Source organism: Tachypleus tridentatus, chromosome 2 (assembly GCF_004210375.1).
Source record: "Tachypleus tridentatus isolate NWPU-2018 chromosome 2, ASM421037v1, whole genome shotgun sequence".
Classification (NCBI taxonomy): domain Eukaryota; kingdom Metazoa; phylum Arthropoda; class Merostomata; order Xiphosura; family Limulidae; genus Tachypleus; species Tachypleus tridentatus.
Genome location: NC_134826.1, coordinates 35,644,061 through 35,767,681, shown reverse-complemented (window position 1 = coordinate 35,767,681; position 123,621 = coordinate 35,644,061). Strand labels below are relative to the sequence as shown.

The 123,621-nt window shown below is 33.3% G+C and overlaps 1 pseudogene across 1 annotated transcript; it reads right to left on the bottom strand.

The window, feature by feature from the left end:
* Positions 1-21,282: 21,282 nt before the first annotated feature.
* On the bottom strand, positions 21,283-115,111 carry LOC143240926 (transcriptional activator protein Pur-alpha-like; annotated as a pseudogene). The gene is made up of 8 exons (XR_013022049.1): positions 115,038-115,111; positions 100,894-101,048; positions 48,043-48,161; positions 45,844-45,946; positions 39,613-39,731; positions 36,889-37,018; positions 31,672-31,777; positions 21,283-22,543 (listed from the first exon to the last, which is right to left on the bottom strand). The product of XR_013022049.1 is annotated as a transcriptional activator protein Pur-alpha-like (transcript).
* Between the last annotated feature and the right edge of the window lie 8,510 nt (positions 115,112-123,621).

The following is a 123,621-nucleotide window of genomic DNA, read 5'->3' as shown; positions in this document are numbered from 1 at the left end:
GCATGTTTGGTGCAATGGGTATTCAAACCAGTGACCCTTGGATTACGAGTCAAATGCCTTAACCAACCTGACCATGCCGGACCTTTTAACAGAAGAACATTTTGTTTTCCATTGCAATAGCTCTAATATTCCATCAGAAACTTTTGTTACACTTTAGAATACCAACTATATATTATTTACAATATGTTCTTATTCTCTTATTATTTATAGTAAATGCTTGCAACAGTATTCTCTTTTTGCATTTTGAAATTCCTTTCATACGTTACAACAGCTACACACAAACTGCAGAATGGCCCTTGCTGGCCAGATAGTTAGGGTGCTCAACTCGCAATGTGTAGGTTGCAGGTTTGAATCCCCCTCACACCAAACATATTCACCCTTTAAGTCATGGAGACATTATAAAGTGATGATCAATCCCATCATTCGTTGGTATAAGAGTAGCCCAAGAGTTTTTCTACAATACAATGCTCTTCTTATGCAATAAATTTTCTTTCCAAATCACTTTACCATAAGTTCATAGCATTACATTTGATAAAACTGAATTTCATTTTTCACATCTCTAGCCCTAAATCTTAACATCATTACCAATTTTTTTATGAATTTATAAGAAAATATCCATATAGTTTTCATAAATAATATATAATAAAGGTTCCAAAACAGATTCCTTTTAGTGTAAAAATCTCATAACATCTCACAGAAGCTTGTAACAGTTTGACCCTGCAAATACTCCTTGGACTGGGAGAAACACACATTGATTGGCAAAATTAATACTTGTACAAGTTGGTGCAGGTTGGGATTCTTTGCCTCTGGAATAGTTGCTGATGTAAGTTCTAAGGCTTGTAAGACAGTGCACTAGAATACTGGCTTCAAAGGACAGCATTACATTATTCTTTCTTCTCCCCTTGTCTGAGTGGGTGTGCCTTGTTCCAGTCCATATCCTAAGTGAACATATTTAAGAAGCCTTCTTCTTACCAGAGCAACTAGTTTGACTCCAAAAGAGCATAAAAGCAGGTCAGTTGTGAAACACATTACACCTCTAACAAAAAATATTTGCTTTGATTGTACATATTTGCTTGTTTCCCTTTGCTAGCAATCCATGTTATTGAACTCTGCATAACATTTCTGTAACTTGTGATTAACGTATATTTCATTTCATATCTGTCTTACATCAGTGTACCAGAATATATTCAAGAATAGACCCGGTAACTGACATGATCCTAATGCAAAAAAATATCTATTTGGCATTAAATTTTGCTTTCTACCACTTTAGCCCTTTTTCATTTTACTTCTGAACTTTTTTACAAATTTTATAAGCATCCAACTTACTAATTAAGTGGATTCTTACCAGTTGTTCATTGAAAGACAAGTTACTCAACATGAATTGGTTATTATCTAGAAAACAAGAAGTTCTATAAAACAAAACAGGTCATAAATAACACTGCACAACAAAGTTTTTGCTTCTTGAACACTGTTGGGCATTCCTTATAGATTTTTGGCTGCTGATCACGAAAATCACATCCAAATTTGCCCATCATGTACCGTTTTATCGAAATCTTCTGTTTTGTTAGGACATTGCTACAATAAAAAAATGATATCAGGGCAACTGGAATTCATCAATGCTTGCTGACTACTGTTGGACACTGCAATGTGATGCACCGGACATTGAATACAAAGGAAAATCAGGAGCAAAACACTTTTAATTATGTTGAACTTAATAGCGTATTAGAAACATAAATGCAGTTAAATACATTATTGCTGGTAAACAGTTAACTGTCTATTTCTCAGAGTTCCTACGTGACGAAGCAAAACCAAAACTATATTTGTGCATACCCACCAGGTACCTGTCACAATCAGCAAACACTTTTCAGGAAGCAAAACTGATCAGCAACCAAAAATCTGTAAGGAACACCCAACAGTGTTCAAGAAGCAAAAACTTTGTTGTGCAGTGTAGTCATCACCAACCACCTCCAACTCTTGGGCTACTCTTTTACCAACAAATAGTGGGATTGACCATCACATAATAACACCCCATGGTTGAAAGGGTGAGCATGTTCGGTGTACCAGGGGTTCCAACCTGCGATCCTTTGGCTATGAGTCAAGCTCCATAATCACCTGGCCATTCTGGGCCATTAGTTAAATTGTAGTTTTGTCTGTGTTAACTTTCTGGAGATTTTAAGTTCTTCTTGCTAAGTAAGTATTGCTACATAATAATGTTTCCCTGTTTGTAGTAAACTAGAGGCCTCAGTTATATAAAGTTGATGAAGCAAACTCAAGCAAATGAAGTCAGAAAACATAAAGTTGGTAGCATGTGAGTGATCAGGTTTAACAAGTAATTTCTGTAGTGTGTTTCACAGCTGCATTGATGGGAAAAATAATTTGTCTTGTCATAATAAGAGACAATTATTTAAAGTTCAGAATATAATTGTGGTAACCCACGGATAATGTAAGTGAATCATTAATTGAGGCTATTATGATAATAATTTGTCTGGTTAATTGAATTCTAAAGCAGTTGAATCAGCTTTTGTGGACTTTTGTCAAGAAAAGAAAATTACTTCGAGCAACAGATACAAAAGTGAGCTCCTATAGCATAAAGAATTTTGTACATATTTTTGGCTTGTTTCAAATATATTATTTTAAAAGAAATGGATTATGTGCTCTCTGTTTACTCTTCAAATGTATTGCCTGTATGTCTGTGTCACAGACACCTACTATGAAATAATCCCATTCAAAACTCTAACAACTGTGTTCTATGGTTTGTTGTAAAAGGATTTTAATGTTGTGTAGTGTGCTTGATTCATGTCTGTATTCTTGTTATAGGATATTGTGTGTGATTTACTATTCAAGGATTTATTAATTTATTTAACTCTGTTAAAAAAGATATTGATACATGGGAAGTTATTTTGTGTTCAGGGGTTATTATAATGCTTGATTTTAAAGAACATTGGGATTTGGCCATTTCCGTATTAAGAGGTATTGTTGTGTGTCTTATCATGTTAAAGAGCTTTCCTTTTCGTATATTTTGTAATCTACCTGTGTGAAAGGTTTTCTTTTTTAATATTTAGATTTATTTCTATGTGCAAGTTTTTTATGCAATACTGGTATAATTCATTCTTAACGGATTTTTGATTGTGAAAACACTATCTTTTGTGAGGTTAAAATGTTGATTGTTATTGTTTCTTCGTTCAATGGTTCTAACATCCGTGTGGCATGTGTTTTCAGAGGTGGGAAAAGTTAACATATTTCCCAACTATAGTATGAATTTAACATTTTATTGGGTGAAAATTAATATTAACTGTTAGTTTGAGAACTTGCTTGAAATACGGAAGAGAGGAAAGTGTGGTATATCAATATACATTGCATTTCTATGTTACTGTAATATTCGTTCTGAACTATTTTTGTTCTGTGTATGTGCACAACACGTGGTTAAGAAAGCTGTTAAGTGGTTTTGTTCCAACTATCTTTGTTCTGTATTCATTCTCTATAAATAATACGTGTTCGTGCTTATGGGTGATGTTGCGCAAGAAAATGGACCACAGTGTTCATCAATGGTAAATCAAGTGATATCACACTTGAACAATGGTGATAAAAGGTGGGGCATAAGTCTTGAAAATATAGTATTATAGATAATTCAAAGTCCATAATACCTTTGTGTCTCAGTAAGGTTTTTCTCTCGAACTCAAGCCTTCAGTTTAGTATAAGTTCTTTTTTGTAAGTAGTAATACCACCCTAAAGTTCAATCTGTATCTATAACTTTAATATTTTAAGCATGCTTATACATTTTTAAGAGAGCACAAATGGCTGAATAGTTAAGGTGCTGTCCTCCCTTTTGTGTGCATTACGTTCTTTTCTTTAATGTAAACAAATTATTTTTACTATATATTTCTCCCTAATGACTCAGCGTTAGTCTGTGAATATATACACTACAAAATTGGGTTTTGATACTCTGATAGACACAACACAGATAGTTCATTATGTTGCTTTGTAAGTAGCTACAAACAAACACTGTATAAATTGCCCAATCTATCTCTCTTATTTTCAAAGAACGCAGAACTGCTTTGTGGTACATATCTTGCCGAATCTTCTGTTATTTCTTATATTTATTCCATTTTACAGACAATTTATGACGTCCTGAAAAGCGTTAAAAATGATGTAAAATTTTCAACTTTTAAATCCCCTCACACAATATTATTGTATGCGAATGTCACTATTTTTTATTCTAAAGGATATTCAGATGTCTCACTTTATTTCATCCTTCCATGGGAATAACTGTAGAACGTCAATACAACAATACGATCTGATTCCCCTCGATGGACAGATTACAGGTGCCTCATTGTATCATATGACTAGAAGAAAAAAAAACGAACACCGATATAGAGCTTCGAAAATGATGAAATTCGGTTATGAAACCTTATAATGTTGTTTTCCTTCATTAAAATATAATGCCACCTTGTCGTTAAAAATTAAATTAGAAAGCCAGAGATAGTGGTATTCACATTTCTTATGATTAGTTGAAGAGAGTTATAATGTCAATTAACTTGCTAATATCAACAGTTTGTATTGTTTTCATTTCAAATGCATGTTTGAATGCGGGATATCCTATTTATGTCATGTAGAGTGATATTCGTATTTATTGTTAGATGGAATGAAGAATATCCATGTTGAAGATGTTTTTATGACTATATACGAATTACTGGGGAGTATTGAAAATTGTGCAATTCAACCATTAAAGCCAGAAAAATGATACAAGTTTGCATGGTGAATGCCACTAACTTGTATCATTCGTGTGCGAATGTCACGAATAGCAGTCTAACTTCTGTCTATTTGTACACTGACCAATCATTTGGCAAAGATTACTAAAGCATTTGAACAAATTTAATAAGTAAATTAAAATGTATATTAGGCTATATTTTGAAAATGTTTGTTAACAAGACTTAATTTGTTTTAGAATATGTTCTTTCTTATTACGGAAAGGAATTTGATGAAACTTTGTAGAATGGACGGCAACTGCCTGTTGTGGAGACACAAGTGCCGTCTATTCTACAAAGTTTCATCATGAATACTCTGCCTAAACAGTCTATCAAAGAAAGTAATTTATTTTCAAACAGCCCTGTGTAAAGTTTTGGGTACAACTAATGTTATTTTTACATTGCTCTTTTAGATAATAATAGGTAAACAAGCAATGATTTATGAAAATAAAGTTTTATTGATAGTGGAACATATTACATATTTCGACAGAACATTGGTCTGCCTTCTTCAGGTACGATCAGTGCGAAAAAAATCCACGGTTTATAATAGTTACAAAGAAAATAATGATTAAATGTGAAGGAAATGTCGTCATTAGGGCAAGTGTATGAACTGTGAAATAGATCTTCCCAAATACGGCTGATGCTGTTAAGGTCATTATCACGATTTAATGACAGTTCGTTTGTTTTGACGATTTATATAATTTCTAATCAGTCTATTTTATAGTTTTGGGTTGGTGTAGGAGAAGGATTTCGTCCAAAGTATTTTGTAACCTGTTTTATATTAATGATAGGAAAAAGCGAGAAACTGGAACTCGCCTCTACCCATAACGATCATCTTTATATCTTATTTCTGAGGAATATGATGTTTGTACCATGTATTTCTTCCACATCCACGCGGGATGCCACGTGCCTTGTTTCTGTTCCTTTAATAGAGATTTTGTCGGGTTCGTTAGTAAGATATTAATTTTATGTGAGGGCTTGAATACACTTTTTACATCAATGCTCAAATGATCAAAAAGTCTAGTAATTTCGTTGGCAATTTCTAGCACAAAAGGGAGTGAAACAAATTTGTTGTTTATCCGTTGACAGGTGAAAGGTTAGGGTTAACATAATATGTTTTGTTGTTCTGAAGTTTGATACAAGTCTCATCTATGATGTTCAGATTGAAACATCTAGATGGTGCTATGTTCTAAAGGTAGTTCAATTCATTAAGTCTTCTTTGAGAGTACAAAGTTGTATAGTACGATTTCCGTAGATGAAGTGGAAGGTTATTTTTTGTGATAGGTGGTGATTAGATCTTATTTGTGGCAACATTGTTACAGAATGGGATTACCTGTAGGTATTGGTGATAACTTTGTTATTATCTCATTTTACATTAACATATAAAATGAAACACAAATATTGGATTCTAATTAATGTGTTAAAATTATGACATTGGGTCATAACTAATTTAATAATTCAATGAAACTGATTAGCATCTCTTTCTTATATCGCCATATACTGAAGGTCAGACAAGAGGTACTAGGTATAGGTTACCTGAACCAAAAGATCGTCCTCGCACCGGGAAGAAAAAAATTTAAGTAGATCTACATTCGTGGACTCTACCATGAAATTATCAATGAGATATCAGTACGAGAATTGAGCCAGTACGATAGAGACAATAATACGAAAAGTTTACAAAGACTTCTCAGAAGTGGCTACCGGAAAAAAAAAAAAAAGGTGAAGACACATATGGAAACACCCGTACTGACCTTAATTAACGTCTACAATTATCGTGCAATGATAATATATACAGGAATGCAGAAATTATGCACCAGGTGCTGAGAAGTCCACCATCTGGCTTCTGACTGCAAGGAAACAATTTACAAACACTGTGACGAAATAGATCACGAAGCTCCTGAGTGTAAGAGGTCTAGACAGCGGCATAATTTCAGATTTTGCATTGTCAAGACCTTTGCCTGAGCCCTAGAACGAGAAATCCTCCAAGAGATAAATATGGAAGTTGAAGAAAGTTTTACCAAATAAAAACAAAAGGCCACAGAAAACAAAGTAAAAGAGATGAATACCACAACACTAAAAAAACTGAAAAACAAAATAAAAAGTAAAAACGAGGTAAAACCAAGTACAGAAAAAACAAAGGCAACACAACAGAGAAAAATGCCAAAATAAAAGCAAGTACATAAAACACCTTCGACAACCCATGAAAATAATCCTAAACAACAAACAAATAACTACAGTACCAAAAAAAGTAAAGCCAGTTACGGAGAAAAACAAAGACAACCCAGCAAAGGAAAGTACCATTGAAGTAGAAGAAAGTCAAGCAAACATCTACTGTACCAAAAATAGCAAATTACAGTAAACTGCAGACAATACACTAAAATAAAGTATCCCCAAAAGGGACCAAGACTTAATCTTTTATATAGGACAATTAACATAATATAATATATAAAAAATTACACAGAGTTGACATTGAACATATAAATGTTATAACTCCAACTTATGATTACTAAACAAAGACGATAAACACATAGTAAGAGAACCACAATAGATAGAAGAATAAAACATGCAGTCCTTGTCTGTGTCTGGATGGAATTCTGAAATGAGGGTTCGGACATGATAGAAAGCTCAAGGTAATTGATTTGTATTGAAAAGTGATATGTGTTTATTTTATGATTCTGGTGTTTGAGTTAGTTGCGTGAGTTGATAGGAAGTTACGATATTTGTATTTTTTGTAGTATGTGGTGACAAATTCAATAAATCTTTTTATGAGCGTCTTCATTTTATTAGTGTCAAGAAGATATGACAAACGAGGAGAGATATACAATTCTGATAGCTTCTAGCTGCGTTACCTCCTGTAATTTGTATAAGTTGTTAAACTTGTTATGTATAATTGTATTACCATATTCTGCTTGTTTGTTTCTTAGAAGTTAAGCAACACAATGGGCTATCTGTGCTCTGCCCACAACGGGCATCGAAACACAGTTTCTAGCAGTATAAGTCCGCAAACATACCACTGGGGGCACCATATTCTGATACTGGTTTAATGTACATTTTGTGGATTAATAAGTTAGTTTGGGCATCGCAAACATTGGTATAGCTTCCTATTTGTTGTAGATATTTTATTATCTGATTCGTTTTCTTAACAATTTTCCTGAAGTGAATGTTCAATGTGAGTCTGCTTATTAAAGGTTATATCTAGAAATTTAATTGAATCATCAAACTTGATTTGCGCCTCATAAACGGCGAGTTTGACTTGGTTTTCTCTTGACCTGTTTTTTATAAAGATTTTGCTGACTTGCAATTATTTAAAACTTTAGTGGATTAGGTATTGCACACCAGATATTACACTATTAGTCATGTGGTCAGGCAAAAATTGAACTTTCTTGGCTGCTGTGCAAGGTTCACGTGATGCTTCATATGGTAACGTCATCAGCCTAAATTGACTTGAGTTTTCGCCAGAAAAGGGACGGGTTTGTTTGTTATTGTCGATTGATTGACAGGATTGTTGTGAACTTTCTTTTTGCTAATCTTTACTGTTTTCTAAAAAGCTAGGGATCCGTCTTACAACAAAAATTGGTGTATTTGTTTTGAGAAAATTCACATATAAGTTCATTGTGCCAAACACTCAAGAGAAATTTTCTAAACCGTAGAGAATGCTTTTTTGACATCAAGAAAAGAGACTTTTTGCATGATTTCAATTAAAACCATGGTGGACAGCTTCAAGTAATCTGACTAGATATTCATCAGTTTAAAGTTTGTTCCTAGACACTTCTAGTATATTAGTTAATAGTTTATTTGACTCCAAATGAAACAGTAACCTGGTTGCCATTATTTTGTCCAATAATTTTCTTGTATAGTTTTAAATACTTATCGGCCTGTAATTTCTTGGGCTTCTACAGTTCCCGTCTTTTATGGTGATGATACTTATAATTGCTGATTTCTAGAAAGTAGGTAGGTATATTGCACTCAGTGATAGATTGTACAAGACACAGTGTTTAAGGAGCGATTCAATTCGTTTTTTAAAATTAAATTTCTTATGCCGTCTTCACTGGGAGATGAGTTTCAGCTTTTTTAATAGCTACTTTAATTTCAGCCAAGAATATGGGTTCAATAATACTAATATTGGTTGGCGTGTTGTTAGGGTTGAGGCTAACAACAGGAAAATTAGGTTCAAAAGTGTAATTGATATAATACCCATGAGCATTTACTTTTAGATAATGTGCTTGTTTAAAACTGGTTACGTTTGATGCATTAAAACAATTTTTGTAATATTTCTTGGTCTGTTAATGCACATTTCTTGTTATATTTAATGGTATAACGGATCCTGGAAGCTGAGTCATTACAAATAGACTCTCATTTTCGGCAGAAAAAAGAACGGGGGGGGGGGTCCTGTCTGTTATTGTCGATTGCTGGCAGAAGTGTTGCGAATTTTCATTTTACTGACCTATAATAAGCTTTCCAATTTCCAAGTTGGTACTGCTGATTACAGATTTCAGGTTTAGGCCTCTTGTTTATGTGAAAAGCCTACACAAGCGCCTTCTTTTTTCAGAATTACTGTACGTCTTTTGTGTGGTAAGCTTCCGATTATTAATTTATAGTACTTTTTTACGCATTGGAACTTTCTTTTTGAGCGCTTGTGATATTGCACATGAGATTTCTGAAGTGTAACTTCTCTTTTTACACTGTTGTTAGCTGACTACTTAAGCATAGGGGTGTGCAGCATCTATATTCTGGTTCAAGATGTTCCGATCAGCTTTAGTGTAATCTTATATTTTGAGAAGTTGTGTCAAATTAATGTTGCGTGGGTAAATATTTAAGTCAAAATATATGGGGTCATGTTCACTGCCTGTGTTTTCTTGTACACAGAAGTTATATGTGGTGGAATAAGTGTGTGCGTGAGTATTGATAAATCTAATATATGTTGTGAGCCGTTATAAAAAAATGTTTGTTGGAGTTGTGTCGTTGATTACGTTACATTATTATTTTCAAATAAAGCATGTGTGATTTTTTGGTTAGCGTTGGTTGTGTGACTGTCGAAGTTGTGTGTATGGAGTTTAGGGGTCTGGGATTATCATGCGATAATTTTTATCTAAAAGTTTCTGAAACAAAAGAGATGTTGGGCTATTTAGTCGGTGAGGTATATACTGCTAATTGGGCTATTTGTATATGATTTGATGAGAGTATATAACATATGTATTCATCACAGTTATTGATGTTAATATTAGGAAATAATATTTTAAATTATTTTTGTGCAGTAATTTAATACCACGTGCGCCTGTTACTTTGAGAATTGAAATTATCTTAAATTTAAAGAGGTTAAAGTTACTTTCATAATTTACAACACTACATTGTTTCATTTATTATATTACACTAAAATCAGAGTTTAATTTATTGCTAAGTTTGTATAGTTCGTTTTTTGTTATTTTTTTATTTAAACTAACTTTACTTTTTACTTGTAAAAATCTGAACATTTAACTTTTCCTGGGGTCACGTCTTTTCTGTCTTTCTAATGTTCAATCTACATGGGTACTCAGTAGAAGATGGCGACAAAACCTTGGATTGTGAGCTGTTGGAGAACTTCTTTGGGCTTAACGTTTAATGGGAAGTTTCTTATCAGTTTGTTTATGGTTTTAGGTCCTTTGTCGCCTCCGGGAACTTGAATATTTAGTTTACCTCTTTGAAAGACTGCTGTTCCAGGGCTTGAGTGATTTGGCATGCTCTCGAGGTTTCAATTACTATGCCGTCCTTGGGAAACTGGCGTAATGTTGGTGAGAGAAAGTGTAGGAAATAATTGCCTGAGTTCTGCAGCAGTTTATGGTTGTTCGAAGATGGATGGAAAACCCTCCGCGATTATTGCAGAAGAAAACCAGGAGTGTTGACTAGTTGATTTACGTGAGATTACTTTTTGAGTGCTTGTAGTTGCTGGAGTTTTGGAGGCAGGTGCCTAGTTTATTGGTGACTGTGGCTAGGAAGTTGTTTTCCTGGCTTTGATGGTTGAAGCACTAGGTATGGAGCTCGACGAGAATGAAAGTGGTTCCTCTATGTCGATTGGAAAGACTTGGTTTCAGAATCTCTGGAGCATGGCATATTGTTCTTAGCTAAGTATCACTACTACCACACTCTCTAGTCATATATCAAGTAGAAAAGTGGTTTAACTCATGAGTCTTCGTTAGTTTTTTCGAGTTCTTGTTTACTGGACCTCCCGCCCAGCTGCCTACTCAACATGTTAATTTTATTATTATTATTATTATATTTTTTCACGTAGCCATTTTCAAACAATCTCCTATTATGAACAGGATGAAAAGAAATTTCTGAGTACCATTAATTACTGTTGACGAGAAATTTGAGTTTGAAGTCAAATGATTTAAGTCGAAACTACTCTCACGATTTTTCTTCACCTTCACTGCTATTCCCAATTTATTCCCAAAGAAGAAAGGGCCACCTTTCGAAAGTTCTCTCGTTATAGTGTTTTTATATTTTTATAATAAATAAATAAATAAAACAATATACTTTACTTAGGAAATACAGAAACGCTAGCTGTCAGCTTGTTTGTTTTGGATTTCGCGCAAAGCTACACGAGGGTTATCTACGCAATACGTCCCTAATTTAGCAATGTAAGACTAGAGGGAAGGCAGCTGGTCATCACCACCCACCGTCAACTTTTAGGCTACTCTTTTACTAATGAATAGTAGGACTGACCGAAACAATATAATGGCCCCACGGCTGAATGGACGAGCATGTTTGGTGTGACGGGGATTCAAACCCGCGAGCCTTAGATTAGGAGTTGAGAACTTTAACCACCTGGCCATGCCGGGGCCTGCGAGCTTGAAATACTTTCGTGGAAGGAAGTTCTCTGGAAACATAAATTTAGTATAAAATGCTAGTTTTTCTTGAATTTGTAAGTAGCTTGTATTTTGATTAAAGAGTTCATTAATGCAAATAACATCAGTAATCGGCATGTTGTTGCTTAAACTGTGTCGACTTTTTTAGCAGTAATTTCCCTTAGTACAATAAAAAACTAATGTTTATGAAGACACAAATTAGCCTCCTGTGGAACAGTCTGAAGGTGTAAAATGCTAAAACTGGTTTTTAACACCAGTAGTAGTCACACCACAAATACCTCATTTGTATAGGTTTTGTGTTTAATTACATATACACAAATTAACAAACACAAAAAATTAAAATAATACCTGAACTCTCCATCAAAACGTAATGATGCTAAATGTAATTCAAGGAAACAGCATGCTAAAGATATGTGGTGGCTACATGAAGTAAGAAACAATGTCAAACCTTCTGTAAAAGCTGAAAAATAAAACAAAAACAATAAGCTTCTATAAAGCACTAATAATATTCGGCCCGGCATGGCTAAGTGGGTCAGACGGTCAATCCCACTATTCGTTGGTAAAAGAGTAGCCCAAGAGTTGGCGGTGGGTAGTAATGACTAGTTGCCTTTCCTCTAGTCTTACACTGCTAAATTAGGGACGTCTAGCGCAGATAGCCCTCAGGTAGCTTTGCGCGAAATTCAAAAACAGAACAAACTAATAATATTCAGATAGAACTATTGTCCATGTGGTAAAATAATCATCAGAACCTAATGCAACTAAACTAACAACATAACGGCACTCACATATAGAGCTAATATTAACTATATATAAATAACAAATAATTTAAAAGTATGGGATGTTAAATAAGAAGATAGACGTATAGAATAAATGTTATTTAAAGTAACTATATATGTCTGGACACCTACTGACTAGTTTACAATTTCATTGAAAGTCTTACTAGTTATTGGGCTGAAAGTCTTTCTTACACACGTCTACACAGGACAGGCAAAAGGAATTACAATTTACCGTCAGATAAGTCATACTAATTTGTACAAGTAACTGGCCACCCTTAAGAGAAGACTCCTCTTCTCCTGGGGTTCAGACAAGGGTCAAAATAACATGAGCTTCTAGTCTTTAGCACGTACGAGATTAACTTAAATAAAATAGAATGATTAGGACACGTTTTCAACCTTTTGACATTCGGTTAACAAAAATCTTAGAAAAACGTAGTCTGAATACATCTAACGCATGTGTGTGTTTTCTTATAGCAAAGCCACATTGGGCTCTCTGCTGAGCCCACCGAGGTGAATCGAACCGCTGATTTTAGCCTTGTAAATCCGGAGACATACCGCTGTACTAGCTGGGGTCTGGATACATCTCTAACCAGTTATGAAAGGGTAAAATTCATGACTGTTTCATTTACCACGCTTATACCATAAACCAATCCTTTAGTCCAACAGTTTAATTGTTGTTGTTTTGAACTAAACACAAAGCTACATAATGGGCTGTATGTGCTCTACCCATTACGGGTATCGAAACCCGGCTTTTAGCGTTGTAAAATCCGCAGACATACCGCTGAGCCACTGGGGGGCCAACAGTTTAATTACATGATGCCTCTTTTAAACCTATGAACTATGTAGTTAACTTTAAAATAAACAATATAACAAGTATGATAACACGAATTTTGTATTAATATCAATACATTTTTTATCAATATTTTGCACTGTAAAATATGCGTCACAATGCGATGTTACTCAGATTCAGAGAAATATATTACAATTCTTTGAAAAGAAAAAATAAATAATAAATTTCAAATGGGAATTGAAACTCAAATATGGCAACATACAATTGTTACATTCAGTAAATGCTCTACATTAAAACACAATGCTTTACGGCATGTCTTCGCCTTTTCAAAGTAGGAACTAATCTATGAAACAAATAATGAGCGAGATGCACATTCTCTCTATAGCTTACATGTTACTAACAGAGCTACAAGAACTGGAAGTATATATACATATATATGTGTGCATCACATGACAGCCCCAAATGTAAAAGGTAACTGTTGGATGTACAGGACTGTTTATTTTAAAAGTTATAATTTAGTTGATTTAGTGATTAATGACTAGCGTACAAAGTGTTAAAAATGTTATTTACTTTAAATGCGAAAGTTATGACAAGTTTCGTTACATAACTCAATAGGAGTCGTTCAATGTGAATGAAGGTTAACTTTTCTAATATTGTTGATGTCACCTTACTGGAAGTTTCTGATTTTTCTCGTTATGCGTAATATTGTTGCAACGAAAGATATCGTCCCTCGCTAGTACAGCAATAAGTCTACGGATTTACGACGTTAAAATTAGGGGTTCGATTTGCCTCGGTGGACTCAGCAGATAGCTCAATGTGGCTTTACTGTAAGAAAACACACACACCCCAGAGATATTTCTAGATTTTCTGTCGCGTATCATAAATATGCGCAGATAAAGTAATTAGTGAAATTTATATTAGTGAAAGTAAAATAAACTTAGAGAGAGATATAGCTCTAGACTATGTACGTTTAGCCACACAGAGTGTCTTGTCAGTGAGGTTATAAAGTAATTTAACCATACTGTGTGGTTAAAGAGAAATATTTAAGGATCTGGATATAAATGTGGTAATCCACGAAGTAACATAAGTGAATTTATCACCAAATGTATTGTGATAAAAGAGAAGAGAAGAAATTATTCACTTTGTTAATTGGGTTCTAAATAATTCAACTAATTTGTGTGGACTTTTGGTGAAAAAGAGAATTAAATATTTATTAAAGCTCTAGGTTAAACTGTAGTGAACAGAGTGTAAAGAATGTTTGTATGAGTTTGGCTTGTTTTGAATATATTATTTGAAAACAAGTGGATTGTGTGCTGTCCGTTTATTATTGAAATTTATCGCTAAGAAATCACAGATACTTCCTGTAAAGAACACGGCCCTATATAAAAACTTGGCAGTAACGTAAAACACAGTTGCCCTTAGATACAGAAGATAGCTTCCATTACCAAATTATGTAGCAACAACTATCCCCTGAGGCTAAATTAGCATATGACACGTTGATGAATTTGACTGAATTTGATACGTTTCCAAGCAAATCTTAAAAATAATAAACTGAGCTTTCAGAATGTATACATTGTGGGAATGTGATATATGAGAAAAGCTCAAGCAATTGCGAAGCAGAGTAAATATTTGCCAAATGATTTGCTAAAATGAAAGGCAGGTTAACCACGATGCACTCATTAAGTGATAAATAAAATAATAATACAATTGCTCATGAGTGACTCTAAAAGATATATAATATGTCTAAGGTATTAGCATTTCAAAGAAATAAGGCCTAATAACAATGAGAAAATAATAAAAAATAACTAAGGAGAAATCCGTAATAGTTTTAATGAGTACATCAATCCATGAGACCTTGGACGTGGTCAAATACATCAATCGAAAGGGTTTGATCTCCTGAAACGAAAACTGCAATTAGATCTGAAATCGGTCAATAGATGAAAAAATAAAAGACATTAGAGAGTCGTGCTATGAACCGCTTATTTGTGGCTAAAATCAAAACGAACAACTCAAAGCCGTTCACCTGCGGTTAAATATGCGTGTATACGTATATGTGTTGAGGGGATATGGGTGGCTAATGTTCCCATTGCAAGAGAATTCTTCGTAAACCCTTGTGTGTGTGGTGTACTTTGATGACCACTATCTACCCAAAGTACCCCTGCTTTTGAACTGGTGTCATAGAACAACAAACATTGCATGACAATAACAAAGTTGATACTTTGACACGGTGGTATGGCTTTAAACACAACTTGTGTCACATTTATTGGACGTGTATTTCCATGGAAATCTGCAAAAGTAAATTATTAACTCATGAAATATGTCAAAACATGACCTACTGCCATATAAAAAATATGAAATTATATGCCTAAGGAGTAATTAATGAAAATAGGTTATTAGTATGAGGTAATTAAAAACAATTATTAAAATATGTCTGGACCTGTCATCAACCCACTCTCAGCTCTGTGAACCACTCCACCTTCCAATGGACTTAGCACTTGTCAATCCAATTTCACCGTATCTTTCAACCACTCCAAACATCACTTAGGCTTTTCCTTCGTACCTGGTAAAAATTTCCCTCGGTCACTATTACAACCGTGGCTTAACAGTGGACTACTTTCGATCACATGTTTCAAACAGAAAACTCAAAGCTAACACTAACAAAGCGACTAACAACAACACGATGACAGTTGAAACTGAAAGACCAAAATTTCAGATAATCTTTGATGTCGAGAAAGTTTAAACAAAGATATTTTTGAGCTAAAACAAGTGCACAAAACACATTACCTAAACAAAGTTAAATAAACAATCCAATATTGCTATAATAACCAAAAAAACAGCAGCAACATAATATCTTGCTTAACGCTGCTAATGTAGGATTTCGCAAAATGGATAGAGTTTGGACAAATATGTTAAATACGTCGAGCGCATGTGTATCCCTGCCAAATAATATTTTTACTTTAGAGATGGCAAGTACTTTCTTACATAGTTTGACACCGATAGTTATTGCTAGTTTTTATGACAAACAAGAGGAAATACTCACTAGCCGCGGTCGCCCCATGCTTGATGTTACCTGCACACAAATATATAGCTACTAAAGAAGTCTCATGGTCTATATACGAGGGCTGTTCAAAAAATACGCGGACTGACGTCATAAAACAAAATATACTTTATTTAGAAGTTACAGGTCTGGGACCCCTTCAAAGTACTCTCCTCCCCAACGTACACACTTATCCCAACGGTGTTTCCACTTGTTGAAACAGTCCTGGCACGCTGCTTTTGTAATGTCCTCCAGCTCCTTCGTCGCATTTGCCTTAATCTCGGGAATCGTCTCAAATCTTCTTCCTTTCAAGGGTCTTTTGAGTTTGGGGAACAAGAAAAAATCGCAAGGAGCAAGGTCAGGTGAGTAGGGGTGGGGAAGAACAGTGATCGAGTGTTTGGCCAAAAACTCACGAGTTCTGAGGCACAAATTTCGCAGCAACGCGGTGCATCTTCAATTTTTCGGTCAAAATCTCGTAACAAGATCCAACTGATATCCCACACTCTTCAGCAAGCTCCCTGGCAGTCAGACGTCAATTTGCCCGCACCAGGGTGTTGATTTTGTCTACGTGTGGATCGTCAGTTGACGTGGAAGGACGTCCAGGACGCTCATCATCTTCAATGGACTGTCGACCATCCTTAAAACGTTTATGCCGCTTGAAACATGCCGTACGATTCATAGCAACATCACCGTAAGCCGTGTTAAGCATAGCAAAAGTTTCAGTCGCAGCTTTTCCAAGTTTAACACAAAATTTCACAGCAAGTCGTTGCTCCTTCAGGTCATTCATTCTGAAATCCGCCAAACGAAAAAATCGCACTTCACTTAAAACGGCGTAGCTAATACACAAATGAAGATATCTGTAATCGGGAAATGGCGTCGTAATCAGCTGATCTGTGCAAACCTAGCGCCACCAAGCGGATTCCCCTGGAACCAACTGGAGCCGCGCAACTCAAACAGTCCGTGTATTTTTTGAACAGACCTCGTATAGATTAATTTACTCTAACCCTGCCTAAAATAATTTCAAGTGCCGCAGCTATTGTGGATTTCCTCTTGTTTGTTACCAAGTTGAACTAAAAAATTCTAACATTGATCCAATTGGTTTTCAAACAATAATAGTGGCGTCATTTATTCTGTATTGAAATAAAAGCGATAAAGGGTTCATTAACGAAAGACGTCTAGGGTTAGATTAAAATCAAAGTTAATCTAGAGAGAAAGTATACAATACAAACATGCACAAAACACTTAGAAATACTCAACAGGCTACTCCTAAACTTTATAGTTTTACGCAAGTAGAAAAATGGCTTCAAGTGGATCAGTTTTTCTTAAATTTATATTATAAGAGGATGGAAGACATGTACAATTAACATGGCTTAACTACTACAGTTTTAAGACAAAACAAAAACCATGCGATATTTTTCTAAAAAAAAAACTCAGTATTTCAAGTCATGAAAATAATTTGTTAGTGATAGATGGAGATTAGTTTCTACTTTAGACAATATGTATCTATTTACTTTAATCACTTGATATTTAAACATATTATTTTATAGCGATACTTAGCTATACAAATAGTTCCCCAGATCAGTCCTAACTTTTAAAACATTTTGTTATGGTTGGCAGTGTATTAAAAATGGTTTCACTGTCGCTTAAGCACAGTATGTTGGTGGATTCCGATAAATTATAACTGGTATACACAAAAAAAATATTAGAGCATTTGTTTAAAATTATATAAATTTCAACTTTAACACATTTCATTCTTTAATCAGTCATTGCCAATCATTCAATATACGTTATAGAGAATGATCGACAAAACACATAAAGATATGCCAGCTTTTTTTTAGTTTTTGTGTAAGAACAGTAATATAAAATGCATACATTTCACAAGCCATAACTGTAATTTAAAAGAAATCAGAAGATCAATGTAAGACGAAAAAGCTTATTTCCACACATCAAATATTATTGTCCAGCTTCAAATTAACCATAGGAGTAATTGTATATTTTGAACATACACACAAATTGTGAAATTACAAATTGGTTTAAATTACTTAGAAGTTTAACGTTAAAAATATAGTACGTAACTACAAACAGAATTTGGTAAAATATTTAATAAAACTATTCGTCAATATATTTAAATTTAATTAAGTAACTGCATTAAAATGAACCGAATTAAATTCAAATATAGCTAAACATATTTTGAAAAAATGGAAATGTTGGAAGTTAATGGACTTCCAGCCATAAATATCTGAAAGTCTTTGGCGGTAACTGATATACAACTGTTGAAAATGTCTATACACTCCTTGGTATAAAGTAAAACCAGTTACATAAGAATCACATTTCAAACTGTTCTGTGTTAATCACCAATGTTGTTTATGTCTATAAATTAATTTTTTATAAAAGCTGTTAATTAAATCATAACCAGATTTTTTTTGTGCATCTTACCTTCACCAAAAACAAGATAGCTCAATTTAGTTGTGTCATAAATCCTCTAAAACACACAAAAAATTCCTTAGAACAATAATCGTTAGAAGCACAATAATTAAATAAAATGTTTGGTTGATTACATTTAAAGGAAAAAAAATCCAGAATTACTACAAGTCTAAATATACCCCATGACAAATATTTATCTTAAATATCAGTAATAGTTCATCATAGCTGTTCAACCACTTCATATGAGTGTTTTTTTTTCCTATCAACTTTAGGTGAACAAGTCTCACCTCATATTTTGACTCGTTTTTTTTGTTTTTTTAAAAATAAAGAATAGAAGTTCTAAGGATTATTTACAACTAACTGATACGAAAGTACAAATTTGTGTGCAGTTCTAAAAGTGTTTATATCAGGAGCATGCTAGGAAGTAGCAATTTTTTCTGGAAACACAAGCAAAATTAATTCTAATTATTTAATTATTGTTTAAAATCCTCCTTATTCAAAAAAGTATGTATAATTTGATCTTTAAAGAAAAGTACCTTAAAACTTGGTGAAAGAAAATAATTTCACAGAAAAAAAAAGTCACATTTTATTTAAATACCATATATAATTATATATATAATATATAATTAAAGTAATTATATTGAAAGTATTGACATATTAGCCTTAGAAAAAAAGAGTATTCAACAGTTTTACCTTTCTGTTAAATAAAGACACAGGAAAAGGGGAAAAATTTTATATAGAAGTGCTTATAAATACATATGTGCTAATGTGTGTTCACATTTGCATTGTGATTTTTTTTTCCTGGATTCTTAAAGTTAAATGCAAGTCTATTGAAGTAACTTTGCTTTTTCAAGCATTTTACAACAGTTAATACTTACCTGTATAATAGTATATTAACCCAAAATAGAAAAAGGACGTCTCAATGCATTTCTAAAAATATTTCAAATGAACAATATTTTCCATAAAAATATAACAACAAAGTTTTGCAGAAGGGAACTGTGATTTTAATGATTATAACATTTTAACCCATAGTATTTGTTCACTATGAAGCGAAGTTGCATTCTTAATGTAACTTTTAGTTAATGATAACCAAATACTATGGGCTGAAACATCATAATTGTTAAAATCAGATGTCAATTGTGAAAGTTGTTGTTATTGTCTTTTGGAATAGTTATTCAATTCAGTAGGTTCTTTACTAAACATTAATATTTTCTATAGCTTTAGCTTTGTACCCAATGATCTTAGATGCAATATCTATTAAGAAAAATTTGGCTAACTTCACAAACAATATACTTTATATATTTTTCAATATATACTTACCACATACACTATTAAATTAAGAATTTGAAGGGTTTATTGACAAACATTCTATGTGTCTTGGATGGTGTAACATAAGTATATCTTACATAAAATTGCTTTGTGCAAAAGTTTAATAACACTATAAAATTTTAACTGAACAGCAAGTAAACTGTGTTTTAGTTATAGACAGGCTCTTTAAAGAAGTGAACAGAAGAAGATATTTAATGCTTCATAACTATTTTCATGTATTTTATTTTTACAATAATTATTATAAACAAGTTTAATAGTGAAAGACAGGTTGCATTGTTTTTATGAAACATGCAACGTCCTTCACCTTAACATTTATTTGTGTTACCAGGTTTGTTTTCTTTTGAATATCATGCAAAGCTACTTGAGGACTATATGCACTAGACGACCCTCATTTAGTAGTGTAAGACTAGAGGGAAGGTAGCCAGCCATCACTACCCACTGTCAACTGTGTTACTAGGCCTCCATTTAATCAGCATATTTCATAAAAACTTAATGTTAAATGGTTTAAAATTTATACTGCACAGAAAGTAGTAAACAACATCTGCAGAACATCTACAAAATATTCTAAATTGTGTAGTGATCTAGAAGATTTGGTAGTTATAAGTTCATTCTACTACATATTACTTCTTGCAAGTATTACAAAACTAATTTGTGTATTGTTTAGTATTTTCATATTTTTTCCCAATGTTGCAAAACAATAAACTGCAAATAAAATTATAAAATGATAGCAAAATTAGTTCTAAGATAAACTATATAAGATCAAATTAGAATAAATTTTCATTTAGTGGATAAAACTACATAAAACATGTTAAATAATATGGAGAGATTCCAGTTTGACAAATACATAAGAAAGAAAAAAGTTCTAATAATAATACTAATGATAGTGCTATAAATTTTATCCATCCAATCTTTTCCACAACTTATCAGTTATTTCAAATTAACAATGATCAAAGAAATAGCACTGATGCAAATTTGAATTGTATAGTTATAACTCCATTACATAGAAACAAAAAAAAAATCTTCATTTACAGGTAAATCTACAGTTAAGCTAAAAGGAAATCTTTCAGTTGTATGATAGATCTTTTTATAACTTTATCATGACTACCAAGCTATGAAACAAACTGTTACTCTTGGTTTGACTTAGGGTTAAAGTTATTTGAAATTATGTTACTAAAAGAAGGTTAATGGTAGGTAAGAAATAAGTTAATACATCTTTAAGGGTTCATTGAAGGTAAAACAAAATATTCATTCTTAATAAAAGAATTGCTATCACTTGCTGCATATTTTCAACCAAAATAATAAAAAAATATTTAGCAAAACATCAAACAATATGACAAACTTTTAGGGCTTGTTCTTTCTTTATTTAACACACAACAACCTGGCAATAACAACAACAATGACAGATACTTCATATCAAAAGTTATATGTCTGAAACAATTGAATCACAAACAATATTAGTGGCAGTGTGTTTATGGTACATAACAATTTTCAATTATTGTAATTGAAAAACAAGTGTACAACAACATTAACCATCAGAGATCACTGTAAGTATTCAGAAAACAAAATACATAAATATATATACTAATATATTATACACCCAAACAGTATTTCTTACCTTCTTAGATTCCCACAAGATATCACTAAGTGGTTGAAACAAAAATGTTCCACTGTGTCATTATCTAACTGTATTTGAATGTGATTTGATAAGATTAACAGATGTAACAAGTGAATTAAATTATGCTCTAAATTGAAGGCATAATCTTGTACCATGTATTTATTCTTTTTCAGTTTTACTGTACTACATTTATATTACAATGTTTACAAATTGGTTTCTTGGATTTTTACAAGTAGTTATTTATTGATGAAAAACATTTTAACAAGTTTTTCTTTCATAATAACTTAATTTGCAAGATGTTAGACAATTTTTTATGTTTTATATTATTGTGATAAACTCTTCTTCTAGATATGAAAAAAAAGCATTTAAATTTTCATTAATGTAACAACAATCACAATATTCTATTGCATCCCCATACCCCCCACCAAAAAAAAAAAACTCATTGCCCCTCCTTTTACTTTCATTTTTAAAATACAGTGGAATTAATCTTGGTCCAGAACACTTATGCAGAAATAAAAGAGTATTACATAATTTACTGCAAAGAAAAAAAGAATGAAATACTTGCCATCACATCAATCTGATAAAAACTAGAAATAAAACCACCCATTTTAAATTAAATGAGAAATAATAACAATAACATTCGACTTATAAATTCACATAAAAAAAGAGAGTGCTCATTGCTTTAGTACTTGAGATACAAGCATTTCTTGCCAAGATAAAAACTTTCTCATTGTTATTGGGCAACAATAGTAGCTATTAAGTCAGAACTCTGAAGAATGAAAGTATTCCACTTGTACACTTGTCTTTTAAAACTGGAACTTCTATCTACTGGTTATGTATATTTTTTCTTACTCTTTCAATTACCCTCTTCAGATGGTTTATCAGGATGTTCTTTCAACTTATCCATGTATTCTGCAATTATGTCTCGAAAATGACTCCATGACTTCTGTGGGATTGTGATGAAAGTTCTGTAATTGCTTTTCACCTTTAAAATTTAAAATATTCTAATTAGCACAAATTATGGTCAGAATATTTTGTAACTGAAATAAAAGTTTTTTTATTTTTATAGTGATATTCATATTAATTTAACTATTACTAAAACAAATCATGTACCCATGTATGACAGTTAATATGAGCAACCCTATGTTTACCGTAGTTTTAATATTAAAAAATAAATAAAGTTGCAAATTGTATGCCTATTAACAATTAACTTAGTAATACCTTATAAGTTTTCAACATTAATAATGAAACAGACAAGTCTGAGATAAAGGAATGAATTTTGAATATTATTATGTGATAGACTGATGGAAATTCACTATATAAAATCATTAAGTTATTGGCAGAGTTCTTGTACATGTAATATAACTACACACTTGCACACAAGAATTATATGTTGCAAAGTGCTTTTCCCCTAGAGACATAAAATTAGAATAGTACACAACACATTTTGCTTATATCCTTAAAAATAAATACATTTAAAACTGAATGTTTCATAAATAAATACTTTGCCTTTGACAAATACAGAACCTTGTCAAAAGTGCAAGAGTTTTATTGAATTTTTGAATGTCATATGCAAAGAACTCACTTCAAGCTAAACTTAAACCTGCAGTAACTACTGTATCTTTTATACTACATGAAAAGGATATATTTAGCTCTCTAGAAATTGCCTTTTCTTTTCTTTTATTATAATTTAAAAAAATAATACCAGAAATAAACAGGTAATTTAAGGCTTCATTATAATGAATTAAAAGTAATTATAGATTCACTAGTTAAAACTTTTTAAATACTGATTATTTTATTGTTACACCTCCATACAATAGCATTTAGAGTCACAAGATATTTATTGTTTTTGTCACACTAAATAAACATTCAACATATAAAACGTTCTTATATACTAAATGAAAGTGGTATGATCTGTAAATTGGCTTTTGTTACACACATTTCATTTTCAAATATATCCTGTGATAGATAAGCATTTACAGTGTAAAAAACATTACCAAGTGTAGCATTAGTAGTGTTTTTCCACAACCCAACGTATGCAGATTGCAAATAAAAATGTCCTTTAGTGACCAGGCATCTTGCACCCAAAAAACCATGGATATTGAGAAATTAAAATAAAAGTATCTAAAATGTTATATTTGACTGCTTTATTCTATGTTATATTGAAGAGAGGTCCTATAAATCACACCTCACTAGACTTAGTGTGATAACTTACCAAACAATACAGACATGATCCATAAAAATTAAAAGAATAATGAAGTTGGTTTAAATGTTCATATTTTTAGATTATCAAATTCCTTTTCAAATTTAGCATGCTTATTGTAGAGGATTATAATAATCCTACTTAGGGTGTGCAAGTTTATTCAGCAATGATTCCTTATGTAATAGGCCTTTATGGGAAATGACCCAAATTCTGCAAAGCAAAAGGCAAGTTTTCACTGATTAGGAAGGATGTTTATTTTTGAAATAATTTTTGGTTTATGGACTGTTTTACGAGTATTGACTTCTGTAAGGAGTGAGCAAGCTGTTAAGAAACAATTAATTGAAACTAAAGCTTGTAGAGCTGTCACACTGATAGAGGAGGGTAACACCCAGACTGAAGTAGCACAGCTAGAGGGGGTATCACAAATGGTGGTCAGTAGATTGTGGAACAGGTAAAACACCACAGGAGGAAATATCAGAATGCTAGACCAGGGTTGCAGATGTGATGTGCATTCAATATACGACCTATATTTGCAGAATTTTGCCCTTAGAAACTACAGTGTTAGGGGCCTCAGGAATGAGCTTCTGTGAGGTGTTGGAGTCAGGCTTCAGAAACGAACTTCTGTACTGTTCACAGGTGAGAACAGATTCTGTGTATATTCAGATGATCAACATGCAAGGCATGAAAGAGAGTAACACTTGAGGTGTAATATTGTCTACCATGATGCCTTAGGGGTGACATCTGCAGATAGAGGTGTATAGACCTCTATGCAGTGGATGGATTATCTCTTACAACAAAACATTATGTGAATGGTATCCTGCTACCCATTGTTTGCCATTTATTGCTGGTTTTGTTAGAAATGTGTTTCTGTGATACAAGATAATGCTTATCACCACATCAACAGAATAATGCAACAATTCTTTCAGGATGAAGGAACATAGGTGTTGAATTAGTATCCTAAGTCACCAGAACTATATACAACTTACTAGGACTTACTAGGTAGAGCAGTTAGAGACAGACAACAAGCTTCTATAATCATCCAAGAGTTCAGAGCTGTCCTCATTCAGGAGTGGACTATGCTATCCCAGTAAGTAATATGAAATGTTGTTAACAGTATCCTCATATAGAAAAGTCACAAGCAATAGAGGAGGGCCCACAAGCTACTAAACATGCAATTTGTTAACTTTGTTAACCTTAATAAGTTATTTTTACATTGATATTTGTGTTGCCATATACTGGCATTTTTTGTTATTTGTAAATTAGTTTTTTTTAAGTTGATTGGTATTGTTTACTTGTGACATTTGTAATAAAAAAGTCTTACTCAATATTGTTTTTTCTGTGCATTTTGAAAAATGTACAAACTTATTACCTTTTGATTTTTGTGAGTAGTATACTTCCCTATGGTAAGCAAAAAAGTTAAATGTTAAAACTTGTTAATGAAACAAGTAATCTTTTTATTTATTTATGTGAAAATTTAACATCTTAAACTTATAAAAGACTAGAGTAACTCTGGAGTAAACAGTGATTAAAAGTCCATTTAAATTGTCTGTAAGGAATTTGATGGCCTACAAATTTTGTTAAGATTTCTAAATTTGCAAAACCTTCAAACACATTCAGTTTTATTTCTAGCCTGTAAACCTGTTTCTGTGAGCTGCCAAGTCTACTCTTGTAACTTGCATTTTATAACTCATTAACTGTTTTTTAGACAGAAAATGTAAATTACATTAAAACCAAAACATGTTTGGTTGACTTAGGTTTTTTAGCTGCATTGTAGTTTAAAAAAATAACAGCATGAATAAGTAGATTTGTAAAAACATTGATTGCTATATAAATAGATTTTAGAATATGCATTTTTCCATTTAACCCTTTAATGTCTGAGAATTGTAACATGAACATTTTATCTTGTTTTATAGATTGCTTATAGGTAAAACTATAATCATAATCATGAGACTATAACACGTATCATCACACCTATGTGCTACAAAATATAATCTTGAGTTTTGCAGAAACTTACCAGTGAAGTGAGGGCCAAACACAGAATGGTCCATCTCTCAAGAATGCTAAGGTTATAGGGTTTTGTAATTTTGTGTTAAATTGATTTCTTGAAACTGTGTTTTTATAACAACATGAATATACATATGTTTTTAGTCAAAATGGATATTCTACTGTTTTTCTTATTAAGAAATCCCCTAAAAACGTATTAAAAATTTTCCACATACCAAACTATCCTCTAGATATTGGTGAATTGTTAGTTTTACATATTTCATATCTTTACCACACTTCCTATACAGTTTGCTTGATGAAACTACAGCTATATTTAGTATATACAGTAATTTTAATTTACAAATGTTTTCGGTTTGTTGCTGACACTGACATTAGCATTTTCTTTTATTGAATATGTATTTTCAATAGGTACTTACCAAACTCACAAAAAGCTATCTTGATCTACTTTCTGTTCTCTAAGTATTGCTAAAAATTTGTTCATGCTCTGTGTACCCCACCAATTTTGATTACTATTAAAAATGTACATACCTTGCTACTACTATCCACCAATAGAACTACACCACCTGTATTGGAAAAGCTATTATAACAATAATAGCAGTTCTGCTATTCCAACCTGATCCTCACTTTTGAGAATTGGCATGATCTAAAATGAATAACATCAACAGTGGGGAAGAGCAGGGAGAAGTGTGTGCAAGGTGATAATTCCCTATCGGAATTTCTCTTTTCATGTGAGAAAATATTATCTTTTGATATGGTTTTATCTCTCCCCATCTCCAACACACACAAAGCGAGGATCCCACATTGCAAAGGTGGAGAGGCAAGTGTAAGTAAAAAAACATTTAAACTATGTGGAAAATGACCAGTTAGAATGACCAGATGTGCTCTAAGATGAAATAAAGCACACGTGTTGGGTACCACACTACTATTGGAACAGGTATACCCTTAACTCTTGAAGAAGGAAATGAGCCTGATACATGAAGAAAATATGAAGTGTATAAATGTAATTCATTCATTAAAGAAAACCAACTCTGATGTAGTTATAGAGATACCTGACCTCAAGCACACAGATGAGGTAACACAACTTTTCCTTAGCATTAAGAGGTTGATGATCAATCAGATATACATGAATATAAAGTTACATAAACAATGTGGCTGCAGCATGTGGACCTTATTACATATACAAAATAAATTTCAACCATAAATAAATATAGTGTTACATGTCAAGCAACTTGAATTATCAGGAGGAAGTTGATATGTGGTTAAAATTAGACAAACAGAAAACACCAATGTAGGAGGGATAAGAACATCAAACTAAGCCCAGCATTACAGAGTAAGAACAGAAAAATACTCTTCCTTTTGCTGGAATTACTAAGCAGACAAAGTTCCCTACATTTAACAACAGTAGCAGGTAAGCGACTACCAGCAACTGGAATTAACAAGAATGGGACCTTTACTGCACACAACTATTGCAATAGGGCAGTATCCAACCGACAACTGTCCACCTGGAAATAAGCATCCAAGGAGAATGGAAAAAAGAAAACCAACTTTGCCCTCTTCTCCCTAAGTGGATATTTAGAAAGTTAAAAGTTTAGAATGTATTCAAGAGGAATTCTCCATGGTCCACCACCCCAGTGACTGGGAATTGGGAAGTGGTAAGGACTGTTTTGCTCCATATGAAGAAAGAAAGAAGGAATAAGTAGATGTTCTAGGGAGTCCAGAGGAATGTCACACTGCAGAAAGTGCAAAGGGTGTTCACAATTTCCTGTTTTGAAAAGCAGACCATCCCCAATTTATTCAGTTAAGTGATTGGCAGAAATCCTCTTCTGCTTTACTCATGAAAGTACATGAATAATGATCTACAATTGAAAAATTGACAGATATTCAGAAACATATGTTTATACCACTGGGCAAGCCACCAGTGGTCTTGCAGAACACCCCATCTCCAGATTAAGCATTATAGCCTTACCAATAAATAATTCAGGTTTAAAGCAAAGCATACCTGAAAAGGAAACACCCACCACAGAATGGGATCCTATTAGCATTGGTAAAGAAAGAGAGTATCTAAAAAGGAAAGAAAGATGAAATGATATGATAAGAATTACTCCAGTCAAAGGCAAAGGGATGTGTGTACAATCACCATGAGAGGGATACTATAAAAACTTGAGGAAGATGTGGTCAGATCATGCAGATAATGAGCTACAAAAGTACTGGGAGTAGTTTCCAGTCTGAACAATCTCCTCTAAAGGAAAATGAAGACATGCAGCTAAAGGTATGGTTATATAATTAATTTGATGAGAAGAAATGTTGTGGAAATGGCAACCTTTCATGGTAAGTCAGAATATGCCAACCTAATGAGTTGATGATCCAACTAGTTAGCATGATGGGACACAAAATAGAGAAAACAGATTGATTTCAGGGAAGAAAAAGTTGTGAACATGAATCCCAAATGGAGACAGTACATCTTACATAACAGTATAAGGAGCCAAGTGGACAAAGAAGTTGATCTGGAACAGAATGAGAGTGCAGGTGGAAGACTGAAGAAAGGGAAATGAGTGTGAAAGGCAGGCATTCATCATGGGTATCATAAGTCTTAGGAAGGAATGTTTGGTCTAGATATAGGCTGACATAAGTGGAATGGTATAGGATTTGGGTAACATTAATGGCATAAATATCTGAGAGAGAAATATTGCAAGCATGGAAAACAAAGAAGTAAGCCTTGAGGGAGAGATGGTATATAGAAGACATGGATAAAGGTTCAAAGGAAGGATGGAAATGAGCATAAAGGACTACACTGAGATTTCATTGAGGCAATACAAAGAAATGTGGAGAATGCATAACTTGGAAGGAGTGAAAATAACAGAGAAAGACAAAACCTTAGAAAACTTGGAGAAATGGAAGGTATTCAACAAGACTATCCAATAGCTAGACACAGTCAAAGTGAACAAGCCTTTGTTCAAAGTGCCAGGAGAAGAATTGAGAAAGATAAAGGCAGGTAGGACTGAATCAATGTTGAATAGACCAAAGGTGTAAGCTAGATCATCATCTCTAGACATGGAAGAAGGTCATATGAATTTGAAATGGAAAGAAACAATAAATGAAGTCAGTCCCTGAGCTGAGACTGACAAAAGCCAAGGTTGAAGGATCAGGAACTGAGAGAGAGGTAAGGATAGGGGAAGTTGTACAAGTAAATGTTGGATCAATGGAAACTAAAATTGTATCAGTCAAAACAGATCCACCAGGAGGACTAGACACAAAGTCGTTTAGATAAGGGATAGAACTCTGAGAAGAAGTCGAATAGGAGATTAGACAAAGATGTGATGATTGTCAGTCTTGACTGAAAGTATCCATTCACAGAACTAGTTGGTGTAGAATAGGAGATCAAGAGAAAGAAATTTTTTGTTCCAGTGTGTGATAAAAGCATCAATGTAAGGAGTATCCAACTATGAACACATCAACTGAAAATCCTGCAGATTATGGAATCACTCCATGGGAAGAATTATGTTCAGCCAAGATAACTAATATGCAATCAGATTTACAATAGCAAAAAATGGCAAGTAAAATCCACCATGTGATGCCTATGGGCCAGGTAAAGGAGATATAGGGACTGAAAGCACAGAGATGTGGATTTGGTGTCCCCTTTCTCGGTGATTTAAGTGACTAGTGTGGAGTTGTTGGGGTGTTATATTATTATTATTCACAGGGAAAGTAGGACAAAGTTCAATGAACTGCTATAAGTTTGACAATACTGATATGGAGAGAAATGTTCAACTCACCATAGGCCAGAAATTTCTCTTGGGTAGAGGTAAACACACCAACCTTCTAAAGGTGCATTCATGAACAAATGTAAATCCAGAGGAGATGGAGAAAGCAGAACCACTATCATAGTTTGGTCTCTATTCACAAAGTTGGATTGACCCCAATTGGAAAAAAAAAAAGACAGGATCCAAGGTGATTCAAGATATCCAAGTGAAGTTCCAATGACTGAAGAGTGTCAGCTGAAGGGAATGCATGTGAGTTTGACCCATGGGAATGAAAGCCTTCAAGGAAGCCAAATCCTCCAAAAAAAGGTAGAACCTCTTAAACTGTGAAAAAATGTGAGGTGAGAACTGTGTGGACTGCTTGCTTCATATCTTGAAGATGAAGAGGAGAAAGTTAAGCCAAAACTTGGTTGTAATTGAAGATAGCCCCCAAAGGAACAACATTATTGAGTGGGGGGTAAGAATGTACTTTTCCACCATTATCAGACATCCTACCTGTGTTGCTTCTGTGAAAGGGAAGAAGTGAATAGGAGCCAGTCATCCATATAATGAGTGTGAAGACCCAATGAGTTAAGATGTTGGGAAAAAGTTTGTAACACCCAACAAAATACACCAAGAGCTGAGGTTAGTCTGAAAGGCAGAGAACTGAACTGTAACATCCAATCCTTGTGAACTAACCAAATATAACATGACTTCAAAGCAACAGGAATGTGAAGAAAGTCATCCATCATCAGTGAAAAAAGGGAGGTATCATAGGCAGTAGGGTAAACTTGTAAAATACCACATACCTAATTGGCAAGCCACAAAAAAAGGGGTTGAAGGAGAAATCTCTTGAGGAGGGGTAGATTGTGACTGATGAAAATAAGATCTTGAAAAATATTCTGTTCTCTTTGTATCCCTCAGAAACATCATCAGGTCTAAAAGGAGAAGAAATCACTGGCTAATCATACAAATCAAGATCAGTGCCTCCTTTGCAGATAAAGTGGAATCCATGTCCTGGTAAGTCATACCAGTAATAATGTAAAGTGAACTCCTGTATTCAATACATTGAAGCTTTTATTCATAGTACATTCATTTGGAAATGAGGAACTAAACAAATGTAAGAAAAACATTGTTAAAACAATTGAAAGCAAAAATAAACTGAAAACTTAAAAAGAAAAACTGTTCAACAACAACAAAATAAATTTTAAATAGAAAAGAAGCTTGGTCAGAAGTGGTAGCCACAGAAAAAACAAACATCGAAATGATATAATGCAAACTGAGAAAGTGAGGATTGAACTGGAATAGCAGAGGGAGACACCTGTGTCAATGAATGTGGCACAATACTTTTGCTGGAGTGTATGCACATGTTCAATAGTGGCATGAAATTGGTGGAGTATATACACTTGTGTGATGGGTATAAAAAATTGTGTTTTAGCAATGCTTAGAAGGCAGAAAGAAGATTGAGACGGCTTTGTGTGCAAAAGGAAAGAATGTATCAGAATACTGTAAATTACACTTTAATAAGAATATTTTTCTTTTACAGAATTATTTTCCATAAATTTGGAAATTTTCCAGTCCATATTGCAGGTGATATTTAAAATATAACATTTAAATCACAAATTACCTTTAAAAATACATTACACAGTAGTTATAAAGGCTTTGGTATGCATACTTATTCAGTAACAGCTACAGTTTTCAAAAGAAAGAGAAGCAGACAACCAGCTTATGTGTCTTGTGAGTGAAGATGTTTTGGTTTGTGATATATTGTGTACTTTTAATTATAGTAGTAGACTGAATTAGTTATATCAATCATAGGATTAATTTTTAGTTTGACTTGGGGAAGTATCATATATAGCTTGCTTTAATCAAAAGTTATCAGTAGTAAAAGCTATACAACGTTAGGATATTATATACTATCTACTATACTTACTGGCATAGGCTTCCTCTTTATCTTAACATATTAAAGTTATTTTATTATTTCTCAAATGTACCTAAATTTACCTTCTGTATGAATGTACTTAACACTTAACACAAGTTTGCTATGATCTATGCACCAAAATTTTAAGACCACACAACAAAAATTAGTTACGTAATGAAATAAACTGAAGTAATGTTTGTAAAAATGAAGGAATTCTTGGATATTACATTAATGAATAACAATCTTACCTCAGATACACGCATGTATATTCCCCTGCAGTTTTGCCCCACATCAAAGTAGAAATTTTTGTTTTCTATGCGATATGGCGAGCCTCTGGTAGATTCCCTTTATATTCTAGAGATGAAATTACCTTTCTTAACTATACCTCAATAAATTAATAATCTAAAGTTAAAATGAAGCTATAGAAATTTAAGTTATTTACTATTTAAATTCAAAGATGAACTAAAATCATCTTCTGACATCAACTCATAGGTTTATATTTTGAAATTTTAAAATATTTGTTACAGGATGGTAATAAAATAATCTTTTGTTCAATACAAATTTCATTTTGAATAAAAAACATGAACAGCAGCCAAACTAAATATGATATATTATATTCACATCCAAAAGAGATATTTATATCATTAATTTATTGAACCTTATCTTCTGATATCATAACTATTTTTATTGATGTTTTCAAACTATAAAACTGGAGCTGTTACACATAATGATCTATTTTGGCACTTAGTGACAGCAAATAATCACTCTAAAATGCTTTAGTAAACTCCAAACATTGAAAACAGCTTAAAGATACAACCAAAGTATTTTAAAAAATAATATAAATTTATTCTATGTCAACTCTTTAAGTATCATAATAACAAAACTTCTTGTTGCCACATATGGTATTGATTTGTCAACACAAGTATTCATGATTGAAATCTGACTAACTACATAATAAAACTGTGACTAACTGATATTTATAAGTCTTTTTTGTTCATTTATACACACAAAATCTACAGGGTATTAACTTCTTTCAAATCTAACTTTATTTGGTTATAAGATGAGATACTATAGTGAAAAATGACAAAGAAAACCTAGCTATATGTTCTTATGATGCAAGCTTTCAATAAAACCTACACTCAGTGGCCACTTTATTAGGTACACCTGCTTTTTAACACAAATACCAAACAGCAAACCATGTGACTGCAACTTAGTATATAAAGCATACAAACATGGTAAAAAGGTTCATTTGTTGTTTGACCAAACATTAGAACGGGAAATATGTATGATCTAAGTGACTTTCATCATGGAATGATTGTTGGTGCCAAACGTGGAGGTTTCACCATCTCAGAAACTGCTGACCTCCTGGGATTTTCATGCACTACAGTCTCTAGAGGTTATAGAGAATGGTGAAAAAACAAAAAAAACATTCAGTGAGCAACAGTTCTGTGGGTGAAGACACCTTGTTAATGAGGAAGGTCAAAGGAGAATGGCCAGTCTCATTCAAGCTGACAGGAATGCTGCAAATACTCAAATAACCACTCTTTACAACAGTAGTGTGCAGAGGTTCATCTCTGAACACATAGCATATTGAAGCAGGGGAGCTATAGCAGCAGAGGACCACACCAGGTTCTACTCCTAGCAGCTAAGAACAGAAAGATGAGGCTACAGTGGGTACAAAATCACCAAAATTGGACGATTTAAGATTAAAAAATATTGCCTGGTCTGACAAATCTCAATTTCTGGTACAACATGCAGATGGTAGGGTCAGAATTTGGCATAAACAGCATGAACTCACGGATCCATTCTGCCAACGATACATGCTGGTGGTGGTGGTGTAATGGTGTAATGAATGTTTTCTTGGCCCACACTGGCCCCTTATAACCACTTGAGCATCATTTGAATGCCACACATACCTGAGCATTGTTACTGACCATGTGCATCCCTTTATGGCCACAGTCTACCTGTTGTCCAATGGATACTTCCAGCAACATAATATGGCATGTTACAAAGCACACAGCATCTGAAGCTGGTTCCATAAACATGACAGTGACTTCAGTGTACTCCAATAGCCTGCCCAGTCCCCAAATCTTAATCTAATGGAACACCTTTGGGATGAGATGGAACAGGAGGTTCACAACATGAAAGTGTGGCCATCAAATCTGCAGGAACTAAGTGATGCTATCAAGAAAGCTTGGACCAAAATCCCTAAGTGATGTTTCCAACATCTTGTTGAATCCATGCTGTGAAGAATTCAGACTGTTTTGGAGGCAAAAGGGGGTCCTACCTGGTACTAAATAAGTGTACTTAATAAAGTGGCCTTCTTTTGGTAATATTGATTCACTGTTGCTTCTCAAACAATGAGGAAAAGTTCAATTACAATTTTCATACCAGTGGTATTATTGATTTGTTCTTACTGGGTTTTCCAATTAGTGTTCTTTGCTTCTCAATTCATTTTCTGAACTTAATAATCAGATAATCTTAGGTATCAAAAACAGAGAGAGAGAATTTTCTACACTGTGTTTTCTTCCTTTCACAGCTGTAATAGAGAGAAAACCTCATCAAATGGAGCATATTTTCTTTCAGACTATGCCATTTAATTATTTAATGTTTTAGAGATTCCACATTACAAGTATTTCAGTCTCAGACTGAATTATCTGATAGGCATGTATATATCATGAACCATGATAGTGGTTCATAATAGGGATTGCAAAGAATTTTATAAAACCCTAACAGAATATTTGGGCATAAAGCACCTTAAACAGTAAAAATTAAATTAAAGTAACACTTTATGACATTTATTTTTGATTGATAAGGCCTGTACACATAAAAGTGCACAAAATGTATGTATGTTATACTTAGAAGGAAAACAAATTTTTGCTCAAATGATCTGTTTGTGATATTTTTCTGCTTCTTGTTTTTTTACCAGCTTACAACATGTGTTCCTTTAAAAACCTTTATTATAGGGTGAAATAGGATAAACTAACCAATAACAGATTAATATTAGAAGACTGTAGCATATAAATAGTCAGTGCTTTGTACACTATACAATATGTGTCTTTAGGAAACCAACCCCTATATTATGTATAAAGTTATAAGGAGTGAAGAAAAAAGTCAATACATATAATATTAAATTTTATTACATTTAGTTAGATAACAATTACTTTAAAAGACATGAAGGTTTATTTTAAGTGATGTTCACAGGTGTATGTTTTATTTGAAAGGGCTGATTTCCTACTGCTTTAGCATTTAGTGGGAATTGTGTATTAGTCTAGACATACATTTGCTAATTATTATGCATTATATAGAAATAATTTAGTTTTACAGAAACTATATATACTCACTATATTCTCAAACAAATCTCCAGCTGCAATTAATATTTTACTCAAACTAATACAATCAAATAGTTGACAGCTGCAGTAAATCATTATGAACAATATGAATTATGCTACTAGCTATGTTTATTATTATTTTGAAGTATAAAATTAGCTATCATATCAAACAAATCTTTGCCCATAGTTGAACATAAAAAGGTCAGAAAGAAGTTAAATAAAAAATTGAAATTTTAAAAACCTGCAAGTATAGATCGTAACAAAAATAAGGAAACAAATTAAGATCAGAGATTCAACAATTTTCTCATCCCTAAATACTTTGGAATTGATATTTTGTAATTTTGTAAAATTTTATAAATTGAAAAGAAAGAGTTTTCATTAGACATAAATTGATTTTGACTAAGAATCTGTTACCTAAACTACCTGATACCATTGTAATGTGTTAGGTCATAGATGATAAAAAACATCTTTGTTAGTTTTTGCTGTGTTTTTTTTGGCATATATTCAGAAGTAAGGATTACTGATATCAGTAAAATAATCTGATTGGATTTATAAAATGGAACTTTTCAACAGATATAAAAACTGAAACAAAACAAAATATTTTAAATATTTTTTCAACACAATGTTGCTAAACAAAATTTTGGAAAATTCACAAAATAAAAAAATAGTTATTATTGGTTGTTGAATTTTGTGCAAAGCTAACCTATGGCAATCTGTGTTAACTAGCCATTCCTAATATTGAGGTAACAGACTAGAGAGAAGACAGTTAGAGAACACAACCCTCCACCAAATTGTAGGCTTCTTTACTTTAACAGTGGAATTTATATCTTACTCATATATCACAACTACAGCATCAAAGCACTTCTTTTTCTGGTGGAAATAGGGCACAACCAGACCACGCTTTCCTCCCAAAAATGATATAAAAACTAATTCAAACTAAATTAATTTTTTAAGCCTAAACAACATACTATCTATTAAAATTGCCCTAAGTTTTATGCAACTTTGTTAAATAGTTTCATTACTGGAAAAGTAAGTCATGGAAAATTTTCAGTCAAAATCCATCTTTTCCCAGTGCTTCTTCAGGATGATATATAGATAATCAATGTTATTTACATGCAGAGTTGTTGAATAAAGCAGTTACCACAAACCCATGAACTGCTGGTCTGCAAATGCAAAACAAGTTATATAAAAGGTACATGAATCTATTACAAAAACTAGCTTGTTACACATTCAGGCTCATATCATTGTAAAAACTTCATAAATGCTTGTGCAGTAGACAAAGTTTCTTCAGCTAATGTGTCATCTGCCTAGCTTTCAGCTAGTTGCACTCATATGACAGTAAATAATTTTTACTGAAACTAGATTTTTGATGTACTGCAATCAAAAATAAATAAACAAACTGTGTTTTGTGCACTAATTCAATGATATCAATGACTTAAATGATTATACCGAATGAAAAAACATTTAAAAGTAAAATAATTCTTTTCTTCAACATTTTGCTGACATAAATTAACACCAATTACCTAAGTTACAAAAATAAAAAACTAAACAAAGCGAGACAAGATCACATGATATTATGTTTTTAAAAATGTGTCAATTTTAATATTTTATCCTATTGGCCAAATTACACTTGCCACACTCATTCATACACTCAAGAGAGGTAACTGTCACTTGTCAATAACCCTGAAAGGTAACCCTATAATCACAATATGGTGGTTGTTGGTTACTTTCAAAGTCCATAGCTGTAATACAAGGCTATCCTGTTTAGTTAAGACGAATACATTTATTCTGAATACATTCTCAAATTAAAAGAAAAATACAATTTTCTTTCATTTATTCACAAATTTACAAAAATGGTGAATTCAAATTTTAGTGTTTAATATGATTAAGAAAATTAACTTAAACACTTCAACAGGATGTTTCACTCTCTCCACTAAATCTAAAGATAAACATAAATTGTTTCAAACTAACAGTTCAAAAATATTTTCTTTGTCTCATATAAAAAGTTTCCTATCCTTTTTTGTTTACATTGAAGTTTCATGTAGCCACATGATATTGTACATCTATGACATTATAGCATTCCCGTACAATAGTTATGCTCATAAAAATGCTAAATTAAAATAAGAAACATACCTTGTAATGTGTTATTATCACTCCCAAATTCTTCAAGAAGGTCTGTAAGTGCATCACGAAACTCTATCATTCCTTGGGCTGGTATGGCAACTTGGGAACGAGGACCTCCTCTAGTTACTGTTTGGGAAATCTAAAGAGTTAAATAATCAAAGTGTGAAAAATCAAAATATAAATAAATTATGAATATGTGGAATGAAATGTTCATAAAAGGTATAAAAATTGTTATACACAATACACCCAATGAGTTTGGATGTGTTGGAAATCTTAATATGAGAAAGATTATGAATCAAAATATTTCTCATTCTAAATTACAAAAGATAAGATTATAAAAATTAATAAAGCTATTTGAATCATTTATTCCATTCAATATTACTTTCCACACAACCATCTATAGTTTGTGAAAATTAATTCAAGAGCTGGATATGAAACCATTAATAAAGCCACACAGAAATAAATAATGAAGGTAATTACAATGAGTAAACATGAAAGTTGAGGAATATATACTTTTTTCTACTTAGTACTACATCTTATTTCTGCACATCATTTGCCAAGAGGAAGAGGACACTTTCAAAAGGCTAACCTTTGAGTGTTTTACTCTCCTATGTGGTTTTTTTACAGAGTTTATCACTTTGAAATTCATATAAATCTTTAAAATAATTAAACATTTGAAGTGTTTATTATATTTTGAGAATATTTTTTTTCTTTACATAATTTCTTTTTTGGTTCAAACTTACAAATTTAGCAGGCAGCTCACAGTAAAGGAATTCTGCTTCAGTAGACACTGATGGAAATGGGATTCTTAACCTTGCCCAGTATTCTAAAGTTTCATATAAGTTTTATGTTTCTTACACTGAATAATAATGGAATCAAACTCATACAACTTCCAAGCAGATTAAATGCAATCCTAACAGTACAACAAAAGAAATATCTGTGGCTGTGATTGGCCAATATGTACATTCAATTAAATATATTGCCTCTGATTTGGCCTGGCATGGCCAAGCGTGTAAGGCGTACGACTCGTAATCCAAGGGTCGCGGGTTCGGGCCCGCATCGCGCTAAACATGCTCGCCCTCCCAGCCGTGGGGGTGTATAATGTGACGGTCAATCCCACTATTCGTTGGTAGAAGAGTAGCCCAAGAGTTGGCGGTGGGTGGTGATGACTAGCTGCCTTCCCTCTAGTCTTACACTGCTAAATTAGGGACGGCTAGCACAGATAGCCCTCGAGTAGCTTTGTGCGAAATTCCAAAACAAACAAACAAACAAGCCTCTGATTTTCAAAGGTACTAGTTATCTATTTTGAGTTAAAACTTATGATGTTAAATAATTTGAAGCTGTTTACATAAGTATTTATAAACATCAAGTCATTTGACAAAACCATTAAGGAGTTTTTTTAAAATAATGATTTAATAACATCTAAAGAAATTGTGTTTGTTTAACACTGTAATACTGAGAATTAACTATACATCATAAAAATGATATTAAAGATTTTGTAATGCCCTTAAAACTAGATCATTCACTATGTTATGTTTAATCAAATTGTCATGAATGTAGGGTACATCATGCATTTGCTTCTTTCTCATTTCATGTAGAGTTTTTTCAAAGTATTTAATTTATTTAAGGTACATGCAGTTTTAACATGGCATGTGGTCAAAAAAAGACATTAAATTGATTTCATTCTATCTCTGTTCTTATTCATTCCTTTAGAAATAATATCTGGTTTGTCCATAGAATTTATTGCTGTAAAGTTGCACCTTGTGCATAAAGGATAATTAATACTCAGGCAAATCTCAAGGTTTCAGTATCTCTTCAGTTTCAATGTGAATGACCAATCAGATGGGTGAAATGAGTTGCTCTGGTTAAATCTGATGTTACTTATTCAACTAGATAACAAGTGATTTGGCCATTATAGTAGAAAAATACATACAGACTAGCAGCCAAACCACTTTCTTTAAGAAATTTAATATCAACTTCCTTGTTAAAATTCCAACTTTTCAATACCTGCATGGTAACATGTATAATGCATTAAAACCTAGTTTCCCACTGGGTCAGCATTAAGTTTATGGACTTCAAATGATAAAATCCAAAGTTTGATTTCGAGTAATATCGTAGCACTAACTGTGTAGATTTATAATGCTAAAACTTGGGTTTTGATATCTGCAGTGAGTTAAGCATGTATAATTCACTAATCAATTAACAACAAATACTTTATATTTCAACCTAATTAATGCTGCTTGAGCTTTTAACATGAGTAGTAATAGTAATTAAAAACTCAGAACACACTGATGTTATATTATAATACAACAGAAAAAGGTCTTCAAACGAGAATATTTCAACTTGATGAGATAAAATATAATGTTGCATTCTTATTCATAGAAAAATATTTTACTTAAACTGTAATCAGATATAAAGAATTTGATAATTATCACCAGAAAACATAACACAGGTGTTTGTTTATGCACAAAGCTACACAATGAGTAGTTTAAGCTGTGATCACCATGGGGAATCAAATCCGAGATCTTACCATAGTAACTCTGTAAGTTTACTGCTGACTCATGTTAGGTCCAGATATATAACAGTTAGGAAATCTGTGTACCAGTAGTTGCATAGCTATGTAGCATCATTTGTTGCATACATAGATTTTGAGATGAAAATAAGGATACACATTGAAATAAATTACAACTACAGATATTTATGATATCTTAAAAACTGATGTTATTCACTTACTCTTAAAAACCTTCCTTTAGTATTTTCCTTTAGGTCAAGATAATACCGTTTGTTTTCCTTTACAATCATTTCACTTTTTAATTTGCCATCTTTTGGTAAATTATCCGGATCGGAAGGACCTGTTTTTACAGAAAAAAACATAGCTAAATATCAAGATACTTAATAGTCACACAATTTCAAGTAAAATAAATTTTAAGAGCATTCCATATTACTGAGCAACAGAAATTACTGAAGGTAACAGGTAATTAAAATAATATGTTACATTCCCAAAATCTGACACAAGTTGGTTTCAAATTGAAATTTCAATAAAGAATATATATAATCAGTTAAATAACACATATTTTCAACATTGGTGTTGCAGATAAAGCTTTAATAAAAATCATACTAATAATTTACTTTATGGATCAGTAAACATCTCAATTCTCTTTTACGTCTTTGAATACATCCATATAATATGCTTGTTACTAGCCTCAATTTCACTTTAACAGAATTTTAGGGTTTTTTATTTGATCTCAGCAGAAACAGTTCATCCTTAGTGTAGTCAATTACATATATATGTATTTCTTTCCCATAAACTATGCATATTGTAAAGCCTTCCTGAAGCTACTGGAAAATATGGAATTATTTTCACATATCTTATGCCTGGTACAGAAATTCTTTAAGAAAGAAAATGTAATTTGGAAATTGACCATATCATTTGCATTCTGTTCCAAGACTGATAAACTAATACAAATGTAATAAATATATAAACAGATTTCAATGAGAAGCAAAATAGCAATAAAATAATTTTTACCTAACAGCAACAACATTTATGGGTAACAATAATATCAGTGGTGCATTAACTGTTTTAAAGCACAATATAATTTGCAACCACTACCTAAGATCTCAATTCCTATCTATCCATGTACTTACGTGAAAGAAATGTCGAATTTATGTTATAAAAATACATATTATGATAAAAAAAGCAATAACATTCAGTCGTAAAGTATAAATTACTTTCATGCCCTATACACTATGTCTTATTAAATATTTATTAAACATATATGTAAAGCTAAAGTCTGAACCCAGTCAGTTAAAATAAACATAATTTGTAATCAAATGGAAATTTAATACTCTGTCAGCCACAATATTACAAAGAAGGAATCATAAGACCAGAGAATAAAAGTTACTATTAAAGTAACTTATAAAGTATAAAAGTTACTATTGAGTAGCTATCTCAATGAGTGTAATAGCAGAATTACAATATAATTAATTTATCATTTCAGTTCAGGCTTTTTGTAATTCATTCTTCCTTTTAGAAATAATGAAATCTGACTATTTCACAGTATAGTCTAAGACTGTTACTAACCATAACAAAGTTAAAATATTTTATATGAGTGCAATTTCTGACCATGAAATCATTTAGTGAATAATGACTGAATAAAGCTGGCCATGTTGAACTGGCTTGAATTAGGTTTTTGGTTTGTTTTGAATTTTGTGCAGAGCTAAGGTATATCTGTGGTAGCCACCTCTAATTTAGCCAAATAAGACTAGGGGGAAGGTCATCACCACTCACTGGCAACTTTTGAGTTGGTTTGCATTATGAAATCTAGATATCTCTAAGGCAAAGAAAAAGTCTTTGACAGATTTGTTTTCAGTTAATCAAGCTTAGTGCAGGTACCAAATATTTTGCAAGTTTGTACGTGTGGAAACTGAGAGTAGGTAGAAAAAGTCATTTTAATAGGTCTTACTTTTAATAAGAACTCGTAGGATAAAGTTCAGAAAAAGCAGTATCAGAGATAAATTTAAAATGTTTTCAAATATCTTACAGTTTCTCTCACACTTGAAAGTAAGCTTATGCCACTCATTAAACTCTGTTTTGCCATTTAAAATGTCTTTTATTTTAAAAACATAATAATATCTGTTTAAATTAAAAATACCTACATCTTTAGCTGGCTGGATAACAATAACATTTCAGTTACTGGACAATTCAGGCAGAAAACTCAGCCTGTGTAATAGAAGAAGGGTTTTCTTAAGAGTGAAGTTATAGAACAAGGACAATGCTATGTTTTAAAAGTTGGTTTTGATGTAGCTGTTAGATATGCATGACTGTTTCAATTTAACTGTAGCATAACTGTGAAATTTAGTTACTTGTAGAAGTGATAGGTTATCTCTGGTTTGTTTACATAATTGTTTACAAATCATATGTTGTGTAGTTAAATTATTGTGGATTGGTGATTGTTGTATGTCATTGAGGACAAGGGAAATATCATACAAATTGGCAGTGAATACAGACACTGTAGAAAGGATCCTGTGTGAAAACATTAAGCCACAACAAAGCCCACAGAGTCCCCTAACATATTTATCATCTGTAAAATTGGAACAGGAGAATTGTTTTAAAGTTGTTCTGTAAAGAGGAGATGATTCTTGTAATCTGGAGCATCCATCCTCCTCAGATAACTCAAGGAAAGATCATAAGAAAGGATGGTAATGAGCCATTGTAGAATGGACTGATCATTAGAGTCAGCAACGTCCATCCAATAATAGACTTAATTCAGCTAGGTGTGCCTGGATATGAAGGCCAAGAAGAATAATGGCAGTCTATCTAATTCCAAAGAACACAGCATGTGGAGAAAGGAAGATACAGCCTCATGAAGAATGCTGTATTAAGGATCAAAGCTAGGTAAGATATTGCAAGAAAAGTTGCAAGTATCTAAATATCTTAGGTGTGAAGAGAAGGTTCATGGGACTCAGTATACAGTCTTTGGACTGGTGAAATGTGGAAAGCTCCTGTGCAAACCCAAAGCCTCAGATGATATATATGGTCTAGAATATTCAAGACAGAGGCCTTGGCAGAACCACAAAACAGCTTATAACATACGAGGGCACAGAACAGATTTTCAGCAAAGAACATTGATCTGCTCCCCATGAGGTGGGAGAGAGGACACAGAGGATGTTCAATGCCCATATGAATTTGACAAGAAGCTGCATAATGTGACAAATAAAAGTCAGCTTGTGGTCAAACAATTGTCCCAAGAACTTTGTCTCAGGAACCACGGGAAGAACACCACTGAGACAAAGCTTATGATCAAGGTGCAAACCCTATTGGCAGCAAATATGAATGCAAAATGTTGTAAAGAAAGAAAAGGGGAAATCATTTGTTGTGGTTCAATGGAAAAAGTGAGTGAGAGCAGTCTGAAGCTGCCACTCAATAAACCTCATGTTTCACTACCAAGAAGAACTGTGGAAGTTATCAATACAGAGGCTATTTACAACAATAGAAGCAAGTTGCTTAGTAGTAGCATTGATCTTTATGCTGAAAAGTGTGACACTAAATGCACAAACTTGAGGGATTCCAAGTTCCTGCATGAAAGAATGAGACAAGGACTTGGAATCTCCTGTCAAGTAAAAAGGTAATATAAAAATGGACAAATGGCCACACAACCCAGGGAAGTGGAGGTTCTGTAAATGCCAAATCTCTATATAGTGTCATAAGATAAAAGAAGAGAGAAAGAAAATTTTCTCTTGAGGAAAACTTCCCAGATTCAAGATGAATTAGGATGTTCACAGTGGAGCATTCTCAATGAAAACCATATTGGGTGGGCAAGAGGAGGTTGTAGGTTGTCTGATTCAAGGAAGCAGACAAGACAAGCATTAACTATCCTCTCCAAAACTTTCCAGAAACAGCAAGTCAAAGCAATAGCACAATAATTAGAAATAATTCTGGGATCTTTCTCAGGCTTTGAAAAAGTGATGACAATAGCCTTGTAATACATGAACATTTTTACTAAAAATTAGACAGGTGGTTGCGCAACAAGCATCTCGATGTGGTTCAACTGCCGCACTTCAGCGTGTTTCTCATTGGTGGGTAGTTACAGGCACTTACCACAAAAACTACAAACTGCTCCGTGATTTCCCCAATAATTCTCAAACCTTCCATGACCCCCGAGAAACTACAAATAACCCCCCAGATTAAGAACCACTGCTGTAAAGAGAGACACACAGGATGATATAAATCAAGCAAGGGCTAAATGTCATCTAAAGTAGCTGAAAGACTGAAAACCTAAAACTTCCACTGTATCAAAGTGGCCAGTTTCACTTAGATGTAGGAGAGTTGTGTGGAAAACCTTTTTGTTTGTGACTACAACATATATCTTTAGTAGAAAGAGGTCTCTTTATCTCCATGGAAACTGCCCTTGGTAGATTGGACATTCCTTTGTCAGAAAAAGGAGACTCCAAAGTCTGAGTGAATGACTAAATATTGGCTCTGCAACTAAGGGCTGAAAATGAGGGACCCAAGCAGTCACTGAATGTGACAGAGGGACAGAGGCAGGAATAAACATAGACTAGCCAATTCTTGCATCCACAGACAGCAAATGGCTCTGCACATAGTGAGAGAAAGACTCTGATGGAAGCACAGAAAGCCGTGTCTGCACTGCTACTGTAACAGTGGAATAGAGCCCAGTAAAAAATGTTTGAGATTAGACAAGAGACAATAAACTCCAACCAGTGGGGTAAGGAATACTGTTGTAAGTATGTAAATATTGTAATTCTTTTTCCTCCATTCACTTAAGAAAAGAACAAAGATACAAGGGGGTGGGATTACCACAGTTGACACTCAAAAGCATGACAATGAATATATGTCAAAGAAACATGACAAGAGTGTCCTAATTGCTGACACTGAAAATACCTTAGAGGGTTAGGAATTAAAGGCAGTATCTTACAGTTCAGATACCCTGCCTTTAAAGTGGTAGGTAGATGTGGTAATGTAAATGTCAATATAAAAACGTTAGCAGGCAGCATAATTCCATCTCCTACATGTGAACATACATCGTCCAGTAGAAACTCCTTGGCTGAAGAAATCAGGATCTCCAACTTTGGGATGTTCTTTAAATACCTCCAAATGATAACTCATCATAGCCTCTTAACTGACTTTGGAGACCAGCAAGCCCCTCTAATCGTTTTTCAATGAAAAGGGGAGACATTTGCCCAAAATATTTGTCAAAGAATGGAGGATGATAAAATGAAGTAAAGGAGCAGATTGGGATGGGGAATGCTGATTAGAGTTTTCCAAATGTGATCACTCTTCTGTCAATATGAATTGTTATCTTTTTAAGGGGAGTTACTGGGTGCAGGATCCTTAACAAATGGAAAAAATTTAGTGCCCACTGACCCCATCCTCCATGGAGCCTTATGAGGAAATAACCTGCAAATGCCAAACAATGATATAGTTGCTACACCAGACTTTTGTGGGCATTATACCCAAACATCAGTATTAGACAATATGTCTGTGAGACTTGTTGAGAATGTCCAACTCTAACACTTAATTGACCCTAGCCCAAAAGGACAAGCTCAACCATCACAAGGATCCTCTTTCTTCTCTCCTCCCTTTTATGGGAAACCTTACACGGTAACCATGTGGGTGGATGTTTAAATCCCAGAGGAGGTAAACTGACAATACAAAACATTTGTGGGATGATCCCCTCACTATGCACAGGAATCCAATTTAAAACACAATGAAAAGGGACTTTTTGGTTAGTGTAAGACATCCCAGCCACTAAATGCAACAGCCTGATATATTACTATAGCTAACTAGGTTATGTGCATATCTATCCCTACTTTATTTTATAAAATGTAAAATTTTTAATTATATTTTGTTATTTCAATTTATTAGCTATATTTTTTTGTGCACAAGCAATACAAAGCTATTTGATTGTATTACTCATCAGAATCTCTACCAACCTATATCCTTTTTTGGTACAAGCAAGGAATCAGTGAGACCCCAGACAGAAGAGTTATGTGAAAGAACTAGTGTTAAGGTTCATCAGTTTTTATCTGTACAGTTGTCTGAAAGGATAATTTACTCAGATAAAAATTTGTTGAAATAGTAAAATTTCCATTCACTCTATAAGAACTTCTGGATTTAAGCAGCTACCTAAATACAAAAGCTGCAATTTTGCTCAACCAGTATTCTGAGAAGTCACTGTTAATATGTGAAAGTTTAAAGTTGGTTTTAAACTGGTCATCATTACTTTACTCAATGATACTCAGTATTTTTGTAGGTACAACCTAAAATAAGTCTTTTTAAACAAATATTTCTTTGTTGACTGTGTTATTGTAATATCAGGTGTTCTTCAGACGTGCAATAGTTTAGATTATCATTATGTTTTTATTTTGCTTAATAACAGCTTTGTTAAATTCTACTTCAATTATAAACTGCTTGTACATTCAACACATCCAGACACTACTTACCTAATGATGCATATATTTCACTGAAAGCTGTTAGGTGGTCTCGTAATTCTAGGGCTGATGGCATTGGTAGTAATAGACGTCTTTTTCTACCTGCAGGACCAATCTTAAAAACGAAAAAAATCTCTTTTATATGGGTTTAAATATACTGTAGTTGAGTATATTATATTAAAATGATTTTGAAGATTGATCACGTCATTTCAATTCATGTTACCACTTCCAGTCAGGATCTGTCTGAAGACAATATATTCACAATAGCTCTACAGCATATTTTCCATTGCAAAAGGCTCCCTTTGTAAAACTCTCATGTTCAAGGTATGCCAGTCCTTCCTTTATACTTTCCATGACTAATCTATTGTGCAAAGACAGTGGCTTTTTGGTGTTTAAATTTTATTGCAGAGAAACCATGGACACCGTGTCCACCAACTTGAATGAATATGGAATAGAATAAATATCAGTTTCTTTCTCCATCTGCTTGAGGAATAGTTGAACAGAAAATATGGCTGGAAGGCAGAAGTCTGATCTTGGTGAACCATCATTGGCCTTGTTTAATGGCATAGATCTTTCTTGACTATGATATGTAATGCTTCTTGAGACACATGAATGGCTTTTACTACTGACTTTTGTAATGCTTATTACCTGTTACAAAATACCACACTTGGCTAAAAATGGCTGGACTATGACTCATCACAAGTTTATCTGGATAGTCCTTGTGCCCAAAGTTCATCCACATTCCCTTGTTTTTTTATGTCATTAAATACCAGAGATATTCTCATTTTAGAAATTCTTAACCACTCTTCTGAACACATCTTTATTATTTCAGTATATGAATATTTTGTGCCAAAAGTGATAAGTTTTAGTTCCCTCGTACTACTTATGAAATGTCAAACAATGACACTTGTTGTTACATCACAACTTTATGTTGACTGTGGTGTCTCATGACTTGTTGATTTTCAGATAAGAGAAGTTGTTAACATAATGTACTCAACCCTTTGTGCTAACTTTCATAAAGTAAATACTTATATGAAATATAATAAATTAACAAAAACAATATGCATTGTTTTGTTAACTGAATGGGTAAGCTCCACATCCTGAACATTATTGAGTAATATGAAAACCACAAAACTAACACTTAGACTATCTTTAAAACTGGATGATGACTTACTTAGTAGCAAAATTGTTTGGAAAAAAAAAAAGATTGCAATTTAATCCAATTACGACATCATACTGTTACACTTAGACAATCCACTTCTCACTCCAAATTCAATTCAGGTTGGGCCTGTACTAAAATGACAAAAACTATCAACTCCATTCAAGTAGATTTTACAATGCTTTGTATTTTACTAGTCTACTTAATGCTAGATTTCTGATGAGATTTATACAGATCTGATCTGTTTCTTTCAACACAATTTTCAAAACTATTTATACATCAAGTTGTATACAAGTCCATGAAATGTTTGGTTCTTATTAATAAAAGACACAAATAAAAATGTACACACAATTTACAATTAACAATGGAATTACTCCCACAAGTTAATGTTAAAATTTCTACATACCTTATAAATAAACTGAGTGATTTCCTAAAATGTTTGTTACTTCTTCCCACTATATTTTGTACACAACAAAACAGAAAACTGAACAGTATTAAAACAAGTGAATCATTTTAGTTATTTTTTATCAGGGGTAAGAATACCTTTAAAAAGGTTATAAAACAATTCACAGTTCAGTGCTAGAAAGTCATTTTAGTCAATGTGAAGTACTCAGTTGAAGATCTGAGGAATTAAAAATAATGAGATTTGGTGATTTTATTATGTTATTTTTTGAAGCTATATTTTCAATAAGATTTAAATGTCTAATGAACATCAGTCATTATGGACAACTTGTAAATTTTGCAATGTTGATTTTGTATAATATAATGTATTTCATTTTTCTTGGCTACTGCAGACTGCTGTTCTATATAAAAATTATTTGTTCATATTAATATTCCAAACTATCAAATTTCATAGTACTCCAACATAACTAATTACTGCCTGTATAACATGTTTGCATACTTCTAGTATGATTTTAAAAAAGTATTTACTAGTTTAGTGTTATTCTTTCTGGATAATATCTCTGTAGAAGAACATGCCTAAATAAAGAGTTTTACTTAATAGTTAACTCACACTTCGAATAATTTACACATACACATAAACTTTTTACTACCTCAGCAACTTTGATGAATCTACCTATTCTGTTCTCTTTAACATCCAGATAAAATCGTTTAGATTGTATTTGTAACACCTTGGTGGCCAGATCTTGTCCTAAAAGTGCCACAAACTGCCCTAAAGATAAAAATCAAAATCAATTATGTGTACTTTCTTCTTCAGGGACAAATGACTTACAAAATGCACAATAATTGAAAAATTTTGTAAGTTAAAGTAAGAAAATTAAATAATAAATGTAAAGATAAAAGTACAATGCTTTAACCAGTTTCACTAATTTATGGGTTTCCAATTTGGACATATTTTTCCTATTGAATTTCATGTGAATATAGTAAAAGAACTACAAAAATAAATTACCTGTATCATCATCAAAACTGAATAGTAAGTGACTACACCCAGTAACAGAGATAGTTTTCAATTATATTTTCAGAATTATTATTAATTCTTTTTAGTTTTTTTACTCATGAACTTTACTAGATTCCTCACACAACAGTGTGTATTCCATAAAATATGCAAGACAGTTGTGGAAGTATTAATTGTGTGCTTCCTGGAAGTGGAACACCATACATTAATCAGTTGACTTAAGAGTTCATTATTGAAACCAAGATATGTAATTTTTTCTGTAATTACAGATAATAGTTTCTTTTTATTTTACACTCTCATAAACTGTGATTCACTAGAGTAGACTTTATATGTTACTAGAGATTAAAACATAGCTGTTCAAAACTTTTGCTCCTCATATGTTAGATATGAAAATTAATAGCAGTTAAGAAATTAGTTGATAGTACCTAGTATTTAAACCAGTAATAGTTTTGTCTTTGGAGGTTTTTTATGTTTCTTTATATCAACTTTTAAACATTATTTTACAAGATTTTCATGTACTGAGACCTTTTATAAGTTTTATTTTTAAAATGTGCACACATTTGAGGAATTCTGAAAGTAAAGATAATAATTGTTAGAACTTTCATAAATAAACACATAGCAAAGTTCAACTGTAAAGTTAAGATGTATGGTTGAGATAAATTCACTCACATGAAAATGGGCACAACACAAAATTTGAACACATTTTTTTTAAAGGAAAGCAAACTACTTGTTAACAGTGTGTAACAACATTATTTTGATAAGCAAAGTTTTTATTTTATTTTATCTTAAAAAGTGTGCATACCAAGCTGTGGGTTATCAGAACTCCATTTGAGCTGGCTAACTATTTTATTTTTTACATTTTTTTTACTTCTGAATAGTTTAGAAGTAAAAAAACCTTATCTCTTATTTTCACATGAATTATTTATGAACTTTGACTGCATTATTATATATTGATTACAAATGAGATAATAAAATTTGAAATAATAAGCCAAACTGACAAAACAGAACTTTTTGAAATGATGTTCTGGTTATTTTAGTTTGGCTTATTTGTTGTGGTGGACTGGGCTTCCTTTGACAGCACTTCATTGGTGACCTAATAATTTGTGAGTAGTATCTTAAATTGCACTGCAAATAACTTTTACATATTATCAGATGCAAGTGAGGAATCAATAACTTGCAAAGAAGAAATAAAACTCTTGCTAGAATAATTTCATATTTATTTTAGATACAACCTTGAAACTTTTTATTTAATATAGCAAGCACTAATATAGACATATTAAGTGGTACACAAAACTTATGCATAAAAAATATAGTTTTTCACAAATATATATGTTGTGCATAAAAATAAAAATACATCTATATTTTGTATATTAGCATGTTCCTGTTTTACATATGTATATCATATACATAACACTACACATGTAAGTGTCCAATGTTTGTGTGTATTGCATACACCAGCAACTGTTTGAATTCATCAGATGATTTTGAAAGCATGTCTATGATTGAACTGTTTGGTATCTCAAACAGAATGCTGGCTTAAAAATATATATGTAAAAACGGCTCGTTTGGGTTGAGAAAATATTTTACGTAGAGGAGCAAACAAAGTTTCGACCTTCTTCAGTCATCATCAGATTCACAAAGAAAGAAAGAGGTAACTGACCGGAAGCTGAACACATGTTTTCTCAACCCAAACGAGCGATTTTTATATATATATTTTTCTCTACAAGTGTGTTTTCTCAACATCACTGAGAATGCTGGTTTCATATTCCACTGTCAATCTCAGATGTATCAGTGATGTCAGCTCTCTCAACCAATAACACTTCCTAAGCAGTGTACTGGTTTTCTAAACTTTGATTGAACTTTGGATACACACTTGAAAAATGTTTCAGTTCAGATTTTACTTTTGTAAAATCCAGGTGTGGCATGAGCTGACCTGTCTTATTCAGTGATTTGGTGGACAGATCCTATTTCTTTATGTCAGTAAAACTCTTTGGGTCAAAATAATGCATGTTAGTGTACAGCTGATCATGCTGTGGGAATTGTTTCATCAGACTTCCTACTGCTTGATCAAGTACTATGTTGAAAGCATCAATCCCACGTGTAATCAAAGATGACACAAATGTATCACCTTCTGCAGATCTTGTTTCAACATTCTTGGTTTCCTGCTTTCTTTTTCTTAGGACAGGCAATTCAGCTGATACTTTGACTCTATCACATTCCTTGACATCTAATAGATTTGGTCAATCAGTTTTGCACAAAATTTCATTCATTTGTCTGGCAAATTCATTTGCTCTAGCTTTGCATATCATCCATATTTGCTCTCAACTGAACAGTACATTCATATCTGAACTGAATCAAGTCCTCTTATTTGAAGGTACTCTAATAGAGGGGTGGCATGATGAAAAATGAACAGGAATGTGTGTGGTCAAAATTCTTTCATACCTCAAAAAGCCCTTCAGCACTCCTCTAGGTACTGTTTTTGTGGCAGCATCATATAACTTTGATTATTACAATATAAACAGACACTTAATCAGACCTGGAAAAACAACTTTGGAATGGTCTGTGGATGTTCTGAACACAGCTTGTACTGTGCTTGGTTTTCTTGACTAATGTGTTTAACTTACCAGCTTAATTCTTTTCAATTTGTCTGCTCAAAACTTCCTTCAAATTCCTTTTTTTTTGAGATATCCATTTTATTGTAAGAAGTTTTGAAGAAATCTGTGGGTTTTTGCAATAGAGTGAATAATAATATTGCTGCACACATACCTTGTCTGCTTTTTCACAACTAAATTGAGTATATGTGTATAGCACTGCACGTGAACATTTGTATTCATGACAGAAAAGATCTTTGTCTGAAAGCCAACCTACTTCTGCTGGTAAGCTGCTGGTCCATCTATGTTGTTTGAAACATACTTGTTATAATCTCCAAATACACCTTTTACTAGATTGAACAGTCTTTGTCTGACACCACTGTGACCAGGGGAAGGAACTGGAATGAGCACACTTTTATTAATTTCCCACTAAGTACATACTGGTCTACCACAGTCCAGTGACCAGTTGCACTGATCTCTTGTATGAAATCACTCTATACTGAAAACATACCAGTATTTCTAACTTCATCTGACATGATATTCTGAATCTTATTCTTCATTATAATAAACAGCTTGTGGTTTCATTGATGAAAATACCTGAAACAACCTCTTCCTGCATGTAGTTCCAGACTTTTTGTGTTCCTTCAAGTTACAAGTTACTTTGTTCAAATCTTTTGAAAATTTCATGTCATACTGATTCTGAAGTATTATCAGTTTCAAGAAAACACTGTAATTTATTACATCTTTTCCAACCCATATGCAACTTCACCTCTGTCTTCTAAATGGAAGATTTAGATTTCCATTAACCTAACAACAACAATAATTCTGTCACCAAATTTATGATTCTCCTCAACTTCAAGTTTTTGTTTATTTGGCAGCATGTTATGCTCATAGAACAAGATGTTTCCACATCTTTTATTCATCACACACATCCCACAATTATGACTGTGTTTCTTAGGTTCTTAATGAACATAATGCTAGTTATTTCACCTATACATAAATTAAAACCTGGTATTACTGCTTGAAAAGCATGGATAAATAGTGCAAAATAGCTTATGTTGCTGATTTGAAAAAGAAAACCATTGTCTTTGATTTGTTTACCATCAACTATTTTTGGTAATGTTGGACAAAAGATTAATGTTTATATCATAACGTGATGAGACAGATACTATGTTCACACCATCACAGGGTTGACCTTCACGAGAGCTGTATGCTCCTGTCTCTGTGTCATATTTGTCGCTACTGTGTTGAGTTTCCACGTGTGTTGCAGCTCTTGCTGTAAATCATCATCATCTCTCTATCAAATATATGAATAGGTATGATAGTGTCCTTGTATATTCTAAAAATCAAATTTGTGGCATTATCAAGTAGATATAATTTCCACATCATTTTTATAACAGTAATCTGGCTTATTGTACTTACCTAATTTCGCTTAATACCATCAGTAGGTGTCTGTGACTTGTTGGCAATAAATTAAGACAAAAACAGACAACGCACAATTCACGTGTTCTTAAATAATATATTCAAAATAAATCAAACGTATGTAGAAAAACGTATTGCACTACTGGTTAAGTTGTATCCAAAGCTTTAAATAATTCACTTCTTCTTATTAAAAGTCCACAAATACTAGTTCAGTTACTTGAGAATTCAACTCACAAGACGTATTATTTTTCTCTACTCTGTTTCTTACTGCACTGACTGCGATATATTCACTTACATTACCCTGCGAGTTACCACAGTTGTATCCAAAACTTTAAACAATTGTTTTCGTTTCATCAAAGTCCCAACAGTCAGATTTAATTACTTTAGAGCACCCTTTGACAAGATAAGTTATTCTCCAATACTTTTATTATTATAACACCATGGTGAAACTCACTTTAAATATTGCCCATTACGGCTAAACTAAGATTCACGCATTCTAACTTCACTTTTGTCAGTTTTATATAGGGCTGGATTCTTTTACAGTAGGTGTTTGTGACTTGTTGGCAATAAATTCAAACAATAAAAAGACAGCATACAATCCATTTGTTTTAAAATAACGTATTAAAACAAGCCAAACGTACATACAAATGTATTTGTTACACTATTGTTTATCACAAACGTATCAACAGCTCTAAATAAGTGTTTATTTACTTAAAAGTCCACACAGACTGATCCAATTACTTTAAAACACAATTAATAAGCAAATTATTATATTCTCTGTTATAACAATACAATCTATCATTATTTCATTTTAAAAATCAACACTATGCGATCTTTGTGGCTAAACTGATAATGACAACTAAGTTTCTATATAACTAACTAAGTCAAACAACATTTTGGATGTGTATTTATAGCCCGACAGAGGCTTACAAAATTTTGCAATAATACTTAATTAAAACAAGGAGAAAAAATTAGAAGATTTTAGTAATATGACACAATAATACAACAATTGCCAGTTCACAACAAATGAATTAAACAGCCTATGATTGTAACTAATTTGTAATAAATTATCACTTTTCAAAATAACTGAATTTAACACTCGCGCGAATCTTAAACCATCAAAATCATAACACTCAGAGTAAACTTAAACACTTATGTATATCTAACAGTTATATATTATAGATCCAAATGTATTCAATTCTATCTGAGATAGAAAAAACGGGTTTCAATGTTATTAAGTGGTAAACTATAAATTTGAGAAGGCGCTACTGTTCGAACTCTAAGGATTTGTAAACCAATTTTACCAAAATTCGAACAGTAGTGGGATTGACCATCACATTATAACGCCCTCACGCCTAAAAGGGCGAGCATGTTTGGTGCGACCGAGAGTCGAACGCCTTAACACACATGGCCATGCCAGGCCTTCATCTTTTGAACGTTTTTACTTCTTTTAAATTATTTACTTGTATGGTGCAAATATAAAATGCTTATACACGTACAGGTGAATAAACATAAAACCCAAACCAAAAAATAACAAATATATATTTAATAAACACGACAAGATTAAAATTAAAGTTTTAAAAACGGGTTTTAACAAAATAAAATTAACAGTTCGTACGGATCTACTAACACCAAACAACTAAATATTACGGTGTATCTGATAACCATTAAAGCTTGTGATACTTGTCTACTGTTTTAATGGAAATTTCCATACATTAGGCCCGGCATGACCATGTGGTTAAGACACTCGACTCGTAATCTGAGGGTTGTGGATTTGAATCCCTGACATACCAGACATGATCGCCCTTTCAGTCGTGGGGACGTAATAATGTTTTTTCAATCCCACTATTCGTTTGTAAAAGAGTAGCCCAAGAGTTGGCGGTGATGACTTGCTGCCTTCCGTCTAGTCTTATACTACTAAATTAGGGACGGCTAGCACATATAGCCTAGTGTAAGACTAGAGGGAGGGCAGGTACCACCCACCGCCAACTCTTGGGCTACTCTTTTACCAATGGAAGGGCGAGCATGTTTGATGTGAGGGGAATTCGAACCCGCGACCATAGGATTATGAGTCGAACGCCTTAACCACCTGGCCATCCCGGGCCCATACGCAACAAAAAATTAAATTAAAATGTACTGTGTTAAAAAAAATATCATATAATAATAGAACATTGTAATGTAAACTATCGCGTAAAAGCATACTGGTTTTGTATATTGTAGCTTTTTTGTGTACTTAAAAAAGACATTTTGATGAAACTTTTCACTAATAAATATCACTCTTCTTTCAGTGCACAAACTATAGCAACAGAATGAATACAATTTTAAGTCGTAGTAATATTAAACTGTCTTTTATTGCAACATGAAATGAAATAAGAAAATGATCAAACTTGTTTTTTTGCAGTAGGTGTACAAGAGATACTTAGAAATATTTCTATACTGCATAAGATATTGATTTTTTAAAATTTTAATACGTTTACAAATAATAAAGCTAAAACAATTATACTTTTACATTACAAACAGCACCGTAATTCAAATGTTTTATTTGTTAAATATTTTTGTGAAATTAAAATAATATACATGAAATAGACACTTACTTGGCCAGGTAGTTAAGGCACTGAACTCGTAATCTGAGGGTCGCGAGTTCAAATCCTCGTCGCACCAAACATACTCACCCTTTCAGCCTTGGGGGCGTTATAACGTTACGGCCAATCCCACTATTCGTTGGTAAAAGAGTATCCCAAGAGTTGGCGGTTGGTGGTGATGACTAGCTGTCTTCCCTCTTGTCTTATACTGCTAAATTAGGGACGGCTAGCGCAGATATCTTTCGTGTAGCTTTGCGTGAATTTCAAAGCACAAACAAACAATTCTTATACAATGTCATCCTACCGCCAATGGATAAACCTATATTATAATTAATGTTTAGGGCCCGGCATGGCCAAGCGCGTTAAGGCGTGCGACTCGTAATCTGAGGGTCGCGGATTCGCATCCCCATCGCACCAAACATGCTCGCACTTCAGCCGTGGGGGCGTTATAATGTGACGGTCAATCCCACTATTCGTTGGTAAAAGAGTAGCCCAAGAGTTGGCGGTGGGTGGTGATGACTAGCTGCCTTTCCTCTGGTCTTACACTGCTAAATTAGGGACGGCTAGCACAGATAGCCCTCGAGTAGCTTTGTGCGAAATCCAAAAAACGAAAACAATAATTAGTGTTTAGTATTTGTGTACAATATCGTTTCACTACCAAGGTATAAAAACTACTTTATACAGTGTGTTCAGTATTCTTGTATAATGTCATCCTACCTAAGGATTAAAAAAGTCGTACTTTATGTCATGCTCATAACTCATCCTTATTTAGTTTAAAATGAACAATAACAAAAGACAAGTACAACTTGTTGCCAAGTAAAACACTCATAAGATTTATTATGTCTGCGATTATTTTTGTTAAATTACTTAAACAATTGTACAAATACAGAAGTAACTTGTATGTATATAGGAACAATTGTACAAATACAGAAGTAACATGTATGTATATAGGTACAGTACAAAGAAACAAGAATCATCTATTCTTTTCACAACTCCCATTAATATTTCATTTTTGTTCTTAATTATTGTGTTTTGTGAATCTGATACGATAACATGCCAGTACAAACGATATATGTCAAACACCAAATATAATAATAGTATTATAGTACCATATACATTTAATTAATTTATAAGTAAGGTTATACAAATTTATTGGGAGAAAGTACATAAAAATTATCATAAGTTCATATAATTCCTCTAAAATTCATTGAATTTTGTATTTCCTATATTACTAGCAGGTTATTTAATTTATTATATTTCGATAAATTATTAGGTCTTTTATCGGAGGAGTGCTGGCACATAGGATTTACGGCGTTTAATAACAAGAATGAATACGTCTTCAGTTTATTGTTGTCTTGCGTTTACGAGGTATTCACTTCCATTATTACACTGAAGTTCTGAAATATTAACTTCCCTTGTTGTTTTGAGTCGTCGAGTATTAATTGTCAGTGTCAAACAAATCAAGACCCAGCATGGCCAAGTGGTTAGGGGCGCTCAACTCACAATTTAAAGGTCGACGGTTGGAATCCCCGTCAAAATAAAACATGCACGCCCTTTCAGTCGTGGAGGTGTTATAATACTTCAGTCAATCCCACTATTCGTTGGTAAAAGAGTAGTCCAATAGTTGGGTGTGAGTGGTGATGACGAGCTGCCTTTTCTCTATTCTTACATTATTAAATTAGGGACAGTTATCGCAAATAGCCCTCGTGTAGCTATGCGCAGAATTGAAAAGAAACAAACAAATAATTGTACTACCTGATATGTGGACTGTTTGTATTTACAAGATAAATATAAAAATGGAAATTTACAAACCTGCAAATAGAGATCGTAAAAAAGTATAAAAACAAGGCTGGAGATATTGTAGATATTAGTTACTCAAAGTACAAATCCTTACTTTGGTTCCATGCTGTTTTCACTTTCTTATGATTCCTATTTTAAGGTTTTTAAATTCCCTTTTTTATTTTTCTTGTTTTCTGGCTTTTTTATACTCAACTATGGGCAAAGAAGTACATGATATAACAGCTAACTTTATACACTGTATTGATAATAAACATTGCTGGTAGCTTGCTAATATGGTTCGTGATGATTTACTGTAGCTATTGACTATTTGGTCGCATTAATTCGAGATGTAAAATATTAAACTGCAGCTATAAGTTGTGGAGATTTTTTTAAGAATACAGTAAGCATTTATAATTTCTCTGTAATTAAATTCTTTATATACAATGCAAAGCAATGGACAAATATATGCCTATACTAAGACACAATCCTCAATGGACGAGTATAACATTTTACTAGCAGAAAAGCATCCTTTTCAAATAAAACATAAACGTCCAAAACATTGCTTTAAATACACCTTCATGTTTTTCTTAAATACTTATTGTACAGATGTGTTTAATAAAACTTAATATTACGTGTATTCTTTTTTTTATTTTACTCCTTCAGTTCATAGTTAATAAAAGGGTTGGTTCCCTACATATACCGATTATACAGTATACAAAACATTGAGTTTTTACATATTACAGTTATTTGGTGTTCATCTCTTATTGATTTGTAATTCATTTTTCACCCTGTACTTAAACTTCTTAATAGAATGTCATATGTTTGTAATAAAGCTAACTCCAATGGGTAATGATAACTTCGTTTATACTAGAAATATTATTATTTTAGCTTATGTGAAATATAGAAAAAACAAATCGTCTTTTCACTGCTCCTATGGCATTCGCAGTGCCTTATTTAGTATTACACAAAGGCTTGGGTACAATATACTAAGCCATTTTTGTTGTATGCTAGCAAGAGAATAATAATAATAATAATCACAAACGAGCTGTTTTGAATGGACTTTCCCTTGTAAATCTAACGTGCGTGCTTTTTTGTTTATATTTAAGAGTTAACAACTTTAAGAGTTAACAAAAGAGGTTTCAAAGTGTTGTTTCAACTGAATCTTTATTGTTTCAGGTGATTTTTCCTCGAACGTTATATTGGAATTGTGTGCAGTTACTTGCGATTCCTATTATGAACCACAATAGTTATTGTATCTCTGTCTTGTTTGTTCTTGTACTCAAAGCTGCAAATAGCTTACCTGTACGAGTATCGGAACCCGATGAGTCACTGAGAAGAAATTCTGTCTTAAAACCAAAAGGTAAATGTAACTTCCAACAAAAACTTAATAGGTACCAAAGTGTACTTTTATTTAACTCAGACCGTTAACTGTTAATGTTTGTTTACCAAATTAATCACGTATTACAGGAAAGAAAATATATTAGTTTCTAATATTAAGTTCTTAGTTCACTTACTTATTTATTAACCACAATTACAGATAAATTAAAATGACGTATATTTCAAGCAAACAACAGTTAGTGCTTCTATTTTATATTGTCTATGGACTTGTACTGCTAGAAACTAGGTTTTGATACCCGTAGTGGACAGAGTACAGATAGCCCTTTGTGCATCTCTGTGCTTAATAACAAACAACAACAACGTATCATACCAACTAAATGGAATAATAGAGTAAACAGTGACAAAAACAAAATTCAAATCAATATTTCACAGAAATTATTAAACTGTGAACAACAACAACACAAGTTGTGATTCCTGTAAGTCCCGATGTCATTAGTCTTTTTAATTTCAAACTAAGTATTTAAGTCAATTAAGGTTTTTTTTTAATAGTTAAGTGCCCATTAGTCTCTCTTAACGAGGACGTTAAGGAACCGCCCCAAGAACTCAACTCGTAAAGCCATTACCTGTACAAATACGGGGGACAAATGTGGTGGGCCCGGCATGGCCAGGTGGATTAAGGTGTTAGACTCGTAATCTGAGGGTCGCGGGTTCGAATCCGGGTCGCACCAAAACATGCTCGCCTTTTCAGCCGTGGGGGCATTATAATGTGATGGTTAAGTGCCCATTAGTCTCTCTTAACGAGGACGTTAAGGAACCGCCCTAAGAACTCAACTCGTAAAGCCATTACCTGTACAAATACGGGGGACAAATGTGGTGGGCCCGGCATGGCCAGGTGGATTAAGGCGTTAAACTCGTAATCTGAGGGTCGCGGGTTCGAATCCGGGTCGCACCAAAACATGCTCGCCTTTTCAGCCGTGAGGGCATTATAATGTGATGGTCAATCCCACTATTCGTTGGCAAAAGAGAAGCCCAAGTGTTGGCGGTGGGTGGTGATGACTAGCTGCCTTCCATCTAGTCTTACACTGCTAAATTAGGGACGGCTAGCATAGATAGCCCTCGAGTAGCTTTGTGCGAAATTGGAAAAAACAAACAAACAAATGTGGTATTTCTGAGAAAAAAGAAACATGAAAGAGAAAAGAGCAGATTAGCTTATTCTTCGAAGATTAAATATTAGCTTTTGCGATTCTTTGTATAATTTACAAGGTAAAACGATCACAGTAAGAAAAGCACCAACATATGGTTTTCTATGGCATGGCTCATGCTTTTTAATTAATTTCTAGAATTTCGCTGTTTCCTTACTTTCCACGTAAACATTCTAAGATTTATAGATAGATAAAAACACCTGTTGGACTAAACTACAAGTGGAGTAACACGATAAACTCAGTTCAGAACTATTTTTCAAGCTCTGAATATAAGTTACTTTTCCTTGCGATTTCAATTACAATCAAACAAAATGTCTAAAGAAATGCTGTGTTGCAATTATTCCCAGTGTATACGATAATCGTGTCAGAAAGTTGGAACAAGTCTCACGAATATTTACAACAGAATATTTACTTACATTAGATAATACAGGATGAAACAACAGAATTTTGAAAATACCATTTCCTCACAGCAGCACGGTACTCCAGTCAATAATGCTAGAAATGTCTGGAAAAGCTAAACTGAGCCCAAGTGATAATTTACTTTAGAAAATTTTCTTTTAGGTTGTATGTGTGTAAATGTACTGAAAGTTTAGTTGTGTTTAACCAAGTTTTCCCCAGAGCAGAGATGGGCAACTCCGTGGCCAGTGGAATCAACTTTTTCCCCAATTTATTTTTTATCGCAAATTTGGTAATAAGCAACTGCACGACCTTACGTCATCGCTAGTGTCGCGCGCTTCATCACTGCCACAGACTCCGTCCAATTTGTAACGTCAGTCTAGTTTAGATGTTTGTTTGTTTTTTGGAATTTCGCACAAAGCTACACGAGGGCTATCTGTGCTAGCCGTCCCTAATTTAGCAGTGTAAGACTAGAGGGAAGGCAGCTAGTCATCACCACCCACCGCCAACTCTTGGGCTACTCTTTTACCAACGAATAGTGGGATTGGCCGTCACATTATACACCCCCACGGCTGGGAGGGCGAGCATGTTTAGCGCGACGCGGGCCTGAACCCGCGACCCTCGGATTACGAGTCGCACGCCTTACGCGCTTGGTCATGCCGGGCCTAGATGTTTGTTAGCGAGGTGCGTTGTTTTGCATGCGGCTGCAAACACATTTTTATTTTACAACTTTCAGATGTTTAAATATATTTTGTTTTTTAATCCAATAATATGGATAAGTGGATAATTCGAAAATGAAAGAATCCAGATGATGGTGAACACTCAGAAAATAAAAACATTTTAATTGATTCTGGCATTACTGACGAAAATAGAAAGGCGTGTGACTGGAAAACGTGAAACGAGAATTTAATGAAAGTTGGAAGTTGAAATTTGCAGTGATTGAAGTAAATAATAAACCAATGTGTCTTTTGTGTAACAAAGTTTTAGAAATAATAAAGTATACAACCTTAAGCAACACTTTAACAATATTCACAACGAATTTGATGTAAAATTTCTAATTGATAGCAAAATGCGTATGAATGAAATTAGCTGTCTGAAAGCACAACTTCATGAATAAAATGGAAATCTAGAAAAATTTATCATCTATAGAACTAGTTACGTTAACTAGGTATAAAATAGGTTGGATTCTAACTCAAAAAATAAATCATTTTCTGATGCTGAACTACTAAAAGAAATTTAATTGTGTACATTGACATTCTGTTGGAGAATTATGATGCAAAAATAAAAGATGGTGTTCTTGAAAAGGTAAATAATTGGCAATTAAGTGTAAAAACAATTATCTGCAGAATGTTAGAGTTAGCCAAAGACATAGAAAGCCAGCCTTATTTGGTTATTGTAAATTCTGGCCTTTGTGGAATACGAGATCGAACATGTGGAAAAAAAAATCTTTGAAAAATTTCTTGCAATATCAAAAATATTCAATCTGGATTTAAAGAAACTGGTTTCTGTTACGACAGACGGTGCTCCCACCATGACTGGGGGGAAATTAGGATTTGTTTTCTTTTGAAGCAGCATTTAATTGAAAATAATGTGAAGTCCATGCTGCCGTTTTTCCATTGCATTTTACATCAGGAAAATTTATGTGCTTAGATGTCTAAAAGTGATGAATTGAAAAATTTGATCAACATTGTTGTAAAAATTGTGAATTATATTAGAAATGGAAGCCCTCTCATCCATAGACAGTTTGTTGAATCTTTAAAGAAAAGCAGTTACTGTACTTTTGACGATCTTACTGATTTTGCAAATGCAAGATGGTTAAGTAGAGGAAAAGTCTTTGAACCATTTACTTTATTTCCTCAAAGAAAAACGTATTCTGCTGATGGCTCACTTGAATAATTTGAATACGAAGCTTCAGGCAACAGGTAAAATAGTAATTCATCACAGTCTATTCATGAATTTCAATTAAAGCTAAACCTCCGTGTGGAAGAATTACAAAGGAATGATTTGGCACATTTTGCAAAGTTGAATAGTTTTCTACAAAATAATAAAGATTATGATTTCTCTTATGCTAAAAATGATCTCTATATAAATTGGATCAAAAATCCGTCTCAAAAATTTGAACTACGTTTCTTCGAATTAAAAAAATTGAAATTGATATTTGAATTTTTGCATGATTCACGTCAATTTTGACATAGGAAATTGCATCTTTTGAATGTGGATTTGAATGTGGATGGATGTCAAAACCAGTAAGATGCAAATTTTTGCTTTAAAATATTTTTGACAAAACTTTTATTTCTAAAAGACACAAAGGATTCTGTTTCCTAAATTAAACCCTTTGTAAGTTAGTTCACCCAATTTGCACTGACGCTTTTTCTTGCAAAAATGATGTATCTGCGTTCATGTATTTCTGTGTCGATCATGATGTTTTGATGTTCTTTAATGCCAAATCATAGCATATTTTATCTGCTGGATTTTACTGGACCTTTAACCCTACTAGCTGAATAATGGTCACGTTTTGTTTATCGGAAATCTACCATTTAACTTTTATGTTACGATTTCTGGGGCAACTTGTTGTATTACAGTCACATTTTCTGAGTCCAACTACAGTCATTGATAAAGTTAGGACACCCTATGAAAGCCTGTGTATTTTTGTAACATTTTGGGATATATAGATATTTAATCTCAATTTCAACAATACTGAGAGATTATACGAATATAACTAAACAATCAGAACTTAAGAAAAGACTTTTTAAAATCTTCTGTAAATGTAATTCTACAAACATGCATATTCTAACTGAGAAAAAAGTTAGAACACTTTACCCCCTAATAGCTAGTGTTACCCTCTTTGGCTGAAATAACTGCAGTGAGACGCTTCTTGTAGCCATCTACCAGTCTCTAACATCGGTCTGAAGAAAGTTTGCCCCACTCCTCAATGCAGAATTCTGTTTCTTGCATGTACAGCCCGTTTCAAGTCACCCCACAGCATCTCAATGGGATTAAGATTTGGGCTTTAACTCGGCCATACCAGGACTCTCCATTTCTTAGTTTTCAGCCAGTCCTTTGGTGGATCTACTGGTATGTTTGGGTCATTGTCGTGTTGCAGGGTCCAGTTCCGCTTCAGCTTTAATTTTCTTGCAGATGGTCTCACATGATCCTCAAGCACCATCTGATATACAGTATAGTTCATGGTGGATTCTATGATTGTGAGCTGTCCAGGTCCTGCTGCAGCAAAGCAGCCCTAAACCATGACACTTTCACCTCCATGCTTCACAGTTTGTATGAGGTTCTTTTCCTGGAATGCTGTATTAGGTTTACACCAAACACATCCTCTGTTCTGGTGTCCAGATCATTCAATTTTGGACTCATCTGTCCAAAGAACATTATTCCAGAAGTCCTGGTCTTTGTCTACATTCTCTCTGGCAAACTTCAGTCTGGCCTTGATGTTTCTCTTAGAGAGCAAAGGTTTCCTCCTTGCACACCTCCCATGCAAGTTAAACTTGTGCAGTCTCTTTCTGATTGTAGAGGCATGTACTTTCACATCAACAGTAGCCAGAGCCTGCTGTAGATCCCGTGATGACATGTTAGGGTGTTTGAAGACCTCTTTTAGCATCTTGCGGTCTGCTCTCGGGGTGAACTTGCTTGGACGACCAGACCTGGGCATGTTGACAGTTGTTTTGAAAGCCCTCCACTTGTTGACTGTTTTCTGGACAGTAGAATGGCTGATTTCAAAATATTTTGGGATCTTTTCAAATCCCTTACCAGACTTATAAGCTGCTACATTTTTCTTTCTGAAGGCCTTGACAGCTCTTTTGCTCTCACCATGGTGCTCACTCTCACTTCAACAGTCAGGAGCACACCAAACTAAATGTCTGAGGTTTAAATAAGGCAAGCCTCATTCAAAATGCTGAGTAATGATCTTCTGATCATGTGCATCTTGTGTGATACATATGTGTGTGAGTTGAGCCATTTTAAGTGGGAATAAATGTGGGGGTGTCCTAACTTTTTCCTCAGTTAGAATATGCATTTTTGTAGAATTACATTTACAGAAGATCTTGAAAATTCTTTTCTTCAGTTTTAATTGTTTAGTTATATTCCTATAATCTTTCAGTATTGTTACAATTGAGATTAAATATCTATATATTCCAAAATGTTACAAAAATACACAGGCTTTCATAGGGTGTCCTAACTTTTTCACATGACTGTATAATTGTACAAGATGAAAGAATATATATTCAGAACAAAAATTGAATTCCATGAATGTATAACCAAACAAGCATTTTTTTTCCTCTATGCTTACAATATACGTTAATATTTTCATTTTCCATAACTTTTTATTTCTGGCATAATTAACTAATTCATGTTATTGGATGAGATCGAAACAATTCAAGGGACAACCACAACATTGTTGCAATGAGATTTTTATTTCCAGGTTTTTTTAAATGATCAGGTGAAGATGTGTCAACGTTCAGTTCATTTAATAACAGTGAAACAGTTTATTTTTTCTTAAACGTTTTTACAAGCATAAAATAATTTTAAATTGTCGTAAATTATCACGCTTATGTTTACATAAAACATTATACTTTTTAACAATATACAATCAATCAATCTATTTGTACAAAAGTAGTCTACCCTTGTTCTTGAATCTAGATATTTTGAGGGTTAATGAGATGACATTATGTTAGTTAAACCCACAGTACCCTCCAGGTAATAAATATTACAGCATTCAAATATATAACCTGTAGTAATATCTTTCAGATGAGTAATTTGTACCAAAGTCAAAGAATTAACATCAACTTGTATGTTAGGCTTTAAAACAGTTTTTTTTTTTTTAGAAAGTATAAAGGCCAAATTTGACTCAACTACTTTATCCTAGTTTTTGTTGTTAGTATGAACTCTCCAACTTGTTACATTGATTCCTTAAAACCTGCGAAACTAGGAAACTGAGATTAAATTATTTAGTTTGTTATCAATATATCACATAGTTCATTCGTAGAAATATAAATTATACGAATTTCACAGTATGAAAGTCGCAGTTCATATTATATGATAGTATCAAATGAGAGAATAAAAGTATGTAACTAATAATCCTGAAAAACCAACAACTAAAATGTTGTAACAGTGTAATTTTAATAGCGAGTTAACTGCTAAGCTTACTTAATAGACACAGTTTGCGCGTTATATTTTGGAATTTCAGTAGATATTCGTGGTCTACAATGGTTGGCGTGGCGGAACTGTGCATTCGTAGAGTTCTGTTGCCTTAAAATTTGCTCTGTAAATTTGAGGCCAAGGGTACGCTACAAGAGTGATTGTTAAATCTCAGTTCTGTGTCATATAAAGTGTTTCCCAGGAGTTGCCAAACTATTATCTAGCCGCTTTTATTGTAGTTTGTCAGTTCAAAATCGAGCTCCCACAGATAACTGTGTATTTTTGCACACATTTCCGAAAGAGCAGGTAATTGAAATGATATATTCTTTTTACTTTTATCAAATATCTTAAGTGGGATTCAGCGTGATAAAGATAGTTTAATTCCATTCTAGACATCGTCAGCTTTGTTTATTTAATCATATTGATCAAATGCCGAATATTTCCTATATATAATTTCATTAATTGAATATTTACGGTTTTATTAAATGGCTTTCAATGTGCGTAATTTAACGTTTGTTTGTCTGTTTTCGGATATATGTGCTATTCGTCACTAATTTTTAACTTGCAAAAATTGGGGCCCGGCATGGCCAGGTAGGTTAAGACGTTCGACTCGTAATCTGAGGGTCACGGGTTCGGATCCCTGTCGCATCAAACATGCTCGCCCTTTCAGCCGTAGGGGCGTTATAATGTGACGGTAAATCCCACTATTCGTTGGTAAAAGAGTAACCCAAGAGTTGGCGGTGGGTGGTGATGACTAGCTGCCTTCCCTCTAGTCTTACACTATTAAATTAGGGACGGCTAGCGCGGATAGCCCTCGTGTGGCTTTGCGCGAAATTTAAAAACAAACAAATAAACAAAAAGTGGTAAGACACAACCAAAACCACTAACAAAAGAACAACAAAATTCAACGAAAACAGTAATCAATCTACAAGAACTTAACAAAATCACAGATACAACAAGCAACCAAGAAAACACCAATCTTACAGTAAAAGAAAACACAAACGATAAAACAAGTCTAATAGTAATTAAAAACATTCTTACAGATTTCATTACAGAATTTACAAAACCGAACCAATCGAAAAATAGCATAGACCTTTTCATAAACATAGCTAAAAAACACATAACACTACACATACCGCAACTAATAACAATAATCACAGATACATGATAAAATCTTAAAATTCACAGTTGTAAGCATCAGCATCCAAGGTGCACTTGGTTCCAAGAAACACGAAATCGAAGACTTAATAACAGATATTAACCCTGATATTCTTATTATAAGTGAAACACTAGTTTATCCCAAGAATAGATTCAAAATATGTAACTATACGTCAATAAGAAGATATAGAAGAAATAATCAAGACATCAACAGAGGAATTATGTTATTATATAAAAACCATCTTTCTGTTACTGAAATACAAATGAACAGCAGCAGTGAAAATATAGTGGTTGATACTCTCTTAGAAAACCACTCGATAATAAAAATAACAGGATTATACTGTTCTCCAACAAAGTGCATAAATCTCATCTACAACATCTTTTCCACAACCAAATTACAATTGTAATAGGTGATCTGAATAGCAAACATAAGAACTTTGGATGTAAATCCACTAACCCCAATAGCAGACACCTATTACAATTCACAGATAACAATAGCATATCCCTTATAAATGATGATACATCTACCCATACTACCTATGCAACAAATTCAAATGATATCCTAGACATCTGTCTCACCTCTTTTAATGTTAGCCAAAAACTAATAAATTTTAATGTGGGAAAAGATGTTGACAGCGACCATCTCCCAATATGGCGTGTCTTCGATCTCACCCCCATAAAGATAAAATCTATAGGCAAGACAAATTTGATTACAAAAAAGCAAATTGGCAAGAATTTCAAAAAGTATTAGACAACATACTACCAGACAAAATTAAACATATAGCGAATAACGAATCTGAAATTGATTGTTCAGTCAAATAATCATGGAGTGCCTTCTAAAAGCAGCTACGGACACGGTACCAAAACAACAACATACAACCATAAACAATGCATGGAAACCAACCAAACAACTATTAACAATAATAAAACAACGAATACAATTAAGAAGACTATTCATGGCAACAAGAGAACAAGAAATAAAAACAAAAATTAACAAAATTAAAAATAATATTAGAGCAGAAATTAAACAGCTAAAACAAGAAAAATGGGACAACTTCTGGTCACAACTAAACGAACAAACCGACCCTAGTAAGTACTGGCTACACTTAAAAAAGATTCACAAATGAACTCAACACTGGAATATAACAACACCTTAGCACAAACCAACAAAGAAAAAACAGAAGCCTTCAAATACAAAACACATTTAAAACACACAATGACTCGGACATGAACAACTATTACTACAATAAAATAAACAACCACGTAACAAGTAACATAGAATTATATAAACCACATTTTCCAGTCAACATTATAAACAGCAACACCAATAATACATATGACTACAATACCCAACTACTCTCCAAAAAAATCAAACTAAATGAACTTGAACAAGTAATCAAAACTTCAAACAACAAAGCACCGGGAAATGATGGAATACAAACAATTATTCTCAAAAAAGGCACTCCAAAATTATTTGACCACCTATTAGCCATATTTAATTTATACTTTGGATACATCCCAATATCTTGGAATCAAACTAACATTTTAATGTTCTACAAAAAAGGAAAACCAGCCAATAAATCAAACAGTTATCGACAGATCAGTCTGACCAGCTGTGTAGGCAAAATTATTGAAAGAATAATAAGTAATAGACACATTTTTGGAGATTAATTTAAAATTACCAGAAGAACAAAACGGTTTTGAAAATATAGACAAACAACAGATCATTTAATTAGATTAACTGAAACAATAATAAACAGCTTTAATAAAAAGAATGCACTGTCGCCTGCTTCCTCGATATCGAGAAAGCATTCGCACTGTACAGCACAATGGTCTTTTGTTCCGTATACATGAAATGGGACTACCGCGAGGAATTATTCGCTAGTTATCTAACTTTTTGGAAAATAGAAAATGTAGAATAAACGTAGAGGGAACTTTCTCGAAGTTCTTCACTCCAGAAGTTGGCGTCCCTCAGGGAGGGTGGTTAGTCCTATTCTCTTCATCATGTATGTAAATAATATGCCACTCAAAGACCCAAACTATGGATACGCGTCACAGTTTGCTGATGATGTAGCAATTTGGAAAAGTGCCCCTACACCAGAAATAGCAGCCACTAACTTACAACCATAACTAAACAGATTATGTGAATACTGCCAAAAATATAGAATTAAAATAAACACAGCGAAGACACAATTAGTAATATTTTCAAAATCAACAAAATATCAAAAAGTTCAACCTCAGATCTACATGAACGGAGAGCTTCTCCAAACTGCTACATCTGCAAAATTTGTAGAGTTAGCATATGATTCCAAACTTACTTGGATAAAACATGTAAATAACATAAAAACTAAAATTTGGCGAAGAATAAACTACTAGGAGTCTAACTAGTAAAAACTACGGAACAACACCAGAAAGCATCATTAAAGTATACAAGACATACATTAGACTATGCAGTTCCTGCATGGATCAAGTGAAAAACAAATACAAACCAAACTCCAAACATTACAGAATACATTAATTACATCAGCATACAGAGTACCTAAAACCACTTCCTCAATGTTCATGCACAATTATTCAAATACACAAACAATACCAGATAGACTTCTACATAGTATCATAAAATATTTTGATAAGAATTGGTGAAAAGATGAGTTGTTATGCGAACTAGACAGGTATTGCACATATGATAAAGAGAGACCTAAACACCTCTTCCCGATAAACTTGTACATCAGATCTTTAAGATAAAATCAAATTTAAAATAATAATAATAAAATAGTGCTAAAATAAAACAGATCACCTACGTTCTAGACTTATTTTTTTTAAAAAAAGATAGAACAATATAAATGGACATTGCCCTGAAAAGGACCAGATTTAAAGTTATGCTATTACTTCAGCCATTTTGTATCTACTCTAAATGTATTAATCAGTACATTCCAACTAAGTAATGGAAGTAGGAAGAGGTCTAGTGTCCCTGACCCTCCTGGGTATACAAAATATATATACCCTAATACCTAGAAAGAGAGAGAGGGGGTAAGACGACTGATTAAACAGCACCAGTGGCCATCTTTGAGATTCTGAGATTTGGCCATCGTCTGAAATGCGAAGCATGAATATATTTGTGTTTTTATGTGATAGCGGGATACGAATACAAATCTAAAGTCCGGTACGCTAACCACTAGGCGACGCCCGATCCTACATCTTAACAACTAATTTTCCGCGTTACAATTATTAAATGGTGTAGAAGTTATTCTATTTATTTCCAGTTGCTAAATATTCAATTTTCAACTTATTAAGTACGTTAAACTGAAATCGACGAACCAAGACAGTGTTCTGTTTAACCCCTCAGTGGTACAATGATATGCCTTCGAACTTACAACGCTAGAAACCGGGTTTCGATACCCGTTGGGAGCAGAGCATAAATAGCCCATGTGTAGCTTTGTGCTTAACTTCAAACCAAACAACAACTGTTCTGTTTAAATGAAGAAAAAAAACTTGAATAATTAATTATTACAGCTTCACAGCTTGTGGCTGTTTTATTTTAATAAGTTAACTTTTTCTGAGGTAAATTAAAATTGTTTTTTTACAGTTGTACCCATTTTTCAATAAATAAAATCTATATTAACTGGATGTTGCAATAACGTGCACTCTTCAGTTATTTTCAAAGCTTTTAAGTAACTGAGAGTTTTATTTTATATTTCAAGGTTTAATAGCTTATTTAAGGTGATAAAAGTGCCCCCCGCTAGTACAGTGGTAAGTCTACGAATTTACAACGCTAAAATCAGGGCTTCGCTTCCCCTCGGTGGGCTCAGCAGATAGCCCAATGTGGCTTTGCTATAAGAAAACACCCACACACACACTTGATAAAAGTGAAATAGAAACCCTATAGCCCGAGCGCTTTCGAAAGGTGGACCTGTCTTCTTCAGGGGCAAACTAGGAGTGGTAATGTAATTGAACGAGTGATATATAGAGAAGGTGTTTAGTAACATAATAGGGGTCATCTGGTTTTCCGGGAATTGTTTATTTCTCTGTGTACTGTCGTGAGCTTCTCATTTCCGATGTGATGTGGCCGATGGCAAGAGTGTGTGTGAAAAGATGTTAGTGGCATTTTAATTTTGAAATGGCTAAACGTATGTGTATTAGAAAAATTGCTTAGGTGTTTAAGTAAAATAAAATAAAGATAGCACCTGGAGAGTGATTGAAAAAGATGTGTTATACTAATCAATTTTAAAAAATCAGCTTTGATATTTTATATATTTTTAGTCTCAAATTTGGCTTATCAAAATCATGTAATATGCTATTATCAAAATTCGACCCACAGATGGATCAGAAAATATAACATTAAACAGTCTACCAGAAATTATTAAAATCTCTTTACCTTCAAATGAACAGCCTAAAAAACAGTTAAAATACTCTATAATTTAGTATGCATAAGTCTTATCAAACTAACAAATCTGTTGAAAATAACAACAACCTTATAAAACCTGCAAATAAAAATGAAACAACTTCCACATATCTCTAACATTGTTAACCTTTCAGACATAACTCTCTCTGAAGCAGAACTCAGTCTCTTTAGCAAAGGTCTCAACTTCTGCACAAATAACATTTATATTAATGAGCCAGAACTTCTCTCTGATATTCATGAATTTTCTCGAAAATTACGACTTCGCGAATTTTTTCACAACGAACCCCACCCAACTGGAAATTAACATACACCAAACTTTAAAGAAAAGTCTTTATGGACACCTCTACCAAACAGAGAACCACTTCTAGAGAGCTATAATAAAGCTGTATAAAATGACACAATACAGATCTTAAAATCTTCTAATCAATGTCTTAATAACGTTAACCAAAACGAAAGAAATGCTTTAAATAATCTTAATTCGAAAAAAACCCATCAAAATAAAGCCAGCAGACAAGGGTGGAGCTGTTGTTATTCTTAACAAAGACGACTATATCACAGAAGCCAACTGCCAACTAGAGAATTTTAGTTCCTATAAAAAACTCCCAGGTGATCCTACAAATCATTTTATTAAACCCATAACTGATTGGCTTAAAGTACTCCTTAAAAACAATAAAATTAAAAAACATTTCAGTATTTGATACCCAGACAAGCTGTTCCAGGTAAATGTTATCTTTTACCCAAAATACACAAGCCAAACAACCCTAGCCGACCCATAATTTCTAATATAAACATGGCTACTGATATGCTGTCCGTTTTTGTTGACCAACACATAAAAAGTATTCCCCGTACCCTCCCCTCTTACATCAAAGACACTACCCACTTTATCAACATCATAAAAGATATAATACTGACAGACATTTACCACCAAATAGTCTTCTTTTTACGCTGAATGTTTCTTTCCTTTGCACCAACACCCCACATGATGAAGGACTAGAAACTCTAAAGTCTCCATGGCCTGGCATGGCCAAGCGTGTTAAGGCGTGCGACTCGTAATTTGAGGGTCGCTGGTTCGCATCCCCATCGCGCCAAACATACTTGCCCTTTGGTCAAAGAGTTGGTAAAAGAGTAGCCCAAGAGTTGGCGGTGGGTGGTGATGACTAAGTGTCTTCCTCTAGTCTTACACTGCTAAATTACGGACGGCTATCACAGATAGTCCTCGAGTAGCTTTGTGCGAAATTCAAAAACAAACAAACAAACTAAAGTCTCCATTAAACCTCTCTGACCCATCGGAATCTAATACAATAACCGATCTTAACAGCCTAGTTCTAACTCTGAACAACTTCGAATTTAATAACGAGGACTGCATTCAGGTTAACGGTACCGCAATGGGTACAAAAATGGCTCCCAATTATGCCAACATTTTTATGGGTTATATTGAAAAACTAGCTTTTACAACTCAGCCCGGTAAAACCCCATATATGAAAAAGTCAAATAGACGACATATTTTTCATTTGGACAGTCGATCTTGAATCACTTAAAGAATTTATCACACTTGCAAACTATTTTCATAAAACAATAAAGTTTAGTTGCGATTATTCGCCTACGCAAATTAACTTCCTTGACATCACAGTTTTTATAGAAAATGGAACTTTACAAACTGACTTGTACAAAAAGCCTACAGTCAGACCACAGTATCTTCATTATAAAAACTGTCACCCCTCTCGCATTAAACAAAACATTACGTACAGTCAAGCTCTTAAAATAAAAAAAATATGCTCAGATGAAACAGACTACAGAAAACACACTAAGGATTTAAAACAAACCATGTCACAAAGAGGGTATAAAGATACCGAAATCGACAAGCAAACTGAGAAGGCTAACAACACTCAGCGGAAAAAAGCATCCTGAATCAGAGTAATAGTAAACTTTCAAATAGAATTCATCTTGTTATTACCTATCAATTTAAACTCAGCAATGTTTCACGAATTCTGAAAAAAAAAACATTTTCATCTACTATAGCTCAACAGTCGTCTCAAAGAGACATTTATTTCTTGAAGTTCCGTTGTCTCCTTCCGAAAAAGTACAACTACAAAAGATATCCTTGTTCACAAAAAATTAAATTACTTCCCACCCCAAAATGGTTATTGTCTATGCAATAAATCCCGTTGTCAAACCTATAAATTCATAAAAACCACTGACTCATTTTTCGACAAGCAAAAAAATTTTAGAAGATCAAAAGAAATGACTTTTGAAACAGAAACACCATTTATCTTATACAGTATAAAAATGCAATCAGTATTTAGAACATAACACAAATAACTCTAAGAGAAAGTTTTAACAATCATTAATTTTTTATTAACACTAAAACAGTAGCTCGCCCTGAAGCTCGCCCCGCTAGTACAGCGGTATGTCTCAGGATTTACGACGCTAAGATCAGGGTTCGATTCCCCTCGGTGGGTTCAGCTGATGGCTTAGCCCCCGCTAGTACAGAAGTATGTCTTCGGATTTACAATGCTAAAATCACGGGTTCGATTCCCTCGGTGGGCTCAGCAGATGGCCTGATGTGGCTTTGCTCCAAGAAACCACACAAACACACCCTGAAGCTCAGCTCTACAACCAACACAGTCACTCCACTAACAATGTTACCTGGCCTGGCATGGCCAAGCGCGTAAGGCGTGCGACTCGTAATTTGAGGGTCGCGGGTTCGCGCCCGCGTCGTGCTAAACATGCTCGCCCTCCCAGGCGTGGGGGCGTATAATGTGACGGTCAATCCCACTATTCGTTGGTAAAAGAGTAGCCCAAGAGTTGGCGGTGGGTGGTGATGACTAGCTGCCTTCCCTCTAGTCTTACACTGCTAAATTAGGGACGGCTAGCACAGATAGCCCTCGAGTAGCTTTGTGCGAAATTCCAAAACAAACAAACAAACAATGTTACCCTCATCAGCATTGAAACAGGATTCAAAACTAAAGCAGATAGAGAAATAAAAGAAGCTTGTTGGATTGCCAAGCTAAACACTGTTCAACCTTTTGTAATTAATCTAGAACCAGGAACCAGTGACCTCTGGTCATGAGTTTCATCTCTGTCAGAAAAGAAAAATAACTTCTTCACTAATTTCTTTATGAAATGTCAAAGCTGATTTTAAAATTGATTGGTATAACATATCTTTTTCAATCGCTCTGCAGGTGTTATCTTTATTTTACTTAAACACCTAAACGTATATATTTTTTTAAAACACACATACGTTTAGCCATTTCAAAAGTAAAATATCACTAATACCTTTTCACACACACCCTCACCATCGGCGACAATGCACCGGAAATAAGACACTCACAACAGTACACCGAGAAATAAACAATTCTCGGAAAACCAAACCACCCCCACGATGTCACTAAACACCCTTTATATATATCACTCGTTCAATCACACTACTATTTTTTTACTTCCACGACAAGTCTCTGAAGTGTTCAGACTGAGAAGTCATCTCTGCCATGTTGCCTTCATCGCACAAGCTTCCTTCGACGTCAAGATCATCCGTACCCCCGTACTTCTTGACGGATTACCGTTGGATTTCTCCCCTCATCAAATTATTGCCTTCATCGACCAGTCCAAACCTAACGTCTCAGTTGACCCCAGAAAAACTAGAATCCTTCGCCGAGGAGGCATATTACTGCAGCCTTTAACACTCAAGGATCATAAATATCTATGTGAACCATGGAAAGCAGATATCAACGTTCAGTGCTCTCCTACCAAAAGTTCAAGTTGCTTATATTCGATATTTATTAAGATCGTTCATTTGTCTATAGCTCCCCTGAAAACAACAACCTCCATGAAACTCCATGCAGCTCACAAAATTAATTCCAAGACCACAGGATTGCCAACTAACTTTGTTAAAGTCGTAACCGAGCATAAACAGGTAGCTTACTTTATACTTAACCACGGATGTACCTACAATATTTTCATTGGAGTGCCGAACGCTCCCGACGTCGAGCAACTAATTTTCAAAATGTCAAGTCTGTCAATCAGAGTACCCCTCGTCCAGTACGCTTTTCATCTTCATGTATGCCAATTATCTCTGCTGCAAGTAGCAATACTGTAATTAATGCTAAGAAGAAAGACCAGGATACTCTGAGCAACGTTGACGTTACCCCTCAGAAGCTTCATGCCAAACTGAACCCACGCTCGTTGAGACTACAGACATATCAACCACTACAGATAACAACATCACGTTCAACAAGAAGACACAAACAAGATTCACAAGAAGACACCAATCGTCCCAGACCGAAATAGAACGACTCATTGAGACAGATAGAATCGATCGCTCAGTTTTGTATCCACGAACTGTCTATTTTTATCCTCCTGGTGCCTTAGATAGATCTTTCAATCAGTCCCAGACTTAACACATGTGTTTTATCGTTGTATATTCTTTGAGTGTTTTTTGTTATAAGCTTTACTAGCCACGCTTTTCTCTCCAGAAACTTCCGGGCACGGTCAGGGTAGAGTTTTCATCGCCCTGATCGTGAAAGTGGGTTTTCTCGGGTACTCCCGTTTTCCCCCACAGCAAATTCTGAAGTTTTTGGATATACAGATCCCTATCATCGTGTTTTGTTTTTTTTTTTGTAGAGTCAATATTTAACCTCTCGCGGACCAGCATTGGACCTATACTACCCGATTGCATTACAAATTCGTTAACTTTATATCTTGTCGGTTTAACTATTAATAATCAGTCACTAGCCCAGTTAAATTTTACATCACGAGTAGAGCGAAAAGAAGGTCTTTTCTGAGCGCACTCTATTACTTTGCATCTCTTCTTGAGATGCTAAGCGTTAAACCAAAATATCTGCCACGATTTTTATTCATTTATTTACTACGAACTACTACCAGTTTGGTCCTGAAGAAGAATGGTCCACCCTACGAAAGCGCTCGGGTTTATAGAGTTTCTATTTAATTTTTATCAAGACTTCTTGGACCTACGTGTTTTTAGAACATCATAATTATTTAACTTGATAATATTCATTTGAAAACTTTAATCGTGCTGTCGAAATGAAGGTAAGTAAACTGTCATTCTCATACGACACGTGATTACGTAAAACATACAAGGAAGAATGATGTGTTTGGATTTGTTTCTTTTTAAATATGAGCACAAAGCTATAATAATGGGTTACCTGTGGTCTGCCTACTATGGGTACCGAAACCTGGTTAGAGCATTGAAAGTCTGTAAACATTCCGCTGTGCCACTGAGGGGCGGGTGTTTTTGGACACGACAGTTTTACGATCAACGGAATGTTTTTATACTGAAACTGTCCTACAAGGCTATTGTCAAGACGCAGACCTGTCGTTGGATCGAGCATTGCTGAAAGTAGTGACATCCTATAACGATGTGGTGAGGACCAGGAATCGTTTAAACACGACGTAATCAACCTCAATCAACAAATAACATACAAAGTTATAATAGATGAAAAACATTTTTAATTCAAACCAATGTATGCCATCTAAAATGTTGACTGTACATGTTTCAGATGCACCATACATGCTCATTTTTCACCCGTGCGGGCGTTATAATGTTACAGTCAATCCTATTATTCGTTGGTAAAAGAGTAGCCCAAGAAAAGGCGGTGGCTTGTGATGACTAGCTGCCTAGCTGCTAAATTAGGGACAGCTAGTGAAGATAGCCCTCGTGTAGCTGTACGCGAAATTAAAAAACAAAACAACAAATACATGTTTCCACGTCATCATCAGGAGTGGGCCTGCAAGACATAATGGTGTCATATTTTCTTCTTCTTAACTAGGTCATGAGACTTGTGTGTAAGTTTGCCGTTTCTTTATATATTTTGAATTAACAACTTTAAACATAAGATTTCTAGACAAGGCCAAGAGATTAGGGTGTTTGTCTGGCAATCTGAGGGTCATTGATCGAATCCCCATCCCATCAAACATGCTCTCCCTTTCAGCGTTATAATGTAACTGTCAATACCATTATTCGTTGGTGAAAGAGTAGCCCAAGAGTTAGCGGTGGGAGGTGATGACTAGCTGCCTTCACTCTAGTCTTTTACTGCTAAACTGGGGACGGCTAATGCAAATAGCCCTCGTGTAGTTTTACGAAATTCAAAACAAATAAACTTAGATTTCTAATATGAGTTTTTCATTATTAATTTAAATAAGGCCCGGCATGGCCAGATGGGTTAAGGAGTTCGACTCGTAATCTGCGGGTCGCGGGTTCAAATCCCGGTCGCACCAAACATGCTCACCCTTTCAGCCGTGGGGGCGTTATAATGTTACAGTCAATCCCACTATTCGTTGGTAAAAAAGTAGCACAAGAGTTGGCGGTGGGTGGTGATGACTAGCTGCCTTCCCTCTAGTCTTACATTGCTAAATTAGGGACGGCTACCGCAGATAACATTCGTGTAGCTTTGCGCGAAATTAATAAAAACAAACAAACAAAAACAAAAGAATTTAAATAATCCTTAACCTATACTTGTAATTTTGTGCAGAATGTGTGGCCTACAAATGGTACGCCACAGTTTCCTGAAAACTAAAAATCAGCCAATTGGAATATAAAATTGCACTTAAGCAAATGAAACAGATTATTATTTTCTTAAATATGACAGTATTAAAAGTTACAAGATGTAAGAAGAGCATAAGGGATAAAATACAAACATCTATAAACAAAATTCAATTTCTTCAGATGAAACTACACGAACTAAAAACTCAGTGCTTCCAAGAAAAAAAAAAGTAGGCCAGCATATGACTTCAAGTCACAAACCACAAACTTTCGAATTCTTACAAAGTTCATCTAACGAGTACTACATGTTTTTAACTTGAGAATTAATGAAAAAAACCACACTATCGTACTTCAGCTTACTGTATTGTATATAAATGTACATATCCTTTGAAGGAACTCACAGGATACCGGCCCAAAAGGGCGGTTCTTTGGATGCAGTTCGCAGAATCCTAAATTTATCTAACGTAGCCTATAATACAGAGTGTCCTAAAGGTCTAGAATAGGGGTGAGCAACTTATTTTTCACAGTAACCACAACTGTGACTAATGAAAACAACGTTGGCCACACTATTCAAAAAAAAAAAAAAATGTTAGTTTAATCAAGATAATTGCATTTCAACTGACCTTCAATGTGAAAATTGATGGGGTTTTCATCAACAAGTTTCGTGAAATTTGGCTTAATATCTATGTTCAATGAGCATCTCAGCTCTGCTTCTAAATTTATATCAGTAAACCGAGATCTGTATTTAGACTTGAGAAAATCTAGCGTAGAAAATGTTGACTCACACACCCGTGTGCATCCAAACATGGAAAATAATTTTGAAATTGCTATCTTTAAATTTGGAAGTCTCTCATTTATCAGAATAGTGAGCCACATCTCTCTGAGAGAACATTTATGTTTACCTTTAATGTGTTCTCCGCTTTGTAGGATAAGCATTTCGTCTTAAAAATCCACACTCATCCAAAGACAAAAAAGATGCAATTTCCTTACTGAAATTTCCTAAGTCAAATTGAAATGGATCATGCAAAAATTGAAATATCAAAGTTTTAAATTCGGAGAAACGTGGTTCAAACTTTTGAGACAGATTTTTGATCCAGTTTATTTAGAGATCATTTTTAGCATTAGAGAAATCATAATCCTCATTATTATTTCTAGAAAACTAATCAACTTTGCAAAATGTGTCAAATCATTCTTTTGTAATTCTTCCACACGGAGGTTCAGCTTTAATTGAAATTCATGAATAGACTGTGATGACTTATTATTTTATCTGTTGCCTGAAGCTTCGTATTCAAATTATTCAAGTGAGCCATCATGTCGCACATAAAGTGCAAATCACATTACCATGACAAAGTTTCGGTCTTACCTTTTTCAACAAGATACTTTTTTTATTTGAGGAAATAAGGAAGTAAATTGTTCCAAGACTTTTCCTCTACTTAACCATCTTACATTTGCAAAATCAGTAAGATCATCAAAATTACAGTCACTGCTTTTCTTCAAAACTCTACAAACTGTCGATAGATGAAAGCTTCCACTTCTAACATAATTCACAATTTTTACAACAAAGTATATCAAATTTCTCAGTTCATTACTTTTAGACATCCAAGCATGTAAATTTTCCTGATGCAAAATGCAATCAAAAGATGGCAGCATGAATTTCACATTATTTTCAATTAAATGCTGCTTCGAAAGATAAACAAATCATAATTTCGCCCCAGTCATGGCGGAAACACCGTCTATTGGTACAGAAACCAGTTTTTTTAAAATCCAATATGAATTTTTATTTTACACTTCAAGAAAATTTTCAAAGATGTTTTTCCACATTTTTGATCTCGTATTCCACAAAGGCCAAACAGTTCTTCCCTCACGTGAAGATCTGTAGTTACATATCGAACCCAAAATATCAACTGTGCAGTGTCACTAACATCTGTTGACTCATCTAGTATTAAAGAAAAATACAAACAGTCTTTTAGTTGTTCAAGCAACTGGTTTTCTATGTCTTTCGCTAACTCTAACATTCTGCAGATAATTGTTTTTACACTTAATTGCCAATTATTTACCTTTTGAAGAACATCATCTTTTATTTTTGCATCATAATTCTCCAACAGAATGTCAATGTACACAATTAAATTTCTTTTAGTAGTTCAGCATCAGAAAATGATTTATTTTTTGAGCTAGAATCCAACCTATTTTATACCTAGTTAACGTAACTAGTTCTATCGATGATAAAAAATTTTTAGACCTCCCTTTTGTTCATGAAGTTGTGCTATCAGACAGCTAATTTCATTCATACGCATTTTGCTATCAATTAGAAATTTTACATCAAATTTGTTGTGAAAATTGTTAAAGTGTTGCTTGAGGTTGTATACTTTATTATTTCTAAAAGCTTTGTTACACAAAAGACACATTGGTTTATTATTTGCTTCAATCACTGCAAATTTCAACTTCCAACTTTCATTAAATTCTCGCTTCACGTTTTTCCAGTCACGCGTCATTCTCTTTTCAGCAGTAATGCCAGAATCAATTAAATTACACGTATTTTCTGAGTGTTCACCATCACCTGGATTCTTTCGTTTTTGAATTATCCACTTATCCATATTATGGGATTAAAAACAAAATATATTTAAGCACTTGAAAGTTGCACAATAAAAATATGTTTGCAGCCGCATGCAAAACAACGCATCTCGCTAACAAACATCTAAACCAGACTGACGTTACAAATTGGGCGGAGTCTGTGGCAGTGATGAAGCGCGCGACGCTAGCGAAGACGTAAGGTAGTGCAGTTGCTGATTACCCAATTTGCGATAAAAAAATAAATGATGGAAAATGTTGATTCCTAAACTTGAGCTGGACACAATTGTTCTACCCACTGACCACATGTGGCCACTTGCCATGGAGTTGCCCACCATGGGCACTTCAACAAATTTTACAAAAGGGGTTGCAAATGTGGTCTTGTAATTTAAAAAAAAAAAGATTAAACAGATGGATTAAGACGACTTTCTCATGCTTTGACAGCACCATAATCATTCACGTACGTGATATTAATGAAAAAGGTGCAAACCACGTGTAGTTACAAGCTTTTCAGATACCCTGTATATTACATTGCACTTATGTTTTGGCTATTTGGGGTAGTAGCTGCTCCTTGGGGTCTATACCTCTCGAATCTTTTCGATAGCTATAGTAAAACCTCTGCTTATTGCACACAAAGTAATATCTCTTCCATCACACAATAATTACAGACGTGCATAAATGAATGTGCAAAAATCAGCGTAATTAACAGATTCAAAGTACAGAAAGATAAATAACACCTAAATATTGTGGTTATGAATACGTCCAACAGATGGCTTATTTTTTATTAAAAACAAAGCTACATAATAGGCTATCTGTTCTCTTCCCACCGCTGGTAGAAAAACTCGATTTTTAACGTTGTAGACCCACAGAGCTGCCGGGTGCATAATAAATCGAAAAGTACACTACTTTAAGCCTACAGGCGATGATGAAAAACGTTAATATAACAGTAAACGTAACAAAGTTTGAAGTTAATTTAAGTACGCAAACTCTATGTTAAAATGAATATATAACAAAAATACATTCAATTATCGGAAAGTTCGGTACTTTATGTGTGATAGAATGATCACGTTTAGATCGCGTATGGCAAAAGGAAACCATTATGTACTCAGACTCGACATTTTGGGATAATTATTTCTCCTCATGCTATGCAATGACTCAGTTTTTATGCGCTAATTTTTTGATATTTTGATTATAACTATATACGCATTAGTGATACAGAAATAAATAAACAATCAAACAGACCGCCTTTTGCTGTGTGCAATCTAACATCACTATGTTAAAATGGGCATTTCCTTTTAAAGCCATTATTTCTGTTTTACCTTCCATTGATTATTATTCATACAGTTTGCTACTGTTGTTAAATTTTCAGTGTTGCGTTCTGAGTACAAAACTTACCTTGATCGAAAGCTATTATTTAAAAAAAAATTAACAAACAGATTTTGTGTTTGAAGAGTTTGATATTCACGTACAATACTAATATCGAATTTCTTCCAAAATACATTTATATATCATTAAACGTTTTCTTATCCATCTGTGGCTCGAAATTTGACAAACCAGATTTGAGACTAACAGCATATTTTGTTAGATTGCGTAAAACAAAACAAAGATTATGTCCCGAGAAAACAATTTAAGGTATTGACGAAGAAAATATAAAATGAAGATATATTTTCATTATAAAATAAACAGCCAATATAATTATTTCCAATTAAATCTTTTAATTGCTAATTGAATTACATAATAATGTGTTTTATATATAATTTTGAAAAGGAATGGAAACATAGTAATGGGTAGACTGTGGGCTAGTATGTTTGAATTTCTCGCAAAGCTACACGAGGGTTATTTGCTCTCGTCGTCCATAATTTAGCAGTATTAAGATAGAGAAGCCAGCTGGTCATCAACATCCGCAGCGACCTCTTGCGCTACTCTTTTACCAATAAATACTAGAATTGACCGTCACATTATAAGGCCAACATGGCTGAAAGAACGAGCATGTTTGGTGTTATGGAGATTCGAACCCGTCACCCTCAGATTATGAATCGAGCGCCCTAACCACGCCGGAGCGTCTGTGGACCAGAGTACAGATTACAAACTATTCTGTGGACGACATTTAAAATATAAAATCATTTATGCAAAATTTGCACAGATTTTTATTGCTATTTAGTTGAAGTAAACCGAATAGAGGTCGCGAAAAATTTATTTACATAATTTTTGTTAATTAGTTAAACGATTATAACGAAACGTTTATATTTCGATAATGTGGATAAAAACAAAAACTTAGAAGCTAGCACCCAATGGATAATCTGTAAAATCCGTGGATTACATCGATATGTTATTGGTTAGATAAAGTAATTAGTCTTTAGCGGTCTTGTAAAGTCAGTTTCTCTTTGATAACCATTTCAGTTGATTATTATGAAGTAATTTGCCATCTTACCACGAACCATATCTAAGATCACAACAGCTAATAACGTAGATGTGAAAACTACGTTCCACCTAAAAGACAGCCGTTCTAAATTAAAAACAGATCCATCTTCCTGTAGAATAAATGGCGTGGTCCCAATCAATACACTACTGCTTTGTTAGCTCTTTGTAGTAGTACCGACAGTGTTGGTTAGACAGATGCTCAAAAACACACAACTTTTACTATTCTGTCAGTTACAGGTACGGTGGATTAAAACAGCCAATACTACTGATATTGACAACCTGATGCACAAACCATGATAATGCTAAATATGTAGAATGACAACTAAAAGCAAATGAAATATCCTTACTCCCTGTTTGGCAAGGTTAGTGTGTTAAGACAACTGCTTTATAAAAATAAAATACAAATAATAAATAAAAATTGCGATTTGCACGTAGAGGCTGTGTGTTGCTTTATAAGATTTAAGTCTAATTGGTTTGTTTTGGATTTCGCGCAAAGCTACATGAAGGCTATCTGCGTTAGCTGTCCGTAATTTAGTAGTAAAAGGAAGGCAGCTATTCATCACCACCAACCGCCAACTCTTGCATTATTCTTTTACCAACGAATGGTGGGATTGACCGTCACAATATAATGCCCCCTACGTCCGAAAAGTCGAACAGGTTTGTAAGGATGGGAATTCGAACTCGCGACCCTTAGGTTGCGAGTCAAGAGCCCTAGGCACGGCATGGCTAGCGCAGATAGTCTTTATGTAGTTTGCATAAACATCCGACAGCAGCAAACAAATTCTCTCCCACTCACACACAACTAATAAAAATAATTACTTGCGACAAAAATTTAATAAACACTTTCAGCGTTTTCTAAGTTAATTTTAGCACAACAAAACAAATTTACCATAAACTCATTAACACTCTTATAGTGTATTTATTTACACTTTCATTTGAGTTTATTATTTTTCCAGCTGTAAGTGCGTGCATCCAGATACTACTTACATTTTTTCCCGACAGTTCTTGATACATGAGCTGACAGAATACCAAAGCTAACCATGCACTGGCATATGGGTCAAAGGTCAATGGCACTGTTTTTGTTCATCATATCATTTGAGATACGAAAACATTTTTTCCGATAACGTTCTACGGTGATAGGAAACTTCTTTAGAATATCGTACTAAGATATGTAAACATCTTAGATAGAAATATACACGTTTCATGAGCCTATCTTAACATTCAGAAGTTAGGATATTATCATTTGGTATTCTAGTCCAGAGTGGTTGTCTGGTTTGGCTCTCTATATTCTGGTGAGATTGAAATATATAGAATCTATGGCTCATGTTGCCGATATGTATGCTTTTTTCCTCTTTTATTTTCACATTTCTTGGATCAACTAAATGTAACACAAGTACAAGATACGTAATCTAATACATTACTTACAAACGAAGAAACAAAAAACGTTAAACTTGTATGCCAACATCGAAGCGTAATTGCATATCACGGCGAAATATTAGCCGCTGAAACATTATAACTACTGAAACTGAGTGCATGCATATAAATAACCTGTATTTTATTCCAGTTTCATAATAACGTTTATACTGTGTACAGTGTATTTTTTCTCAGACTCACAAATACGTAAGACATTACATAACTCTGCTGGTTAACTTTTAATATTACGTTAACATTTTATATTCAGCGCAAATAAATGACTTATTCACAATATGTCCGCCAGTGTGTCAGTAGTAAAACTCTGAACTTACAATACTAAAATCCGGAATTTGATTTCTCGTGGCGTATAGACTGTAAATAGTCCAACAACAAGAAGGTTAACAAGGTGTATTCACTGCCTACACAGTATACCCAGTATTTGGTGCTTACGTTATATACACAGTACATGGTGCCTACACAGAATAGTCTGAATACTGAGACATTAAAATGAAAAATAAACAAAAAAATAATTAACGCTACAGCATGGTCTTTCAAATTTCTATTTTAAAGGTGTTGTTTCTATAATACAAACGAGATGTATTATTTATATCATTTTAAAGCAAAATCTTCATTCCGTTCAAGTGGTAGTAATTACTGAGTTAGTGTATTTTTAGAAATTTAAAGTACCTTAGAACCAATATGTTTTGTGAATAAATACATATTTTCGATTTTAATATTCCTGAATTACAAATACACTCCAGCCGTATTCTCTAATGGACCTAGCTTATCTCGTTAAACATGAAAAACGACCAAGCTTAAGTTCTCAGCTTATCATTCGTTTGTTTTATCGCAAAGTTAAATTCTTAGCTGCCTGCACTATGTCCACCGTGGGAAATCGAACCTCAGATTTTAGCGTTGTAAGTCCGTAAATGAGCTTTCAGCTTATAAACTGCGGGACTAGATGGTGACGCAAAATAAACATATAAAAGGAAAATAGTTACATTTTAAAGGTTCGCAGTGAAAATTACGCTCGTTCAAGTCCAACAACAGGTAAACGCTTCACAGTTTTTAGTGTTTATGACATAGAATACAAGTTGAGAAGCATTACTGACATGTTTTAATTGAAGTCTGAGCCGAATTTGCACTGTTAGTTGTTTTATCCTTGACATAAGCATAACATCACGTGTGGTGCATTCTATAAAACTGAAATATTTTGTTATTGAATAATAACAGATCGGCCTGAAGTTTAATATATAAGTACGTGTAGTTGAAATTTATGTGTTTTTATGCAAATTTGTTTTGTTAATGGTGTTTATTTACAATTTGCCGTAGTTAATACATGTAGAATTTAAACCTGGAAGTCATCTTGTAATAACATCTGTAACTTATTTTTCCACGTGTGACCTACGTAAAAAATATTATGGTAAACTTTCGGGAAGCGTTGCTAACAGATTTGTACCTTTCCAGGTAGATTGTCTTCATTTTTGTAAATTTGAATTTCTTCAACTGAATTTGCTTAGGTTTCATATAAAATTTGTTGTTCTCGTTGAGTATGGCAGGAGAAACGTCACGTGTTCTATTTCTATTCCAGTGTCTTAACTCAAGCAGAGTAAAATAGACATATGAAACTTAAAATCAAAGGATATCAAAATATAAGATATACGTTTAAAATTTGAAAAATGGAGCACATGTATACTAACACTAGTTCATACGAAACATGTCCTTACGAGAAAATAATGTCATAAGCTTCAAGTTTGGCAAAGTTAACAAAAATGTATTGTGTAATTATTTAATATTTTATATTGAGTCAATTGTACTTGAATTTAAATAAAGTAAAACAAAAACAGAATGAACAATGTTAATACAATAACCATTGTTTTCGACGTTACGCGCTTACTTATACAGCTTTTTTTTTATTAATATTGGTATTCTATGTTTAGTGTTAGGTACTCTATTAGCATACTTATACCGTTAACACAATCCATAGTCTACGTTTACCACACGAACTACATTACCTATTGTCTGATACACAAAACGTGTCAAAATGAGTGTCAACCAACCTTTATAAACAGTGTCAGGATAAGTGAAAATACAAAACAATCTTGATGTACTGGTTTCATTTACACTTTCTACAAATGTTTTAAGGGTCAAAGGTAAAGTTTACACGCGATGCATAATAATACTGTCTTTATTTGCCATGTGCCATATTCAATCACATTATCATAGATAAGAAGGTGCAAGTACAATTACGCCTATTGATATAATCAAACAATGACATTTGCAGGACGTTGTCATGGCCAGGTGGGTTAAGGTGTTCGACTCGTAATCCGAGGGTCGCGGGTTCGAATCCGGGTCGCACCAAACATGCTCGCCCTTTCAGCCGTGGGGGCGTTATAATATGACGGTCAATCCTACTGTTCGTTGGTAAAAGAGTAGCCCAAAAGTTGGCGGTGGGTGGTGATGACTAGCTGCCTTCCCTCTAGTCTTACAGTGCTAAATTAGGAGAGACGGTTTGCGCAGATAGCTCTCGAGTAGCTTTGCGTGAAATTCAAAATAAACAAAACAAGCAGGACGTTGCACAAGATAATTTGGATTTCAACTGCCTAGAATAATGGCTTATGAAGTTATAAATACGTAAGAGAAAATGTAATAACTTATTTGGCAAAAATTATAAAAGATTAAAACAGGTTGCAACATATAAAATAGAGCAACGAAATTTTCAAACACTTTTATAATTTTTCTTTTATCTTAAATATATTTTAAACCGAAAAAAAGCAATTTCAGATATCTACAGTTAAAATAATAATATACTGTTATTTTACTTACACTGCTGAAAAACGTATAAACCCGATATGGAACATCAATATGTGTACGCATCGCTCTCAACGGAAAATGTACATAGTGCTAAATATGCATGAGGACAACTGTGTTATAAGAACAGAAACCACAGGACTATATTCGCTGAATATAAAATCCAGAGAATAGCGTATGGTAATTACATAGTCTATAAATCAAACACACACTTAAAACAAATTATTGAAACGGAATTATTACTTCCATTTAAATTCCACGGTTTAAGATCTTACATAAAAGCGCGTCGCACCTTTCACGTTTTACACATATGATTCACCATGGTAACATATTGTACATTCTTTGGTACCAATCCAGTTTCCGAAAAAGGTCAGATGTCGGTTAGATTAATGATAGCAATACTTAGTTGGCTATGCATTTCGGATATGTCGAACCGGGTTTCAAACCGTACAATACCTACATTTTAAGATGTGGGTGCATTTTAAGAGAGATAGCCAATCTGTCGCGTGGATGGAGGATCGTTATGAGTGTTGCTGAATGGCTGTTTTCCTTTTTATCAGCAGTTTAAAGTTTGGGATAGAACTAGTTTTAGTAGCTTTACCACAAATATAAAATTCAAATACAGGTTCAATCGCTGCACTTAATATGTCTGGAAAATTTAGGCAAGTATTTGAGAACATGGTATAGCAAATCTCTTCACGAAAGCGAATTTTTTTAAAGTCAAAACTGAGGACTAACAGAGTTCGAATCCGCGACTATATTTAATAAACAGTTTATAAGTGCAAAGCTATGCAGTGGGCCTATCAACGAAGGGAACTTCGACCTCAGATTTTAGTGTTGTAAGTTGGTATTCAACATACTATTCACATATCGGGGTGGGGTGGGACTTCTCAGGCAGATGCTTCAGCTAAACGAACTTCCATGAATCGAATTTCATACGTTCCACTTTCACCTCATTGGTTTTTAATAATATAACATAGCAATGCTCACGAAATATGTCCGCGGAACTCACTATCCGGTTTTTTAAGAAACACAAAATGAAAAAAGAATTCTGAGATACTAGAAACCAAATGACACAAGTAAAAAGTTATTTTTAATTCATCCTTTATCAGCCAAAGAAATGAAAAGTAAGAGTTAGGATTCAAGATGCTGTAAGATTACTTTGACATCCATCCAATAAGTAGAGAACCACGGGTTTAAATCCCCTCAGGTTCAGTCTTTACTGTTCAGAAAAAAAATCCTAACCTCACAAGACAAGGTATTAAGCCAGCCTCAAAAAAATACTTTATCAATAAACTAGTGAGTTCCAGCAACTTAAATATAGTTAAATAACATTTTCAAAAATCACTCATTCTTTCACTGGACACGAGACAATTCAAATAAAAAACACATACTGTTATAACCCGTGTACCTTTATATCATGATATATTACACAATTGAAAGATATACGAAACAGGAGTCAGTCCTTGAGTATTCCAGAAACAACAACAAAATACAGTAAACGTGGTTCTCGGGAAACATAACTTTGTAATCGCGAGGTCATCATGACAGGCTTGTTTAAAAATATAAATAGCAATAAGAAAATACTTTTGTAGTTGACAAGTAGTGTTCAACGACTACATAATGCATAATTTTCGAAAAGGTACTTGGAATTTTCCAAACCTGGTGAAACAAAAAAAGTATTTCATGAATAACTTATAAAAGGACAAAGGACTCCCTAAAATGTCCAAACGTGTTATGTTTGACTGCAATCCCTCCGTGAATTTTGGTCTGCTCTTATTTTCATGTTCATTTCCAAGACATTCAAAGCGATCGAGACCCAGTCATCATGCTGGTCAAGGAAGATGACTACTTAAGATCTCTTATGTTTAATTTTGGGTAAGATGACACAGTTTATTGCTAAAATATCGTATTGTAAAAGTATCTATTTCCATCAGCGTGGAAATGGAAAGTAAAATCTGAACGGCACCGTTTCCTCACGTAAGATAAGCAGCTACGTCAAAGATCCTAGGGCTCAGATATAGAAATAATTAAATCTGAAAGCAGACTGAAGACGGATAAAATCATCCACATGTTACTTTTATAATGCTCCCACAACTCAAATGTAAGATTTGTTGTTTGTTGAATTTAACACAAATTTTCTCAAAAGCTATCTGCACTTGTTATCTCTAATGAAGAAGATATTAGCTAGCAAAAAGGCAGCTAGTCAACATCACCCACCGCTAATTCTTGGCCTACGTTTTATTAGCAAAAAGTGATAATCCTATTATAATGACCACATGGTTGAAAAGGGCAAGCATGCTTAGTGGCGAGATTCGAACCCACAGCCATGTAGATTATGAGTCGAGTGCACCACCCACAGAACTCTGAATGTGTAAAACGCGTTCAACACTATCACGTTTTGATCGTCGGTCTTACGCAATAACAAATGCCACACTCGGCTCCAATGTTAGCGAAAATGTAGCATAGTTAGACATGGGTAGTAACAACATTTAGGTGTACTCTGTATGTTAACATTTTAAAGGAATCAAAGGTTCAAATTTGTGTCACTGGAATGTTCTCTGCGCTATCTCTGTATATATATTACCTTGCACTGTTTGACAACACCAGCGTCGTATGCTATAGAGTATGATATTATTCACATAATTTTTTTTATTCTACCTTAAGACTAAGTGCATGACATAAGTGCACATTATATATTGCAATCATTCACTGTCCACAATTTTCACTCGAAGTGCCATTAAAACCATTTTTATCTTTTGTTATTTTCATATAATACATTTTGCAATGTATTTGCATATTGGAGGTCTAGGTAGTACAGTTATTTGTAGAAATCGATCAAATAAGACACAGTATGATACATGTTTGGGATAAGCAAGCTCGTCCAGCTGTCTTTTCCCTTAGTATGTCATCAGCAATTAGTGAGTGCAACTGTTTCCTAAATGAAAGATATTTTCTTTTTCAATTACTACTCTTTAAAGGTACTGATTACAGACCTTTCGGAATAGTAAAGTCACAGAAAAGTGATAATCACGTTTCTATTACATGAGTATCCATAACCATACACGTGTGAAAGTCATAGAGATCCTTGATCCTATCCATTGTCTTGCAAATCAGTCATATTACTACAGTTCAAAACTGATTGGGCTTAAAGATAATACCTGAGTGATTTTGCACGTACACCCATGATGAGTGTTTTGCAAATGTATGTGACTATGCAGGAACTGGAAATCTATTACGGTAGCCAGTTTTTGTACTTTAACATTAATGTTGTTTATTCAGTGAAAACTTTAAAATATTATTTTTATTTTACTGTAATACATTTAAAAGATACCGCTGTGTTCTGTAACGATTTTCCCTGGACAATATTTCTTAAAATATAACAATAACATAATATGCTATTAAATAACTGTACATAAAATTAGTGGAAGCGGATATATCCTTGGGGATACAATGTTTGTTGTTTGTTTTGAATTTTGAGCAAAGCCACACGAGGGCTATCTGCGCTAGCCGTCCCTAATTTAGCAATGTAAGACTATAGGGATAGGAGCTAGTCATTATCACCCACCAGCAACTCTTAGGCTACTCCTTCACCAACGAATAGCGGAATTGACCATCATAATATAACGTTCTCACGGCTGATATAGTGAGCATATTTGACGGGGATTCGAATCTGCGAGTTAGGCGCCCTAACTACGTAGCCATGCTGGGTTGGAATGGAGTGTCACTGTGGAGCTTGATTCTAATCTAGGTTAGAATACTGATAACCTGAAGCAAAATGAATTAATAACGTCTTGCTTTAAGTTGTAAATATTTATACAAATCAAAAGTTCTTTTGTTGTTGTTTTTTCAGTTAGATAACCTTTCTTCATAGTTACTTCATCCTAGCATAATGTTACTGACAAGGTTGAGTTATTCACTCCCCCCCCCAAAACAAAAAACAACAAAAGAACAAAGAGCAAATCCATAAGAACTGAGCTTTTACGCATGTGCTTCCTCTCATATCATTGAAAGAAACGATAGCTCTTTCACGCAAAACATTATCAGGTTGCATAAGCCGGTTTATATATTATCTGATTTTCATGCACATGGCACATATAAAGATAATGTTTTTAATACTATACTCTAACAGATGTTTGACTTCTCTTCACTTGTTCATAATTATCAAATCTATGTTCCTAGTCCATTTTTTTTTGTATCACATTCAATGGACCACTACATGGATTCGGAGAAGGAGAGGTCTGACTTTTTGACCAGAATATAAGCATGAAGAGAGACAGACTTAATTGCAAGGATATCACATCTAATTCTTTAATAATATTTTAATTAACAAGTATGATGCAGACTCGAGAAGTCTTGATACAGAATGATAGGAAAACCTATAACTCAGACGCTTTTGAAAAGTGGACCTTTCTTCTTCGGGGTTGTAGTCCTTTTTTATAATTTTGTTTGTTAATTAACAAAATACACAAATCATTATTATTTTCTTAAATAATGAAAAATATGTCGTTCTAATTTTAATTATTAATAACAAATGATCATGGCTTATTTTTAAAGTTTCACAAACTGAGTAATAAAATCTCCACATCAGTCTTTGTCTCCAAGTAAGAATAGAGAAAAGGGTATAAATAGTTTACATGTTAAATAAACATCAGGCATGGCTAGGTGGATAAGGCACTCGATTCGTAATCCGTGGGTCGCAAGTTCGAATCTCCGTCACACCAAACATGCTTGCCCTTTCAGCTGTGGGGACATTATAATGTGACGGTCAATCCAACTATTCGTTTGTAAAACAGTAGCCCAAGAGTTGGCGGTAGGTGGTGATGACTACCTTCCTTCCCTCTAGTCTTACACTGCAAAATTAGGGACGGCTAGCACAGATATCCCTTATGTAGCTTTGCGCGAAATTCAAAACAGATAAACATTTCCCTTTTGCGATAATATCTTAAATCAGTTTTACAAAATGAAGGGATAATAATCATGTACACCAGAGATAAATATTTCCCCTTAGAAATAACGTCTAAAATTCCATTTAAAAATAAAGGGATATGAATCATGTACATCAAAGATGAATATTTCCACTTAGAAGTAATGTCTGAATTTGATTTAAAAATGAAGGGATATGAATTATGTACACCAGAAATGAACATTTTCCATTGGAAATGTTGTCTGAAATTAGATTTTAATTCGAGCTTTCGACTCTCTCTTAATGAAGCATTCACCAGTCAACTTCGTACTAGAATAATACAAGTTCGTTTTATCTGTGGAACATTTAGAAACATTGTTATATTGTTAAATTTTGATTTAAATACTGGAACCGTATTTACCGTTAAAACTTATATCTTTGAGAATTAATTAACGTATCAGAGATCGAAACGTGGTACCTGCACCAGTGTGATAACATTCTTTACTGTTGCAGCTGAAACTTGTGATAAAATAATATCTGTGGAACACTTCTAAACGCAGGTGTCTAGGCAGCAGTTCTTACAATACCATACAAGTGGTATTAATGTTAATAACCATGTAGACAATACTTACGCGAAATATGACACGTACAGAATTAATACGTTTGGTTTCCGTTAAACGCAAAGTTATACAATGGGCTTCAGAACGTTTCCAACCACACGTATTGCAACCATAATTTTAGGACTGTAAGCCTGCAAACTTACCGCACAGTGGGGTCAGAATTTACACAAGAACAAAAATTTTAAATTTTACATAAGTCCAAGAATACAAACCACTGTCTTTGAACATGTGAAACAGTATACACAATCTGTTGACCAAAATATTTAATATACTATTATTTCCAGGCAATACATATAAGAAAAAGAACAATCATAGGTGTTATAGAGAAAAATTAAATGTTCAAGTTTTAAAGAATACATTATAATGATAATAGCATTGTTGGTCATGAGCCGATAACAAAACAAATTATATGTTTGATATTTTTAGCAAACTTGTTTAGTTGTTTGTTGTTAAGCGCATAGCTACACAGCCTACGGTGCTCCAAAGTAACTCAGTGGCATTTTCGATAAGCGGTGTCACATAGCGCTCGGTGATAACAGGCCGTTGTTATGGCTACTACTAACTGATTGATACACTGCCTTGTGCTTGCACGGCAACAAGTTTATTTTATTGTGATGTTTTCTTCTCTGTCTGCCATTCTTCTATTTTTAAGTGTTCTGTGGTTGTTTTTCTGAATACGACAGGCAACAGCCAATGTGTTTTTTGTAAGACAGTTGTTGATGTTTTATGGCGTTTCTGGAATTGACATTGTATTTTCCAGCGTCCCGAAAATAATATTATTTAACATAAAAAAACACGATTTTAGTAGATAAAAGCTTGCTACTGAGTTTTACTAATAACATTTTCGATGATACAACTGTATTTGAGAAGTTAGTATTTGACCCTACCAAAACGAAGGAAAATAAGCTGCATAGATACGTATTACAGTTTGAAAACAAACAAACAATAGAAAGCTTCTAACTAAACTGGAACACAATGACATAAACCGGTAGGCTGTTGCTCGGAATGATTTTACATATTACCAAAAACCAAAAATTGTTGTCCACTAAAAGCAATAGTTTCCGAAACTGACAAGCACGTTCATTCTTTAGCAGGTTTTTAGTATCAAAATATTTAACAGAATAAACTACTAATATTAATACCATAAATCATAGTTTCAACTTTTTAACGAAATTTCAAACCTAACGGTTGAGAGGTTATGTCTGTATTTTGGAATGGAATAGCTGTATTGAATGTCACGGTTATAACGCCCCTACAACTGAAAGTGAGGCGGATGTTCAACAATATATTGTTTGAACGCCGGACCCTCGATATATAGCCCGAAACGCTAATCACCCACCTAACTATAAAAAGTAAACTTTTTAGTTTGGAATTTAACTCTATTCAGTCTTATGTGTTTGTTAAAAGATGTAGATCACAATAATGATATATATAATGGACGCAAGGGTGATTGAGTTTTAGGCTGAAATCAAGCTGTCAATGCTAAGAACTAGTTAAATATTATTTTATCAAAAGCAATATCTACAGATTACTGAGCTTCGTGCAGTTGTTTCAAAAGCAACCGACAAAATTGTGTGCAAAAGTGTTTATTTCGCTAATCTAAGGGAGTAAGTCTGCAACTAAGGTTTGTTGTTTTTCCTTCAAAAGTTGCTTGTTTCACTACACAATTGTTTGTTTTGAATTTCGCGCAAAGTTACTCGAGGGCAATCTGCGCTAGCCGTCCCTAATTTAGCAGTGTAAGACTAGGGGGAAGGCAGCTAGTCATCACCACCCACCGCCAACTCTTGGGCTACTCTTTTACCAACGAATAGTGGGATTGATCGTCACATTATAACGCCCCCACGGCTGAAAGGGCGAGCATGTTTGATGCCACCGGGATTCGAACCCGCGACCCTCGGATTACGAGTCGAGCGCCTTAACACGCTTGGCCATGCCGGGCCCTTCACGACACAAGTTTTGCACTAAAATTTTAATGTTTTTCTTTTACGTGCGACATGGAGGTGGAAAATATTTAAATTTCCATAGTGAGTGCGATGAGACGACCAAGTCTGAATTCCTAAAACATTTATAAGCAAGCTTTGTTTAGAATAAAAAAAAAGTATTATAAAAGATATTACAAAAACCTACACTAATTATTAAAATAATTCGTGCAGTATTTGTTTAACCCATAACTCCATTTTATATAAATAAAGCAAGTATGAACATAATTTATAGAATTAATACACATACCAATTAAAACTAGTGAGAAACAAATGTAACGAATTAAAATACAACAAACTATTTGCATATATCGGTTGAGTACAAGAGACAAGAGGTTACAAACCTGTTTAATCGTTTTATTTGTTAAAGTTCGAGATAAACGTTTATTCCAGGGTACTGACATGTTTAGAATTAAAACTACACGCAACGAAGATATGTAAATAACCATGAACCAGACTTCTAAAAGAACACTCGATGAAGTTTACTTGTATTTTTTTTTAAAGCGCCAACTTTTCTGCAACCAAAAATGATGCCAATCAAAGAGAAGAATGACATCTTTTGTGTTTGGGAAAATGTTTTTACTCAAAAATTATTCGATATATTTATTTTCGATAAAAAAAAAGCCTTCAAAATATACATTGGAGAAATGTTCATCAAATCTCTTTAATATTAATAAGCGAACGTAAAGTAGACATACATCAACCATTTGCAAAAAATCCTTGGTACGTCACTAAACTTTACGGGTAAACTATTTTAGCACATCTTATCATAGCCTGGTGGTTTAGCCCACAGGTTAGGATTGGATGGCATTTACTAAGTGCCATCCTTCTAGTCTATTACTTCAAAACTAAGGATGGCTAACGCAATTATCTCTCAAGTGGTTTTGTATGAAATACAGCAAAATTGAGAAACACATTTCACTGTACCGTACTATTACAGATAGGCAGTACCACATCGCCGTTTAAAATACTTTACTGGTAATTTTTAATGTACCGTACCATTACAGATAGGCAGTACCACATCGCCGTTTAAAACACTTTACTAGTAATTTTTACTGTACCGTACCATTACAGATAAGCAGTACCACATCGCCGTTTAAAACACTTTACTGGTAATTTTTACTGTACCGTACTATTACAGATAGGCAGTACCACATCGCCGTTTAAAACACTTTACTGGTAATTTTTACTGTACCGTACCATTACAGATAGGCAGTACCACATCGCCGTTTAAAACACTTTACTGGTAATTTTTACTGTACCGTACCATTACAGATCGGCAGTACCACATCGCCGTTTAAAACACTTTACTGGTAATTTTTACTGTACCGTACCATTACAGATAAGCAGTACCACATCGCCGTTTAAAACACTTTACTGGTAATTTTTATTGACCGTACATGTATATATATAAGGAAAACATTATAATTAACCTCACCACGTACTATTGGAGTCCATCCACCGATTTTACACAGAAAATGGAGGACGTCACCCAGGTTTTTTTCTTCTTTTGGTCACTTCTTTACAGTAAGTGTTGTAACAAAAAATAAATCTACTAAACTACTACATATGATACACGCAGTATTTGAACCACGACAATAGTGGAAGTTATTAAACAGGTCGATAAGTCAAAAGATGACGTGACAGATTCATCCGATATCTTTAAAAAACAAAACAAACTAGGATTGAATCTTTCAGGCGATAAAAGCATATATAGCTCCTTTTATATAGAATATATTGAAAGCATAGGTAGATTTTTATGTTACCTACAGAGAGTGAACCCACAACAGCCTCACTCTTACACTCATTTTTTACTTATTCTGCTACTAGTTCACTGTTGTAATCAAGTCAACCTGAGAATACCATGATGTACTTATGTATTTCGAATATTCGTGAATGTTAGTGATCCTTGATTTTGGACTGATAGGCTAGGGAAGGAAAACAGTCAACAGTAGGCTAGGGAGACAGACAGTCAACAGTAGGGTAGAAGAGGCAGACAATCAACAGTAGACTAAAAAAGGCAGACAGTGAACAGCACCCACTGCCAAATCTTGGACTTTTCTGATAAAATAGTGGAATTTTACCATCACTTGACCCATGATCCCTTGGGACTATGGTATTTTACACTAATAGCTACGTCGCATCAGAGTCATTCCTAAACGAAAATGAACAAAGTATTAAAGAAGAATTTACATACAATCTACACGTAATTGTGTGACTTCACGTTTTGGACATAATGTAGTGGCTACATTTGTTTTCATTCTATAAAATTTTACTTTTTACGAAAATACAAGATACGTGTTACACAAGTTATATCGTCTCCCAGTGGGATGGCGGTAAGTCTACAGAGTTACGATACTACAATCCGAATTTCGATTCCCTGCGGTGGGAACAGTAGATAGTCCACTTTGATCTAAAGCAAACAAGGTATCTTCTATCTCTAAGACATCACTAATAAAACAGGAGTTTTGAGAAACTAGTGATCCGCTGGTTAAACACAGTTTGAAATTAATTCCATTAGTTATTTTCTAACTTAGCAATATCAGTATATCTTAGTTGAGAAAAATTACAAATTCGTAGCTAAGTATGGCTATAGGTTATTAAATAACACAAGCTGCATGTATATAGCTCCCATCCTTGGACGCAACTGTCAGCAGAAAATGTATCTTGAGTTCTCTAAACATTTTATTTGTATACGTAAAACATGGTAACATTTAATTACTTTAGAAATTTCATTACACGTGTTTGAAGTAGAACAATTATCTGTCCGACTATAGTACAGCAAACTATAGCAGCAGACGTATATTATGAGTTATCTTTGCCCCTTTGTAACAATTAAACTGAAAAAAATTTGAATTAAAACCCATAGAACCAACATTTTGATCGTGCCGATTGTAAATTAAGTTCAATATGCAACTATGTCAGGCCAAATGTCGTAACGCGAGTTTCCAAACCGGCTGACATGTATGCAACATAAATAAGTAAATATCCCCCCTCAAAGAAAAAAACAACAGACATCATATGACAATACGCTATTACGTCTGATTGAAATTCATCTCGAAGTAAATACTTTAGAGCAGTTAAAAAAGATGGACGACTAACAGGAGAAAGAAAAAGGTACACCAGTTAATGTTATTTTTAGATGATAGTAAACTATGTCAAAACTAAAAATTAATTTGATAACATGTATAGCTAATTAAAGACAATTCTCTTACATTCTTATTTATAAAGATTAGGATGCATTGTTCTATCGTTGAATACCCTCACTCTGAAGATATTTTCGGCAGGCTTACGAAAATTAGGCTATTCCTATTTCCATAAACCATGCTAACAATGCAAAACAAAATCCCATATATATAAGCACATTAATAAAAAAGTGATATATTAAACATTCTAACCATTACTATTGATGAAAGTTACGTTAAATAATGTTTTCATTACAGCAAAGTCACATTATGGTATCTGCTGTGTCCACCGAGAGAATCGAACCCCTGATTTTAGCATTGTAAAACTGTAGATTTATTGCTGTACCAGCTTGGGACTGCATTACAGAAAATAATACAGTATAACAAATTTTAAGGTAAAAAAATGTAGGTACAATTCTTGTAAAATTATATACAACTACTTCATTTCTAACATCGTAAAAAATTGGGAAAGCTAACATATGTATCACATTTATAAAAAAATCAATAAAAATGCTATATTTAAAGAATGAAAACTCCATTATAATTCAGCAGATCCTAGATAGCTCATTGTATAGCTTTTTATTTAATTCCAAACAAACAAACACAACTCGCTCATTTCTGTTAACGAAGTCTTCCAACTGTACGTAGTAGATAATTATATCAATTAAAAGCACATCATCATTATTATTTAAATATGAAAAATGCATGATATTTATACAACAACTGATTTATATCTTCAAAACAATTCTCAGTTGTACCTGTAAATATATTTCTGTTTGCTTGATTTCCGAAACCATCCAACAAATTGAAATAATTGTTTGTTTGTTTTTGAATTTCGCGCAAAGCTACTAGAGGGCTATCTGCGCTAGCCGTCCCTAATTTAGCAGTGTAAGACTAGATGGAGGGCAGCTAGTCATCACCACCCACCGCCAACTCTTGGGCTACTCTTTTACCAACGAATAGTGGGATTGACCGTCACGTTATAATGCCCCCACGGCTGAAAGGGCGAGCATGTTTGGTGCGACGAGGATGCGAACCCGCCACCCTCAGATTACGAGTCGAACGCCTTAACCCACCTGGCCATGCCGGGCCCTACCTCCTTATGTCATCAACACAAGTTAAGAATGAATTTTTGATGATGACTTAAGGAGGTTAAAACGTTATTTGTTCTGTGTTTTAAATAAAAGTATTTTTCTTAGTTTATGATCTGTGTGTGTGTATAGGGAACTTACACATAAAAACTTACAAGACATTTGCCACAAATTATGAGAGAAATAAAACGTGGAATATAGATATAGACGAATAACTCTTAATTAATATATATATATAAATTTATGTGGTTTGGGGCGACAATGTATAAATTGTCACATTCATATATGTATAACATTAAATATTCACTCCAAAAATAAAGCCACACAAACGTGTTTATCAGTATAACGTGTAATGTGTGAACCAGTCTGTCTGTCTTAAATAACAGCGAGGACATCCAACCAACACTTTAAAATGTTTATTTGGCCATAAGAAACCATCCATAACATAACATTGTAGATCAGAAAATAAACGTGTAATGTTAACATAAATATATAATTTTTTGTAATACATGATATATTTTTCTCTTTCTTACTTTATCAAATCATTCCATAAAGGCGAAAGCATTACCGGCTTGTATACTATAACTAAACATCAAATAATTCGTACAACATACGGTTTCGAGTGTGTGACTAAATGTTGCAATGTACAGGACTCGTATGAGAATAGAGAATAGTTAAATTAATATCATAATAATAATGGCGGTATGAAGAAAATAAACATTTTAAATAATATATGATATTACCATACCAAATATACAGGTGACGGTTGTGTAGACTGGTAAGTTGTTCAAAAATAATTTTACTCAAAACTCTCTTTTCTTCAATATATTGTTACCAACAAATAGTTCATTCCTGTGCCCCTCAGTTTTAGTTCAAAAATTCTGCCATTGGGGAACACGCCGCTAAAAACCGAGTTTCGATACCCGTGGTGGGCAATGCACAAACAGCCCTTTTGTGTAGCTTTGTGCTTAATACCAAAGGGGGAAAAAAACTGATATCTAAAAGATCTGTGACAAATACAAATCAAAAATTAAAATGGGCTACAAGTAAAGCTAAACATAACAATAAATAGCTCAGAGTTAAAGGTTTATAAATTAATTTTCAAAAATCGGAGAAAACTACACTTATAATAATAACAGTACGCTGTCCTATGATTTACTAATTAATTGACAGTAATTGTGATACCAAAGAATGTGAGTTAAATCATTTCGGTCACCTTTACTTTCAAAGGAAATTAAGCCTGCAAACACCTATAAAAGTGACAGTTTGTAAAAATAAACAAAACAAATAGTTGCCTTAACAGGTTTAGACCTTGCGAAGTTTAATATTTTTTCTTCACATGACAAGAGTCAAACTGTTCACTATGTGACTATGTTCTTAATTCTACTCGAAAGGAAACTGGATTGGGCGTGGCTTAGTAGTTAGCATGTCCGGTTTGTCACAGTTGCCGCAAAAATGCGCTTATTTTAGTGACTTGGATACGCTATAATAGTAACGGTCAAATCTCATGTTTTGGTAACGCAAGAGTAACCCAAGAATTGGCGGTGGGTGCTATTGACTACTTGCCTATCTTCAAATTTAACAGTTCAAAATTAGGGTTATCACTTGTATAACTGTTTAAACTCGTGTTTGTAAAACGTTCGCCACTAAGTTGAGACTGTTCGAATATAGCAGTTTTAATACATGCGGATAAACATTACCCCAGCAACACTTTACAACTTTTCACAAAATATCCTGATGTACAAAATATTAAGTTATACACTATATACAAATGCGTGACATGATCTTAACTAGACAAAACGTTTCAAAACGTTTTGTTATATACTCTCCAATATATAGAACCGTAAGCACCTGGTTTTAACAGGAGTCATGACTGTGATACATTTCGTATGTCTGGTACGAACATTTTGTGATGACTGTAGCTACAAGGGTATTAACTCTCAAAAAAAAAATTATTGTTAGATCGCAAAGGAAACCTTTATAATACCCCAGTTTGCTTGCTTTTATTAATAAGGTTAAAAACTAATAACGTTTTACTGTTCTCAACTGGCATATATTTCATGAAACTCCCTATCGTTCGGGTATGTATTTACATGATCTACATACTTCTACAATAAAATGCAAAGTATAAATTCATACGGAGTTTGCATACAATAGTTTCCTTAGAGAATATATACTATGATATTAACAGTGTCTGTTCAGAGCATATAGTGCTGGTATGTACGTCAATAGACATTGGTTATGTTATCAATGCTGTGTCTATTTATATATTTAGACCGTATAGTGCTGGATATATTTCGGTGTATTTCTTACTTGCTAACACACCTGAGAACGTCATCGATAGGTCTATGTTGCTTCAGGGCGCTATAATCTGCAGATGTTTAGACTATTGTGTGTGTATGTCTTCACAACAGAAACATTTAGTATCCATTCAACAATAATTCCCATGTGTGATTGTTAATTATATTTAAATATTAAACTTTATACTCCTCAGTACGGAAAAGTTTACTTTCTAATACTACTAATGTCAACAAAAATAATAACCAGGCAGAAAAAAAGGCGAAAAAAAATCGCTTCAAATGGTTTCTGTTATCTGACAAAAGGTTTCAGTTTTGATCAATTTTTATTTTATTTTAGTCACTAACATATTTTCCTTCTCTGTAACATCAGAGGCAATTCTGACACAAACTTATTTGATGAATTTATCATTACACAGTTTATCAGAGAAAGTTAACATTAGCTAGTGAAAACTACAAAATCAATTGGATATCCAAGAAGGAAAGTAAAGAATGAGACGCTGCCACTTGGCGGAAGTTCTATCGCTTAACCCATACTGTTATGTATATACAACAAGTACACTTAATGATTCTGTTTTGAGAAGCCGTCAACACGTAAGAATTTTCCTAGTACACTGCTCGTTTTCTCAAAAGAGCTGCTGTGCATCTATCAAATATATAGTGCAAATCTCTAAGGGGCCTTACCTCTTTCTCCGGGCTCCGCCATACCCTTCTTCCCTACTTCCCACCCGTCAGCCATCCAGTTCCGACCTGACCACTCAACGACGACCTCCTTTCTAATCACACCTGAGCAGTTTCCTCTACGCTTCTTCTGCTCGACACTACCGCCCTCAAGTGAACTGCAGCAAATAAACAAGTTTTAGTGTTCAGACCGAAAAGTAGGAAGTCGAAAAAATTTATTTTACTAGGTGCGTGGCGTGTCCTTGTGTCGATATACATACGAAGTAAATAATTAAATGCTATTTACATACAAATATTATATTATATATATGTAGATGTAGAACGAACAGCTGTAGAAGTTGTAAAATTGTATTTTTGTGGAATTTTATTTAGAATTATTGTCGTAGTTGCAGCTGGGCTCCTGATAACATTTTCTTTTCATTTAATTTTTTTTTTTATAAAAGCTTCTGATAACCAAGAGAACGAGTCATCTAATGAGATATAGATTGGTTTATACGCAAGAGCGTACAGATGCTTACTTCTACTTCGTATTTCTCTGTACAATTACATGTATATGTATATATACATATATGTATGAACATTCAGCTACGTGATCATCTTTGCCATGTTATAATACGTCAAAAGATTTGGCGAAAAAGAAGCGAAACACTTTAGGGAATCTTTTTTTAAAAAGTCATACACCTAAGAAACAAATATGTAACTGTACGTGTTTGTTTGTCCATTCTAGAAGGAATACAGCCACATGACTCAACTTGCTCTTAAATTACTTCTCAATTAATTCCTCTTTGAACTGTTTTTAACATCTTTAAGTAGTATTCATATATTCATAAACAGATAGACCATTCTGCAAAAAGCCCTTCATGTCCTTTTAACAACAAATCAGTTACGTTTCATCGAACGTTCTTATTAATTATATATAATTAACTCTATTCTTTACTTTGTATGTCAGTTTTATGTTTTCCATCTCATTTGCTTTCCTATTATTTTTTTGATTAGCTCACTACATTCGTGTTTTGTTTTTGTTTGTTTGGAATTAAGCACAAAGCTGCACAATGAGCTATATGTGCTCTGCCCATTACGGGTATCGAAACCTGGTTTTTAGCGGTGTGAGTCCGCAGAAACACTGCTATGCCACTGTCTTCATGAACCTTATTATTTTCATTTCATTATGTACATCTCTGCAGAATATGCTCAAATCTTATTTGATGGTCACTAGACAGTCAAACTTATTACTCTAAATGTATAGCTTCGCGCCGTGTTGCGTGACCGAGATAAGTCCCCTAGCTATTTTCTATGTCTTGTATTCTAAGCTATGTACATTATACACATATATGTGTGTGTGCCAGGCCTACACTACTAATAAACCTTGCCAATTCTGCGAATATTGTAGTGTTGTTTTTCATGATTCTGTACCTGAAGAATATATTTTCAGTTTATTTTTCAATTTTGTCGTTTAAGGCTGTTGTCGTTTAAGCTTACCAGTATATGTTATACTAGAATAACGTATATGTTTACACCTACAGTAAGAAATAAAATATTAATAATATCAACTAGTCCCTTTTAAAATATGTTTATTTTTTATATCACCCCTTTTCTTCAGTAATCTTCTGCTACCAAATACTTTGCTTGTGTCCGTAACTTTTGCATACGTGTTCACTTAAGTACAGCTTTTGTGCCATATTTGCTTACACATTTCGATGCGTTAATATAATAATTAAACAATTTTATTCCAGCCACAACGTAACGACTTGGTTTCATATCTGTCCACTTCCCTGAATAGGTGTTGATTAGTCACTGTTTATATTTTTTATTTCATTTTATATGGAAAGATATACTTTAAGCCTAAACTCTTACACCTAACGTTAGTTAATTACACAGAACCATATACAGTGTAACATGAAACCGAAAGATAGAAGTAGATAACACAAACGGAAAAGAAGGCATATATTTAAAGTCGTTTTCTCATTTACCTGAGTCTCTGTCTAATTCTTATAATAATGTAATACTTTAGCTCTGTGATTAAACTTGTAAATTATATTTCAAGTTAAGAAATCTCTTTCGTGTTACCTGATTGAAAAGTTGGGCTTAGGAAATAATTAAACCTGAAAAACACACATTTACAGTTAAGAAAGTTGCTTTGTAGCTCAAAAGTAAAAGCAAATCATTTTCAACATTCCATATTAAAACCAAAGAATTTGGATACGGTTCACCGGAGGGCTTTCATATATGTTATAGATTTTTTAGACTTGAAAATGAAAACACTTAAAATGATACGTCGTGTACGAATGATTTTAACAGATTACTCGATTAATATATATATAAATACACGTTCACATCAACTAACGTATGAATAAAATATTCATTTATTAATAAAGTCGGAACTTAATATCAATACTCACAACTAGCGGCCCGGCATGGCCAAGCGCGTAATGCGCGCGACTCGTAATCCGAGGGTCGCGGGTTCGCGCCCGAGTCGCGCTAAACATGCTCGCCCTCCCAGCCGTGGGGGCGTTATAATGTGACGGTCAATCCCACTATTCGTTGGTAAAAGAGTAGCCCAAGAGTTGGCGGTGGGTGGTGATGACTAGCTGCCTTCCCTCTAGTCTTACACTGCTAAATTAGGGACGGCTAGCACAGATAGCCCTCGAGTAGCTTTGTGCGAAATTCAAAAAAAACAACTCACAACTAGCTGCTTCGTTGAAACAAACTTAAATACCATATACTTCGAGAGAAACGAGATTGCTTTACTAGATCATACTGTTTACAAACACATTCACCAATCACGTTGTTTTAGAAGCCTGGTAAATTAGAGCATCTGATTCGCAATCTGTAGGTCTCTCTTTCTCAATGTACCATATCTAAACAAGATGTTGCTAACCACAGTCTTCCATATATCTCTTATCCATGAGGCGAATTAAATTTATGGTATCGATACATTCATTCGTTTAGATACTCTTGATATAAGTCAACCTTTGTCTTCCATAATTTTGTCTTTCTTTAACGTATCTAGCTATGAAGAGACTTTTAATTTTTCTTTCCCCATGAATTGCCTGAGAAACTCCAACTGTCTCTTTTTAATGTTAATCAGTAGCTTTCTACTGTAACCTACTTTTGATAGAATATCTTTAATCGTGGTAAGACTTGTTCAAAATACCTTCAAGATGTGCCTTAAGCACCAAAACTCAAATTTTCAATTCTCCTTTCCATTGACCTTTCCATATTTGGCTATATTGTACAACATTCTAATGGTATTACATAACAATTCAAAATCTTTAATTTCTTCCCCATATAAATTTTACTTTTTGTTTTTTACTATTTGTCAGTATCTTTTTATCTTCAGAAACATGTCTTCTGGGATTCCTATTCTCCATTTTATTTCATGATCACATCTTCCACCTGATGTTGTCCAACATCCCAGGTAGTTGAATTTATTGACCTGTTTTATCTGCTCCTTATAAACTTTGACAATGTATAGAGGAATGATCCACCTCTTTCTAATTACCATACATTCTGTTTTCCTACAGTTGGTACTTAAATGTTCCTTGCCACTTTCACTCTATTTCACTTTTTTAGTAGTTTCTCTTCTGTCATCGGTATAATGCAAGTTGTTTAAATTTTGACCAACAATGAACAGTCCTGGTAAATCCTCAATCTACCTCAAGATACTGTCACTGTACACATGAAATAAATCAGATGAAAAGACACAGCCTTGCTTCACATTCTAATTTAGATGAAATCATTTAATTAATTTCCTTTCTTCGCTGCTACAGTTTGGTGCCAATGGAGTTTGTTTAACAATTCTCATGTCTTTACCATCAGTTTCGAGTTCTTCCAGCAGTTTCATTAAGTACACACGCTTTACTCTATCAAAATCTTTAGTTTAATAAATAAATTCAAGAAAAAATTTTACTTCATTTCCATTGTCTTCTCTGAAAGCCTTCGTACCATGAGGAGAGCATTTCTTGAAGATGAATACACGTAGAAGTAAGACAAGTACTCTCTAGCTACTGTAGTCTCTGGACCGCTCTTGGTGTCCCTTATCAAGGTTACAGCTGAAGCCTTTGGAGATGCAGTACGTTGGATCATCTCGTCTGGCAAATGCCTGGTGCAACTGGGACAACAATAAGAAAGAGTATTTCTGAAGTTGTTTGAACAATGAAACCTGCAACAAAACATTTGGAACTACTACAGTATTTTACCATGTATAATCTATGGTTTTTACGATACAAGGAACTCTATGGGACATGGGAAGAATCTCATCACCGAACATACTCGCCTATTCAGTTTTGGGGGCGTTATCACATGTCAAGCTAACTATTATTTTGTAAATAGTAGGTCAAGAGTTAGAGGTAGATGGTGCTTACAACCTATTCTCCTTTTAGTTTATCAATTAAAAATTGAAGAAGGTTAGCATAGTTAAACCCTGAACAGCTTTGTGCAAAAATAAAAAAAAAAAAACTATAGTTTGAATTATGTTGACTTGTAAATTGGCAACTTTCTCCCACTATGGCTTGTTTCACACTATCAGTATTACTGCTAGAAAATATTCATTCATTTTATTAAAGAGTATCTTACATAAACGGAAAGGAAAGGCACCTGCGCAAACTTTTGGGCTACTCTAATAAAACAGTGAGATTTTACCCACCCATATAACTTACCCATACCCTGAAGATGGGGAAGGATAGTTGTAGGGCAGTGGTACGCGAACCATGGAACCTCAGATTTATAGCTTGACACGCTAAACATTACACACACACACACACTTATACTCGTGTGTATAAATGAACTTTCACAGAATAATGTGCAATTATTAAAGCAAACACGTTCCAACTTGCACACATAAGGTCTGATCGATTCACATCACAATATTTTAATTCGATATAGCTCTCTTAAATCATAATCAACAACTACATACTTTTAACCTCAAATTTTCTTAACTTTATATTGTATAGCTGCTACTCTATGGTTTTAAAACACACACACTCACGTATATCTAAATTTGTACCAACATACCATATGTATATATAACGATAACCAGGTGCTACCAGAGCGGCGCCCCGACGTCTGAATTTGGAAGTAAGTCTTGACACTTTAAGAACTAAAATCCTGCACATAAAAAGTAGGTTATTCACTTTACACCCAAAATTAGATACATTTTATAACAAAAACCTTAGAAAGTCAGAGAACACTCTAGCTGTTCGTAATCTTCCGTATACTACCGCTCTGTCTCAATAGCAGATGTCAAAGCGTTAAAATAGTGAACTACATTTGCCATTTACACCGTGTGTTTAAAACGAAAACAAATTTAAAAGGCATACTATTTACATGATATACAACTACGGTCGCTTTTTTCAAGTGTTCGTGTGCAAAGCATTATAAAAAATTATTAATGCTGTAAGAAGCAGATTAACAAGATATGCGTTTTAGAAGTTGTTTTAATGCTATGGATTTCTATGTGGTACCCAGATTTTTCTCTACTGTTTAATTTAAATAACTTTTAGCTGTGAGTTTTGATCGGTAATATATGCTTATTCAATTATTACGAATGCAAGTAGTTCAAAATAATAAATGCTTCATATATTTCCCTTATAAAAACGAAAGTTAGATTTTGAATATGATGTTTTACCCTAATGGTGGTTAGGGCGTTAAACTCGCAATCTGAGAGTTACGGGTTCGAATTCCCATCCCATCAAACATGCTTGCTCTTTCAGCCGTAGGCGCGTTATAATGTGTGATCAATTTCACAGTTCGTTAGTAAAAGAGTAGTCCAACAGCAGTGGGTGGTGATGACTAAACGTATTCAAAAACCAGGCACAAAACTGAGGTCTATACTATGTAAAAAGTACACTGACAAACACCACACCAACATTATTTACAAAATACAATGTGATAACTGCCACGACTTCTATATTGGATAAACAAGTAGAAAAATGGAAACCAGATTTAAAAAAAAAAACATAAAAAGTCACCTTCACACGTTTTCGAACACTGCAAGTCAAATAAACATAACATAACCATAGAAAACACTCAAATACTAAATAAAGAAACAAACATAAACAAACGCAAAATTAAAGAAGCCTTACTTATACAACAAGTTAAACCCAAAATAAACCAATATAAAGGGACGCCTTTATACCTATATTAAATATAATAAAATAAAATTATATATTCAAACATCTAACACCGCCCTCTACATTCCGACACTCAGTTACACAACCCCTTCCAAACATGTGGTCAGCTTCCGGTCAGTTACCTCTTTCTTTCTTTGTGAACCTGACGATGACCGAGGAAAGTCGAAACGTTGTTCGCTCTTCTACGTAAAATATTTTCCCAACCCGAACGAGCCGTTTTTGCATATATATTTATCTACAAGTGGGTTTTCTCGACATCACTGATTATTGTCTTCCCTTTAGTCTTTCACTGCCAAATTAGGGACAGCTAGCGCAGGTAGCTTTCGTGTAGCTTTGCGTGAAATTCAAAACAAACCAAACCACGATGGTAACGTCACAAGCCCGACAAATATTTGGCACTACAACACCGATTATACTAAGGTAAAATTTTACTTTCAGGAGACGTTTAGCCCAAGAAACTATTTAGAAATTGTATATTTGTGTTAAGCAGATGAGCAGATATCTCAAAATATCTCCCAGCAAATAGACAAACGACTCTAAAGACATACTTCGTTTGTTGTTTTTTTTTGCTAACAACTTCCATCCCTTGGTTTTAAGTAACATTATATATGGTTTTGTTTAAATACATACTGTTAACGTCAGGTGTTACCATTAATGCATCATTGTTATTGTGTTTCAGATAGCTCTAATACCACTATTCTTGGAATTAAATTATTTTTGTGATATTTCAGAAAATCGAGTAAACAAATATTTTACGAGAGAAATTACAAAATATTCCAAAAAACAAAACAGGTGCAAAGAGGACTACCATACAGGAAATAAACTATTAATTAAATGTTAATAAAGAACTTTACTTCTGGATGGAATTTTTAAGTATCTACTGAATTTTACAGAAATATATCAAAAAAGGTTTTAACTGATTGATAGGTGTGAGGTAGATTAATGTATTTGTATTGAAGTCAAATATTACATGAGATTTCAGTCTTGTGTACTACTGATTTTATTTACTTTCCGTTGGGCACAGATAGCTCACAGCTGGTACGTAAAGCGTAACAAGCTCCTAAAGTTACTGCTGTGTCACTGATTCTGAAAGAGGTGATAGTAGTATTGATATCTGTTGCTTCCAAACTAACTGTGTCAACCAAAACGCATGTCTATTTGTTTTGAATTTCGCGCTAAACTACACAAGAACTGTTTGTGCTATTCTTACTGAATATAGCACTGATAAATTAGATAGAATATAGATTCTCAAGCACTGATACGCGTATCACTGGTAGTACACGACACAATTAGTGTAAAAATAATCAAACTTGTTGCATAAGCCCTATAGGAGTTTTCCACGTATATATATATATATACTGCTCTCATCACTTACAGACTATACCTGGGTATACTCACAGTTAACCCATTATGTAGCTTTGTGCTTAATTCTAGACAAACAAACAAGAAAAGACTCGTCAGCATTTTTTTCTTCCTATTTACTAAAATTGTACCACATATTTTTTCAATCGTGCCAGAAAAAAACAGTCTCATTAATGGGTGTTAGAAATATGAATTTTTGTTACTGAGTATTTAAACTTTTTAATCTTAGCATTGAAAGCCCTTAAACTTATCGTTTGCCCAAAGCGAGTTTTATTATACACGTCATTCTCGAATTTTGAACAGTGCACAAGACTACAAAATACTTCTGTAAATACAATATTTTTGGTTTATTATCATGGAAAAATTCACAAGTTCATGACACTCAAAACGATTTTGTTAAGGGACTAGCTTGGGTAATAAATACCCTTAACATTATAAACTTACCTAAAAAATATATAAAAATAAGAAGTAAATGTTGAAAATACTACCCTTTATTTTGAGTTTTATATAGAGCTAGCTATATATAACTAATTTATGTTTAGTGTGGGAAAAATTCAAGAAACCTACTTTTAATGTTGGTAAGTTACAGATACATCCACGCTAATTTTGCTTGGTTTTGATAGTTGCTCATATTAACAATTATGGTTAATCTTCTTCCAATTGATCAGTGACAACGTAATGTACTCGAAATACTTCTTTCTAAACAATACAATTGAAAATACATGTAATTAAGTTGAGTACTGTAATCACACAACCGTTTCTGTTATTAATGTAACATTTAGGTAAAAATAAATAAACCAAAATCTACAAATGAACGCTCCACTTTTTTCTTTCTTCGTCGTTGGGTTAGGATTTTGTTAATACACACATACTCACCAATACAGCATCACATATATAACTTGTCAACAACTAATTAATAAATCGTGGTGTTTTTGATGGTCCAAACTTTCTACAATTCAATTTCTGTTACAATTATTCCACTTTATAATTTTGTTAAATATAGGAGTATTTAATATTTCTACATCTGTTTAATGAAGTTAGTGTTGCTTACGGATATTGTTACTATGCTAACAACTAACCAAAAACTGTTTCTTGATAAAATCCACATTTCATTTCGGTAAGATTATATTCCATCTTTATAATTGTACGATCCATATTAGGCTAATCGCAGCGCTCAAAGCGGCGAGTTAATATGTACAAACACATATACTCAAGTAGGGTGAATGAGATGACGTACAGTAGGTTTACTATTTATATGAACGCAAATAAAGCAACAAGACGAATGACATCTTCCCTAACTTCGATTTATGTGTTTAAAGTTGCTAACTATTGAGTGCTAAAGTCATTCTAGGCTTAAATCACTGGCATTACTTTGCTTCTTTTCATTGTTGTTGCATCACTTACATTTTTCGCACGCTCTTTATAGCTTTCCAGATATTTCTCCACGTCGGTGAAAAATCTTCATGAAGAGACAGTATAATGATTAAAAAATTCGTTTTCCTATGCATTGTATATTCTATTTAATTCGCGCACTTTAACCCTCACCTGTATTAGTTCTCTCTTTTTGTATGATTGGTTATTTTATATATATATATAAAATTCTTTCTTTCTTTGTGAACCTGACGATGACCGAAGAAGGTCGAAACGTTGTTCGCTCTTCTATGTAAAGTGTTTTCTCAGCCCAAACGAGCCGTTTTTGCATATAAATATATATATTAAGTTTCTCATGACAAGTTATTGACATGGTTAAGATTAGTTCTGACAGAACATATTTTTTCTTACGCATTTTTTTCTAACAATAAGTGCTAATAAAATATGATGTTCTTGCATCACTGGTATTTTACACATTCGAGGAGTGTGTACACATAATCCTAACCACTCTATGTCTAAGTAATCGCAAACAGGGGACCATGGGCCACATCAGGAATTCGTAACCTTAATTTATGGCCTGCACTGTGACCAGATATTTAAAAAAAAAACTTTTAATCACTGCACTGCTTAAAAGTAAAAACTGTCCTTAGAGAATGTTGCATTTCCTGGAATATAATTAGGCAGAACCCTTGGCTTTTTGGTTAACAATTGATGGGGCCCAGTAGAGATGTCGCTAGGTGCATAAAAGATACATAGAACTGGCAAATATCGGACATCGTGTGTCAGCGCCTCTGAGGTTCAGTGTAGAAATAATTAGAAACTACTACACCATGTCTTAAATCAACTTTTTCCAATTCTGAAAGCTGCGCTGGTAGGAAGGGGAACTATAAGATTGTTAAGTAAAACTGAAAGTATTTGTAAAGTGTGTAAAACATAGTAATTACTAGCTTTGTAGTATATTACATATTTACTGCGTTGTTAATCCAATGTTTCAACGATTCCTCTATTGAATAATTTGTTTGTTTCAAGGGTATATTTTGACTGACAAACACGCTGATGTGTATGGCTGTTTTATAAACAGTAAAATTACTCATTCTAACATACAGTATAATCAAGCACCTAGATACAACATCACTTCCTGTATCATGTTCAGTTGTCCTGATATCACAGAGATACATAGTGAATGCACGCTATAGTCTGAACAATAAATAGTTAACAGTTTCATCAGTTTGTATAATCTCATATTAAGAATATAGAAAAACTTTACCTAATTGTAAACTGTTAACTTCTGAGCTTGTCATAAAGTGTGTGGTTAAACGGGTGGTTTGATAAGCGTTATCAAACCAGCTACAAGGTAGCAAGTAGTTGCCCTATTGATACAGGGTCTCTGCATCTACTTTGAAGCAACAAAACACGATAGGTTGAATAATAAATTGCCCTATGATTTTTACTGCAAAGTAGCAAAAATCTGCACAAAATAATATATAAAAGTGACATAAAATCCATAAAAAAGTTTATTACTCTGAATATTTGTATTTTTACAGGTTATTAAAAAGTTTTTCTGATGAGTAAAATACAATATTTACTGGTCCTTGATCCCTTTAAGAAATGTTTTAGACTTTTACTACAAAAGTATATACACAGCAACATAATACAAAGATAAAATAGGCAGTACTTTTAGATATTTCCTATCCATAATTTTGCTTTATTATTGAAGTGTTTAACAGTTTTATGGTATTTTGAACCACACAACACAAGTGGGATAAATTATTAAACAAGAATTGCAGATAAATATGTGGATAGTGATAAAAAATTTAGTTTTGTGTAACTGAAGTTTTTGCTTTATAGGTAATGATTAAAATTAACATCTTAAAAGCAAGAATCGTCTTAGAGGAACAATAACCATAAGCTCTTAATGAAAACAAGGACAATGTATGTTGAGCACTAGAGAACCACACATAAGTAACTAAAAAACAATGTGTTAAAACAAATATTCAAGAAGGCAAGTCCATTTTATAAATATACATTAAAGTGTACAAGGGTAATTGACACAATTAATGTGGTAGGGAAGACTACCAGTCTTAAAATGATGAATAAAGAAATATTTATTTCAGTCAATAATTCACGAAGGTAATAAACTGAATAATTCCCATATGTGTACATGTATATACATCTTACATATCTGTATAGCCAGATAATCAAATGCAATTGAATTCGAGTTTAGAAGCTGATAAAACTCTGAGAACACTTGAACTCTGTTTATTGTTTTAACAGTGTCACTAATCTTTTTCTAGAAATTATAAAACATTTTTTCTACAGCTATGACCTTGATGCCACATGGCCTAATGGATTCAAGTTCAACAGGATTATAAATGGTCGTATTTATCTACCAACATCCTCAGACCAAACTTACAGAGAAAATTCAATCACATACTACAATGCAAACATGTTAACTAAAGTCAGTAATATGTAGATCTAAATTTTAGAATTATTAAGCATTAAGTTATAATTATTAATTTGGAATATATTCTATTTCATAGACTTTCCAGTCTTTCAGATTTTTTTAATAATCATGGATCAACTTCAAATATATATGTCACACACATTCTTAATATACAGATATAATCAGACTTTTATTCATAAGTAACCATATGCAAGTGAACAATATATAAAAATACCAAACAAAAGTTGTGATAGAAAGTGAGAATAACCCTATGACAGAGCAGAACATCCACTACCCAAATCATATTTTTGAAATGTCATCCATGCAAAAATAATTACAATAATAGTAGTTTAAATGAGACATTTTTGTCACGTAATTTGCAGATATATGTATGCATGTATACATATTTATTTAAAGCACCATAAGGTTTAAATTATTAATTATTTTTATTGTATAGTTTAGTTAGTTTCTGTTGTTTTGGCAGATTTAATTCTACTCTTCAGTTAACAACTTATTGTAATGTTAATTGCATATGAGGAGACCAAATGTATTACATTTTGTAATAACATGTAACACTGGGATATGTGTGGTATTTTAAATCATGCAACACAACTTGGATAAATATTACTGCATAATTGGAAAGGATTTGTAGGTCTCTAAGTGGATGGATATGGATCAAAGTAACTTTGGTTTTGCCCCATAGATTATGAGCAAACTTGATTTTTTTTAAAGACAATACTCATCTATATATCACAATACATGTTAAGCCTTGTGGAACCACACAGAAATAATGAAAAACGTACATTAAAACAAATGTATTAAACTGGTAACACTTTGTACTACTTTTGAATATTTAGTAAATGTTACATATGACTGATAATACACACCTGTGTATATATTAATATTAGTTCGTTATAATCTAAAAACCAAACTGTTTGCAGGCAGTGAATGGTGATATAGATATGGGATGTTGTGGGCTTGAACACCCACAATTCACTCTCCTAATTTCTATTTATATATCTATTGCTACACCTTTATTTTATTTCTTTATGTGAGACTAGTGAATGGAGGTTAAGACTGAAAGATGGTGTATTCCCACGACATTATGCATCCTACTTTCGTAGTCACTTCCAAAACCTAAGGCACATTTTATATCTCATGTTATAGACTGTACTCTGGAGGATCTTTTCAAGTAGTGCAACATATTTTGTTTAATTTATTTTTGTTTTGGCTTGTTTTCAGGTTTTAACAAACTAATATAATTAGTCATAGGTTTGGATTTGCTGTTTTCAATGCATTTCTTCTTTTTGATTTTGTTTACTTGACTTTATTAATATTAATTTTTTCTAATATATACACACACACACACACACACAAGTAATAACTGGAAATCTTCCACCTCTCATGGAAGCAAGCTAGACAACTCGTATTTATCTGTTCATGACACTAAGCAGATAGTAAGCTAATATTACATGCTTTAGGTATACAATCTAGTTCCAAACAAAGCATACAGATAAGTTCTATATACAGTGAATATTGCATTCTGTTATCTTTCATTTAAATCTCATAGTAAAAACTTTAATTTAAAAATTATGTTCACAAATGGCATGCATGTAAAAAATCATACTATAATAATCAAGTACAGTCCAATTAAAACCACATTCACTTTCATGATAGCAATAGCTGTTAACATGCTCATATGTATTACACATTTTCTGTAAAAGGAATAATACATGAAAATAATATGATTTATGACAACTTATTATTTCCATATCTTGAATGTCTCTTACTCCTATGATTGCTTTAAATTTACAAGACACTATTCTGTTATTTATTCTAGATTTCTTTCCTTTATTCTAAAAACTCATAAATATAAATTGATTTATAAAAACAAAATAGAAATTTGAAGTTGATCATTTCAAAGGGCAATTAATGAGCAACATTCATCAATTAGGATATTTTCAATTGTTACTAGTTTTAAAAAATTAAAAATATTTGACTAGTTATTTCTAAGCTCTTTAATGCTAAAAAATTAACCCATGTTTTTGTGATATATACATCATACTAACACTAACAGTTCTTATAAAATGTTCAACATGTAATTACAATATATACATGTAACTAAAATAAGTATTGTGCTTCAAGTGACACCAACTTAAATATAACTTAAGCTTCTTAAAGTAGTTTCTCTCCACTGCCTATTTTATTGTGAAATTTAATACAACTCTCACTTACTAAGAGAAGTTTACTATACAACAAGCAAATGGACTGTTAGTAGCAAAAACATAAAAGTTAATTATTATGCAGTGTGATGGATAGTTTTTTGAAGAGAGACAATCTGTAAATTGTATGCTTGGAAGGCAAAGAAACAAAACAATGAAAATGCAGCTCAAATGTAGATTATGGAATTGTGTGTTTTAGTTTAGAAGAGGAACTAAAGCCTCAATCATTTTTAGTGAAGTTTTGGCCAAAAACAATGTAAATCCAAAAAAATATTTTAGCTCCACTTGCAAACGAAACACTGCAAGTATGAAGAAAAGTTTAAGGAATACCTGAAAGGAAACTTGTATAATCTCAGCACCACAACACCCTAAATAAACATGAATCAGTACTAGTTAACACTGGAGGAATCCTATGTTGTCTTGTTAAAAAATGCCAAGACCGGAAAACGTTATATCCTTCCCACACAAAATATTCTGCCAACAATTCATTTGTTTTTATTTGTGACAACATCAGCTCGGAAATGTCAAATCTGGCCATTCAATTTATAGATATAGTTCCCAGCCAGGTTAAGATACAAATTGTGTATGTACAGATCTGTATTCAACCAATCAACTCACCTGCAAACATGAACCAGGCCAACTGTAACCATCTAATTACATTCCATTATGAGGTTATGTGTTTTTTAGACTACAAAATTAATATCCAGTCAGAATGATGATAATGAAAAACTTCTAGCTAGCATCTTCCTGAAAAAGAAGGGAGAAATACACCATGTTTTGGAATGACATTAAGAAGTTCCAATATATATGAAAGCAAATTGGCATAATTTAAATTACATAGAGTTACTGCAAAACAACTTGAAGTCTAGAAAGTTAAAATATAACCTGTTTTTTTTATTCTTCAGTGTTGTAGTCTTCTTTCATCCACTTATGATAATAAAATATGATATATAAATACATAACATTAAGTTCTAAATCACATTCAATTTTACAACAATAATGGCTGCTTATCTGACTTGAAATATTTGAAGAAGAGGTTTTAACAACCTTATGCAACACATTCCTATACAAGAGGTTTTAACAACCTTATGCAACACATTCCTATATAAATTTACATCCAATAGCAAACATTTTCCCGGTATACAATCCTCATCAATACTTTTGTAAAGCAGATCAAAAAATGAAATTACTCAGATGACAGTCTTAATTTTCATTAATGTATTTCTTCTACTGGATATTACATGATGAAAGATCATTTACACATCAAACTATTGCATTATTTTAATATACACTTCAGAAGAAATATAACTTGAGTAATATTTTAAATTTTAGCTACAATAAAAATATCAAAGAATAATACAGTCACAGCTAGTCCCTTGGGAAGAATGATCCTGACTTAATCGAATGAACATATATTAATTTTTTCAGTTTTTATGAACTAATGTTATACAGAAAGTGATGAAATTTTTCCAGTGAACTCAGGAACTAACTGATAAGTACAAGGGATATATAACAGCATTTAAAAAATGGGTATAATAATGTAATTCTGTAATGGATAGTACAAAAACTTAATCGTGGAGATGATCATACAAGTAAGTAACTTAGGCTGAATGCTGGGAGGAATAGTTCATGTGGTTGGATTTGTAGGATCAGTTCAAAGGAATAAGAGTGTTTCTTGGAAAAGATGTTTTACATTTATATAGAGTAGGAACTGCAAAGGTAACTTTACATTAGGGCTAAACAGCAGTGAGGACCAGAATAAAATAAATAGATAAAAATATGATATATAGAAAAACATAGTGCAGGAATATATTATAGAAGTATTTTGAAGAGTAGATTAAGCTGTTATTAATGCAATGTTATAAATAGAAGTAATAAAATATAATCTTTTTTAGCACATGATAGAACAGAGTATTTTGGTGTAATGGGAATAACTTAAACTTGGTTAATTTATATAATTTTAATGACAAAAGTCTCTTAAAAACAGGGTTATACATTATTTAATAGAAATATGGTATTAAAGAGAGGCAGAAGAGTTGTTTTATATAAAAAATGTGGATTACATGCTGCTCTAGTTGAAGATAACAAAGTTAATGGCAAGGAAGTTTAATCTATTTATATTTTTTTTAACAGAGAGAAGCTCTTTAGATGGAACTTGTTACAGACGAGATGAAACTGATGAAATTAATATGAAACTGTAGTGATATAAAGAACCTAGCTGTTAATGATATCATAACTATAGAGGATTTAATTGTATATACTGACTGTTGAATTAAGTTTATATTCTATCATACCTGGATATATGGAATAATAAGATTTAGATCAAAATAAAGAAAAAACTTTTGAAAGAATGCAACAATAATTATTTTAAGTAGAAGAAGATTTAGAGAAGAATTACAGAACATAAAGACAAATGAGGAAATTGTAAATCAAAAATGGTATGTGAAAAACGTTTCATGAAAATATAAAAATTAATAATAAGGATTTCATTAAATAAATTAAAGGTAAACAAGACATTAAGATGTTAGAAGGGTCTCTGAGGGAAGATGTAAGAAGTCTTAAAAATTAGTATGAAATGGCTTGATTATTCAAGTTTTACTAACAAACATTTATACAATATTCTATATCCTGAACAATTTTTAGATGAAAGCAAAATGGAACAATATAATCAACTTATTTTGGAGCTTGTTAAGCAAAATTGGGATATTTAAATAATAATTAGGCTTCTGAACCAGATAATATTTCTGAAGAATTTTAAAGGAGGTTATGGATTGGATATGTGAGCCACCTTCTACTATTTTCTCCAAATTCTTGAATGTTAGATGACTGAATGTTGGCTAATATTACTCCTCTTTTCAAAGGAGATGATAAAAATGATCAAAGTAATTACAAGTATATTAGTCTTGCATGAATGGTTCAAAATGTTTTTATACCTTGCAAAGTCATTTAACAAATTATTCAAGTTTTGTTGAATAGTCAACTTACTTTTTTAAAAAAAAAATCCTGTCTTATAATTTCTGACATTCATTGAAAAGGCAATTACTTAAAAACATGAGGATAAGGGTGTGGATTTGACAAGGTGCCACATAAAAGGCTAGTTTCTGAAAGTGTAGGGAATGTATTGGCTCATTAGATAGAATACTGATTGGATGAAAGAAAGCAGATAGCTGTTATAGAGTTCAATAAAACTGGATTATTGTCACAAATGGGGTGCCTTGGAACTCAGTGTTAGAATTCCTCTGCTCTTTCTGATTTCCATCATTGAATAATAAATGGTCAATAAAACTTTTCAACTTGTTGATGCTAGTAAGTTCCTGGTGCTTTAGAAAAGGTTTGGATTATTTAGTCAGTTTAGTGATTAATTGCTACAGCTTTTAATTATAATAAATACAAAGTAATAATTGTGGGATAACACCATTTGAATTGTACATACTTGCAGAAATACTGCCCTTCAAGCAGATGTTTGTACTAGTAATTACTAATTATAGTATACCTCATTGAAAAAAATTTAGAAAAAGTGAACATCTATAAATGAATTTTTCTGTAGGAAGTACTGCACAAAAAATGTTTGGATTGTGCTCTTTTATGCAACACATTGCATCAGAATGATTCAATGTATTGAGCTCAAAATTTTTATAAAAATTACTGATATAAACTGTAGTTCACAGATACTGAAATAACCTTGGTATTCTCAAAAAAGGTAGGCTTGAAAATTGATATATATATATATATATATATATATATTTTTTTTTTCAAAAATTGATAAATTCTGGTGCTAACCAAGAGTAAACATTTACACTTTTAGTTAACTTATTTTTGTAGAGTACAAGTAGCTCCAAGTTATTCTGTTAACAATTTCTAACTTTTAATAATAAAAACTAATACCAAAAGAAATACATGAATATATGTACACAAAATATTTTTTAAATAGCCTCAATGAAGATGTTTAAATAACAGTATATATTCTTACACACATATATATACACACACGTACTCAGTGGCCACTTTATTAGGTAGGATTCCCATTTGCCTCCACAACAGTCTGAATTCATAGATTCAACAAGGTAATGGAAACATTTCTCAGGGATTTTGGTCCATGCTGACTCAATAGCATCACACAGTTCTTGCACATTTGTTAGCCATACATTCATGCTACAAACCTCTTGTTCCACCTCATCCCAAATGTGTTTTATTGGATTAAGATCTGGGGACTGTGCAGACCATTTGCGTACACTGAATTCACTGTCATGTTTATGGAACCAGCTTGAGATAATGTGTGCTTTGTTACACTGTGCATTACCTGCTGAAAGTAGACTGTGGCTGTAAAGGGAAGTACATGATAAGCAACAATGCTCAGGTATGCTGTGGCATTCAAATGATGCTCAGTTGGTATTAAAGGGCCTAACATATGCCAAGAAAACATTTCCTGTACCACTGACACAAGGAAAGATGGATTCATGCTGTTTATGTCAAATATTGACCCTGCCATCTACATGTCACAGCAGAAATTGAGATTCTTCAGAGCAGGTGACATTTTTTCAATCTTCAATTGTCCAGTTTTGGTGATCGTTTGCCTACTGTAGCCTCACCTTCCTGCTCTTAGCAACAGGAGTGGAACCCAGAGTGGTTTTCTGCTGCTGTAGCACATCCATTTTAAGAATTGACTTGTTATGTGTTCAGATATGCCCTTCTGCAGACCACTGTTGTAAAGAGTGGCTATTTAAGTATTTGTGACCTTCCTGTCAGCTTGAACGAGTCTAGCCATTCTCCTCTGACCTCTCTCATTAACAAAGTGTTTTTACCCACAGAACTGCTGCTCACTGGATTTTTTTTTTCACATCATTCTCTGTAAACTCCAGAGACTGTAGTGCATGAAAATCCCAGAAGGTCAGCAGTTTCTGAAATGCTGGAACCACCACGTTTGGCACAACAACAATGGTCAAAGTCACTTGGAATGCACATATTCCCCATTCTAATGTTTGGTTGAACAACAACTGAACCTCTTGACCATGTCTGCATGCTTTATGTATTGAGTTGCAGCCACATGATTTCTGTTTGGGTATTTGCATTAAAGAGCAAGTGTACCTAATAAAGTGGCTACTGAATGTGTGTGTATATATGAGGATGGAATAGTAATTGTAGAATGGACAACTGCCTCCCACTAAGATTAGAAGAATGTGACAGTTAATTACCAATTTTACTGTAAATACCATAAAGCTACAGGAAAATCCAATGCCATACTGCAGAGTATTGCACTTTCTCTTAGGAAATGTTCAAGAGCTTGAAAACAAGTGGCTCATAAGAATTGGTCCTCTCCCTATTCAGATCTCAAATGACATTGCTATATGTACCTGCAGTACATCCACGCAAACACAACATTTCAGGAACTTTACATAGGAATTACAATATGATAAATTAACAAAATAATATAACTAATTTAAACATGTATTATACCATTTCAAATTAAAATAAAGTGAAAAATAGAATAATTACAAACACAAATACTGTTAAAAATAATGCTTTACAATTGCTCACTGGTCATGTTTTTACCCATAATAATTTTATTATTATTAAGCATGCCCACATATACTGCTGTAGATTTATTAACAATAAAAACAATATTCAACATAAGCATTAACAAATATATGCAACTATCAAATAGGAATATGGGTGTAGCAGTAAGGAATGATTTTACAAAATACTCATGTAAATACAAATCTTAAGCAGATTGTCAAAAGTTACTTGGCAAAATGTTTACATTTTAGTGCCAGTGTCTGTACTTCAGTGTCTTCTGTGAATTACAAGAGATCCTATATCACAATGTGCCAATGATAATTCATCAAATATATTTACTGTGCATTGAAAAGTTAAACCAAAATTAAAAATCTAGTATGATAAAAAAAAAAAAATTATCCAGTAACTAGTTTCTACATATATGTTCATTAGTGATGAATTGAAAATTCTTCATGTTTAGAAAGTCTGGACAAATTTTTGATTTCATTACAAAATGCTAAATTTATAAATTTTGAACATTATGTAGAAGTTTTTAAGCAACAGATAAGAATTTAACGTTAGGTTATCAGACATAGATTGTTATAATACATATTTCAAACTATTTATTATATTATTAATTTATGATTGTGTGTATAAATTGAAGACCTAAATTTCATTCTATTCACACTAATACACACCAATTACATATACCTACAGAATTTGTTAATGTTCTACAGGTTAAATTTAACTATTTCTAAGCTTCCATATGTATGCTAGAAACTACTGATTATCATTCAATATGCCAACTTTTGTATAGATTATCTTTTGCAGTAGAACTTACAAGATAACATTTATTTTCATATCAAGAATTTAGGTTTATTATTCTCTATTGCATTGTATTTAACATTGCTACGTAAGTACTTTAGCAAAAGCTAAGCTCAATATGTACCTTACCCACTCAAATTATTTAGCAATATGACACTCGTATTTCAGTCTGAAACAAAGTTAACTGAAGCATTTTTATAATATTCCAACAAAAATCCTAGTTTACAGTCCACAAGTGAATATAAAAGCTATATACACAGTGTATTAAATATTGAACAAAAAATACACTAGTTATTGATTTATTTGGATTCATTCTAGGTTTATGTATATACAATGTATTTACATCTGTAAAACAGCAAAACAAAAAGCCCAAAGAAAGCATCATATATGTTAGAAATGGTATAGAATGACAAATTATGAAATAAACATGTAACATTTTTGACAAAAAAAAAAACTACAGAAACAGATAGAAAAGTCAAAAATAAGTCTTGTAATTTAGGAATGGTATAAAATTAAAAAAATTCCAAAATAAATATTTTATGTTCTTTATTATCACATTTATGCATAAATCCTATAATCAGTTAATAGTTATTGATACTGTTTTACAATCCTATAATCAGTTAATAGTTATTGATACTGTTTTACAATCCTATAATCAGTTAATAGTTATTGATATTGTTTTATCAATCCTATAATCAGTTAATAGTTATTGATACTGTTTTACAATCCTATAATCAGTTAATAGTTATTGATACTGTTTTACAATCCTATAATCAGTTAATAGTTATTGATACTGTTTTACAATCCTATAATCAGTTAATAGTTATTGATACTGTTTTACAATCCTATAATCAGTTAATAGTTATTGATACTGTTTTACAATCCTATTATCAGTTAATAGTTATTGATACTGTTTTACAATCCTATAATCAGTTAATAGTTATTGATACTGTTTTACAATCCTATAATCAGTTAATAGTTATTGATACTGTTTTATCAATCCTATAATCAGTTAATAGTTATTGATACTGTTTTACAATCCTATAATCAGTTAATAGTTATTGATACTGTTTTACAATCCTATAATCAGTTAATAGTTATTGATACTGTTTTACAATCCTATAATCAGTTAATAGTTATTGATACTGTTTTACAATCCTATTATCAGTTAATAGTTATTGATACTGTTTTACAATCCTATAATCAGTTAATAATTATTGATACTGTTTTACAATCCTATAATCAGTTAATAATTATTGATACTGTTTTACAATCCTATAATCAGTTAATAGTTATTGATACTGTTTTATCAATCCTATAATCAGTTAATAATTATTGATACTGTTTTACAATCCTATAATCAGTTAATAGTTATTGATAGTTTTATCAAATACATTTTGACTTTTTTATCTGCTTGTATAATAATTTTTGTCTTTTCTACCCTTGTTTTTATTATCAATATTCAGTAAAATGTTTTAGAAGATGTAAGGGTTATCTTATAGGAATGTATTAAGAGCTCATAAATCATTTGTTCTTGAGATTGTGAAAGGTGCTTTTTTTTCTTAAGTTTACAAAATTATCAAAAGGATCGAGAAGATGGATCCTAAAAACAATAAGACAAGAGGACACAAGTTTAAATTTGTAAAAAGACTGAATGACATTTAGTTAAGCCAAAACTATTATTGTAATGGAGTTATTGACTTGTGGAATGATTTGTCCTCATTAGCAGTGAAAAACATGAACAAAATCAATAATTTCCTTTTAAATAAAGTTGGGCATAAATTTTTACTTTTTTCAAAGGTTATGGTGCAAGGAAACCCTTGAGAACTAAATGGTCCAATGTTTCCTGTATGTTAATTTTTTTAGTATTCCCTTTCATCTTCATAATTTTGAATATATTGTGTGATGCAAATTCTGTTTGTATATTTAATTGTTAATGGAAAATTGTATATTTAAAGTAATTATTCTATTATTCTAATATACTACTTTTCTTTAATAATATATATATTTCATTTTGAAATATCTAAGTGTTTAATTGGCTTTTTTAATAGAGCATAACATTAAGTTACACCAAGGGACATTTTGGTTCATGTAGTGTGACCTATCCACTATATTTAACTAAAAATTCAAAGTCATCATTTATCAATTTTTATCACATTTTCCCCAAGAATACCAGTACCCATCACATCTAAAGGCCAATCACCCTGATAAAAGAAATAATACTGTCTTAGCTGAAAACCATTTTCATTCTGCCAAAATCCATATAATTCCATTCTCACCATTAAATGCGAAAATAAGTAATACATAAACATTATAAATTCTTCTCTTAACAATTTTAAACAGAACCCATCTCTCTTCGTTCTTCAGGAGAAAACAAAGATGTCAACCTAGTATGATACCAGCAGTATCCTATTAGCCCTACTCTTAACCATTTCCAAAAATTCAAAGTCCTTCCTCAGATAAGCAGTCAAACACTGAACACAAGTATTTCGAATGCAGCCAAACCAAGGACTTGCAGATAATATTATAACCTCTTTTACAATTGTATTAAATATTTCTATAGACACAACCTGTAATGGATTTACTAACGTATATTTGTTTCAATACTGGCCTTTGTTTTAGCTAAATATGTATTTTGAAATGCATGTAACTTATAACGTTAAACTTCTGGCTTTCGGGTGTGTGAGAATCAACAGTGGACTATGCGTGTAATTAAAATATTGTTCCCAATTGAACATACGATAATTTCGTCTAAAGTTTATAAATCGACGAGCCATAAGACAATAGAATATTCTTGATTTTCTACAATTAGTTTACTAAATATCTTGTAAGCTATAACTGTGATAAACGCTTATTACTCGGAAAACTACAAATATTTTGATCA